Source organism: Argentina silus (assembly GCF_951799395.1).
Source record: "Argentina silus genome assembly, chromosome: 8".
Lineage (NCBI taxonomy): Eukaryota > Metazoa > Chordata > Actinopteri > Argentiniformes > Argentinidae > Argentina > Argentina silus.
In genome coordinates, this window is record NC_139662.1 from 4284882 (window position 1) to 4410010 (window position 125129).

The 125129-nt window shown below is 41.3% G+C and overlaps 14 protein-coding genes across 20 annotated transcripts; 8 read left to right on the forward strand and 6 right to left on the reverse strand.

Moving 5' to 3' along the window:
• Positions 1 to 2307: 2307 nt before the first annotated feature.
• On the forward strand, positions 2308 to 17550 carry gnai3 (guanine nucleotide binding protein (G protein), alpha inhibiting activity polypeptide 3). The gene is made up of 9 exons (XM_083674973.1): positions 2308 to 2971; positions 8203 to 8245; positions 8849 to 8990; positions 9219 to 9376; positions 10555 to 10683; positions 14490 to 14619; positions 14901 to 15054; positions 16458 to 16665; positions 16774 to 17550. The coding sequence occupies exons 1-8, from the start codon at positions 2854 to 2856 to the stop codon at positions 16646 to 16648; spliced, it is 1065 nt and encodes a 354-aa protein (XP_083531099.1). The 5' UTR covers positions 2308 to 2853; the 3' UTR covers positions 16649 to 16665; positions 16774 to 17550.
• Positions 17551 to 19638: 2088 nt separating this feature from the next.
• gnat2 (guanine nucleotide binding protein (G protein), alpha transducing activity polypeptide 2) lies at positions 19639 to 35399 on the reverse strand (the record flags this gene model as incomplete). The annotated part of the gene is made up of 11 exons (XM_083675960.1): positions 19639 to 19826; positions 20007 to 20160; positions 20291 to 20420; positions 20593 to 20721; positions 20826 to 20983; positions 21262 to 21403; positions 21827 to 21869; positions 25532 to 25720; positions 31704 to 31804; positions 32006 to 32142; positions 35364 to 35399. The coding sequence occupies 11 exons, from the start codon at positions 35397 to 35399 to the stop codon at positions 19639 to 19641; spliced, it is 1407 nt and encodes a 468-aa protein (XP_083532086.1).
• A 5590-nt stretch (positions 35400 to 40989) lies between these two features.
• On the forward strand, positions 40990 to 46591 carry ampd2b (adenosine monophosphate deaminase 2b; the record flags this gene model as incomplete). Its single annotated transcript, XM_083675961.1, has 17 exons — positions 40990 to 41059; positions 41244 to 41374; positions 41516 to 41584; positions 41793 to 41898; positions 42076 to 42262; positions 42893 to 43034; positions 43227 to 43316; positions 43665 to 43794; positions 43919 to 44113; positions 44263 to 44394; positions 44524 to 44687; positions 44861 to 44987; positions 45068 to 45231; positions 45477 to 45597; positions 45729 to 45902; positions 46126 to 46236; positions 46376 to 46591. The coding sequence occupies exons 1-17, from the start codon at positions 41030 to 41032 to the stop codon at positions 46589 to 46591; spliced, it is 2289 nt and encodes a 762-aa protein (XP_083532087.1). The 5' UTR covers positions 40990 to 41029.
• A 1670-nt stretch (positions 46592 to 48261) lies between these two features.
• LOC310807908 (glutathione S-transferase Mu 1-like) lies at positions 48262 to 51742 on the forward strand. Its single transcript, XM_083674564.1, has 8 exons — positions 48262 to 48404; positions 48734 to 48809; positions 49022 to 49086; positions 49179 to 49260; positions 50186 to 50283; positions 50414 to 50509; positions 50787 to 50897; positions 51099 to 51742. Exons 1-8 carry the CDS (start codon positions 48369 to 48371, stop codon positions 51192 to 51194), a joined length of 660 nt encoding a protein of 219 aa, XP_083530690.1. The 5' UTR covers positions 48262 to 48368; the 3' UTR covers positions 51195 to 51742.
• An 867-nt stretch (positions 51743 to 52609) lies between these two features.
• On the reverse strand, positions 52610 to 58677 carry eps8l3b (EPS8 signaling adaptor L3b; the record flags this gene model as incomplete). The annotated part of the gene is made up of 19 exons (XM_083675962.1): positions 52610 to 52651; positions 53142 to 53274; positions 53373 to 53458; positions 53781 to 53897; positions 54080 to 54173; positions 54310 to 54350; positions 54573 to 54795; positions 55212 to 55357; positions 55543 to 55617; positions 55929 to 55999; positions 56165 to 56288; positions 56418 to 56551; positions 56843 to 56979; positions 57120 to 57202; positions 57426 to 57575; positions 57695 to 57853; positions 58014 to 58078; positions 58190 to 58260; positions 58637 to 58677. 19 exons carry the CDS (start codon positions 58675 to 58677, stop codon positions 52610 to 52612), a joined length of 1992 nt encoding a protein of 663 aa, XP_083532088.1.
• Positions 58678 to 59958: 1281 nt separating this feature from the next.
• On the reverse strand, positions 59959 to 63145 carry atp5pb (ATP synthase peripheral stalk-membrane subunit b). Its single transcript, XM_083675671.1, has 7 exons — positions 63025 to 63145; positions 62120 to 62156; positions 61840 to 61985; positions 61450 to 61613; positions 61037 to 61162; positions 60599 to 60778; positions 59959 to 60194 (listed from the first exon to the last, which is right to left on the reverse strand). The coding sequence occupies exons 1-7, from the start codon at positions 63050 to 63052 to the stop codon at positions 60120 to 60122; spliced, it is 756 nt and encodes a 251-aa protein (XP_083531797.1). The 5' UTR covers positions 63053 to 63145; the 3' UTR covers positions 59959 to 60119.
• Positions 63146 to 63780: 635 nt separating this feature from the next.
• On the forward strand, positions 63781 to 71332 carry traf3ip3 (TRAF3 interacting protein 3). 3 transcript variants are annotated; one of them, XM_083675263.1, is made up of 14 exons: positions 63781 to 63885; positions 64617 to 65054; positions 66396 to 66519; positions 66609 to 66678; positions 66848 to 66875; positions 67139 to 67168; positions 67364 to 67459; positions 68212 to 68283; positions 68673 to 68813; positions 69085 to 69222; positions 69532 to 69667; positions 69893 to 70032; positions 70311 to 70427; positions 70783 to 71332. In XM_083675263.1, the coding sequence occupies exons 2-14, from the start codon at positions 64656 to 64658 to the stop codon at positions 70981 to 70983; spliced, it is 1692 nt and encodes a 563-aa protein (XP_083531389.1). In that variant the 5' UTR covers positions 63781 to 63885; positions 64617 to 64655; the 3' UTR covers positions 70984 to 71332. The 3 variants fall into 3 exon arrangements, with proteins under 3 accessions (XP_083531389.1, XP_083531388.1, XP_083531390.1); XM_083675262.1 differs by having other exon boundaries at positions 64649 to 65054; XM_083675264.1 differs by having other exon boundaries at positions 64649 to 65054; positions 68676 to 68813.
• Positions 71333 to 72593: 1261 nt separating this feature from the next.
• Positions 72594 to 75653, forward strand: dnase1l1l (deoxyribonuclease I-like 1-like). Its single transcript, XM_083675266.1, has 9 exons — positions 72594 to 73151; positions 73368 to 73530; positions 73672 to 73760; positions 73891 to 73977; positions 74092 to 74213; positions 74339 to 74451; positions 74715 to 74872; positions 74977 to 75073; positions 75171 to 75653. Exons 2-9 carry the CDS (start codon positions 73387 to 73389, stop codon positions 75249 to 75251), a joined length of 891 nt encoding a protein of 296 aa, XP_083531392.1. The 5' UTR covers positions 72594 to 73151; positions 73368 to 73386; the 3' UTR covers positions 75252 to 75653.
• Positions 75654 to 75658: 5 nt separating this feature from the next.
• LOC310808381 (uncharacterized protein) lies at positions 75659 to 79957 on the forward strand. The gene is made up of 7 exons (XM_083675261.1): positions 75659 to 75676; positions 76044 to 76089; positions 76360 to 78249; positions 78375 to 78441; positions 78578 to 78638; positions 78772 to 78894; positions 79418 to 79957. Exons 1-7 carry the CDS (start codon positions 75662 to 75664, stop codon positions 79517 to 79519), a joined length of 2304 nt encoding a protein of 767 aa, XP_083531387.1. The 5' UTR covers positions 75659 to 75661; the 3' UTR covers positions 79520 to 79957.
• A 407-nt stretch (positions 79958 to 80364) lies between these two features.
• LOC310808246 (emerin) lies at positions 80365 to 82721 on the forward strand. The gene is made up of 7 exons (XM_083675039.1): positions 80365 to 80521; positions 80773 to 80871; positions 80954 to 80988; positions 81103 to 81128; positions 81459 to 81512; positions 81628 to 81681; positions 81766 to 82721. Exons 1-7 carry the CDS (start codon positions 80440 to 80442, stop codon positions 81986 to 81988), a joined length of 573 nt encoding a protein of 190 aa, XP_083531165.1. The 5' UTR covers positions 80365 to 80439; the 3' UTR covers positions 81989 to 82721.
• A 188-nt stretch (positions 82722 to 82909) lies between these two features.
• Positions 82910 to 88448, reverse strand: LOC310808242 (uncharacterized protein). 4 transcript variants are annotated; one of them, XM_083675032.1, is made up of 9 exons: positions 88432 to 88448; positions 86945 to 87066; positions 86657 to 86695; positions 86242 to 86562; positions 85058 to 85366; positions 84538 to 84852; positions 84115 to 84264; positions 83942 to 84005; positions 82910 to 83801 (listed from the first exon to the last, which is right to left on the reverse strand). In XM_083675032.1, exons 2-8 carry the CDS (start codon positions 86976 to 86978, stop codon positions 83968 to 83970), a joined length of 1206 nt encoding a protein of 401 aa, XP_083531158.1. In that variant the 5' UTR covers positions 86979 to 87066; positions 88432 to 88448; the 3' UTR covers positions 82910 to 83801; positions 83942 to 83967. The 4 variants fall into 4 exon arrangements, with proteins under 4 accessions (XP_083531158.1, XP_083531159.1, XP_083531160.1 ...); XM_083675033.1 differs by lacking the exon at positions 88432 to 88448 and having other exon boundaries at positions 83937 to 84005; positions 86945 to 87553; XM_083675034.1 differs by lacking the exon at positions 88432 to 88448 and having other exon boundaries at positions 86242 to 86559; positions 86945 to 87551.
• LOC310808245 (uncharacterized protein) lies at positions 87836 to 92069 on the forward strand. Of its 2 annotated transcripts, none has more exons than XM_083675038.1 (14): positions 87836 to 87925; positions 88553 to 88615; positions 88907 to 88975; positions 89080 to 89160; positions 89341 to 89418; positions 89720 to 89764; positions 89885 to 89956; positions 90675 to 90752; positions 90885 to 90971; positions 91121 to 91159; positions 91263 to 91337; positions 91441 to 91473; positions 91597 to 91659; positions 91764 to 92069. In XM_083675038.1, exons 2-13 carry the CDS (start codon positions 88573 to 88575, stop codon positions 91647 to 91649), a joined length of 753 nt encoding a protein of 250 aa, XP_083531164.1. In that variant the 5' UTR covers positions 87836 to 87925; positions 88553 to 88572; the 3' UTR covers positions 91650 to 91659; positions 91764 to 92069. The 2 variants fall into 2 exon arrangements, with proteins under 2 accessions (XP_083531164.1, XP_083531163.1); XM_083675037.1 differs by having other exon boundaries at positions 91781 to 92069.
• Positions 92070 to 92473: 404 nt separating this feature from the next.
• On the reverse strand, positions 92474 to 100196 carry slc25a33 (solute carrier family 25 member 33). The gene is made up of 7 exons (XM_083675036.1): positions 100042 to 100196; positions 97268 to 97447; positions 95637 to 95714; positions 94788 to 94888; positions 94461 to 94527; positions 93587 to 93867; positions 92474 to 93372 (listed from the first exon to the last, which is right to left on the reverse strand). The coding sequence occupies exons 1-7, from the start codon at positions 100080 to 100082 to the stop codon at positions 93170 to 93172; spliced, it is 951 nt and encodes a 316-aa protein (XP_083531162.1). The 5' UTR covers positions 100083 to 100196; the 3' UTR covers positions 92474 to 93169.
• Positions 100197 to 102295: 2099 nt separating this feature from the next.
• Positions 102296 to 109926, reverse strand: spsb1 (splA/ryanodine receptor domain and SOCS box containing 1). Its single transcript, XM_083674333.1, has 3 exons — positions 109776 to 109926; positions 105467 to 106330; positions 102296 to 104038 (listed from the first exon to the last, which is right to left on the reverse strand). The coding sequence occupies exons 2-3, from the start codon at positions 106158 to 106160 to the stop codon at positions 103911 to 103913; spliced, it is 822 nt and encodes a 273-aa protein (XP_083530459.1). The 5' UTR covers positions 106161 to 106330; positions 109776 to 109926; the 3' UTR covers positions 102296 to 103910.
• Positions 109927 to 125129: the final 15203 nt, after the last annotated feature.

Genomic DNA, 125129 nt, shown 5'->3' on the forward strand with positions numbered 1-125129 from the left:
TAGAAACAACATTGTATTAACATGAGTTGAGTGTTTTTTTTCATTACTCAAGTGGAATAAGGAGCTTCTCTAAATCCACTTGTGTAATTACGCAAACTGCTCAATTGCATTACTGTGCAAATACTAATGCACTATGTAACAGCATACAATGTTGTTATTAGAGTAGAGAGTTACTACACAGGTATATGGACACCTTAATGTAAAGTGTGACCAGATATGGCGTATACTGTATTAATTACTTTGTATTCAATAAAAATGTTTTTACCTAGGATAAAATTACTGTTGGTTTGATACTTTATTGTTTTCTTTCTCTTTTGAGATTCCTGTATTGGTTACACATCAAAAGCATTGATTAAAGAAATAGCTACAAGATTAACCTCAGTGTCCTTTATCCACTGTATATTTGACCAAGAAAGATTATTTGAAAAAATGCTCATTAACGCCCCACTCTGTGATTTCTGCTTACCAGGGCGCCAACAAAATGCAAGCATAGGCGCAAATACATTTTCACAAGCAAATAGCAGGTGCACGTAAGCACTACTGGCAAGCGTTCATGTGAGTGTATGTGTACATGCGTACATGTGTATTTGTATATGGTGTTATTGGCAGGAGGTGTTGTGTGTGAAGGTCTCTCTCATGGGATGGGTGAAATGAAGCGAAAGAGAGGTGACATTTGAAGCAGGCAGCACCGATAGGCTCATTATGAATGAGTGTCAGTGGGGGGCGGGGGATTGTGGGGAAAGCTGCAGAGCTCGATAACCTAACCCCCACCGTGCTGATCTGTCTCTCTGGCCTAAACCTCTGCTTGAGGTGTCACATAATGGAATACAGGTCTTATTTACATGCATGTTAAGAAATCTTGCATTTGCTGCAACTGTATCAGATATGTCGTTGTCCTTTTCTTCACATTCTCTCTCTCTCCATTAGTCCATCCTTCTCTCCTTTTCCCACTCTAATTTGCTTACACTCTCCTGTGCTGATGTTTTACTGATGGAGTGATTCATAGTTTTGATGTTCAGCTGGAGAGGGAGCCTCCTGGAGTGTGGTAGAGCAGTTCAAACAGTCTGACCTTTCTGCTGGTTTTTAACTGAAGAATGAAAGTGCTGGGAGGCTTCTGTCTCAGTGGAGGGGGCTGTGGGTAGGAGTAGGAAGGTAGGACATCTCATACAGTACTGCTGGATTGCAGTATTAGATTAGGGACAACCACTGTAAATGTATCCTCATTTTAATGTTGTCGCTGGATGAGGGCCATATAACTGACCACATTGCACTTTGGCAAAACATTATTATTTATTTTTTTACTGTATATGTGTGTCAAAAATCATTGTCCAGTGTTGTCTTTTTTGCTTCACTGAAGTCTCCCTCACTGGAACTGGGTGAATGCATTCAACATGGCTTTCTCACTTATTTCCAAATTCTCTGAGATTCACTGTTTCCATGGCAACTCGTTGCCAATGACATTTCTGAGGGAGTGGGATAGGATGAGAAAGAGGATACTGATAAACCCCTCACTCAACTTCTGTACAAAGGACAAGTCAGTCTCTCTTGTTGCCATATTCTGAAGTATTTGCACAGTCCCAGTGACATATTCACAAATCTGTGCACATTCTCTTCAAGAGGACACAAGAAACTGATGATTCATTCAATTGTTTTTAAAACATCCAATCATACATGATGAATGAGAATAGTGAGAAATATTGTTGCCATTATTTATGCAGTTGCAATCCTTGTTTCTGCTTGTAATAATAATATACTGTATATTCATCTATATTCATCTAATGTGAATTAAATAATGTAACGCTTAAATTGTGCACTTTAACTTAATTTGGAGCGCAATAAAGATGATGATAAGATACTGATAATGGTAATTGTAAATTGGGATTAGTAATCTCTTTCCCTCGTGTGGTCCGAGTGAATTAGTGCAATGAATATAGAATTCCACTGGGAGCGCTCACACCCAAGAAAAAAGTTTGGATTTGAAATCCGAGAGCAACCAGTTCTTCTGTTTTGTTGAATAAGAAAATATGTAATAGAAACATTTTGGAGAACATTTACTTTTGCGAAACTAGCTTGATATTTTGTTTTAACTTTCTAATGATGTAAATGCTGTATTTCGAGACCTTTGACCAGATACTACTTCCCATTTACAACATCTAAATGTTGAATATATCCATTTCTAACTTTCTAAACTGATGGGGTTCAGGTTATCGGTGCAGACTACATTTCCCATCCCTCCCCAAAACGTCAATTTTCTTTTCTGCACAGTACATTCTTCTCGTGCATCAGCTGTGTGTGGTGCAGTGAGCGCGCGTCCGCGCAATACAGCGCCACTTCGTCTTCAAATTGGAAAAAGAGCTCCAGCTAGCTAGAGAATTTTTGTGCCTGCTCTCAAACATTATTTTTGAGTTGAACACAGTAGATTTCCTGATACGTGTTCATTTTTCAGCAACTACTTTCAGCAACCTTTTTTTGCTTACGCCAACATTTTTAGCCAGCTGGACAAAGTAGTAGCCAGCCTACTTTCTCTACTCTGCAAGCTGCCTAGCTAGCTAGCTACATTCTCATGAAAGCTAAGAGGTAATTTTAATACGGGAATTCGGAATATCCTAATCGTTTGGATAACCGTTAGCGACAACATTGCAGAATTACTTCACATACGGAGAAAGGAGCTGTCCGCACTTTTTTGGTGGCAGTAGTTTACCAAGAGCATCTCCCATGTGGGACTACTAGTTGCGAGACTAGCGAGAAGTGCCAACGCCTTTTTCTGTCTCTCTGGCTGCATCAAAGCTTTTATTTTGCTAACTCATATGAGCAGCTCTATTCAAACGAGAATATACAAGTAAGTCATACAAAATGGGTTGCACGATTAGCGCCGAGGATAAATCAGCTGTGGAGAGGAGTAAAATGATTGATCGCAACCTACGAGAAGATGGGGAGAAAGCATCGAGAGAAGTTAAACTGCTGCTACTTGGTAAGTAACGTGTTTTCCCCCAAAAAGGAGTGAGAGTGTATGTCGTACTGTGCGGTGTTTGTTCTTGACGCATTCTCAGCCACTCATGATGATAGTGTGTCACATAGTAGTGTACATTTCGCATACCTGTTATAGCTTAATTGGTTCATTTTTGTATCACTCGCGCTTGCTTTGCTTGCAATGCTCTCCATACTTCATCCTACATCCTGTAAGCCTAGACGACATGTTCTGGTTAGCTAGTCTGTTATTTCTGTTTGTTATTCTATTCATATTCTCTCTTAAATCGCTCTTCTACTCCGGCAACAATAATAATTCCATACAACACAACCTTTTCACCTGTCAAACATATCCCTTACATGAGCATTGACTTCTGGCCTATACAAGTACAAAGGTGTTGTGACCAGTTTGTGCTTTATCTCTATTGAGAAGATCCCTCCTGTCTTTGCAGTTATTACCCCACATGCTTTTGGAGATACACACTAATGTAAACACACGTCTTCTCTCAATGGATTTGTACTGTACTTGACAACAGTGGTGGTAACTCACTGTGGTGTCCACATATACCAATACGTCTATCTGCTTGTAAGGAATGACCTCCCAGCATGAGGTGCTTCTGTGTTGGTTGGAATGTGAAGGTTTCAGACAGTTGGCTGCCAGTTACACTTTGCGGTCTACAGACCAGACAAGCAAATGATCTGGAATGAGTTCCACATTTTCAACTGCCTTCCAAGGGGTGGACCCCAACTGAGGTGGACAGGCTAAATTATATCAAGAAACATGCGGCATGAACTTCAAGTCTTGTGTTCGGTTTGTTCAAGAACTCATATGAAACTATCATGCAGGTTTAGTTAGCCTAGATCAGTGGTTCCCAAACTGTGGGTCTGGGATTCAGGTGGGTTGTGAGATATTGGTCTGAGCAGTGCTTTACTAGAACATTTCCACTGTGAACAATATATGTAAACTGTATATATTTTAAACAATAGCAAGTGAAGAAGTGGTAATAAATAAATAATAATAATTTAAAAAAAAGATTATTGAAAAGATTGGACCAGATTAGAACAAAGACATACATTTATTCCCCAGTACAATAAAGCGGACTCTACACACTAGAGGTCACATGACCAACTAACACAAGTTATCGTTACGTTAAATCTGACTCCAAAAGGTATTGTAGAAGGACGTGTAAGAGCTGTATTGAAACATTACAATGCAGGTTAATACTCAAGTGGAAACGTTAGTTTTCGAGGTCTGACCACAGAACAGAGGGGGAAAAGTTATTTTCCAGACACTGCCTTCCTTTTTTGTCTATGTTTTGGTAGCCTATAGGAAAAACAAGGGATCTAGGCTGCTGCTCTTAACACAAAACCACAGTTCCCTGGAAGGCTGGAAACTTCTCCAATGAAAATCTCCTCTCTTGATCATGACCAGTGATTCAGATCCCTTCACTCAACTTGTGTAACATCCCTCAGATACAGCAGGCTTGGGCAGTGATGTGGGGAAGTGCATTCTTGCACAACCATTTTAAGTTAACGTTTCTGTAATGGCTAGATGGTGATGTTTAGGCCTATGTAGGACATAGACTAACTGAGAGGGATGGAGAATGAGAAGGTAGGAAAAGACAAACCATCCTCCACCATGTGGAGACCTAATCTTTCAGTCAAGACCTAATCTTCCTCAGGCAAAAGCGTTTCTTGCTTTGCAACATTGGTTTGGTCATTGTATTCATGAAGTCTTGTGCCTTTTGTCATAGTCATCCTTTTTCTTCATGCAAGTATAGTGGATGATCTAAAAGCTATTAAAGGGACACTTCACAGATTTTTTTTTTGCCTCAAAATTGTTGTCCAGATCACCTTACGAACATGTGGGCATGTGAAAACACATACCAAATGTGTTCTGTAGATCAAAAGCTAGGTATCGCTGGTTTGCAGATTGCTACTCTGACTGGGTAATTACATGGTTTTTGCAAAATACAAGGAGCTTTAGGGAGGGGTGAGGTTATCGTTAGTTTTTGAAATATTTTCTGGCTATTTAGACAACAACGACCACTAATAACTTGCTGTTGAGTCATGGTGAAAATGGGTACATTTTCCTTTCATGTCCTTGACATTTAGTTTTTTTTTTTTAGATTCAAATGATATGATAGAATTCTTCAGCCACCTTTTGAAATGACAGTAGGCAGAAGTTTAGAAAGCCTCGGTAGACTAAAAAGGTTGGTTCCAGTCTTATTCACAGGTTCTACTCAAATACCGCTGACAAATCATGTTTTCCAATTCGCGCATACATTATATTGGACACGTGATGTGTGTAAAATAAGCTAGCTGACATGGACATTTGCAACCGAGAGAGGACTTGCTCACACAGTCTCGATCAAGCAAGCGACTGCTAATGTCAAACGTCAGCTTGCAACTGTAGCAAACAGACCTGTGTAATTACAACAGTGATCCGAGCCAAACCAATCTCACTTTTGGCGCATTTCTAGTCACAGACTTCAGTCAAAGTTATGGCTGATATACGGGGGAGGCTAATCTTTTCCATCACAATGTGTGCAACAGAATGGGAGGTGGATACAGCAGAGCATGTCCAAAATCAGGGGTGCATACTTTTGTATGCCGGTGCACTCCTCCCAAATAGGCAATGGCATTATGATAAAAAAAAATGTGTGCACAAAACATGATTACATTACATTATTTTATTTGTTCCATGTTTTAAGGAAAATCTAGATTTAGCCTACTGGTGATAATTGTTGCATGACAGCTGTAGCAAACAGTCGACAAATCTCACTTTTGGCACATCTCAAGTCACAGACTTCAGTCAAACGGCTGATGTACTGTACAGTAGGAGGCCTTATACATTGCGCCACGGTCCCTACGCGCCTCCTTTCCCTTCTACATATTTCTTTGTATTTGCAGTAATTTGGAATTCGCGCATCCAAGGGGAATACATGTCGGCTATCGTAAAATGTGTCCAGTCGGTAAAAAGACTGCTGTGGAAGACATTGAAGAGAGATGTGGCCAATTTAGTTGTCAATAATGGTTGTCATTTTTATCAACACGGCCTCTCAATAGTGTCCTATTCGTCACCAAAAATCTCAGACTCCTAAAATCCAGTGTGACTGGAGCGAGATGTGTTTTTGTAATTGTTTTATTGTTGAAACTACAAGTTCCAGAGCCAGCCAGGAGTTGAACATTTAATCTTAAGATATACAGTATAGGGGAGGGTAGTCTTTTTCTTGATCGTTTCCGATTAACAAACAAAGGCGACAATTTATCCAGCACACTCTCCCCGTTCAAACGATCCCTCAAAAAGCGCTGTACAAAATAAATGTATTATTATTGTTGTTATTATTATTATTACATTGTGTGAACGAGAGAAGGCTGCCCTTGCTGAAAATGTGGACGTTCGCACCATATTACGACGGTTTTAATGATGACAACTGTAGACTTTTCTATCCAGTCTGAAACCCAACATCCTTACAGCTGTCTCCCATGACAATTCCTAACTTCATTCTGTTACATTATTAAAGCCGACTCGCACTTATTCAAGTCAGACCGTGCCCCATTTCTCTGCACCGTGAGAGAATGTGTGATGGCTGTATTAGAGTAGAGGAGTTGGTCCCGTTGCTCAGTCCTCTTTAAAGTAACCTGATATTTAAAGCATTTCCGCTCTTCATCTCTGCAATTCATGAGCTGCTATAATAAACTTGATTTTGACAATCTATCTGATAAGACAAACCATTCTCTTTGTCATAGCCTCGGTAGGCTAAAAAGGGTGGTCTAGCTTCTATACCGTAGTTTCATGTAGCGTTAAAAGCAGTCTTTTGCCATCTATAAACTTTGCAGGGCTCATAGAAGGTGGTTCAGAAAAATATATATGTATATTGTGATATCATATTGTTATCGTTCAGAGAGTGGAAAATATTGTGATATGAAATTTAGGCCATGTCGCCCACCGCTAGGTCTAGCTGTATTACCACAATTCAGATGTGCTGTGCGCCTCTGTCTAATTACTGTGGTTGCAAAGTAGCTATGTTTTTATAACACGCTGTTCCTACGCCAGTTAAATACTCCCCAGATGTTTGTGGAAATTCATTTCTGTGGTTGCTCGTGCTTAGTTTGAAAAATTCTACTCACAAATCTTTCAATAACATGCAACTTTGATACCCCTTTAATTACATGCCAATTAGGCTATGAGAGCTCTCACTCATAAGTAAACTTAATATTTCCTGTTCTAAAGACAGAGAGTAGGGCGTTGTTTGTTTAGGTTTTAAACAGACCTTGAATAGGTTCTGTTCTGTGCTCTTCAACGCCCAGTTCAACATGATATCTGGGATTGCCTCTGGTGTGACAATGGAAAAAAAAACATTTGTTCAGAGGTGTGATAATTGTTTCCTGTTTCATTCTAGGTTTTATTCCTCAAATAAAAGTAGCTTGTTGAATTAAACTCACAGGGCAGGTTTAGGCCTAAGCCTAGTAAAAAAGTATCCTAGCCTAAGCCTTGGGCGCCGGAACACACAAGCCAGAACCGCCCATAGGGCAGGAGCCTCCTATTTCAGCAGCTCGATCTACAAGTACACCCCCTAGACAGGACTGGACAGGACGCTTGTCTTTCACAGGGCTTGCAGCAAATACTTCTCCTTAATGCTGAGTGACACACAGAGAGGCATCCATTTTTAGAGTCTTTGATATGACTCGGCTGAGGATTGAACACACAATCTCAGGGCAGACACTCTAACCACAAGTAGTATTAGACTAAAAAGCATTTTTAGATGATCCATTGTTCAGTGGAGAATATCCATTATGTGATTTATTCCAAGACTTGGCTTGATCTGTGTCTGGGAATATGCCCTTCATAGTATGGTTTCATGCCTTAAATGATTATTCTACCTTATTTATTTTTTTCAGTGGCCATTATTGATTACCACACTGCAGTTTCTGTGTCTCAGGCTCCAGGCTCTTTCTTACTGCAGCTGCCTATGTGAGGAATTTTCCACATGATACTGGTGCACATGTCTCTTGGTATAGCCCACACACTGTGCTATAAATATAGGCCAATGAGGGAGTCTGATTTCTCTCTAGTGTGAGATGCAAGCAAACTACTCATGGCCATACTCACTTTACTCTACTTCCATAAAAATGGGCACACAAGATAAGATCCATAGGGAGTCTGTACTCTTATTTGGGTATTGTCATTGGTGTTTATTGCTGGTTCTTTAACTGTTGTTTCTTTCCCAGGTGCTGGAGAATCTGGGAAAAGCACAATAGTGAAGCAGATGAAGTAAGTTCACCTTGCAGTCACATACTATAACACTGGTAGCACAGGTCGCAGTCCAAAAAACATTCTGTCAAACTCACCACACACACACACACACACACAGGCATACATAAGCTGTTCCATGTCCAGCTCTCTTGTAAGAGCTTAATGGTGCAGGAAGAATTGCCATTGCAGCTGAGTTCATCTGTTAGAAGTGCTGTGGATGCAGAGATGCGGCCTCATTTAGCGCTGTTCAGGCAGAGGAAGAAGCACCCATTTTACATAACACACCAAACAATGGCCACAAAAGCCAGCAGAGCCTGGCAGGGCCTGAATAGATTCCCTGGATTCCCACGTTAGCCAAAGCGTGCTGTTTCACTGAATTTACTCCGCTACAGTTGATTTTGTTTTCAACATAATCTAGTCCTAAATAACTTGAAAGAAAAACTGAAGTTAAAATGCCCCCCACTTTTGAAGAGATTTCTGTGAAGCAACAAATGCACTGTCACTTTTGCATTTCACTGTATACTTGTATGCACGTGACAAATAAAGAATCTTGAATCTTGAAATGTTTCTTTTAATTTGATCTGAAATCTAAAAGATCATTGTCGATTTCCTTCCACCTAGAATCATTCATGAGGATGGATACTCAGAAGAGGAGTGCAAGCAGTACAAAGTGGTGGTGTACAGCAACACCATTCAGTCCATCATCGCCATCATCAGAGCCATGGGTCGCCTAAAGATAAGCTTTGGGGACGCCGCACGAGCGGTGTGTTTTGTTTCTCAGATTATGCCAGTAATGGTCAATTTGATGACTTCAGAGCCTAGGTCCTACCACCATTGATGCAGTGTTCACTAACCCTAACCCACTAAGAGACCTGTATGAATGCATGTGTTTCGAATGACGGTTTTAGGATCTGTGTGGGTATGTTGCATGGGCTCAGGGGTTCCCTGGTGAAAGGGCATTTGTGTAACAGGGCTGTCTCTCTCTTGCCAGGATGATGCCCGTCAGCTGTTTGCTCTGGCAAGCTCGGCGGAGGAGGGAGTGATGACGGCAGAGCTGATCAGCGTGATCCGGAGACTTTGGACAGACAGCGGTGTCCAGACCTGCTTCATCCGCTCCCGAGAGTACCAGCTCAACGATTCAGCATCATAGTAAGGGCTCAGCTCTGTCCCTTTACACTCCACTAGGCATCCTGGTGTACTACCAGAGGATGGCTGTGTGTAGTCAAACGACTGTGTCGAGAGCAGACGTTCTTTTGCATTATTGAATCTGACCCACTCCCAAAGCATTATGCTCGTTCCCCCGATTGTCATTGTCTTGCTGATCACAAACCAGTAGCTGTAATGTCGGATGAGTTGTTCTTCTGAAATTACAAGGAGGTACAAGAAGTAGTGAAACAAGATTGGTCTTGCACTCCTCGTTCTTGTGTGAACTTGTTTAAAAATGTTGCTGCACAACTGATAGCATTACAGAAAGCAATGATGAAAGCAATTGTGAAAACTCTCATTATTATTGCTCATATTTTGTACATTCACAGCTATTGGAATCTCAGTTAGGTACATTGAAAATGTATTTATTTATCAGTGAATTCTATATTATTTTTCAACAGTATCTTATAGAGGGAACAATCAAAATTGTGTATAAGTTCACTAAATATGAAGAACATGTTTGCAATAGGAGAAGGTGCACTGAGACCAAACACAATTGTGTAATTGTGTGCTTGTCCTAGTGGATTAATCAACTTATGATAAATGGCAGGTTTTGGCTACCTTCTACTGTATACAGTATATCACGCATGCCCTGGAGGAAAGTAGGTTAGTGTGAAGGACACGTCTTTATTTTGGAAACACAGGACCTGTAGTGGTTGTAGGTTCACTCTGTACACACTCTCAGGCCAGAGAGACCGCTGGAGTCAGTCAGGGCCTACACTCTGTTTTCACTCAAACCGTGAGCAGCCAATGTTTATCATTCATCAAAATATGAACCCATATTTAGTATCACTTCACATGGATTCCATGGAGCCCTATGCTATCTCTGCCGAGAACACGTCCTCCAGTTTTGTAGACTTGGGGTCAACTATGTTTTGTCTGAATAAGGTGTCATGGATTTCTTTAGTTTTTTTCCTATATTTCTGTATTTGTTCAAACTATTATTTGTTTTATTTAAACACTGGAATATTATAAGATTTATTTAAACATTTAAATTCCTTTTTGTTTTCAAATTAACCGTATTGTGGTTGTTCTTTACACAAACTGTAGACTTGGGCCATTTTGTGATTGGGTAGTCTCATTGGGGACCAGTTGTCCTCATGTCTCCATCTCTCCCACAGCTATCTGAATGACCTGGACAGGATCTCCCAGCAGAGCTACGTCCCCACTCAGCAGGACGTGCTGCGCACGCGCGTCAAGACTACCGGCATCGTGGAGACCCACTTCACCTTCAAAGAGCTCTACTTCAAGTCAGTGTACCACTCACTTCCTTCGTTACTAATGTCCGAAAGAGACCTGGTTAGAATGGTGCAACTTTTGAGGCACAATCAAACACTAGTGAATCGGAGAAAACATACAAGAAACTGTATGTTATGTTAACTGTTTGAAAAAAATCCCCAAATTAATGGATTTTCAGCTTGAACCGGAAGTAAATTCAACAAATTACATTCTGACAGCACGCTTCGGGGCACTATGACTTTGCCAAATTCGTGAGGTGATTCATTCAGACAAGGATTAGTTTGTGTACTTTTGATATAGGCAAACATCTGGGTCTTTAGAGAATACAATCCTCCTCAGTGCAAGCCAGAGCCTAATGAGGCAACCAACTCTGTCAACATGAATGAATTAATTAGATAAACATTACTCATTAATTATGTCTAAGTGATTAATTTAGACACATTAACACACATGCATGCAAATTAACTCTTAAAGGGCCACTGAAGTGAAAATTGTCATTTTCAGTGTTTTGGTTTGAATTTTTGCTTCACCAGATCAAATTAGCAACTTCCAAATCTGGAAAATTAATATTTTCCAGTCTTCTTTGTGTAAAAGTGCTGCTACTCTCTCTCAAATGGTCAGTTTTCAGTGGGTGTGATTTAAGAGGTTATGTCCTTCACCATGTTGTACTCCAATAGGATGCGTGCTCTGAGCAATACAACTTAGTCAAATTATAAACCAATTATATAATTTGTTTACATTTTCCCTCCCATTTTAGCTAGCACTAGCAGTACACACATTGTCAGCTCTTGGCAGATACAGATAACAGCTGAGACAAGATGAAACTGGCCATTTAGAATGTTGTGGTAAAATGCAGCAAGACTGTTAAGAATACAAAGGTAAGAAAATGATGTAGCTAAACATTTTTGGCTTTTAGCAGATGCCTTTACCCAAAGCAACTTACAACAAATGCATTTGTCTAAGTAAGTGAATCATCTCTCCATCAGTCATCATAAGAAAATGAAATCTATGCCAGGACCAGGGGCCATTGGCAGTCACAATGCTAGAAGAAGGAAGAATTACTTATTTTTTTAAAATGTATTTACAGTAGAGAAACAGGGGGGTAGTGTACAGGGGGGTAGTGGGGATGAAGAGGTCTTTAGGAGGGACAGTTAAGCCTGCAATGCAGCCTGAAGTGATGGGTCTTCAATCTACATCGGAAGATAGGTAGTGACTCTGCAGTCCTGACAGCAGTGGGAAACTCGTTTCACCAGCAGTGGGAAACTCGTTCCAGTGAAAAGCCGTGACTGAGTAGCCTGACTGCTGCATCCACATAGAGGCGGCAGTGCCAGGCGGCCAGCCGAGGTGGAAGAGCGGAGTGATCGGGCAGGGGTTTGGGGGCTGACGTGGTCCTCTGTGGCTCAGTCGGTAGAGCATGGCGCTAACAACGCTTAGGTTGTGGGTTTGATTCCCGATGGGACCATATATACTGAAATGTATGCACTCACTGCAATAAAAGCGTCAGCTAAATGGCGTATATATTATGACCAAGTAGGTAGGGGCTGTTCCCTTTGCCGCCCAGTAGGCGAGCACCAGGGTCTTGAATCTGGGAGGCCGGTTTTTCTCCATTTCCTCTCAGCAGCCCGGAGCCCTAATCTACAAGCTTGCAGGGATTCAGACAGCCAAGGAGCGCGTGGAGAGGATTGTGTTGGCCTTGAGGTCAGTGGACAGAGAGAGTCGAAGGAGATGAGGAAAGGGTGGACAGGAGGGTGGAGGAGGCTGCATCAGTGGATAGAAGGGAGAAGGATTCAACAGAGGGTAGGGAGGATAAGACAGAGCAAGAGAGAGCGGTGAGGGAGAGGGTACGCAGGTTGCGACGAGAGGATACAGTGTGGGTAGAGTCTGACTGGGAGGGGGAGGATTTGAGGGGAAGGGAGAAGGATACAAAATGATGATCAGAAACCGGAAGACGGGTAACAGTAAGGTTGGAGGTATGGGAGGATCTGGTGAAGACAAGTTTGAGCCGATTGCCCGCCTTCTGAGTCGGAGGAGTGTGGGACAGGCTGCCGGAGTAGGTGTGTTTTCCGGTGTAATCCATGTCTCTGTGAGAGCAAGGAAGTGGAGGGACATGAAGCAGGCGTAAGCTGAGAATAGCCTCTGCTTTCCGGACTGCTGACTGGCAGTTCCAAAGTCCTCCTGCAACAGTGAGGTCGTGGTCAGTTGAGCATGGTGGGTAGATTAGAAGGGTTGCGAGGGGAGGTATAGCTTCCATGTGTCCTCCTGAGGGATGAAATAACAGGAATGGGGAGAAAGCACATTGTGATATTTGCCAGTATCGAGAGAGAGGGTTTGTGGGCAATACAAGATGTAGGCAGCGCTCAATACACTACAAAAAAACTAATAGAAAAAATACTTCCTCTCAGGCCTTCCTCAATGGACTCCACAGATTGACTCCTTCGTCTTCATGTCAGGAGGCAGCTGCTCTTTGACCGTCAGGATAGAAATGCAGATTCTGTAATTGCTGATGACTTAGCAGGGTTGCAGCCCCTCCTACCTAACGATCAGTTAACGACCAGACAGGTTTCACCCCTCACTCCAAATGAATTTAGTTGTAGTCAAAGGTGAGTAGGGACTTAAATATCTTGCAGAATAGTTTCAGGACCTCCCACTGGAGATTGACAGCAATTGGCTTCAAACAGATAGCTTTCAACAGAAACTAGGTCCCAGGGTTTCAGGCAAGATAGCCACAAAAAATACTACCAACAACACACTGATTTTAACAAGATTAAATTACTTACTCAGTCTAGAGAACAGGCTTCACCTCACTCCAAATGTATTTAATTCAGTTAGTTATCTTGTTGTTTGAGCTAGCACAGTGTTGTGTTTTGCAAGCTAGAAAAACAACCTGTTTGCTAATTTATCTTAGTAGAGTTGCTAACATTTTTACAAAGCTAGCTTAAAAGTAACTCAACAAAAATGTAACAGCATCCAAATGCAAACAGAAATGCTGCATACATCCACATAAGACACTGTAGGCTGCTAACAAATTGGTCAACATTACAGCCAGCTTAAAAAAACGTTGAACCGGTGAAGACTAACTGTCAATCAAAAATTGAGCGTCACGCACAGTCAATCCTGTCGTCTGCTGGCTAGAGAAATTGTGATAAGCAATTAAAGTATATAACTTAGCATTTACCCAGAAATTATTTGATTTGGAAATCAAAGTTATTTTAGTGGGCCTTTAATGAATTGCCATTCAAATACAGGAGTACCCGTCAAAAGTCATTGGATGCACTGACAATTTTGTTCATGCATAGATTTGTGTGCTCAGCAAAGCATGATTCCTAGAAAAACTCACTGACTAGATTGATGCAGGGGCATCAGTCCTTCGTTCAGTTGTATGGCTGGAGGTAATTCTGTTCAGTCTGTCTGTGGCCTTGGAGGGCCACAGGTGCAGAAAGGAGCCTAGACGAGCATGGATTGGAGAGCTAAAAGGAAAGGTGTGTGTGTGTGTGTGGTGGAGGCTGTACACGGGTTGGAGAGAAGCACATATACTGTATTTGTACATGTATTTTTTTTACATGCTTTCATGTGTAGTAATGACAGTGGGCATGATATGTGGTAGGATTATAAGAATAGGTAAATCTGTTGTTCTAAACAAATACTGTACACAGCACTGTGTTGGTACGGTTATGGATATACTATACTATACTGAACTCATCTTTGACAAAACACAACCAATAGCTGCACATGTATTCCATGGCTTTGCCTGCAGACCTGCTCTGATTCTGCACTAAACCCGGAGTGTGTATGTGTGCGTGTCTTTATTTTACCACAGGATGTTTGATGTAGGCGGCCAGCGTTCAGAGAGGAAGAAGTGGATCCACTGCTTTGAGGGAGTCACAGCTATCATCTTTTGCGTGGCCCTGAGCGACTACGACCTTGTCTTGGCAGAGGATGAGGAGATGGTGAGGGGGGAGCGGGGGGGGGGGAGACACAAGAGAGAATGCAGAACCGTAAAAACTGAGCTCTACTCTATAAACTCTCACCATTCTGTACAGGGCCTAATCTATCAATTTTAAGGATCATTTATGTAAAGTGGACGGTCTCCCAACTTCCTCCCTCCACACACAATAAACAAAAACACTTTGTTTATTCAGTACTTGTCTTGTGATGTAAAATCTCATGATGTTCCTGCCCTATGCTTGAGTTCTGGGTTCTGACGTAGCTTACCCTTACTTCCTGTCAGAACCGCATGCACGAGAGCATGAAGCTGTTTGACAGCATCTGCAACAACAAGTGGTTCACAGACACCTCCATCATCCTCTTCCTCAACAAAAAGGACCTGTTTGAGGAGAAGATCAGCAGGAGTGCGCTCACCATCTGCTACCCAGAGTACTCTGGTGAGAGATGTCATATGGTTTGATTTATGCATTGGAATTTCAGTGAGGCTATTTTCAGCATACTCACAATATTTGTTGCTTCCATACCATGCAATCACATTTTAATTTATTTAACTTCTGTTGGAAGAGGAAGTCTAACTCAGCTGTGGTTGGGTTTGTTTATGAACTGTACCTACTATCACAGTACCAACTCTTTAATGACAGCACCCTCACCAGCAACTGCAAAATATCAATCATGTTAATACTTAATCAGAATTTCACTCTTTAAATGTCCCTTCACTGTGGCTCTGAACTGTGTTCCTTTGGCTTTCAATTTGAAGTTCATTTGTACAAGCTAACCTATTAGGCTGCGATGCCTCTGGCTTGTTGAAATGTCAATATGTCAATGTTATTGCATCTGTCCCTACTAAAATAAACATGTAAATAAAAATAAAAATAAGTCCTCACAAGGTTTATTATAATGAGTGAAAGCCCATAAAGACACCCAGGCAAAGACTAATACTCCTTATATTAAACAGTTGTGGATAACCATTTGCACTGAATAATTTAGTCCAGCTGTATAGAGATCAAGTCAAAATAGAAGTCTTAAATATTCATGTTGCTTCCCTGTTGTATTAGGGTTTTTCCTCATCGCTTGTCAGTTTGGATAACCCAGACCTTTCTCTTGTTCCTGATAGACTCTGACGGTTACACCTATTTTTGGATTTGAAACGCAGGGGAATGAGGCAAGGTGCAGTTTAGTTTAATTATGCAGCCAAATTGAAAGAGGTGCCTCCACGCTAGTAGTATAGGCAGTAGTCGGTAGCACTTAATTTCATGTTGATGTTACAAAAAAGTAATTAGGGGATCAAAGTGCGCTGAAACACTATTGTAATTGTTAGGGTGGTTCTTCTCATTATTATTATTAATATTAATAATAATAATAATATTATTATTATTATTACACTATGTTCACAGCACTAGTCTCTAACAACAAATACAAAATAATATTTCATATAGAAATCTTCAAATGCTTGTCAATCCAGGTCACTTAGTTCGATTAACATGACACTTGGCATGGGCATCAGGGACATCACTCTGAAGACCTCTGCCGAGTTCAGTGTTGTTCACTTGAGGAGTACATTTAAAAATGTCTATGATGTACACTTGCACTTTGGCAGCAATGATGTGTGTTTAGTTTGTGTTTATCTATTCACGTTTTATGCAGAGGTTCAGTCTGATAACATAAAACAATTATACTTCTGTCTTTCAATTGCAAGTATCCTAAAAATCTAGCAATACTTATCGGTCTAATTTTTACACAGTTATGTTTTGCTCATGTCTAAACTCAAAATGACTTAGTTACCTTTCCATTGACAGTAACTGTGGTCACACTGTGATCCCCCTCCTGTCTCCTGCTGTAGGTGCCAGCACATACGAGGAGGCAGCTGCCTACATCCAGTGTCAATTTGAGGACCTGAACAGACGGAAGGACACCAAGGAGATCTACACTCACTTCACCTGCGCCACAGACACCAAGAATGTGCAGTTTGTCTTTGACGCTGTCACTGACGTCATCATCAAGATCAACCTGAAGGAGTGTGGGCTCTACTGAGGTTCTACCACCTACAGGTCAGCACCTTCAGCGCCTTGACTGACTTTGCATGACACAGAATTAATCTGTAATATGGCTTTCATGGGTGATGTATTGGTTCTCTTCTCTCGTCATTTTCTGTGTAGCCGTCTGATGAGACTCTTCGACGGGATATGACGTTGGCTGTCTTCACTAGATGGTTTGGGAAGTAAGGCCAGACTGAGACCATTGCCATGCTGCATGCAGCACATGAATTCTCAATTTTTTTCCTTGTTTAATGCTCGAACTGAGCAGGACAGAACTGTGGGAAAACTGAGTGCAATTCTCACTGTGAGTTCAATGGGAGCCAGGTCAGTCAGGTCATTTATCTTTTTTTAATTTACAGACATAAATGGAGTGATGTTTTTATGGCATTGGTGCCAGTCACAGTGCTGTTAGAAAAAAGTAGTGTTCTTTCCATTCCAGTGCTCTCACCTGTAGATGTCACAATACTATGCACAAGGACCAAAACATAAAGCTGACTATGAAGCTGATGAGCTCAATGTTTTGTGACAGATTTGTAGATTTTGTCACCAATTTAAACCTACACACTGCATCCTTTCTTTTTGCCATAATAATCATGTCATTTTCACTTGTTTGTATTAAGTAGTTGTAATCCTAGTTCTTTTTTTATTTTTGGTTTAAGATTTTATTCGAATTTTGAAAGCACTTACATAGAATCAGTAGTGTGAATGCTCTAATATATGTATGGATCAGGAATTCATGTGATACCTTTGATGTGCATAGACTAGGCTAACTCTTAAGTTTGATTTTTAATAGTGGCCTGATCTTTCAGGATTTCAAAAGTGTTTTCTAGACTATAACATGAGAGACAGTAGGTTTCACCTGTGCTACTGTACATGGGTACTCACTTAGTTTTGATTTTGATTTTTAAACTAAAATTAGAAATGGACCACTTTGCATTGAACAATATTTTTGTATTTAGAGCACTTGTTCACTACAGCACATTGTTTATGGATAATTGTCATGTGAGCACTACAGTATGTGAAGGTGAATAATTCCACACCACTACCTGCATGAAAGAGAATTTGGCATTCACATCTTGATATTTTATTGAGAGACTTGTTTTATTCAAAGTGTTTTTTTAATCCTGTGGATTTCAGTTAAGAATGAACTGACCAAACTAGATCAAGTTTGTAACAAAATGTTTTGGTACAATGTGATAAGCTGCCCTCTTGTTTAAAGTTCAGACCCCACAGCATGCCTTCACCTTGTCGAGAAAAATAACGTTGCCAAATAGCCAAGCACAATTTGGGTTAGACTGTGATGACTTCCTCCACAGAAGCATACCTTACATTACTGGAGGCAGCCTTGGTAACATTGATGATTCAGTTTGACTGTACAGATGTATTGTTAATCTTAACACTATTAAATGATGGCACTAAGCTCCCAGCTTTACTCTTTTGTCCTCCTCTTCCTAATATCAATCCAATCAATGTCAAAATGTAAACACAAAATGTAAACATAGAATTGCCTACATCCAGTGTCAATTTGAGGACCTGAACAGACGGAAGGACCATAAACACAGAAAGGTAACCACTTTTACCCAAACGAAGTACACAAGCAGGTCATGCAGAAAAGGAACAGCAGGGCAGACCTCTGTGACGCACCTTCATGCTTCAGCTGTTGCCCTAGCTCATCCCAACAGCACTGCTCAGGGCTGCACATGCTCCCACTTCTGAAAGGTCGGGATTTAGTGTCTCCTGTTGCAGGCTGTCCATGTTACACTGTAATTAGACCTTTTTATTCTGAGCTGTATGAAGTAAAGTATGATCAAAATTAGATTTTGGTCACATGAGCATTTCATATCAGTTAATACAGTCTTTAATGATCAGACACAGAATAGTGCAGTTTTTGCATCTTTATTTCATTCCTCTACAGTTTGTCTCACAATAATGTTTTTTTTTTACTTAATATGTACAACCCAGCTTCAAAATAGGAAGGAAGTATTTTCTCACACAGTTCCATATAGATGAATGAGTAATTTGTCATTTCGAAATATAGAGATTAATCTCTTATTTACAAAGTACATTTCTCTAACATGTTTGATTCTTTGTAAAGTATTCCTCACACTAGAATGTAAGCTTGTGTATTGCAATACATTTATGGTATTAGAATAAATACAATTTTGTTTGCAATATGAATAGCAGTGCTTAACATATGTGTGATTTCTGCTTTGTTCAAGTCACTTGGTGTTTCAATCCAGTTGGATTTGAAGTGCACTGTCTTGCAGGGATGTAGTCTTAGAGAGGTGGAAGGAGAGTCTGAGGACCTGGAGCTTCATGTGGATGTGGTGACGTGAATCTAATGGTTTGACAACCTGGCGAACCTCTCTCTGCTCCTCCACCAGTGCAGAGCCAAAGCCGATGAGTCAGGTGAGGGATTGGAGGTAAAGGAAGTGCTGGAGAGAGGAAGAAAATAAGACCTCAATGTCATTATAATTATCTAAATAGCAATTATTAGTAACTGAAACTCTATCTGAAAATATAGGGTTTGAATCAGGGCATGTTCAAAATCGATAATGATCAATTGCACCGATGGTACAGCAGCAAAGTAATGTATCTTTTACTACATTTACACAGACACAAGTACAGCCTAATGAAGTCTGTGTAGTTGTTCTTTAGGAGGCAGTGATGGAAACATGTCATGAGAAGGCAATATGAGCGAAAGACTGCTGAGGCAATGCTTGAAAACTCCCATCATCCGTTTCACCCTCAGGAGTCCCAATTGGTCTGAGCTGACCATGAAATATGACTATTATTAGGTTGTAATCATGGCCACAACTTGTCGCTTGGCCACATTGGATGACTAGACATAATGTCATATATGTTTTTAATGGAATTGCCAATGGTCTGCCTCCAGAGGTCTGGTCACAGCTGGGCCTTATTGCAGTATGTTTTTCTGTCAAGCAGAGAGATGGTCATAGATCATACCTTTTTTTCTCAAACTGCTCAGAACAGACCACAATCCTTGAGATTCTTGATGATGGTGTCTGTCACGGTGTTGAACACGGTCCGGATATTCTCTGTGTCTGTGGCACAGGTCATGTGGGAGTAGATCTCTTTCTCGCCCTTCTTCATGTTCAGATCCTGGAACTGCATCTTGATGTAGTTGCTAGCATCATCGTATGTGTTTTTCCCTATTGGTGGAATAAGAGTGTGGGTCTAAAGTTTATGCCTCAATTTTTCTCTCCATTCCCCCTTCTGTACGTTCCAAAACAGATGATTGATGAGATGTGTATGAAATGGCATTAATTCTGTTTAAGGATTATTTCATGAAGGAAAAAACTCCTTGTCTACTCCAAATCTCCAAACCTTACCATCATAGTCTGGAAAGCAGATGCTGAGGTGGACCTTCTTGATCTTCTCCTTGAAGAGATCCTTCTTGTTGAGGAAAAGCACAATGGAGGTGGTGGCAAAGAATTTGTGGTTGCAAATGCTGTTGAATAGATGGAGAGACTCGTGCATACGGTTCTGAAAAGAGGAGAAAGAGACAGAAAGGGTAGGGGGCTTGAATGATGTATCAGCATATTCCTTCTAGCTGTCCCAAGAGGTGAAGTAGAGTAGTGGGAGAAAATGTAAATGAATGTATATCAGAACTCACCACTTCATCATCCTCTACCAGCATCATGTCGTATTCATTAAGGGCTCCACAGAAGATGACGCAAGTCACACCCTCGAAACAATGGATCCACCTCCTCCTCTCTGAACGCTGGCCACCCACGTCAAACATCCTGCCCATCAGAGGAAAGTGAGTCAGTGACCATGACTGTACATGACCAAAATGTTACAGCTCAACCAATGTTTGCCTAATAAGCATAATTGGTGTAAATGATTTCAGTGCTGCTGTGGTGGTGGTGGTGGTGGTGGTGCCGTCGCCGTGCAACATGTACTATGAGGGCTCACCTGAAGTGCAGCTCTTTGTAGGTGAACTGCTCCTCGGAGACACTGATGGTCTTGACTCGAGACCGCAGCACATCCTGCTCAGTGGGCACATATTCAGGTCTGCAGATCCTCTCCAGCTCACAAAGGTAACTGTGGAATTCAGAGCAATTGCACCGTCAAGCATCTGCAAACCATTTTTGTAATAGCACACCATCCCTAAGCTTTGGAGAGGTTATGCAGCATCATCCACTCACTAGTAGGCAGAGTCATTGAGCTGGTACTCAGCAGCCCTCTCAAAGCCAGCTTGGACACCACTGTCCTTCCACAGCCTCTTGATGACATCAGCCAGATCACTGGGCATGGTGCCTTGCTCAATGGAGTCAGACAGGTTCTGCAGCTTTTGGCTATCCACCTGCACCCAGAAACCCCCCCCCAAAGTCAGTCTAATCAATCTTTCTTCACCAGTGGATTATGCATTACTACACTGAGTGTATATATATTAAATACTATCACAATATTCCTAAACGTCTACTATGTACCTTATCTACCATGTAGTTATAGTTAGTATGTGAATTCTAGTCTGAATGTATTATGAGGTTGTATGTTGTTTCCATAAGCCCTACCATCAGTCTAACTGCAACCTTGGTATTCTTCATCTCATGTGTGAGGCTAGGCGTCAAGTTAACTCACCGCTCCAGCTGATGAACCAAACTCAATGCCCAGCATCTCCATGCCGCTGATGATGGCCAGAGCTGACTGCAGGATGTTGCCAAAGATGATCGGTCGAAAATCCTTTAGTTGTTGTTTCGTAAAACCGCCTTGATGGAGAATCCTTTGGGAGGAGAAAAGAGTGGGTTGGTGGGGGGGGGGGGGCTAAACACTTTTTCAAATAGGATTCTTGAAGTCTGATCTGAACTCTGCTGAATCAGATACATTTTGACAAATCCTGACATTCAGACTGGGCCTACAGTGACAACTACTTACCACCACCTAGTGGCCTCTCTGTAATTCTGGCTTTGTACTGTTGTGGTCCTCATTTGCAGTGCATAAAGCCAAGTGCTGACAAGTCGCAGCTGGCGGATGTTTGCACAAATCATTTTTGTAATACACTCCACTGCTAGTCAAAGTGAAACTATCTATCTGCATCGGTAGGCCTTTCAGGCATTTCATCAGTTCTCTCACAGTTCTCTCACAGTGCTATTTTCCCTCAAGTCTTTATAACCCTTTAAACTGTGGTTCTGTGAGTGAAACTTACTTCATTTGTTTCACGATGGTACTTTTACCGGACTCAGCAGCACCTGTGAGAGAACAAAGACACATACTGTTTATTGCAATGATACAGCTTTCAAACACTTATATCAGTGGTGACACAGAATGTAATTTAATCACCTGAAAGTAAAAGTCCCTGTGGGCCAGGTATACTGATGGTGGCAAAACAAACACAAGATTACAATGAAGTGACCCAATTGCATTTGCAGGACTTTGTTACGATAGTTCTGGAAACCCTGTAAGGAGATCATTGATGTTTGGAGACATCCCTGGCCCTCTCGGGCTGCAAATGACAGGAGAAGCCCTGTCGTCCACAGAGTCCCTTGAGGAAGATGGGCCACCTCTTTAGTAAAATTGATTGAGCCATGCAACATTACTCCATCAGCCTCACTGCCTGCCTAGATTTATGTTGGCCGTAATCCAGTTTGTACCCTCCTGCTTACTAGACCTTCAAAATTATGAAACCATTTCAAATATCACTGCCCAGATCTGCTGCTGACTGTCAGTGTTAGGCTTTTTGTCTCCTCTGTGTTAACAAGGCAAGCATTATGTGCCCTGCATTCATTCTCATCTAGTGGGTTTGGCTTATGAGCTACTGTATGGTGACATGATATTGTATGTATTTGTCTTTGTGGAAGAATAACACTCCCGACTGTATTGTTGCAGTATTCAATTATTACTGAAAAATGTGGACAAAACTATTTTTAATTCATTCATCAACCACAGTCCACTGATCTAATGTTAAAAGAAAGATTTACTGGAAAGATGTTTCAAGATGTTTTCACTGTAGCTCCACCTGAACCACTCATAATGCCCCTTCCATTCTGCCCTTCCATTCTGCCCTCTTTCTAGAAATCACAACACAACCTCAATGCAATTGCATTGCATTGCATGAAAATATGGAGTTAGCTGAAGATGTATTTGTTGCCATACATTTGTGTGGGCAGTGTGCTTTCAAATAACAGTTTGAAAGAAGATTCGGGGTGAAATGCCTGCCTTCATTTCAAGCACCTCCTCAACTCCTTGCCACTGGTAAACATCACTGGATGGATACTCCCCCCCCCCCCCCCCCCCCACATATTTTCAATTCAATTAGATGAGACCGGGAGGGTTCAAATTGTGTTTTGAAGGACATTTTAATGTCATCACATCCATAGCTTACTGTGGGTCTTTACCTCAGTTAAAGCCCACATGTTGGAGCTCTGTCACACTGTTAAATCTGGCTCAATGTCGAGTCTGGATGACTGGCAAATGTTGTTACTGTAGATCAACAAAACCCTGATTGATTAAAAAGTAATGTACAATGAAATCCTACAACGTCCATAGTGCTTTGTGGCTCCCAGCCAGCCAAGGAGGTGCTAATATACGATGCACGTTAGTAAACACAACGCAGATAGATGTATGCCCTAGCACAGTGCTTATGGATATAAATAAACCAGGCAGAAGCTAATTCTGTAACGGTAAGCTCTTACCCAAAGCTTGTAGTTTTCAAATCCATGTGATTACCCCCCAAATACGTCACTCTGGGTAAAATCCTGAAACTAGCAATACCTAGCTTTTGATGTACTGAATGCATTTGAAAGCCTTTTTCACATTCATAAGGTGATCTGGACAACGATTTTGAGGTAAGAAATCGGTGAAGTGTCCCTTTATGGATATTACAATGAAGACAGACATATCACAGAAGATACAGTCATAGGGTTACTCTGAGCCTATAGATACAGCTTTCTGTGATTGGTTGTGTCCTCCGCCTTGCCACCTAGCTCCTACCGTCTAGGACTGTCCCTCTTTCTGACTAACCTGCAGTCTTCAATTACACCAAGTCTTAGTTTTGTTACACCTTAGTCTTAATTTTTCTCTTTTCTTACCTCTGCACATCATACATCACCAAACTTCTAAAATAGGCTGTTTATGCTAATCTCTTATATGGTGTCTGCCCCTAACTTTCTGTCCCCTGATCAACCTCTGTCATCTTGAATCTTATCCAAAATAAATGTATTGTAATTGCATACTCATGGAATGACTAATGAATCAGGTTTCATATACTATTATGTTAGAGAAGAGGGACCAAACAAGTGTTTACCATGTGGATCTGGACTAACCAGTTAGCATAATCGGATTGTCAAATTGTTACTGGCAGACTGCCACTTGACTGCCACTTGTAGACCAGGGGTTGGGATCTCTTTAAGCACCCAGGTCCTTTCAATCCACTGAGAGGGTTAGATTGGAAAAAAGTCAGTGCTTTGTCGGATAGTGTGTCACCTCATTGGATGAACTGTACAAATGGTTACTGAGGATTTGGGGGTGACATTGTCAATCAATATTACATTTCAAATTAATCAATGTTTTCTTGAATTCTGAAATAAAATGAAACGCGTAACCATAGGCCCACATTAGTCATTTTGACGTTTTTTAGCTGATGACATCCTGGTGCTGCACAATGATTCTAACCCTAACCCTCCTAAAATGATTTCCCACATGCCATGATGTATGTTATTTCATACAGCTCTGAAGGGTGATGTGGCTAGCCTGTTTGTAAAGTTAGTGCCCACTGCAACCAGAGTCAAATATAGTCCTCTGAACCCCCTTCACTGGCTTTTTTCAAACAACCCTAAGACACATTTTATTGAGAATTGCTCCTAGCTGTATCTGGCATTACTTTCTCAAATAGCTCTGTGAATGACTAACTTCACCATTCAGTACTTCCGTTCTTTTGAGTATTTTTTTCAGGAAAAGCCAAGCTATTCAATAATTGACAATTCCTCTTTCTGTGGTTTGGATTCTGCCAGAGATCATGCTAGTGTGTAAGCAATTGTTGTTTCCAGTGGGATCATTTAGAGGATTTCAACTTCTTTTTGAATAAATAGTTATTACATTATGGAGAATGTATTGGCGAATGTATCCAATAAATGTGTCTAATTGTTCAATAACACAACAAATCGGTCAAAAAATCACTTTCTACAAATCGCTGATCGTTATTCCAAAGAGGTGTTTTCTTTCCAAAGAAAATCCTCTATAGGGGATCTTGGAGGACTAGTGTGTGAGTCTGTGGATGACATCTGGTCATCTCAATCTCATCTCAGATCTCTTTAATGCTCTCCAAGTGATTAACGCCCCCTGGCCATGTACTGTGCTTTCTTTAATTTCAGTCACAGAGGCTTGATCTGGCTATCTTATTTTCCATATTCTAATCGAGTATCCCTAACATGTATCTATTCTGACCTGCAAATCCCCTGATGAATCTTCTGACTATACAGCCAGAGAATCACCTTTTTAACAGTGACAATTCACCATTGCATCTGATGAAAGACTCAACAAATAGGTTTGCCTCAAAGTTCATAAATTGACCACCTGCAGATATTGTAGTCAATTACTGAACATAATCGAGCTTAGATGTGCAAAATGACATGACTGACAATGCAAAGCAAATGCAGGACAATAGAGCAACACATTCCTTAGCCATGTGCTTCTGCCTGTCACCTTTTCTGTTTGTGTAGTCTTACCTTAAACTAATCTAATCTTTCACTCACTGCAGGTTTTACCCTCAATCATACACTCTACAAGAAGTCCTATGTTGTTTGCCTAAAAGTATTCAAGCTATTGGAAAGTCAATGGCCTTGTTATAGGGGGTCTAGAATCCTCCGTCAGTGGACTATACTTAACATGGGCTCTGGGGAGTGATTGCACTTACCAAGCAGCAATAGCTTGATTGTCTTCGCATCCTTAGCTGCCTCATCCTTAAGCTGTTTCTCCAATTCCTTGGACTTGTTTGACAATTCCTTGTCTTCTGCAGACAATTCCTCATCTTCTGCAGACAATTCCTTGTCTTCCTCCTCCAAATCAAGGTCCTCAAGGTAAGAAATGTTGACGGTTCTCTGGGCTTAGCTTATAGAGAAATGGGTTGTAGCACTAATTGTGCTACAAGAAAATGTTGGAGTGGAAGAGGATTGGCTGGTTGGGGAGGACTTGCGTGCTCCTGGATTCTGAAGTTCCTCGTTCTAAGACAATTGGATAGGTACCAGTCGAGGTGACACAGTCTTCCTTCTCTGTTCAGATGCTGAATCCTCTCCCTAATTACTTCAGTTTAAACCCTGATGTCTTAAGGTTGGGATTGAGGAGCGCCTTCCTGATTGGCCATCCAATCCAATTAGTCCAGCTAATGAGGGTACAGGAGTGAATGTTGTAAAAAATAGAAAATTAAACATGCTAGTTTGTATTTTTTTAGTTTGTGGTGCATTTGAGTACATATTAAGATGTTTACAGGTGTGGATGGTACCTTTTCTTTGTAATTGTGTTGTAGAATTAAAGCTCCATGTGTCCATAATGTTTAGGAAAAGATTCTCATGCGATGAGACAGTTATGTAACTGTTGTAGTGCTGCTTATTCTGGAGCACCACAGGGCTGGAGGTAGAGGTTAATGGGCATGCGTTCAAAAGACGGGCCTATAACCTAGTATGGGATAACAAGCTATTTTTGGTTCAGTGTTGAGATGTACAGACATGTTGATACACTGTCCGTGCAAATTGTTTACTTTGTCTAAATGTTAACGCCCTGTCATGGACAGTGTACAATTATAGTTTTTAAATAGATAAATTCCATTGCAAGTACTGTATTGTGTAATTTCATAGGTTGGTAGCTTCACATGAAGTTCGACTTTATAAAGGATTTATAAGTAGTTTATTGACTGTTAATTATGTGTTTATTGATAGTTAGATCACAATAAACAGTTATTTGCCTCATAAAACCACCTCACATTCTGTTACACTTAAGTCGGTCTGCTTGACCAGGCTAAACAGTTATAGCTGACTGTTTGAAACTGTCATAGTCATTTGGTGCTTTACAAGTAGTGTGGTTGAATTGCTGTTAATGCTGCTTCATAAATGCTTTTAAATGTTTCTAATGTGCACACCAACATATAAACCCTTAATAACAGCACCTTTAATGTTTCTGTTTTTTTTTTGTTTTTTTTATTATCTCAAAATGTTGAAATCAATGCTGAGGCAGGTACTTGTTATGATAGAGATGTACTGTATCAGAAAATTACTACAACAGATGTTTTGTGTTTATTGATGTGCTTGGGGGTAGAATTGACTGACAAGTGTGCAGCATCTAAATACATAATTATATGGTAATTTGAAAGGTGTTTTTATACCAAGCCACTTGGAAGTCAACATGCAGTCGTTTTCCAGTATGTACAGTGCCTTCGGAAAGTAGTCAGACCCCTTCACTTTATCAAAAGATTTGTTTTCGCTTTTTATTTTGGGGTATTGTGTGTGGATTGACGGCACATTTTTTTTTATTTAATCTATTTTAAATTGAGTCTATAACACAACAAAATGTTGAAAAAGTGAAGGGGTCTGACTACTTTCCGAAGGGCACTGTATGTGGTTTCATTTATGAAGGGTAGGGGCTTTATACCTCACTACTTTTCCCTACTCAATATTCTCCAAACAATTATAGATAATACTGAACTACTCCTCCCGCTTTTCCTATATCAGTTTTGTGGAATGACTATGATAGAGGTCATGAACATATTCACTTAAATTGTTTCCAGTGTGCTAAGAAAAGCACATACATAAGAGCCTCAATTAGGGAGTCACAGATGAAGCAACATGACGACAGGGTCTGATAGGCTCAGAGGATGTGTAGAGGAGGCCAAGAGATTGGCAGGGACCTTAAATAAACAAGAGAGTTAAAAAAAAAAAAATAATGCATTCAGATTCAAATGTGAGGAATTGATCATCCACATATTGATTATGATGATGACAAACCACTATATTTCTTTTTAGTTCATCACTATAACTTAATCTATATTTACGTTTAAAAAATAAATAAAAAAACACTCCTAGTATTTTCCTGACAGTTTATAATTATACATCTTAAATGGCATTTAATACAACCTTAAATGGGCAAACTGGGATTGGTACAGTACCATTTTTGGACTTTTAAATCAGTGATACAGAGTATAGCCATTGATTGTTAACTTATAAATGCCTCATGCATAACTGTCTTACCCCATCAGAACCCAAAATAGAAGCTCCCAAAGCATATACTCTAATTGTCTGTGGCAGATCACTTGAGAAGCCAAATCCCTAAATGCTTTCAAGACTGAATATAGCAAGCTAATCAAGGCAACATTATAGTTACCATGGCCAATCCCATTAGGCTCTTGTTGGCGTAACCCCTGCCTCGCACACAGCCCAACCACATCTGATGTGTTGTTGAGATTAACTACAAAACCCCAGATCAACCCTAGGCATGGAAGGGCTTACTGGCAGATGGCTTCGTGCTGCCTGTGTGAACAGGTGGGAGTTCAGGACAGCAGTCTGACAGCTATGGTACCATGTTTAGCCATGGAACTGCTCCAAAGCTTTGCATGGCATGTGAAGTTACCAAGCATGTAGCCCTCTCCTAGGGACAGTCCCAGTCTTAACTGTCATTTTGAGCCCATTCATAAAGGAATTATGTTTGCTGAGAGTTCCATGCTCTATTCCTAGACCATACAGACAGTGTTCAATTAAGAAATGCATACCATGAAGCTGGAACAGTCTTTCCCTCCCTATTTGGGTCCACCTTCCATATACGGCTGCTTACTTTACTTTCTGTACTACTGTCTCAATACCAACTAAAAAATGTGTAGATTTGATTAGATTTGTTTTACTTTATCTTGTGCTCTATATTGACTGATAGTGTAATATGGTCTATTTATAATGATAAATAAACAGCATTGGGTGTAGTACTGTAGATACAGCTAAGCCAGCTAACATTCCAGCCAGTAAGTGCAGGTTTACCCCTGCTGATTAGCTTGTGTGATTTAGTCCACGAGAACCATAAATAAATGTACTTACACTGACGATGTAGGGTAATCCATGGTTAATCTAGACTTAAACAACTTCACAACTTGTTGTAATGACTATACTTAGCTCTAATTTTCTCTATCCTGACATGTTTTGGCTATTTTCAGGGTAGAATATCACAACAAAATGAATAAATATGAGGACTATTGCACCATTTTGTTGTTACATTCATACTGTTGTCCATAAGAGTTAAAATGAGCATGCAGTTGGGAAATCTTCTATTCACATAATGGGGATCACGTGTCCTCACTGATCGTGTTTTGGGATGGATGCCTGTGAGAGATGACTGGAGTTATCCAAGGACAATGGCTCTGAAGAGGGATTTTCTATCTTGGGCTTGGATGGTGCAATACTTAATAGTTTTTTCAGCCAGTCGGCTGGCCTGCTACTTGTTTTGGTGTAAGGTTGGTCTATGGGGCAGGGGGAAGATGACCACTGCCAATTCATAAACTGAGTTCTGGATGCAAGTACTATCAGTCCATGACATTGAAATTGTAGTTTTAAGTATTAAAACTTTTTTTTCACAAAGCATTGTGTACAAACAATTAATTAAAATAACCTTAATAACCTACCCTCTTGTTTTTTACCCTTTATGAGTTTTACAGACGTCAAACTATAGATATTTTTGACAGTTATGACAGTAAGCACCAAGCACTAGACATTTAAATGTCATACTCTTGAGCATCAATGTATATCAGCACACCTGCGACCCATTCCCAATCACCCACCTATAAGAACCCTGTCCGGTCATCACTTCAGTGCCAGAACGTGCTGTAACCACATGGTAATCTTTGTGTATCTTCTACGACGCTTCTAGCCCTCCCGAGTTCCTAGCTGTTCCTTATGTTTGTCTTTTCCCTTGTGACTCACCTCGTTCTCCTGTGCCCATCCAGAACCCTCGTCTTCCTCGGATTCCCCTCCTCTACCCATCCACGGACCTAGCCCCTACCCCCTCTTTGCTACTGGACCTCCCTGCTACCGACCCCTGGACCGAACCACGACTACTCCCCACGGATTACCCCACGGCGCCTTTCCCCTCTCCCGAGCACTGGACCTCCCGTTATTGACCCCGGACCGGATCCCAACGACCCACTTGGATTATCCTTCTCTCCCCTACCCTTTTCCCTTTTGTTATTATTAAATACGCCTTGGGGCTAAACCCCACCACCTTCTCTGCGTGCCGTCATTTGGTTCCTCAGACGTTCCTTTGTAACACAAAGAGGGCCAAGAAAACATTCCCCACACCATTAGACCACTTCCACCATGAGAAGGTGTACAGGTGTTCCTAATAAAGTGTTCGGTGTGTGTGTGTATGTATGTTCCCATTCTTATCTTACCAAACAATGTGGCAAGGCCAGGTTGTTGACTGGAAACATAACAGAATGCAGAATAGACCCTTAATTCAGGTAAAGCAAGCATGTTAACTCTCCATTATTGGTTAAAGTTAGGGCCTTGGGTTATTTACTGGTCCTTTTGACATGATGAGGAACCCAACTCTGAGCTCGTCTTACAACAGGTGCTGTCATTCCTACGGGATGCTCAGAGCCTCAACCGACCTATCTTGTAGGGCGCAAAACCACATCTGAAGATTAGACCACATCCGCCATACATTCAGTGCAGACGGAGTCACACTATCTGGCGTGAGACAATGGGTTTCTACAGAATAACTAGGGACCAGAGTTTTGCTTAGTCAGGTCATTTATTTAATTTTCTCTTTCTATTTGTTTTTGTGAGGAATAGTACTCATAGACTGGAGTCAATGGGATGATAGTAGTACAGTATACAGGACCATGTTTTCTCCACCTTCCTGTTGCCAGAGGAGGGAGCTCTTCCACCACACTCCTTGACTGAGCATGATGTTCTGTAAGGGGCTATATCCAATGTTGGATAGTGATAGATTTCATGACACGTGTCTATAATTGTACACTTCACATTACGCCCAGTATTTTACAATGCTCTGTCATACCCATATATAAATTGTCAATGTATACGTAAGATTTTGTCTCTTTACTAATTGTCCCCGTTTTTGTATCACTTTGACTCACAATGGGACACATACACACACACACACACACACACACACACACACAATTTACCAGACAGCAGAGATATTTTTCTCTTAGTCTACCTAATTCTATATAAAATGCCATGTAGGAATAATCTCATACCTAAGGCACTGTTGGGTTCATCCATTTTGATGCATTTGGCTGACCCCTTTTTTCTTTTTTCTGGGAGCAGTTCCATCATGCACTGGGCTGTTATTTCCCCCTGGGCTGTCAGGCAGTATTCAGAATTCCTTTGTGATGTAAAAACCCTGCAAGCCTGCAGTGGGAGAGGAGCTTTTGGAGGGATTCCACATTTTGCTGTGATCTGCATTTCTGGCCAGGCCACTGATGGACTTCAATGTTATGGATGTTAGACACATTTGGTTCATTCATGCCCAAGTGCCACTATGTAAGCAAATGTTTGCCTTTGCAGGATGCTTTTTTGACACAAGACCTTTTCATCTTTATCAAATGAAGCTTTCCCATGGAGTGTCTATTGTGGAGTGATGTAACATGAGCTGAGGTTCCATATAGCAGACGTTATAGAAACGATCCATCAACCGAGACCTTTTTACTTTTTACAGTGCACAACCTGACTTGTTGAGATCACCACATCTCCAACACCAAAGTACACCAAAGCTCTGTACAATATGAAATATTATTTAGAATAAACTCTGTCAGGCCTTTATGATTATCTCAAGTCTAGCCGGTCACCCACCCTCCCCTAAGAGATTTTCCAGCCCAGTGACTTGTTCTCCCAGTCTGCTCTGTGTCTCACCACAGGCTGGCCTGTCACCTCTGCTTTCCCTCAAAAAGAGTTCTCTCTCTTCAATTCTCACTTTTTCATCACATCTTTAACATATCTCCAAAGAGATGTCTTCTAATGTGTCTGCCACACAACTGAACCAGTTTATTTTTTTTGTTCAGACCAATAGTCCTTTCCCTATTGGCTCTCCCTCACTTGGGTTTGTGGTTGCCAGGGCAACAGTGTAGGCTGGAGCAGTGTGTGAGGTGGCAGGGGGAAGCAGAGTAGAGCTGCCACGCCCCCAGCCTCCGTCAATACTGCAGCCAGGGATGGGAGGCACAGGGGGGCGGAGCCAGCCCCACTGCAGCACGAGAGAGCAGTGATGCTTGCAGCAGCCCCACGCTGGACCAACGACGTTGGAACATCCTCCACCCCTTCCCATCCCCTACCGCAATCACAGCCCCCCCCCCCCCGGGCTCTCAGCATCTGGGCTGCGTCTCTCCTCTACACTCTCTCACTCCGTGGTTCTCTGAGGCTCCATCTGCAGCTCCGACAGCTCATCACAGAAACACAGGCTGGGAAGATGTCCTCCAACCTGCCCCCCGGGGCTGGGGCCAAAGCTAAGCCCCAGTCCCCCTTCAGGAAGAGGGGCAGCCTGCAATACACAGCCAGTCCGGGTAAGTTGAGGGTGGAGAAAGGGGTTTATACCATGTAGGTAGGTACAGTAATCTGTGTGAGTGTGTATCACATACTGAGGCAGGAGTATGGGAAGGATGCCGTATGGACTGCATGAGTGATGCTCATGATGATGACAGATGTTGCTTCTTCTCAGCTACTCATGACAATTTATCATGGGATTATTGATACTCTGCTATTATTGATTTAAAAAAAAAAAAAAAAAAATTAATTTCATCAATACAAAGGAAAACGGGAGAAATGCGCAAGGCTGAAAGTCTGAGCAACTTCTGTCCTTGAATAGTTTGGGGAACTAAAGACCTGTTGTTCGGGAGGAAATTCTCTTGTTGTTTTTAGCATTCATGCCACCGTTGATTCCCTGTAGATCAGTGTGCTGGCTTTTGGCCCTTGAATTCCTCAGAGGTTTGCCAACTGATTTTTCGAAAGCAATACAGCACACACGGACACTATATATAGACAGAACCTTGAATGTATTTTATTGTGATATCCCTCATCATTTGCTTTGTGTTGATTCATGAATTAATTTTACTGAATGTCACTTGAGTTTAATATTTCCAGTTTCTCTCCTGAGTAAAATATGTCAGTGCCTTATTACTACATCCGTGAGTCTGTGATCCTTTGATCCTGTACTGAATGAAAGGATTATGCATACTGTACTGTGTGCGCAAAGATCAGACCAGCATCAAGTATACATAAAAGAGGAGGATTCTTATGCATTTGAATCTAGAGCTGCAACATTATGAAACCCCACTCTGTATACAGTAAGTCATGCATATGTTCTCAGTACATCAGACTGGTAAAATACAGCTCAATTATGTCTTAAAAAAGCTTTCGTGCATGACCATTAGAATCTTAAGAAACAGAAGAGTAGAAATTGATGTTGTCTGGTTATCATGCAGTCCCAGAAACTCCTCATGAATGCAAGCAGTCAACATATCAGCTGTCAAACACTTAACCACACTGGTCAGATATAAATGATGTCATGCTTACATAACATTGAAAATACAATAGGTTGGCATGATGACTCATTGAACCCCATTGTGATACAGCATGACATCCGAATGAACAATTTTGCATAGGTCTTTTGTATTGTTATGACCTAAAATACAAAAACGGAATATATTCAAATCTGAACAGTGCCTATTACAGAGATGATAAAGTGTGTCAGATTGGGAGACGTGCAGTGCGAGGCTTATGGGCTCCAATCTTTGTCATTATCAGTGACAGAGGTTTGAGCTGGTTTGCAGGGAGAGGGGGACTCCCTCTCTGATGCCAGTCTGATGGCCCTGGGGTCTGAATTAGATTAGATTAGATTAGATTAGATTAGATTAGATTCAACTTTATTGTCATTGTGCAGAGTACAAGTACAGAGACAACGAAATGCAGTTAGCGTCTAACCAGAAGTGCAAAAAAGCAGAAAAGTGCAGTGTGAACAGTATATACAGGTAGTGCAGTATATGAGCAGTATAGTAGTGCAGTATAGTATAAGTAGTGCAGTGTAAGCAGTATATGAATTAGCAGTAGCATTATAAACAGAATAAATTCATGGAAACAGTGACTGGGGTGTGTTTGCCACACAGGCCACCCATGACTCCCACACGGACATTGACTCATATGCCTCCTCTGTTTTGGACTACATCAATTCCAACATCAATAGTGTCACCACACTTAGACAGGCTCTGCAGCACACACCGATAGGACAGAATCATTATGTTGGTAATAGCCTGTGATACAGTAAACAGCAGACTGAGGAACAATGTATGACATTTATTTAGATGACTCACTCAGTTGTAACTGTACTGTATGAGAGTGTATCTACATGATATGTTTATGTACAGTGGATGGGTGTCTGTATGTTGGGTATATAATCAAATAATGTAGTCAGTAAAAAATAATATGAATATGCGTATACAAATATGAAGTAAAAGCTACTGTTGTAAACATGAATGATCAATGAATTCACTGCATGACTGTTAGCATGAGCTATTACAAAGCCTGAGCCTGAAAGCCTCCTTTCTTCTTAGGCTTTCCTCCGATCAATTTGAAAAGTCTAGTGAATACTGTAGATCATAAGCAGGATGGCACCCAGGCTACAATAGTGTGTCATCAGAGCTGAAGAGGCTTGGGTGCTTGACCACTTCCTTTTCACTCCAATGCTATGAAGACACCACACATTGGAACTATAGACAGTGGAATATGTCACACAGGTTTCCAGCCATCTCTTTTGGTCATCTTTTCTTAAAATGTCTTAAAATGTCTATGAAGTGAACACCTAGGATGGGCCTTATTCAGAGGATCATTACTGTTTAGACAGAGTGGAACTGTATAAGCGCAGTATGGATGAACTGTGGATGAATGACAGCTTTAGCTGTGAGACTGCTGGACTGTGTCATTTAGGCTTCAACCACACACCACTTAGCAATGGTTGTTGGTGAAACTGGTCTCATGTTAGATCTATATGTATTCTGCCCGCCCTTGCCACTTGCCAGGTCATCATTGTTTATAGGAATTTATTAGGAATTTGTTCTATACTGACTTACAGTACCTGGATAAATAAAGGTCAAACAGATGAATGCATAAAATAAATCCATACCCTAACCCCTAACCCTAACCCTGTACAAATGAAGATTGGATGGACAGTATGATTCATTATGTGTTGTATGTACTATACTACCTAGAAAGGGCTTGATGGGTGACACAAAACACCTACTGATAATGGGTTTTGATGATGCTGATTCCTCTATAGGGAAATCTATAGTCTCATAATGTGGATTTCTGTGCCTGGTCTCCATAGGCTGGCTATGAAATGTAGGCCTTGTGCTGTGGACACCCCCATTTCCTGTAAGGTTGTATCAGGGCAAGGTACAGTAATAGTGACACCCTATGTTATGACATGGTGATTCATATCTCAAAATAACCATTCGTGTTTGGCTTTTGAACTTACAAAACTTTGCCCAGTTACCAGTCCACGTTCTGGGTGGGTGTAGATATCTCAGGGAGGGTAGCACAACCACTACTGGTACTGCAATTCCCACTGTGTGTTTGATTACCTGTGGACTTTGGCCCCATAGATGGGGCCATGTCTTTCCCTGCTGTTACTGTCAGCTGATAGAGGGGTGAGGTGTAGACATACAAGGATCCCTGCTCTCTACTGCAGTCTCTGCAGGTCCTCCATCACACCTCCACACGCCCAGCCAGGCACTTCTCTGGTCCCATTGGAAATTAAACAAGAAAGGCTGGAGGTAAAGTGAGAATATTCCTTGTATGCTTTGATTGGTCCAGGTCTTGAAGTTGCTATTCTGTGTTTATTTTAACTGTATTATCGGTATATGAATTACTTGATTGCCACTTGAATTTGCACTGACGTTTTGGACAGTATTATGTGTCTGAGTTTGGAACATGCTGTTGTTATATTGGACAAGTAAGCTCCCTTGCTTATTCCCTCTCAACCTTTGTGATACAGCCTTGTACCCACTAGAGGGACTATGATGGACACAAATACATTTCAAATTAATCTATTTGACAACACACAAGCAGACTCAGCGACGCAGTGTTTTTAGTGATCTGTGGTCAGAACACAAAGAGGTTGCAGTTTGCCCTCAAGATAGATTTGATGTCTATTCACTAACAATGTGCTGCCGTTCTGCTCTGGCTTTTCTGACAGGATTGCTCTTTGAAACTGCATAACTCCCAATTGCCTCAAGGACCATATTAGGGAAATATATGTTTTTCACCTTTATGCAACACACAGGGGGGAGGGGCATGTACTGATGTTCTTTGAATGCATGCTCACAAGATCACAGCCCCCCCCCTTTTTTTTTTGTCTTTTACCTCAGCTGATATCTAATAACTAATGCTAGTTTCCAATGATGGACAGTTAAAGACTGAGATGGGAAGCGTAACAAAGAGATGGGGTATTGACCTTTAGGTGGGCATTTAATAGACTCCTGCCTCTTATTCTCTCTGTCAGACACACTTTCTCATTTACCTCTGGCAGTCCACTAAGGCCAGTGGATATGAAGCAAATCTGTCAGATTCAAAGTGATAACTGACATGACCGCCCTCTGATACCTGACAATGGGCATTGTTCCCTTCTTGACATTGTCAAAGGTCAGAAGTCAGCTGTTGTTTGGCTGATAAGTCCCATACTGATTTATCCTTCACTCATCGCCTACCTTGAGAAAAAAAATCAAAGGCTTTTCAGGCCCCAGTCAGTGATGCCCTCTATCAGCACACTGCCAGTAATCAGCATATTGGCCCTGTCCTCAGAAAGGGACCATGTGCAAATGTTGTTAGCCTTAAATGCTTTCCCATATTCAAATTACAATGATTTTTTGATGAGGATGATAATGATGATGATGATGATAATGATGGTGGTGGAGGTAACATCTCAAATGATCCTCTATCAAGTTTTAGATCTTACTATGTGTCATCCTTGTATATGCTTTATCATAAAGACAATATGTGTTTTGAAAGTGCAGAGATATTAATTTCTATGAGAACATTTCTGGTATAGAACCTTTGTGTTTACAATGTGGGACTGCATGTTCCAGAAGAATGCAGCTGTACCAATCAGATGGGCTGAACTGTGAATATGCTGGCCCTTTAATTTCCTTAATGTGAGAGAAGGAGGAGGGGAAGTCTCTTTTATTAGACAATCATCTCCCTCTGACCACTGCCTCTCTGCAAGCATAAAGACTGTGCCGTCTCAGACCATACCAGCACAGTTCCTCTCTCACACACACACACACACACACACACACACACACACACACACACACACACACACACACACACACACACACACACACACACACACACACACACACACACACACACTCATATTTTAATAAGCAGTCCCTTGAGCAAAACGGGCAAATGAGAGGAGAGGGGTGATTTGAGAAAAACAAACACACTAAACTGAGGAAGAGCCGCTTCCTTGAATGATGTAGCCCATCTCACCCCTGCCCCTCCACCCCACGTGGTACATTCCAGATCGATGTCAGAGGCATTTAAATGAGGAGGATCAGCTGCAGTGGCTGCTAGTGCAGCGACAGCTGGCCAGAACCAGGAGGCATGAAGGGGGGTCAGAGACTAGGATAAAGGGGGAGTGGATGGATCTACTGGACCAGCTCTGTGTAATAGTATGTATGACAGAGAGAGATTAAGAGGACAGTGGACGTGCCTATGAGAGTGGGTTTGTGTTTATGTGTGTCAGTGTTCTTGTTTGACAGAGTGAATATGGTCTTTCTCTTGGTCTCTTCTCCTTTCTCTCTCTTCCCATCTTTCTTTCTAACCCCATCTGGATCTTTCTAACCCATCTGGAAAGGAGAACAGACGCCATTGCGGACTGTTTGGCATGTTCCATCTCTGTGGCAAGGCAGAGTTTCTCATCCAGCCCCAGTAGCTGCTGGGTTGCGCAGGCATAGAGGAGAGAGGTACGCTTCACTACCCCAATACCATACAAAACAATGCTATCTCTCTCGTCTAACCCCCTCAACTCCCTGTAGTCCCTGTAGTGGCTTGTGTAATTCCCCAGGGTAATATTGTGTGTGTGAATAGAATGTGTGTAAATTGATAGTCCCACAGACTGGCTTTCCCCTGTCTTTGAGTGCATGGAGGTAAACAGAAGGGATAATGGATCATTCATATATCATATATTGTGTTGACAACACAAGTGGCTGAGACATGCAGAAAGAGGGAAAGAAAGAAAGTGAGAGAGAGAGACTTTTACTGCACAACCGGTGTGATTGATGCTGGAGGTGAGGATATATGTAATTGTGCTGCAGGCCACAGTGTTGTGCTTGTGTGTTGTACAGGGATAAACTCACAGCAGCATCTCCACTGACGGTGTATTACCTCCAGTATGGCAGACAGGTTGTAATGAGTTTATGTTGTGATTCATTTTCTCCCACACTGCTTCAGATAAAATGCTTTGTCAAAATATTGTAGATGACTTCTATTGATTGATCAAACATGCTATGTATTTTTATCTTATACGATATACATGTGTGGTAATAGATGAGTTCTCCACCCCCCCCTGCCTTTCTTGCCTTCCTGCTTTCTCTCTGCGTGCTACTGTACTAAGCCGCAGTGACACAGCCCTCTCTTCTTCATGTGTATTACTGCAACAAGCCCCAGAGAAGATTAGACCTTCACTTCATGCCAAAGCACATTTTTGAAGCCAAGCACAAATTTGACATGGTCAGTGAGAACAGGTGTAGCCGGCAGTGTGCTGAGCGGGCCGTAGGGGAGAGAGGAAGAGAGAGAGAGCGTGAGAGTCTTGTCCTCAAGTACTTTACAGTTGATATCATACAGTACCTTGTGCATCAATACTGTACCCTCCCTCTATTAGCTCTCTCTGTGAGTCTCCTTGCTCAATCACTCCATCTACAATATTCAACATTACAGTGTACCTGATATCCACTGGGACCAAGTATCAATGTGTGAGCCTTTATGTACTTGACACAACAATCTGAAGTTTGTTAAAGAAATCCTAAATACAACAGGAAACCAGTACAGTGGAGGTTCATCCCACAGGAAGTCTTGACCCTTGACCTTGCTCTCCTCCCAGTGAGGATCAGATGATTTTCCATTTGCTCTTTGAGGACTGTTGACACCCCACAAGCCACAGCTGAGGTGGAGATGGAGGGTAGATTGTATACGCTGTGTTTTGCTGTTAAAATATGCATGCAGTGGAAGTCAATAAGCAAGATGATATGTTTAGCCTCCTTTCAGTACGTTTAAATAACAGGATGATGAACTGGATGTGTTTTTAACTGGATACATTTTAAAATATTTTTCCATATGAACTTTTACAAACACATTAGCTTTTACCTATTTGATTTAGCTGTGGGACAGGTGTTTAAAATTCTGCACAATGGTACAGTCGAGATCACCTGGAGTATCATACTAGCAGAACCTGCATCCCATATTAACTACGCTCATGATATCATGTCTCTATCCCACTGTGTCCTCTTTGGATCTGTAATGGAGGTTGCCCTGTACAATGCATTATGTACGCGTGAAAAATGCCTCGGTTCACTTTCTCCTTGACGTGTTTTTCATCTGTGGGGAGAGGTTACATAACCATAGATGCTGCAGATCCAAATATAGCAGCCATTAGGGGATTAGATCCAGACCCGGTGGGCTCAGCTGTCTTTGCTGCTGGCTGCATCCTGCTCTGCCCTCAACACCACTGACCCTGGCATGCCCACCACTATCCAGACAAACACCGTTCTGCCCACTCCAGATTCAAGACAGACTGCACATGCAGTGTATTCCAGCTAACCATGGTAAACAACAGCTCTCCAGTCATTTTGACAAAATGGCTTCGGTCATGGTAGCCTCAAAACAGCAGTTTGTTGTGGGAGGTGCTGTGTAAATTATGCTTAAACTCCTATTCACTCAGATGTAGTTAAACCAAGCCAAGTCCTCCTCGGTTTTACAGTGCATATATTTGATCGGCATAGATGCAGACCCCTATGTTTTTACATTTCTAAGACCTTGCTGTATGCAAATCTGGTTCAGTAGTATATGTGAAGTGGGAGGTGTTGATTGGGAGGTGTTACACAGAAGGTGTTAAGCATCAGGTGTGTTATTGGAGTTAGGCCACTAATTATGCCATTACTTCCTGTGTTCCCCCACAGTGTCTGTCTGTCTCACTACAGGGGCCTTGTTATACTACCCTTGTAACGATAACGATGCCTCCTGTCTTGGTCTAATTGGCCTATCTGGTACTAATTAGTCTCCCCTGCTCTCTCCATAGTGGAAACGCAGATGGAGCTTAGATTCTCTGGTCATATTCTCTGGTCAACTTCTAGGTACGTGTGTGTGTGCATGTGTGCGTGTGTGTGTGTGTGTGTGCGTGTGTGTGTGTGCGTGTGTGTGTGTGTACTAGTGGGCAGCACTCCCTCAGACATTCTAGCACACAGGGGCTAGATACCAGGGATGAAATATTCAACAGGATGATGAATATTTCAGAGACGGGTGTGCGGTTCCAAGGGGACGTTTAATGTCGTTGCACAGAGATGGACTGACCGCTTAATATACTCTGGGGAACAAAGTAGTGAAGACACTCACCTTCCCTCTGTCTGGGTGCTTGGTGGAATCGCTCTCACACTGTATTTACATTATGTATCTCTCATTGATCCTTCCATCCTAGCCTGCACAGCCTTCTCAGCCAAGGTTTCTTTGAGGGGGTGTATTTAATTTTTCTTATGTCTGCAATTGCTTGAGAAATGGGTTCGGATTCAATTCAACATTGAGACATTGAGTCTTATAGTGGCAACAATGGAGGGCATTTACCGGTGTATCTGCTGCTGGGCCCTCCACCTGAATGCTCCATTGTGTACAGAGGCACAAACAGTCTCTGAGCTCAGACCTCCAGCGCTATGTTCCTCCACGGCTGTGTAAACTGGCGACTGACCATCAGACTGAGGAACAACAGGCATCTGTGGCCTCTGTGTTATGTACTGTGGAGTTGGGCAGGCTGGCCAGACTTGGAATCTTCACGAAAAATGCATCCATTGAATTGATTGGGCATCTCATTTTCTGATTATTATCTATGTCTGACTTTTTGCTCAACTTTTCCTTACTAACTCAAAGGAGTAAAAATGTATGAATAATTCTGATAGAACATGGTCTGGGTTTCATAGCCTTAATTACATCTGATAGCCTTCCTAAAACGAATAATTTCCCTCTCTCTCCCTTCCTCCCTCCATTCCTCTGTCTCTCTTTCTCCCTCTCCAGTAGATCTCCGTGGTGCCCGCCACCTCCTTACCTCCCAGCATTCCTTACCAGGGATCCCTGTGGCCCTCAAACACCCAATTGACCTGCGCACCTCCATGGACGGGAAGTACAAGGAGATTGCTGAGGTGAGTGCTCAACTAACTCACGACAGCAGAAAAAAGGTTAACTTTGGCAATTCAATGTCTCTGCTGGCAATATTAATCATTGTACATTGCCTAGATAGATGATAGATAGAGTAACATACAGTGTGTGTAACTTACAGTATGTCTCATGCTCCCCTTCCCTCTCTGTGATTATGTGTATGTTTAGGAGCTGTTCTCACGCAGCCTGGCGGAGAGTGAGATGCTCAGCGCTCCCTATGAGTTCCCTGAGGACAGCCCCATCGAGCAGCTGGAGGAGAGACGGCAGCGCTTAGAGAGGCAGATCAGCCAGGATGTGAAGTGAGAGACGCTGGAGAGGAGGGGAAGAAGGGGAGGGAGAAAGCAACATTTTTTATCTATAATAGTTGCCCCTGTTGCCTCTGTTGGGATCATTGTAAAGTAGGGTTCAGGTTTCTTAACTCTTCCATTTCCTATCCCTAGGTTTGAGCCCGATATCCTTCTCAGAGCCAAACAGGAATTCATGAAAACTGACAGTGCTACAGACCTAGAGTGAGTCAAATACATTTGTTGGCAATTTCAAATAACTGATATGGCGATTGTTATTAGTGAGTGTCTAATCTATGAACAGGGGGAAAATAACGTGCAGCTTTTACTCCACTCCACCACACAGCTTTCACTTCACTCCACCTCAAGCATTTCTACATGACCTGAAAGTACTATATACAAATGCTCCCCTTTCCCCTTATTCCATTGTCAGATACCTGAAAGAGCAGACCCAAGCACTCATGGACCTCTTCCCCAAAGAGGCGGTCCCAGAGAAAGAGTACCAGCGTGTCACCATTACTGGGGAGGAGAAATGTGGGGTAGGTCAGAGTCATACAGTTATTCCCCTAGAGTAATTGTATACAATGGCTGTATAAAATGGCTGCTACCGCCAACACAGTTGACACTAAAAGAGAGTTCCCTCAGTCAGGTAGGCTGTGCTCAATGGCATGGAACTGGTCCAAGTGACCATCTCTGGACCTTTTTCCCTGATATAGGTTCCCTTCACTGATCTGCTTGATGCTGCCAAGTGTGTGGTGAAGGCTCTCTTCATAAGGGAAAAGTATATAGGTGTGTCCCTGCAGAGCTTCTGCAGGACCACCGCTCGCTACCTGCAGGAAATGAGCGAGAGACCGCTTGACCTGGGCGTCTACGAGGAGATCCCTGAAACCTCAGTCACTGCAGGTACACATACAGAAACACAGCCTTACAGGACAGCATTGTATAAACTCACACAATAGCAACATTTTAGCATCTAATTGGCCAATATTGCATTTTGTGTTCCAACTTGTCTTTACTCTGTAAGAGAACTTGATAAGTGACATAGGCCGTGTTCCGATCCATAGGGATAATCCCGATTCCCTACACAGTGAATCTGCCCAGGGAACTATGTAGTGCACTGAGTAGAAACATTTATTAGTTCAGACGTTTTTCAGGTTTTCATTCCCTATGGATTGGAGTTTCGATTAAAATGGTTGAATATTGCCCTGTGCAGGGAATGACTGCCCATTTGGAACACATCCATTGTAATTCTTAGTAATGGGGAGACATTTTGACGATGAAGAAGTGTATCCACTGTTATCATAAACTCACAATAGACAATTAATAGATGGTAGTACAAGATAGCCGTGTTAAAATATAATTCACATTCCATCTGTCCCTTTCCCACCCGGCACAGATTGTCACTCAATTTGCAAAATGTGAGAATAAATTGAAATTCACTGTGAACATTTCACATTTTTGGCTGCATGCTTTTTACACTCCCACTGCATCCAGTTCTATCGCATAATGTTCTTCTCTCTGGCTATCTTTCAGATGCCACAGTGCACCCGCCTGTCTCAGCGACACATCCCTACGAAAACCAAGACCCTGTCAGCATGCCCCCTGATATTGGCTATGGCTGCAAGATGGTGAATGGTGTGGTTCATATCTACACCAAGCAGAACACAACGGAGAAGTGAGACACTAGTTTCCCTCCCAACCAAACATTTTATCCATTGTTTTTGCCTTTATTTGTATAATGCAAATGCTACGCTGTGAGGGTGACTGTGCACTTTTTAGAAACTAGACACTGTATGTTAAATATAGAAGGAGTCTGGTCAAGGTGTTGTTAATGTTTACGAGGATCTGTGTGTTACTCTTGTGTCAGGAGCACAGAGCTGGACCTGCCCTACCCAAACCTGCAGGAGTACATCGCTGACATGAACGTCATGATGGCCCTCATCATCAACGGACCAGTGTGAGTAAACAGACCCTCAAATATGGGTCAGGCTCTAACACCACTCAGAGCCATCTTGTGTTGCCTAGATACCAATTCAGTTAAACAGCTACCCAGAAGCCGTTATAGTACTTCTGAGAAAGTGCATGAACTGTATAGTGCTGTGAAGCTGGTATGCAAAATTAGAAATATTCTAATTCTGATAAACCTCTAATGGCATGTGGTACCTTGATGATGCATCAATATGACCATTCTGAAGTGTAAATACTATCTAAATACTATCTAAGAGTATCATTGGTGTAAGTAACTATTAACAACATTTTTATCCGTGGAGCTGACAAAAGTATTCATGCCTACTCACTGCCACAGAAAGTCCTTCTGCTATCGCCGGCTGCAGTACCTGAGTTCCAAGTTCCAGATGCACATCCTACTCAATGAGATGAAGGAGCTGGCAGCACAGAAGAAAGTCCCACATCGGGACTTCTACAATATACGCAAGGTGAGCCCTCCATCACGGACAGTATCTAGTATCTATTGGTTCTACCTCAAATAATGTACTAGTATTTATGGTATCCAAATCCTTATCTGGGACATCTGTAACATTTTTGTGATTCCTTGCACAGGTGGACACACACATCCATGCCTCATCCTGCATGAACCAGAAACACCTGCTGCGCTTCATCAAGAGGGCCATGAAGAAGTACCCTGGAGAGATTGTGCATGTGGAGAGGGGCAAGGGCCAGACACTCATGGAGGTGTTTGAGACCATGAATCTCACAGCCTTCGACCTGAGTGTGGACACTCTGGACATGCATGCAGTGAGTAGTGTAGGGAATGGGAGAAGATGCTAAGGGGACAGTGAGGATACTGCTATTTACTTCTTATTTGTCTTGACAGCTTGACAGCAACATCAAGAAGAGAGAGATTGAGTAACTCACGGTGAGAACTGTTCCATTTATCTTCACAGGATCGCAACACTTTTCATCGCTTTGACAAGTTCAATGCCAAATACAACCCCATCGGCGAGTCAATCTTGCGAGAGATATTCATCAAGACTGACAACCACGTTGAGGGGAAATACTTTGGTCATATTATCAAGGTACCCACTACATGCATAATCTGTAATAAACAGACTCTACTATCTTAAAAAAGTCTCACCAATGCTAGAATAGTAATTTTGTAGTATACTTGCGCCCTCTGTTGATCAGTGTGTGTCCCCACGTCTCAGGAGGTGATGGCCGACCTAGAAGAGAGTAAGTACCAGAACGTGGAGCTGCGTCTGTCTATCTATGGACGCTCACGAGATGAGTGGGACAAACTGGCACAGTGGGCAGTCAAACATGCTGTCTACTCAACCAACGTGCGCTGGCTGGTGCAGGTGCCACGACTCTTGTGAGTATAGCCTTCATTCAAGACATAGTTTGTCTTGCTTCTCCAATTACTTGAAAAATGGCTGAACTGTTCAAAGATCCAAAGAAACACATTTTCAATGCGTCATCATGAGTTACTCCAGATGGAGTTTTTGTCAGATAAAAGTGACCAGACTTGCATTTTCCATTTCACAGTGATGTCTATCGCACCAAGAAGCAGCTCTCAAATTTTCAGGAGATGCTGGAGAACATCTTCATGCCACTGATTGAGGTCACCATCAACCCGAGCAGCCACCCAGAGCTCCACCTCTTCCTTGAACACGTGAGAGGACTCAATGGTTTAATGGCTCAGAGGATACTGAAACACTGATGATGATGGTGATGATGATTGTGTGTGTGCAGGTTGTGGGCTTTGACAGCGTGGATGATGAGTCTAAACCAGAGCATCATATCTTCAACCTGGATAGTCCTCTACCAGTCAACTGGACTGAGGAGGACAACCCTCCCTATTCCTACTACCTCTACTACATGTATGCTAACATGACTGTGTTGAATCACCTGCGCAGGTATGTAACTGCACCTCAATTTACCATTTACACAGATTCACTGATAACAATTACATATTATTACCATCAAAACTAGGCTTTGTGTGTGTCACCGCTTACCTTGTTTTATGTATGCCACTAGATTGGTAGAGGTGGCATTGGTTTGGCATGTATGTACCAACAGTTATATATTTTACATTTCGACCAAGTTCATGACCATATGCTGACATAACAATGCACACACCCTACCTCTATTACTGTTCCAGGCAGCGGGGCTTTCACACACTTGTGCTGCGTCCACACTGTGGGGAGGCAGGGCCTATCCACCACCTGGTCTCTGGCTTCATGCTGTCTGAGAACATCTCCCATGGCCTACTTCTGAGAAAGGTATGGCCCTCTCTCACACCAGACACTCTATTTCACACACTGACAATCATTAGAGGATCAGGTCTCAGTGTACTTTGTATCAATAACTAACTAGTTAGTTGATACAAAACATCTCCTCTCCACCCCTCCAGGCTCCTGTGTTGCAGTATCTCTACTACTTGGCCCAGATTGGCATTGCCATGTCCCCCCTCAGCAACAACAGCCTGTTCCTCAGCTACCATCGGAACCCTCTGCCTGAGTATCTGTCCAGGGGGCTAATGGTCTCTCTGTCCACAGATGACCCATTGCAGTTTCACTTCACAAAGGTTGGTGTCTCCATGTCAATGCCTGTTCAATATTATACAAATAATCAATAAATGGTATGGTACACACACAGTAATAAATAGTAGGTGGATATACTATAAATTCCTCCTAAAAATGATGCAACAGATAGGGAAAATAAGTATTGGGAAGATATTGCAAATGTGCATAACTACAGTACAACTATGTCTGAAGGACTTTCTTTAATGGTGTTTTTATACTTTCCAGGAGCCTCTGATGGAGGAGTACAGCATTGCTGCTCAGGTGTGGAAGCTGAGCTCCTGCGACATGTGTGAGCTGGCACGAAACAGTGTGCTGATGAGTGGATTCTCCCATAAGGTACAGCCTACTGCACATTATTGGCTCTCTACATTGTCTAACTGGGTCTGCTTCTCTGTCAATTAGTCCTTTGACTTTTCCCTGGGCATAATGTTTCACCGGGAGTGTTAACATCTCTCATTGCCCCTCTTCTGCTCAGGTAAAAAGCTACTGGCTGGGCCCTCACTACATTAAGGAGGGGCAGGAGGGCAACGACATCAGGCGCACCAATGTTCCTGACATCCGGCTGGCGTACCGGAATGAGACCATGTGTGAGGAGCTGAACCTGATCACCCAGGCCATCCACACAGACGAGCTGGAGACCATTGAAGAGGAGGGCAGCCTGTGTATGGTGCCGGTTCAGGGGCAGTTATGAGGATGTCCCATAATCAACACTTGCATTCACTTCATATATCCTCATATCAAACCCAGAGCCTGAAGATTGTAGGGAATATATTTCACTTTTGAAAGATACTTTGTTGGCAGATGTGGGTTATGATGGACTGTGTGTGTGTCGGGGCAATATGAGAAAGGACCTATTTCTAGAATTACCTGTTTTTGATGAGATTTGTGCTACCCAATGTTTTTACTTTCTTTTTGTATCTTTGATTTCATAATTGTTACTGTTAAACTTTTACTTGACACTGTGATATAATTTGTATTTATTTTAAACTGAATATGTTCTTTATGTGTCTTCATTATAACTATAGTAACATATTAATAAGGTCTGCAACATTAACTGCTACCACTGACAACAACATTCCTTCTGACTGCTGTTCCTTGTATGTTCCTGTATTTGCAATATTTCCTTAGTCTTTATGGTGTTCATAGGTGTCCATGTTCATGGTTGGCATAAAGGCACTTTACTCTGTGTTGTTTCCAGTGTTAAGCTGCTACTGTGTATTATCTTATTGGCTCTGATTCATCCTGACATTAGTATCTCATTATATGTAATGACGATCATCATATCCTGTCATATAGTTGCATTTTACACCACTCCCTGAACTCTCCCCACTCCATATGTGATTTTGAATCCGGTTTAACACACTATGCAGTGCAAATGTAGTTTTTTTTTTTTTTTTACACAATGCAAATGTAGTTTCATTTAAATTTGTTGTCATATTTTGTCAATTTCTGTTTAAAAAAAAAGAAAAAAATAAGAAGAATCAGCTTGTGTGTTTCCAGGACCCCAATGATATGGAGTCAAACTCAAGACAGTGCCAACCCCTATAATAACGAAGATCACAAACTTTGCATTACCAGTAGTGACATTAGGTCAATACTGACCTCTTTCAAGACATATTTTCTATAAACTAACCTCACACCAAGTTGTATGTGTCATTTGTTTACTTTCCCAGTAAATGTTGATGGAAAAACTTTTGATTTGGTTCATTATGTTCTATTCAAGACCATTGTGCTCTCCTACTGATTTGTATTTGCTGTTTGTATGTTCATATCAGTGAGAAATCCATTAATGAGTGCTAGCAATTATACCTTAGACTTAATTCAAAATAGTAGTGAGCCCTTTACAGTAGGCTATGTCCAAAACCCCTATGCCAAATTCACATGCTTCCTGGCATAATATATTGATTATTCATAGAAACTATCACTGATCCATGACCTGGTGGAATTACTTAATAATTACCGTAGGCTATTGCACTCTGTGTGATAACCAATGTCCTCTAGTAGGCAGGCAACACTGCACCATATGTCTCTGGTTCCTGTTTAATCAATATGTAATGCGATGCATGTAACAATACTTACCACTCTCATCACCTGCAGTTTTCTACCAGGTGTGGTTAATAAGTAGTTTGCTTAATGAAATCCTGCAATTATTTTAGAGATAACACGAGTTTCCAGAATGATAGAAATGTAGTAGTACAGTAGTACCGTAAACGCCAGGACTGCGCTCTGAAAGGTTAATTGAAAATACATTTCAAATATTAAAATAACCCCAGCTAACGAAAACACAAAAAAGGGGCGGTACTTTCTGAATGCCAAGAAATACTTAGGCCTACACAGACGACGACAGGTTCCACCGAGAGAGGAAAAAAAAGCCGACACACGGTTCAGGAGCTGCACACTTCTCTCGTCTAACCTTAACACAGAATCACAGATTCTCTTTCGCGCTCCTGACTTTGAACCGATACAAAATGCCTATGAAATTGGCTTATTGGGACATTCGAGGGGTAAGAATAATTTGTTGTTGCTGCACAGTCAATGAACAGCATTACGCAGTTACTTTGTGTTGTGATTGATAGTGCTATTAAGGGCGACGAGCTGTATTATAACGGGACATTTGAAGCCTTCATTGTGAAATGAATAACAAATATGTATGATTTACCACACAACATTTTATCAATCAGATTTGCGCTATGAAAATGTTATGTAACCGGGTTGTAGCCGTCGATAACGAACACGTGTTCTCATTCATTGTTCCATTTAGAACATTCTGTCTAGCTATAGTCATCCTTACAATTTTTTGGTGGCAACTTTGGTGGTTCAATTTCCTCTGCAGCTTGCGCAGCCTATCCGCTTTCTTTTGGAGTACACTGGAAGTAAATATGAGGACAAATTCTACGCCTGTGGTGAAGGTACTTATTTAATTGATAATAGGAAAATGACGAGGAAAGTACATACGATTTGCATCAAGCATTCTGTAGATTTCACACATTCGTTGAATGCACAGGTTGATGGGTGTACTAAATGTTTTAGAATGGGTTGACATGAGAACCTCTCTGACAGAACCTTTTATAGAGTGCAGAATTGTCTTGTAAAAACGATTGACATTTTTCCAACCACACAGCTCCAAACTATGATAAAAGCTGTTGGTTTGATGAAAAACACAAACTTGGAATGGACTTTCCAAATGTAAGTACAGTAGCCCTTGACATTATGTACATTGAACTAGGAGATTCCTTGCCTGCTACCATACCACCAGTGATATTATGTTTTTTTCATAGCTGCCCTATCTGGAGGATGGGGACAGGAAGATAGTCCAGAGCAATGCCATCTTGAGATACATTGCACGCAAGCACACCCTCTGTAAGTGTGTGTTGCCATTCAGGCTTACAGTTTATTAAGTGGGCTTGCTTCAGCAAGTCCAACTATTGTTCTGGTACATCATTTCATCAAAATTATCCCAGTGGTGTCGGAGAAAACCTGTGTGACATACGAACAGACAGAAACCGAATAGTCTGTTATTTCACATAATGCTGGAATGACCCCTCTCTAATCCAGAATGAAGTTCATTCGTCTCTGTACAGGAACACAAGGAGGTGCATCCCCATGAGGAACATTGCATGTTCACAAGACACATCGTCTTTACTTCACTTAAATTCTACCCCACTGAAACCACTCTCAACCCCTTACCCAACTAACTCTACCACTCTCAACAACCAGCCCTCTACCCACAACACTGAACTACCCCAGGCTCATCCTATATCTATATATCTATCTATGACCTTTTAACATACCTTTTCTAGTTTCATAGTGCTAATACACTCCACATTTATCTTGTTTTTTTAGATTTTAAATGGCTTCAGCTGGTGTAAGACTGATAATAATTTCAAGCAATGCCAACTGAATTGGTTGCTACATCGTACCTAATGGTATTAACTGATGTCTATTTTAAACACAAAAGTTCTCCCAGTAGAATGGATGTTCTTGTGGTGTTGTGTTAATAACGTTATAGGACTCCAGTTGCCAGTATGCATTGGGGTTTAAGCATGCGCAGTACTTGCGCTGATGCTAGATGTTAGTAGTTGAGCCCGCTAGTTGAATGTCACGGCAACTGAGAATAAAGAAGGCTTATTATACCTACGCCCAGTTTGTTATACACTGAAGAACGAACATAACAGTTCTAGTATTACTGAAAACAAAGTGCTGCATGTTTGATCACACAAAACTGAATTGAGTAATCCCAGGCTACTTAATAGGTCTTTATAGCTCTGCACTCATCTGATTTTAGGTGGGGAGAGTGAGGATGAGAAGGTTCGGGTGGATCTCATAGAGAACCAGTCCATGGACTTCCGCAATGGCTTTGTGATGCTGTGCTACACAGACTTTGTAAGTACTGCAATAGCTTTGCTATTGATAATGAGCATTGACTATCGATAATGAGCATTGACTATCAAAGACTCATCTGATGCAAATAGTATACCGTATGTTCCCAACCCTGTTTTCACTGTGACCGTAGGACAAAATGAAGCCAGGATACATGGAGAGGCTGCCAGGTACCCTGAAGCAGTTCTCTGACTTCTTGGGAAGTAATAAGTGGTTTGCGGGTGACAAGGTATGAACGATTTCTTCAAATCTTCCAATGCAGAGTTATATTCCCACTAAATATGATGGAATATTGTTATCGGAAGGTCACATCCTACTTGTATAATAATAATATATGCCATTTAGCTGATGCTTTTATCCAAAGCGACTTGCATTGCAGTGAGTGCATACATTTCAGTATATGGTCCCAGCAGGAATCAAACCCACAACCTAAGCGCCGTGCTCTACCAACTGGTCCACAGAGGACCACTGTTACTTAGTACCCTACTGTTGTTCCCTTCAAACAGATCACATTTGTAGACTTCATTATGTATGAGCTGTTGGACCAACACCGTATGTTCGATTCTAAGTGCCTGGATGACTTCAAGAACCTCAAGGAATTCTTGGACCATTTTGAGGTCAGGATCTTGCTCAGCTACATGCAGTTGAATTGATACATTATAATGATGTCACATTCCTTTCATTAAAAATAAAATAAAAAGCCAATTTTCAGCTACATCCAACATTGTAAAAGAAAATCCCCCACCTTGTATACTATATTGAGAGCACTGCCGTCTGAATTGATCAGTGCAGCAACTATATTTTGTCTTGCATAACAGGGTCTGGAGAAGATTGCTGCCTACATGAAGTCAAGCAGATTCATAAAGACACCTGTGAATAACAAGATGGCTAAGTGGGGAAACAAGAAAGAATGAAGACCAATGAATAGGAAACATTAATATACATTAGTACTCCACTTCAGTCCTGTTATTAGAGGATAAATGGATATTGAATGAATAATTTGTTAGTTCTGCACTCAATGGGGTGCATAAGACTAAGACATCTAGGATATACTGTAAACTAGTTACTGAAACTATTAGGTAGTAAGAACTGGACCACATACTGTTTGATTTCAGAGGATACTAGCCCAACAAGTAAATGTGCCACTAAACATTTAACCCTCTGGATTCTAGCAGTGGTGTGAATCAAAATGTTAGACAGGTCCATTTTAAGTAAATCAGTCTTTGATAATCCTTAGTTACATGACTAAAAGCACTTATTTTCCTGACTTTTTTTTATTTTATTTTTTTATGATTGTTCAGTTTGTACTGTTTCAGAGTGAGACAAGTGAAAAGTTAAGTAGTGAATTACACTTACAGTTACACTTGAATGACCCTAATTGTATGATTTATTTTTTTTTCAATAAAGGAAATCCAAGTTTTCAGGAAATGATGAATCACTTATGTGCACAGAATATACTTTATTTTTAGGGTATGATATCACCAGGACAAATTATATGAGGTGCAAAATAACAAGATAATACATGATATCTACATTCAAACATTTGAGTGGAAGAGGAAACTTATTTATTTTAAATAAAGGAAACCAAGTTTTCAGGAAATGATTAAACACTTTTGTGCACAGTATGTACTTCATTTTCAGGGCAATATCACATTTGTAGTCCACTTGTCTCTTGATACCGTTTTCCAGAATATTTAAATAAGATTCCATTGTTAAAATGTAATTGTGCACAGTATGTATTTTATTTTCAGGGCAATATCACCAGAATATTCAATATTATAGTATATGAATATTCAAGTATATGAAATACACAATTGACAAACCTGAACTAAATCTATATGTTACCATGTCATATGCTGCAGTCAATATAGTGTTGATACATTATGATCAATGAATCAATTAAAAATGATGGATGAAATAAATCGAATAGGGAAACATAATTAAACGTTCTGAAAAACTGTCCCCATGAGGCTAATATTCAGAATTACTGAAACAAACTGTACAATATAACATACCGCATTCATCTCTGATCAGCAAGATTGAGGAAAGGGAAGCAGAAAGAAATTCCAAACAACAACATCACAAAAGTAAATAATCACACAGATATTACCCTTTTAAAAGTGTCCACTCAGTGTGTATGGCATATTCTAGGAAACAGTACAGGTAGGTACAGTATAGTGTCTTTGAATCAACAAATTATATGGCTCAATGAAAAGTTAAATACATTGTCATTTTGAATGGTAGTCAATTTATTAGAAGCCATTTCTGCTCCCATTGGTCACTTTGTTGTTAATTTGCTAGGAGACAAGTAGCTTCCTCATTCAGGAGTCTAACGTCCATTATAATAACCATGTCCTGTTTCACTGGCAAGCTGCAAGGGATGAAAGAGCAAAGACAGGTTATCATTAATTAAACACTTTCATTGCAGTTTTTCTCAATTGCTTAGACCATTTGTATGAAACTGGTGTTCACATGCCCACCACAATAACATACATGAGCACAACAGTAACATTTTTAGCAAAACAGTTTGTCATTTCTCATTGCTTTCACACATAATGCAAATGTTAAGCACCATTTTGCAAAACAGTTAACACAGCTCTCTACATAAGATAAATAAATCTATTAAGTAAGTGTTAACAAACAAAACTTAATTATTTCCGTGGTGTATATAGCTATTTCTCCCATTATAGTGAATCTCTACTCCATGTAAACTTTCATTGCTCAACAGTTCAACTGACAATGACATTAATGTAATGACATTTTTGTTGTTGTAACTATCTGCTTGGTTCTGAATATTTTGGGTGAATTTAGATTTTCAGTTTTTCTCGATTGCTAACACCATTTGTATGAAAGAGACTCACCGCTATGGCAGACTTGATGGCCTGAAGCTGGAAGAAGACCCTGCCACCCTCCTCTGGACACACTGTCCTCAGCTCATCCTTGGTCATCCCTAGCAGCAGGCTTCCGGTCAACACGCCCAGGCTGCGCACCGTCCTGGAAATACAAGACACATGGTGGGATTTATTAACAGATTTATTTATTACAACCTACAGTAGCCACTGGAAGAAGATATTTTTTATGCGATATCTTACATTTTTGAGAAGCCCTTGTACTCAAGCCAAGCTTTCACATCTCTAGGCCCGGACATCATGTTGAGGGGTGGAGGGGAGTTCATTTTCTGAATTAGGGGGAACATAAACTTTGAGAAATGGGCCACATTTAAATCCCTTAAAGTAGTCTACATTTGTTCAAATGTACTTTAGCAGATGCCCTGTTTGCAGTGCCGACTGTTTATAATGTCAAAAGCCATATCACTCAGCTCAAGATCGGCATTCTAAAAATACTCCACCATGAGACACTCATCTTTGCAGGTCATGGTAAAGTAATACAGGGATGAGTCATTATCGGATATAGTATGGTAACAGGAGGTAAGAGTGACGTTCTGCTGCAGTACAGTGTATCACTAGTCTGATTGCAGGGCTGACAGGGTCACAGCTCACCTGGGGATCCTCCCACGGCTCTCCCCCATCCAGGGGCTCCAGAACATTCTGAGGCACATGGCCCTCCTCCTCCCGGACATTACGTACTCTCCACCACTGCTTGGATTTGTCCACAATCTAGAAACACAGACAGAGAACATCTAAAAAAAAAAAATTCTTTGTGTCATCACCATTTTTCTCTGATGTATCTACAACCCATCTAGCGACATCTTTTCCTGTCTTAGTTCCACTTTCCCCTCCAATGCTAACCATGGAGCTCTGACATCTCATGAGCGTACCCAAGATAGACTGTCACCCACCTGGACCACATCACCTTTCAAGACATTCAGCTCCTGATGGTTCCTGGCCACAAAGTCGTAAATCACACGCATGTAGAGGGGAGGCTCATTTTGGCTAAAATGGAGAGGAGACAAATATAATGTGACAGAAATCCAAATGCCCAATGAGAAAAAAATACATACCACTACTTACTTTCCCACTATTGGAGTACATGGAATAACAATTTGACTTTCTTTTTTTACAAACATACCGTGTAGGTGGTAGAGGACCCCATTGATTGTTCATCATGGGCTACAAAAGTCATAGAAATTCAACAATTAGACAATGGGATAGCATACAAGAGCTTTTGGAGCATCCATTAAATTCAGTAATTTTGTCACATGGTCATTGTCACTCAGATACACTCAGACTTGTCTACTGTATGGGAATTATTAGAGTAGTTTAGGTATTTGATGGTTTAGGTATTTGGCCTAGCATGTTTGCTGGACTGTGAATCCCCTGTCACAGCTGTACCTCCTCCGACTGCCTCTGCATGTCCCCTCTGGGTGGGTAGTGTTGGCTGTTGCTCCTGCTCAGTTGTCCATTCTGAGAGGCAGGTGGGATGTGCTGGCTATTGCTGCGGCTGATCGGCCTGCTCTGGGAGGCTGGGCTGGCGGGGACAGGCATGGGGGGCTGCCAGCCACCATAGAACTCTGGGATGTAGGGTGGGATCATGTTGCCATCTGGCCATTTGGACCTGTGGTAATACAAGAAACCAAACCTGACAAAGAGAACCAAACTGTCTTCTCTCCTGTTAAAGGATAAGTTCTGTTTGTTTAACCAGATCTTTATTTTTGGTGTAAATGGCATGTTGTAGAAGGGTACAGACACTTATTTAGAGAAACTTACTGGACACCAGCGATACCCTCCGGGATAAGGGTGGATGTAGAGGATAATCATGGTAAGAATAGTGGGTTAATTTGGTACAGGGTGAGGATGAGGGGGTACTTAGGGCAGGGATAGAGGTACTGAAGGGGAGATAGGGGGTCCTCAGGATAGGGATAGAGGTATTGAGGGTGGAGACAGTGGGGTACTTAGGGCAGGGATAGGGCGTATCAGGGCAGGGATAGGGGGTATTCAGGGCAAAGATAAGGGGATGTCGGGGCAGCCTACCTGGGGAGGTTCCAGCAGTCCCCCAGAGAGCTCCAGAGCTGGTCTTCCTCCGGGCTGACTACCTGACTGAGGAGGATTAGGGCTGGCTCTGTCAGCAGAGGGGTGAGCACCGAGGGTGGCAGGTCTTGGGGGTAGTGACACACCAACTGGAACAGCGACAATGATGCAAGTGTCAATTAGTGTGGCAATCAGCTGTATAAATACAGTGTTTGTATTGAAAAAGTTGAACTGAACTGAAAAAGTGAACTGAGGTGACTCATGACTTGAATAAGAAATCTATAATCAATTATTTAGAAATAAGTCAATGACTGTCTTAGAGAGGGACACTTACCATGTGCAGGATTGAGAAGAGGCTGTGGACAAAGTCAGCAGCACTTGGGTTGCTGAGCTCAGCACCCAGCTTCCCCTGTCACAGAAAAGGACCAATGATCACAGAGCTGAATTCCCTCTTTACCACTGAAAGTATGTCTCACTGATTCCCAGCAACACACAAAGTTAACCAAAGTTCTGCAATACTTGTATGCTGTGTTGTAACCATTGCAATAATGGACTGGCTTATGGGAAAGAGATATGGCCCTCTGAGGCAACCCCACGAAACCCTGAAGTTTTATAGAGTTATTAATCAGTGAGCATATTTTACTTATTTAAATCATTTCTATGGAAACGGGAGGATAGGTTCAAGTAAGCATTTAGAGTTTGGTTAGGAGATTACTTTACCAGCAAATTGAATCCATACTTAATCTTCTGGAGACACAAGACATATTCCTCCCAAGGTGGCAAATTGACAGCTGCAGGAAAGAACAAATTATCACGTGTTTTCCTGTTGACTACTGTCAGCAGATTGTTTAATTCACAGTATGAATATTTTCATTATCAGTGCATTTGTCCTGTCCCTATTGTTCCTCTCTCATTTAACTAACAGCTGATGTTCTCAAATTGATAAATTGACAAACCACTGTTTTTCTTTGCCTCTTTCTTCTTCTTTTTCTTCTTCTTGATGTTTTCCTCGTTAGACGTAGCTGCCACCACTTTCCCCATGAAGAGCTCAACATCATTCAGCACATGGTTAAAGATGTCCTGTACAAAGAAATACATACTGTAGATATGTATACTAGATTATCAAATTACTGAAAACATACTATTTTAAGGGGGGACATCAACATATAGAAAACATCTGTGTTTTTGGGGAACAGAGGCAGCACTGACCACATCCCTCTCTGTGTCTGTGCATTGTAGCTGGGGCTGGGGAGGCTCCTCTTGCCTGAAGTGTGACCCGTACACTTCAGTACTGTAGATGGGGTCCTCTTGGGGAGTGTAGTTTGGAGGGGGAGGAAAACTGTCTGGACATACACAAAAAGATAAAGGGCATCTTACAGTTTGGCAACAAACAATTTGGATGGTTTAATTTCAGTTCAATATAAAGGATGCATGTGAATTTATTTATGCTCCCAAAAATGTTGAGTGAGAATGGCTGATGGACTGGTGTACACCTGAGTAACCAGATGAGTAGAGTCTCTGGCCATCTATGACTTATTGATGAATTAGGTGCTAGGGAAAAACCGACTGCCTCTAAACCAGCATCTCCTATGACCTCCATTTTGAAGGGACTCTGGCTTCAGCCCAAGCCTTACCATACTCCCTGTTGTTCCACTGTGGGGCGGGGCGGTCTAAGGGAGGGTTTTTTTTCTCAGGCTGCATATGAGGAGGAGGCCCGGGTTGCCGGAAACTTCCAGGAACCTGCTGGCCAATGATATTCTCCAGATTGCTCCTGAGAAACATAGAGACAGCTTGTCAATTATTATCTTACCTCAGTGTGGCGTTAGGTCTTGGAAACTCATTTATGTTTCCCAAGAAATATATCAATGAATTTATCCTATTATGGGATAGCGATTATGTGTGATACTCTACCTGATGTCATGGTCTCTCCAAGGCTCAACATCCCCCCCTCTGTGTTGGACAGCTTTGTCCAGGTCTCCTGTGATGGTCTCTGCCTGGAGGAACAACACGACTTAATAAAACACAAGTTCATCTGTCTAAGACTATCCTCCCTAAAGGATGTGAAATACATGCACTGGCTCAACATGTCCCCCTGATTTCCAGGTGATGTGGGATGATAAGATTTGACATGAATTACTATGGCACTTAATAATTCAATAATTCACACTAATCTCTGCCTGTCTATGTAAATTGAGGTTATGGCGAAACTTGACTCACCCCAACCTCCTCACACTGGAACATAAAGACCTGAGGGATACGTCTGTTGCGTTCTTGCACCGTGACCGTAAGCAGGGAGTTGTAGGCACAGCTCTCCAACACAGCCTTGGTCTGCAAAATGCAGCCCAGAGGCAGCGACTCCAACTCTGCCTACAGGACCACAAAGCAGAGGGAGAAGTTAACTTACTGGAGGACTGACAGAACTCCGACATGACCCTGTTTTTAACACTTGAGAGATTATTATTATTTTATTTTTTTACTATGAATACCTTGGTCTCGATGTCGGTGAGCTGGAGGTAGCCCCCTTGAACCTCCAGGATCATCTCCTGGCCCCACACACGGCCCTTGGTGTCCAGTCGCTGGAGCCTTTTCACACAGTCATCCAGGCTCCTCACCTCGTGGCCATCCAGCTCACACGTGAACAGGTGCTACTCAGAGAAATCAGGACAGCATGAAACCCATCAATTTGACTGAATATCATTGAATGGTGCTGCTCGTTTTGATGGCCAGTGACCACATTAAGTATTCACCACTCATATTGTTTTTAATCCATTGTACTGGATAAAACATACAGTAGCAGGCCCTTACCTCCACTCTATACTGGAAGTTGTCAGGTTGTTTGTTCATTGATTCGGAATACTCCCTCCTTTGCACTGAAAATGTGAAAGAACCATTACTGCTTATAAGACTGACAACATGGTCTATAGAAATGTGGAGGTCATGCAGTGTATCCACAAGTAGAAGTGATTGATGTCTGAACTCACTGTATATGGATTTGGCACTGGGCCTGGACATGCTGGACCTTTGTGAGGGGGGCTCCTCTGGTGGGAAACCTCTAAAACGCAGGCATAAGTCAGCTTGTCAAACAGTACCATTGTGTACCTACTGTATCAGACCTGGATCAATGCAGTATTAGTTTTCATTAAATGACTTTTGAGACTATTCCATTACTTGTAAACATGTAAAGTAATAGAAAGAAAACCAATACTATCATTATAACATCATAACGAGGTAATAGAGTTCAGGTCAGCACATTTTTTAGGTAGCTGAATGCCACACTACAGTATTTATGCTATTCTCTCCTAAAGGGAGTGTACAGAACAGTCACAGTAGACTGTTACAATAGTTTTCTGCAGATGTCCACAATATCAGGCTGATCAAATCACTGCTATCACCTTGCTGCCTACCGCTTAACATTATGGGTACTCTACCTTGGTTGTTGATAGGAAAAGGGGGCGTTATTCCCATACATCTTTTAATCACGATGTCACAAGTCTGCAAAAGGCAAAGGTCATTGTCATGGAATATATGGCTCTCTGAGATACATAATGACAAAGTGTTTCACTGAAAACCACCCACACCCTACCCTCTGAGTAATCTGAGTTTCATGTTACAAAAATGTGCAGATTCCATTATGAAATAGTTAAAGGGAAGTGCCCAAAGGAACTTCATACATGGATTACTTATGAGGATATATTTAAGGCTGCCAAATGCTACCGTAGCCTAAGCACTTACCATCCCATCTATTCATACCATTGCTAAGATAATTATACTAATACAACAGGTTAAGGATAAGGTGTTGTATAAAGCAATTGATTTCCAATGTCATGAGATACTGTTAAGTGATCACTACTGGTAGTATCTAATAACAAAGTGGTAAAAGTATTTGACTGCTTGGAGTGTCTGACTGATCCCAGAAGAGGTGATATCCTGATGCTTATTAATCATTATAAAAAGGGCATGCAAAATATCAGAAGACATACCTTAAATTGTTTCGTTCACGATAGTACTACCTTCCTCCTTTAGAATGGGTAATAAGACAGAACAAAGATAACATTTGTATCACCAACCCACAGTCCCACCATTCCACCACAGCAATATCAACATAAGCAAATGTTTTCACACTTAACAGTGGTTATAAAGCTCATCCTTTACATGGTCCTTTTCCAGACATTTCCCCTTTACCTGTGAATGTACGTCCTCAGTTGCTTGCTTCTTTGTTAACCCTCTCATATTTTGTAAGGACCTGCATGTCAAAGGCCGCATCCATTACATTCACACAGGTCTGCTGAAGAGAGCAAATGTCCTTGACTTCCTGCTTGAAACTGCCACGACCAAAGTTCATCTGCAGGAGTCATGGTCTAGCACAGCATGTTGCTTTAGATGGGTTGTTAATGTAGGAAGGAAAGCAGCAAATCTCTGTGCTTGTCCTTATGAGTCCAAAGGTTTGGGAACGCCTGGCAATATTATCCTGTTGATCTAAGGTGTCAAGATTATAAGTGGATCACAATACGTAAACGCAGAAACCTGTTCTGCGATTTTCTAATATTGAGATTTATCACCAGTACAAGTAACCTGTACGCCTACCACAGGTGACACAGCCTTATCAAGCCATTCGCAAGTGTGACACTACAATCCATACCACCATCTCCAAATTGTATAAAAGCAGGACATGTTGAAGGCAGACAAAGTCAACCGAATTAGGATAACAACATTATCATAATGTAGTTGAAAATAACACCAAACTAGAAGGTTAGTGAATAAGCAATCCATTTATTTTACCATCAGTTGACGTATATATACACATTCATAATATGACAGAGACCATCTTTAGGAGGAAATAGTTTATTTGTAATGAAAAGTTGGCGTCTCGAGGACAATGAGTTGGGGGATTATGGGGAGTCTTCGTTGAAGTTATACGGCCTTGGCCTGGGCGGCTTTAGCCAGCATTTTCAGGTCTGTGATGCACTTTGCAATGCTCTCCTTCTCCTGAAAGACAGAAAACACATACAGAGTCAGTCCATATTACAACAAAGGCTTGAGGTCAAGAGAATTTGGAGAAAATGAGCAGAAATGTACTTAATTAAGAGCTAAATAATCTAGTTCTAAACGTGAGCTGAATTATAATTGTACAAAACAGAGCTTAGAACATACAATATCAAATGTAGGCCAACAAATCCTTGAGGACAAATCTAATCATTGTAAAATAACTACCTCTAGTGGCAAACTTGTGTCCAAATCAATCAAGTATGACTAACAGTCTGATCAACCCTGGTGAATCATTTGTCAAACAACTATTCTACAGTGGGAATTTGAATACCATTAATAGTAAAGTTTCCATTATTTACACAACAGCGGGTAGAGCTGCTAAGCTAGGGGGCTGTGGCGCTCACCTGCTGGGGGGTGATGCTATTGACAACATTCTTCTCCACCCAGTTGACCATGTGCTCCTGCTCCATGCGGCGGTTGAGGTTCTGCATGGCGATCTGGTAGTCCAGGCGTTTCTTCACCTCATTGGTCACCATGTGAACCCTCTCCCTGTAGTTGGTCTCCAGCAGTACGGCCACATTGTTCTGGAGGGGAAAAAACGTTAGCAAACCATAACCTACAGTCATGTAGTCTTGAACATGTACAGTATGCGAGAAGAACCCAACTGAACCCCAACCAACAACATGACAACTCGAAGTTAGCTAATCTGACTGAATATTTTTTTTCAAGGATTTATTGGTTGTGAAAGACGGGTGTGAAAGTGAGGACAATAATGAAACTCTTACCTGTACTATGAAAACTGATAAATAAGGATATGTCCCTGGTGTTTCTCTCCTACTCACCCTCTTGGCATCAAAGAGCATCCCGCGTCCCTCTGCTCTCCACTGCTCCTTCTTCTCTTCCTCAATGGCCTGAGCCAGGCCTGTCATGGCTAGGTCCTTCACCTCTTGAGCCTTGGCTACTTTCTCCTGCAAACCCACACAGTTGTGTCAGAGGGGCAGGGTAACAGAAGTCTTCTATAAACTCTATGACTCTTACTGGAGAGGGAACTAATGGGGATATATATGGAGTAACAGCATGGATCTGTTACTGTACATCAACTATATAAAACGTCTAAAAGTGCTAGGAATAGCTCAAATCCAACTCGATAAATAGCTCACAGTAACAACCATTTATGTAAAAAAACAGATGTAAAAGATGTTAAGAGTTCCTGTATTTTGTGATCCATGCAAAACTCATGAAACAGATGGCCCACCTCGTTCAGCTTGTCGGCGAAAGCTGCAACGTCTGGACCAAATTTCTTGACACTGTATATGATGACAGCTCCAATGGAGGCAGCAGCAAAGGTCTCGTGGTTGATGACGTATATCTCCTTAGAAAGCATGTAGAGGAGGAGGCCAGTGCCCAGCATGTAGGGACCTGGGGAGCACAGAACAGGAGTGAGCATGATGGCTGCCGCAGACACCATAGCACTAGAGCCCAAGAGCCTACCATTCTACCCAAATACTCCTCTGCATAGCAACAGGGTAAGCTGGTCATTGGCTAGTAATGATACAACAGACTTGGAAATAGGAGTTAGGAAGGTACAGACTACACTAAAATCTGAGGAGGAGAATGGAATATGGTTTGGGAGAGCTTTACTGACCTGTCACACCAGTCTTTGGGTATAGAAGCTGGAAGAGCTCCTCTGGGATGATTCCATGGCGGACTTTGCCTCCCTTCTCTGGCAGAGGGGGTACTGGGGCCAAGCTCTGGGGAGACGTGTGGAGGGAACGGGACAACTGGACCAGGCTGTGGGGAAAAAAGGTGACATTCACGCTTTAATAGGAATCAGAGAATGCTGACAGTCTAGCAAATCTTTCAGACAAACATACAAGCTTAACTTTATATTAACAAAAAAGAAATAAAAAGATAAGGGCACATACCCAGCTCCAAGGGGACCACTGCCTTTGACAGCATTGGCTGGAAAATGTGGAAAACAAATCTGTCAATTATTTAAAAAGAGTACAAATGTTTTGAAAGTCAAATACAAGTGACTGTCAACGAAACAGGTGAAGACACTAGCAAGGTAGGCCAGCTAGATAGCTAGGTAGTTAAAGGCCGGGGAGTGTTTTTACTCCATGGTCACAATTTGCAACAACAAAAAATCCAACAGTGGTAGAGATAAATATTATTCATTTCACTTTATGCAATCAAATAATCTGGTTGTGACTTGTGAGCAATGTGCGCAGTAGCTGGATATGTTGCTAGCTGTCAAGCGCGAGATGACAGCTTTGCTAACTAGTTAGCATGCCAACAGAATTCGATTGTCCATAAACTTGGAACAATTAATGTTTTCTGACGTGATTGTTAAATGCATTGCGATTTAGCTGCAAACACTCAGTTATGTTAACAGTAATGCAGTTGCTAGCTCGTAATTTTCATTCGCTAGACTCGAGTCACACCACCTTTCCACACTGTGCAAGGGCAGATCAGTGTTGTCTGGCAAAGACAAGAGCTAGCTAACGGGAACTAGCCGGCTAGCGGTTACAACAACAATACATTGCAAATATTCAGTGCATGATGACATTCATTTGAATAGATCTATGCGATTGATATCCGGCTAAATAAACACGAATTCGCTAATGGTGTTCATTGCTTGTAGCCTATGTTTGCTATGACTAGAGAATAGCTAACTAGCTAGCTTGGTTAGCATGTGTTGGTCATTCAATGTGTGAGGCCTGCACTTTACCCTTCAGCTTCACATTCACTTCTAACAGCCAGACATACATACATCTTGATATTACAATTGCTATTTCATTCGTATGTCCAAAGCTATAAAATGCCATACCTGAAACGAAAACGAGCCTGGACAGCATGATTGAACGAAGAAGTGCCAAGTCTTTGCTTTACTGGGCACCTTTGCCTCTTCGTGCCCTTCTGCTAAGAGCCACAAAGATGGAGGAGAGCTGGGTAATGCTTGTCAAATAACGCGAGATTGTATGACTTTGACCTCTAGTTCATCATCCTGTTGTTCAAACTTGTACCCACTAGATGGCACAAGATACATAGATTTGACAGAGCATGGACTTTAGGAGTTTGAGGAATATGAAAGAAAGTGCAAAATGTCTCTTTATTTTTCGTTAACTCATGTACTTGTTGTCATGTCACGACAACTGAAAAAGCTAGTATGGCCTTCAGAAATCAGGGTAATATTAACATTTTAGCACTGTCATATACACTAAATTCTTCTGAGCCAAGAGTCAAGAATGGCCTATAGGCTATGCAACAACAAATACAAACTTCAGTATACTTGCAAACACACATGCACAGACTGGGTTAGATGTATAGCTTTAGACTGATTGATTAGATTATATACTTCAAATCAAGTACTGCAATTATTTGCATAAGAAACCACCTTTAATGTTGCACTTTGTGACATGTCTGCATAAGATGCCCAAAATATTTAAAAAACTCTAGCAAATAGTACATTCTATCCCCAATTACAGAGGCAACTGGCAAGGTCCGTCCCTAATCTGGGGGCCCAACCTAGAGTGGTATCAGTTTTAATGCGGGTGGCTGGTGAGATAGAGGAACACATATGACTGGCGGTGTTCCCCTTACTTCCTGTAAAATATAAAACACAGAAAAAGCTACATGACAAAGACAGAGAAGCCACCGGCTCTTCAGGACCATCTTAATGACTGAACAGGTAACTTGCACTCTGCAATAACTTGACAGTTACTGTATCTAAAACCTCTATCTTAATGCCTCCAAGCTTACTTTCTCTTCCAAAGCTCCACAATGTTATCTAATGTGCCAAAGTGAGAAATGCACTCTTGGTGCTGAACCAAGGTAGAACATTGCTTTAGGCATAAAAACTTTACCTTTGATGACAACTGCTTCAGTGGTAATGTTTGCACTGACTTTCTTTATTGAAACATTTCTCAAATTTGAGGACAACTTATAATCTTATAAACTGCATGGCAACTGCATACTGCAGCAACTGCATAGCAAAACTGACATATATGCTGAATTTGATCAAATTTGCTGATCACAGAGATATTGTATGGAATCATTAATTATATATAATTACTAATTATGTATTTTATTTATTGTTATTATTTACATTTATTTTATTATAAATGTATGCCAAATTGGGTGGTCTTTCTTTATCAAAGAGGACAAACATTTGAAAGACGTGAAAATGTTTTAATGAGTAGGCCTATCTAAAAAAAATCCCGTCACCTGCTGCCCCCTGGTGTGTTTCATTGACTAATTGATTGAGTTCCCACATTCTTCATGACATGTGTCCACCTCTGCTCCGTCAATGAATATGTGCTTTCATGTAGGGAAGTGGTTATCAAGTAATTGTCAAGGGCTTTATTTGTGGTGTGCTCAATTAAACTGAAAATACATTCTCTTGGACATGTGTAATTACAGTTTTAACACTCTACACCATAATTGCTTACAAGGCCTGCCATGGAGTCCCTGGATTATACCTTGACGCAGTTGTTTCAGGTGAGAGAATACGACCAAAAGCTTGAACAACGGGCAGAACAACATGAATGCCTTCGAGGTCGCAACAATGTAACTTCTTGTCGGAGTCCAACAAGGGAACTGGACACAAAATTGATCAAGAAAGAACTACGACGTAAGAGACAGTTGGAATTTCAGAGGAGACGACCAGTTAGCCTAAAATCGGCCTCTTCGGGGTCAGAGAAAGACTCCCAGGAGAGAACTTTTGCAATAATCTGCCAAACAATCAAGTCAGAAGGGTTACAGGCTATTGTCAGTATGACCCCCATATCTAACGGACGCCCATTGGTAATGACAACAAGCAAGAGAATAACCAGTGATGACCTCAGCACCAGTGCACGGGTAAAAAGGAAAACTGATTAATTGGCATCCCTCTATATATATACTGAAGCTTTTTTTCATCTTTTCGCTCTACACTCCAAAAGTTTGGATTTTAAATCAAACAATTACTATGAGATTAAAGTAGAGATTCTCAGCTTTTATTTGATGGTATTTGTGTATATATTGGTTTTACCCTTCAGAAATAGCAACACGTTTTATGCATAGTCCACCTGTTTCAGGGTACCCAAAAGTGATAGGACAGATTTATGAAATGTCCAAATTAAGCACTCATGTTTAGTATTTGGTCAACAAAAAAATCCTTTGCAAGCAATAACTGCCTGAAGTCTGCGACCCATTGACCCCAGCAGATGCTGGGTTATGCTCTGCCAAGCCTGTACTGCAGCCATCTTCAGTGTTTTTGATGTATACCTTGGGCAAATGCTTTTTTCTCCAAACCTTTAACTTGCAATCACTCTGATACATGATAATATTTGTCTTATCTGTCCACAAGACCTTTTTCCAGACCTCTGCAGGCTTTTTAGCAAACTGTAAGTGACCATGTTTTTTGAGGATAACTTGTGGTTTGCACCTTGCAGTGAAACCTCTGTAGTTCGGCTGGTGACGTATTCTGCAGATGGTAGACACACTCAAGACTGCATCCTGGAGAGTGTTCCAGATAAGCGGGACAGTTTTTTTTATTTATTATAGTGAGAATTCTTCAGTCATCCACTGTAGAAGTCTGCCTTGGCCTACCAGCCCGTTTGTGATTGCTGAGGTCACCAGTGCTTTTTACATTATTTTTAATGATGTCCCAAACTGTTGATTTTGGCATGCCTAAGGTTTTGGCTATGTTACTGATTTTTCAGCCTAATAAAGGCTTCCTTGACTTTACTTGACACCGCTTTGGTCCTCATGTTGACAGACACCAATAGCAGACTCCAAAGGTAAACGCAAAGCCTAGAATCAATACTAGACATTGACAGCTCTCTTATGCCTGCACAAATGATGTGACATAACTCACCTGACTTACCAGAAACACCCGTCAAGACAATTGTCCCATTACTTTTGGGTACCCTGAAATAGGGGGACTATGCATAAATGTAATGTTGTAATGTTGTAATCTCTGAATGGTTAAACCAATATGTGCACAAATACCATCAAATAAAAGCAGAGAATATCTACTTTAACCTCACAGTAATTGTTTGATTTAAAATCCAAACTTTTGGAATGTAGAGCCAAATGAAAAAAAAAAGATTCACTGTGACATTACTTACGCAGGGCACTGTATATCTATATATCTCAGATGGGAACATAATTAAAGTCCCTGGTGTGGTTCCCTTCATTTCCTTTTAATTTCACTAGGCCTCATTGTGGACAGAGCAAAAGAATGAGAAAAAGTGTACAAGAAAACAAGAGGCAGTTCCATTCATCTCCCGCCCAGTCAGAGAACAGCTGAGGGTAAAAGCCACTACAAAGACAGAAAGGGGTATGAGACATTATTATGCCTGTTCTATAAACCTGTAGCCAGATTATATTGAATAATTTATTTAAAACATTGTTGTTTCACTCCTACAGGGCTCAATACAGGCACTGGCCAGTTACACAGAATTGAAAAGACTGTGCAAGAAGTCAGTGTACAGACAGAGTGAGTCTAAATCAAGTACTTGATTGGGTCATTATAGTGGAGGAAGTAGATTTTTCCGAGATGTCATTAAATGTGCTGGAGAGCCATTGTGAAAGCTGTGATAATTCATATTCAAAACAAACTCTGATTGCCGTTGTCTTACTAGGAAATGTATTTCCGTTCCATACAGGCCTGGCTTTGTTACTGTCAAGGAATCGGTGAGTTCCTGTTATCTAACATGTTTTTGCAAACATCTGCCAAACAACCGAGCCAGAAGGGTTAGAGGCTATTGTCAGTATGACCCCCACATCTAACAGACTCCCACTGGTAATGACAAAAAGCAAGAGAATAACCAGTGATGACCTCAGCACCAATGCATGGGTAAAAATGATATGCTGAGGTTTAGAATGTTTACTTAGAATGTTTACTCAACAGTCAAGAACAAAATTAGATGATCCATTTTCTCTGCTCCACACTACAGGATGTTCTCCAGCTGGCTGATTACTTGCAGGTAAACTATACCATTGTATGTCTTATTTTAATTAATTAATTAATCACATCCTAGGACATGGTGACCAGATAAAAGACAGAACATTTCTGTTTCAATGATTCAATGTCACCAGCATACTGATTGTCAGGCTTGTTGAATGTTGACTTGTGCTCCACAAATGACAACGTTTGGCTTGTGTCTCTTGTACCTCTACAGGAGGCTTTGGGGAGAGAGGAGGCCCTGAAGAAGAAGCTGGCGGTCCTCCAGAAGAGTGCTGCCATTCTACTACACTCTTCTGACCAACTATGGACTGTAAGACACACTCTCCTCCTATATGTCCCCACTGGCCATTCATTGTCCCTATCACATACCTGTAGTTTGATTTGGGTACACTTAAACTAGCTATCAAGCACTAGAATGACCGTCACTTATTAGGCTCTCTCATTAGAACTGTGGCATTTGGTCATACTTCAACATACTGTAGCTCAAACATGAAATTGCAGTTATAATTTAAAGTGTCTCTCTCAGTTGCTATTGAACGACAGGAGGAGCCTGTGGTTTGGGGCTTCCTGCTGCTCTCTCTACCTTACACTGCAGAGAGACTAACTTTCACACAAGAAGTGCGTATTATTTTCACTAGACTAATGTGGCAGGCCACTTGATGCTCTTGTCTACCACTCCTACTTAATTGTATGTCTCTTTTGGTCTCTGGCAGTACTGAATGACAGGGCCACAGATGATAGTTAAGTTCTTACATAGAGTGATGTTTTCTTCCTGGCTATTAGTACCTTGGAGGATAGATTAATTTCTACAGTACCAGCAGAGGTATCTTGACTTGAGAACGTTTTTTGTTTCTAGTTTATAAGTTGCAGAATTTGTAGTACACTGTTCCTCAAATCAACATTAGAGATGTCTTTCAAATCTTGGTTTTACTGCAATGCAATGTCCTTTCAAGCTTGCCTGTAATTGGTGCAGTGAGTAGTGACACTTTGTGGTATCAGCAGTTACACTTTCCTCTACAGGTTTAAATGTGACACTCACACATTTCCTGTCTCACCACACAGAATCGCTGCAATGAGGACCTGCTGAGAAACAAGGTCAAGGCTCTGGAAGTGCAGCTGCAAGTGTGCCTGCAGGTAAGAATAGCATCTGCAGCTGTCCACTGAGGATGTTCTGCCACCCATCAATAACTCTCAAGTCATCACTAGTTTCTCACACTTTGTCATCGGATTGACTGAATGAATGGTGTCACTACAGCAAAAACACAACATTATTGACTCGTGCATCATGTTTGGAATGTCTGTTCATAACTTAGACTGAATGGTGGTTAGCTGTCACAAGTCTCCACCACAGCTGTTGTTGCTTTCTGTTACGCCACCATTCTGTCTTTGTCTTCAAAACTAACAGCCATTTCATACCAATGATACTGTCTGCGGACTACTAGAATGTGGGTCTACTGTACATGGATTTGGGGTAAGAATTAGCATCTGTAGCTATAAATGTGCAGTGTTGCTTCCTGCTATAGCAGTTCTCCCGGGATGGAGTGAAGAAGCTGGTGCTACAGATGGAAAAAGAGAAGGGGACATATGAGGAGAAGGCCTTAAGGGCCATCCAGAGGGCCACTCAGGAGAAGACTGAAGCTCTCAGCAAGACTGAGACCCTCCAGGTGAGGCCTATCACTGGTACCTCATATACAGTGCACTGTTAGAACAAGTGCTAAGTCATCCCAATATTAACTGTACTTTGCATTTACAGTGCTATTGGTTACTTTGCAATTTAATGACACACAGGTTTAAGTTCAACACACATTTTGCTAGTTGCTACAGTACTGATGACACACAGGACAAGAGAACAAAGAAAATAGGTTGTGCAGGATCGTCGCATTAACATTTCGAAGAGGCAAAGATCAAAGTAACGCTAACATGCATGTCCACCAGGAGGCGTTGCGGGCAGCTAAGGCGGAGGTGTCGTGGTGGCAGGGCCTGTGTGAGGAGCTGAAGCAGAGCTCTGGCCAGCTGAAGAGGAGCCAGGAGCTCAGTAGTGACCAGCTGCAGCAGCTGCAGAGCCAACTGGAGGTAGTGTGCTGCACAGAGTGAGGCAGTTGTGTAAAGTCAATAGGAGGGGCCAGCTAGAACACTCTGGGATGCCATCATGGCAAGAGGGGCTGCCACATGTGATTGTGTTGGGTTTAATAACTGGGCCTGCATGAGAGTTTCATACTGTATCTGTTGAAATACTTTTTGGGTGATTTACAGAATTGTCTGATGAAATGCATTGAAATACAGGCACTTTATATCTTTAATCCTTTTATAAAATGTTGTATAGACAATGCTGTGACCTGAGCCCAGGTAAGAGGCTGGCTGTTGTGTGCTTCTCCTGTGCAGCTGGCCAAGGGCAGGGAGGCAGAACTGAGGGAGGAGCTAGGGTCACTGCAGAAGGTGGGGGTGGAGCTGTGCTCCAACATGGCCCAGCTGGTGGAGAACAACCAGGCCCTGAGGAAGGAGATCCAGAACATGAGAGGTCAGGAGAGAGCCACTGCTCACTGAATCCTGCTTTCAGCAAAATTAGGGATGTTAATGCAAGAATAAAACAAGTTTTTTAAAATGAAATGACAGGATGGTAAAGTTGACATATTAAAAGGTGATGAAGAGGAACCATTTTGTGTACGAGTTGAATGAATTAATGAATACATTAATTAGTCAATATGAATGAATAATTAATATCCCTGCTTGCCCTGACTCCTAGATGCCAGCTCTGAGGCGCAGGAGTCCAGGGTGCAGCTGAGTGTGTCGCCAGAGGAGGAGGAGCAGCTCTCGCGGGGAGACACTCAGGTTGTGGACCAGCTGCGTCACACTCAGGACAGGCTCAGGCTGAAGGAGAGAGAGGTGAGGGGATGCTCTCACTAACCCTCTTTTACTATGACAGTGGAAGTGTGAGGAATAGGGAGTTATCCCAACGCTGTTTAGAAAGCAGATTTCATATAAGGAAAGTAAAAACATTCAATAATATCAGTTGGTAAACAGGTTATGAATATACAACATGCAACAGAATTCCTTATGTTAATGGAAATGTACATTCAAATGGTTGGCAATAGCAGTTCAGTGTACACAGAGACGTGTGTGTGTGTGTGTGTGTGTGTGTGTGTGTGTGTGTGTGTCTGCAGTGTGAGGAGCTGCAGACTGAGCTGGAGGCCGTGGAGCTGGAGTGTCAGTCCTGCCAGGCCCGGCTGTCGCAGTGCAGGGACGAGCTCCGACAGCTCAGCCACCGCCGCAGCAGCAAGGTGAGCACCCCGGGATGGTGTGTGTGTGTGTGTGTGTGTGTGTGTGTGTGTGTGTGTGTGTGTGTGTGTGTGGCAGCAGCTCTCTCCCTTCATTGTCCTTCTGCCAAAAATCACTGAACCAGCTATAATTTTAAAGGTTGTATCCTCCCACAGCATATTCCCCCAATCCTGTCTGATAATTGAAATGTATTATACTCACTGGCCTTTATCAGTAACATGACAGAAAATAAATGATTTGCACTTTGTCTCGGGCTCCTTCGTAAAAATCTTAAAAAACACACCGCTCACAAAAAAAAAGCTGTGTTGTGCATGTGTACAGTGTTACTGATCTCTGTTCTCTACCGTGTCTGTGTAGAGGTCGTGTGGCTCCTGGCTGGGTGTGTTTGTGCTGCTGTTCCTGGTCCTGGCCGTGGTGGCGCTGGCCGTGTTGTGGTTGTGGCACCCCCCATTCAGGGACCAGGTCCTGGACCTCTACTCAGACCTAGAGCACCTTGTGCAGGACTATCTACTGGAGGTCGCCTCACCACAACACTCAGGGTGTTTCAGGCCTGTCTGAAAGCAGCACTACTCTGGAATAGGAGTCGTATATTGAGTTATTTTATGTAAATTTGGAATTTTTGTAAGCGTATTTATTTAAAAGTTTATCTTGACACCTTAGTGAAGTTCATGTTGCTTTCTATCTCAACAGACTCATTATATTGGTCTCTTGGCATGTATTTTGAACTCCGGTTATGTTTACCATGTGAGTAAGTTGTTACACAAATCTAAGTCCAAAAAGCAACAATTTGCTACCTAAACGCTTAAATGTCAGCATTTGAAATAAACCAAATTGCTACATATGTGCTCAAATATCTTTGATGAAACTGTGATCTTGCATCAGATGTACATCAGTCATAAACATACATTTACCCTCACTTTATCAATTACTTTGTTGTTTACACATTGTCTCAAGAAAAATACCAAGTGAATGATTTAGAATTGAATTACATTTTATGTTCTATTATATACCTAACTAGAAAATTTAACCTATGCAGAAAGTCTATGGCAAACCAACATGTCATCAGTCATTTTCAACAATGCTTTTCAATACAACCAGTAGGAGATGCAAGACCATAAATGGAGCAAGCTTTGTTCAGTCAGGACACTCTTAAGGCAGTGCTAGCTGTCGGTCAGATGACAGGTCAGCGGTTTACACCCGACACAATCACATTAGATGTTGATATGACGGCCTATTTAAGTGGTCAGTCTATATACCTCTGTCTAGCCAACAATATTGTTGCTAGTACTGTTGGTCAGTAGTGTGCTAAGCGACAGTTGCTATTGTTTTTGTTCCCACCACCACCTGCTTTGGTTCTGCTGTGTCTGTATCCATCGGGGGTTGATAGATGTGTGGGCTCCCTGCCATGTAATATACATGTATGTGTTGTGGTCGTTTATAACTCAAAGGCAGACTGCTCTCAAAAGAGCCGAGCCATAATCAAATTTATTTGTGTATAACTTTTTACATAGACAAATGTCGTAAATGCTTCACAACAAAAACAATACTAAACAATATAAACAATAAATACAATACAAACAATATGATCTAACACCAAACCATAGTCCCCAAAGGGGAGAAAAATATAGGGCACAGTGACAAGGAAAAACTCCTTGGGACGAAGAAACCTTGAGAGGAACCAGACTCCAGTGGGGACCCATCCTCCTCTGACTGATCAGGTGTTGAACAGTAAACTAATGTGTTGTGTGTAGTAGTGTGATGCAAGAGTTCAGGGGTCTATAGTGAAGGGCAGCTTTCTGGTGAGGTAGCGGCAAGGAACAGGAAATAGGTTGGAGTAGACTCAGCCTGGCAGAATTCAGGAACTGGAGTCTAGTTTTGAAGGGCTCAGAGCCCCTCGGACAGATAAGCAGAAAATGATAGTATTTTTAATTAATACTGCAACATGCCAGATGGACTAATAGTGTCTTACCAAGGTCAATGAAATCAACACTAAAAGAACACTATTCAAGTTATGAAACTACTAATGAGCTTTTTTGACAGTTAAGAAAAAGTATTAGTTGTGAAAACGCAACAAAAACAAAAACACCCTCCAATTAGAGGGATATTGATTATACAAATAGTTTGTATTAACATAATCTTAAATATCACAAAAAGAAAGCTAGTCTACATAATATGCATAAATATACAGTCGACAAATATCTTGCCATTTCAAATGCTTGATGACAAAAATGATCCTTTCTCGATCACTTCAACTGTTTAAGTCTGTTACATTTTCAAGGTGACTGACACAAAGTGCTGACGTTGGTTAAATGACTGACAGGCCGTACGTACACATCGAGAACACTTCTTATTCGCACGAAGCAACAAATAGTCAACACAGCACATTTTACAGCAACTGATTTTAACTGGATAAGCCAGTTATAGTTAGTATATCATCGTCCTAATATCATATGGCGCCCTCTATTGTCTGACAGCACTCAAACTTAGAGACAATATAGCAGAAGTTTCTGAATGCTGGGAGGCTGCAGCCTATTGTGCACTGTGCTCAGTCTTTTAACGTTTCCAGATGGAGCTCCATTCTGACTGAATACTGACACAGCATATCCCCCAAACAGCCCCAGTCTTTCACCCTAGTTACCTGTATGTTCCCAAATTGACCACAGACCATTAATGAGATGGATCTCCACTGGGCTAGGGTAAATTTACCTGGATAACTGACATTGAGGGTAAGACACTCTTCTCAATTATTATTAACATAATAAGGGACTTTTTCTAGTCAACATTGATCTAAGACTAATAAGGAGAGGATCTAAAACTCATCGTAGCTATAGACCCAAAAATATTCATAGAATGTCAAGGTATTACAGATTATTTTGTAATGTATTTTGATACTGTGTTGAAGCAGCACGAAACCTTGACAAGTTCTTCTGTTTCATTTACAGAATCACTACCCACTGCAGTATGAGATCGCCAGTTCTTCTAATGTGTTTTGTGGGACTTTGCCTATGGAACATTGCACTTTCACTGAAAATTTGTGCCTTCAATGTTCAGAGTTTTGGGGAGGCAAAAGTTAACAACAAAAAGGTTATGGGAATTTTAATTAAGGTATGCGTAAGACCCTAACTGTCAAGACAGCAACATTCAATAATAAAGAGGGACAAACTAGTGTATCTGCTGTACATGTCAAAGTGGCATATGGTATTAGAGGGCCAGCGAAATCATTGTGATTTATTTTTTCTTCTTCAGATCCTTGCTCGTTGTGACCTGTGTTTGATTCAGGAAGTTCGAGACTCCAAAGGCGAAGCCATACCAACACTGGTGAAGGGTCTTAACAGGTACATACTGTAATAGAGGACCTTATGGGGGTAAGAAGTTGCAATGTTTATAAAAATCTGTTGAAATCCTCTTATCATTCGGATCTAGATTAGGGAATCACCTGCACTCTTTTTGTCATGCCACTATCAGGTTTGACAAATCCAACTTGTACTCTTATGTGGAGAGTAAGAGACTGGGGAAGAAAACTTACAAGGAGCAATATGTCTACATTTACAGGTAAAGGTAACCACTGAAATTGTGTTGTGTTATTGTTGCATTTGAGAAAATAATTAAAATAAACAGTAGTGCTAATAATACCTTCGCTGCTTGTTTCTCTCTTATCATCACTAGGAATGATGTGCTGCAGGTCAGAGAACAATATCAGTATCCTGAACTAGCGGGAGAAAGGACCAATGTAACTGATGTTTTCTCTCGAGAACCCTTCATTGTCCGATTTCACTCACCAACTACACGTGAGAGCCATTTCTATGATATTAGAAAAATAACATGCACATTGGGGACAGGAACAGGTCAATAAGTCAAATAATGTGATACATGTCTTTGTGAAATACTGTCTATCATGTGTCATCTCTTACAGTGGTGAAGGATTTTGTCCTGGTCGGCCAGCATACCTGTCCCAAAACAGCCATGAAAGAGATCGATGAACTCTACACTGTCTTCAAGGGAATCTGCAAGAAGTGGAAGACTGAGGTTGGTGCAATCAAAACATTTTCATCATGTTTGTCAGGTCTATATCATAACATTACGAAAGGTTTTCAGATTTATCATTTAAATGAATATGTCTTGTGTTTATTCCAAAGAGGACCACAGTGGAAACAAGTGTTTTACACTTTCTTGTGTTGTCCTCTGAGACTGTGTGCATCTGTGTTTCTCAAACAATCAATCAATCAATCAATGAAACTGACACGAGTATAAATTTGGTCCATTTTAACTTCCTATTTGTTTCTGCCTAGAATGTGGTGATTTTGGGGGATCTCAACGCTGCTTGCAGTTATATTACCATCAAGGGCTGGAGGGCTGTCCGTTTGAGGAGTGACCCCAAATTCCGCTGGTTGATAGGAGATGAGCAGGATACCACTGTCCGTGAGAAAACACACTGTGCTTATGATAGGTCGGTGATTACTGTACAACACTTGCATGTAAACTACTTTAAACTACTTGAGCTGAACAAGGCCTAAAACACTGATATGTTTCCCTCTGTATATCCCACATAAGGATTGTTGTCCATGGACGAGAGCTTATTTCTGGAATAGTTCCAGGCTCAGCTCAACCCTTCAACTTCAAAGAGAAGTTCCATTTATCTGAGGAGGAGGTAACTTCAAGAGAATTAAATCATTTTAAATCAAGTTCAATTATTTCTAATTGTTAGAGATATCAACCTGTCCTCTTTCATCTGATTGCTGGTTTAGGCTTTGGAGGTCAGTGATCATTTCCCAGTAGAGGTTGACTTAAAGCCCAACCACCGCTACCTCTTCCGTCATGAACTCTGACCCCACAGGACAACCAACTCCCTGGACAATCCTTGCAATCATGTTTTTACTTGTTTTATCTGAGATAGGGATTTGAATCGCACAATTGTGTCATGACTATGGTTGTTTTGAATTCATACTGTAATTGATATACCATCATGGCATTATAAACATCTTTCTGTCAGCTTAGAGACTAATAAACTACAATCATTTTATTATCTATATTACAATGTTGTAGTGTATTGTGGTCTATACAGTACCAGATGTATTGACATGAGACATTCATGCGTACATATAAAAAGGAGCATGACTTCAGAGTATAGGTCTTTGGAGGATGTGGTCTCATTTGATAAAGACAAACACAGTGGAAGTGAATATCTGAGTGCTGGGGGTTGGGTTATGCAACTAACTCACATCACAGCTGATGTTATATGGTAAGTTTCAAGGTGAGTCACAGCAAGACAAACAAAAAACATCTTAATACTGTATGTGTTACTACCTATCAAGAACTACAGGCCTTTTAAGACTTTCCACTTTCTACCATTTCCATACATCCATTCTGTGTTTCTCTTTTGTACTGTACTGTCTTTTTTTGTGTCTTTTTGTGCAACTCCATTTAGACAGGAAGCTTGCTGAGGCGACAATAGATGTGAGACTTCGCACTCACTTCCTCTCATACATCACAAGAACTTTAGCAAAGATATTTGACATGTCGCATGTTTATCTGTCTGTGTATGCAAGCTTGTCTCATGATAAACTGGATTACAAATGCATTGAGAGGCACTGACTTCTCCTTTTATATCCTACATAGAGAAGATGGAAGAGAACTTTGCTGATTTGATAACAAGTGCGTTTTCAGGTAAGCATTATAGAACAACAAATAATATAGCTATTGACATGCACCAGCAACTTAACTAACTTTTTGGTAATTTATTTCCCCACTGGTCAAGGTCAACCTAAAACTAGAACTGTTTTCACACTGCAAACATATTGTAATCTTGAAACATGTTGATCAAATCTATGCAATTGGTAACTCACAAAGTACAGTAATTACAATAATTAATTTCAGGTCATTGTGTATGTGTTATTTTCATCACTCATATTATTCTTTTTTCTGTAATGTTTTTAGACACATCTATATCATCTTTCCCCGAAGGAGAGTTAGACTTCGAGCCTTTAGATTTTGAAGAGTGTCTTCAAAATGCCATTTCTCCTGGAAGGTTATCAGTGGTAACAGAGGAAGATGAGCAAGAAGAGACTAGTCAAACTAGAACTCTGTCTGATCGTATCTCGGTGGAGACGTGTGACGTGAGTATGACTGAAGATGATGAACACAATACTGATGAGGAGATTGACTTAGGAGAAGATCAAGAGGACGCTACAGGAACAGAGAGCCTATGCTGCCCTGGGGATTGGTCTGTGGTTGCTCACTGTGATGACGAGCTCTGGGGTGGTGATCAAGAGAACATAGAGGGGATCGTAACTGAGAGGCAATCTTTGGCCCTTGAAGAGACTGAAAACCCTCAAGTCAGAAACAATGAGCAAGGTGATACAACTGATGATGATGATGATGATGAGATCTATTTAGAGGGTGGCTCTGAACATGGCAGTACGCCGATCGAAGATGTACATGAGGGGATTTTTGAGGTGGAGAGAGAGAAGGAGGACGACAACCAAGAGGACTCCTCAGACTCAAACCATGGGAGCTTCACTAGCTCTACCCACAAAGACCAGAGGGATGAGGGAGCAGAAGTGAACTTTCTCTCCCAGCATTTTCCCCAGGAAGATGAAGAACAAGATGAAGATAGCATTCTAGTAGTTCTTCCTGAGTGTCCTCATTTAGCAATGCAGAATTTGCAGAACCTTGTTGTTGATGATGTTGTAGAGCAACTTGAAGAGAAAATTAGGGATTTCTTAGGGGATGATCACCAAGAGGCGGGCGAAAGCTTCGCAGATTACCCCTCTGACTTGTCTCTGTGTGAATATGGTGATGGAAGGGAGGTGGAGCATAACAAATTCAAATTACCACCTAGTTTCCCTGAGGGTAGTTTTAAGGCAGAAAAGAGTGTCTACTCAGAGAGAGAAATGGCAGAGATTAAAGCTGATATTGTTGAGGAGGATGACCAGGAAATGGATACAGGATGGACAGGGATAGATATCTCTGTGAAGAGAGATGCTATGGGGTTGGACTTTGGGGAAGGGGGCGACAGAGTAGAGACAGGGAGCATGACAGGGGAGGTATTCAGAAGTATAGGGGAGAAACATCGTGATATTGGAGAAAAAGTTGAACATATGTATTTGCTTTTGAAGGATGACAGCAAAGTAAAGGGAGAGGAAGGTGAAATAGATAAGGTGGCTATGTCACTAAGACAGGAAGCTGAGCAAGATTCCAGTATCATGGAGATAATTATTGGAGACAATCGTGAACAGGAGGGTGACAGTGATGATTCAAGTGAGGAGGATTATCCAGAGAAACATAATGACGAATGCAAAACTCTGCAAATGTGCAATGATCTTCAGAGAGACAAAATGCCTGAAGATTCTCTACTTCACCAGGATGTTGGAGGGCACCTATCAAAGCAAGATGTTGGTGACCTGCATTCTATAGAGATCATCGCCAATGACCTTGCTTTTACACTTCACACCGAGGCTGGTTCAACAGACTTGGACATCTCAGAAGATACAGGCATGACAACATATGAGGAACTTTTACCTGGAGCTTTGCTGATGTCAGCGGTTGATAAAACCAAAGGGGATGATTCTTTGCCTTGGGATGTGATGGTAGCCTCAGGAGAGGGGTTTGAGACCGACATTCACACAGACTTTAACTCAGACGGAGAGGGTTATGTGGATAGTGCTTTCATTTTAGATGATAAGTATGAGACGTGCAAAACCACAGAGGAGGAAGAACATTTCGCAGATGTTGAGGATGAGAGGAACTGGGAAAAAGAAAAAATGAGAATCGAGGCATTCTTTAAGTTTTACAATGCCGAAGGGGGTGAAAATGCCATGGTAGAAGGTAGGTGTTGAGAGGGACGTGAATCTGTTGAAGTAAGGGGCACATTTGTTTACAGTACCTGGTCCAATAATAACTCTAAAATGCATTGCCAGGAAACAAGTTATAATCTAGTCTCTTTTTTTCAGAGAGGAAGCCTAGAGTTCAGTTTTGCATGGATCCCATGTCTCAGGCCATTCAATATGATACTGACAGGTACAAGGAATTTCAACAGTAGAAATATGCAGACAACAACCAGGAAATCAATTTCAATAGAACATGGCATGCAGACCCAGATTACCTCACGAGTGAAATGTTTTAACATCCAACTACCTGTGTCTACTCCTCTCAGCAGCGACATGGATTTCAACAGCTCGTCAGATGAGGAAGAGGACGAGGACTCTGTACTTGAAGTGAGTGTTGTCATCAGCTACTATAACACACACACACACACACACACATAGACACACACACACACACATTCTCTTAGTTTTCAGGAACATTCACATGAGAGAATCTGTATGAAACAGTGCATGTCTACTTCAGGAGCAGAGTGAGCCTGAAACACTGAGGATGCAATTACCTCTTCGTCTCGAAGACAGTCAGACGGTACAGGGAGAATTAAAGAATCAAAGCAAAACATTGAAGAGGCACAGGAACAGAGATAGGGTAAGTCATTAACCCAGACCACACAAATGTATTCCAGTATCGACATGCTCATTCCTGACTTGAGTCAGTCATGGGTTATACTTTGCCCCTATAGGTGTATGGTAACACTGTCATTACTATAGCAACATTGTATTAACTTAATACATGGTATATCAAGCTGTTATTTACAGTCCTTCTTCCACTTGTGTAGTAACACAACTCCATCAATATGCAATTACAAAGCAATTACCAATATACTTTGTTACAGCATGTTAATTCAATGTTGTTACTAGACTAATCACAGCTACTACACAGATATAGGGGCAATTTAATGTTAAGTGTGACTGCTTTATGATTGTTGATTTATATACTTTCCTTATAATTCTGATATGCCTCCATGATTCCCACAACCTACATTTTCAGTTGACTCAATCACAAAAAAAACATCCAAGAATTAAAAGAATACTGTGACCTCTTTGAATAAAAAAAAGTCTTACAACAAGGCATTGATTGATCCTGGCTCTCGTCCACTGTGTTGCTGTAGTGTCTGAACATGCTGAAACTCATTCTGAAGATGGGCCTGGTGACACTGATGGGACTGGTGATGTTTTGGTGGGCAACAGACCAACTGGATTGGCTTGGCTGATGTGGACCAAATGTTTCTTGTATCGTCAATGTGAAAAAAAAGAAGAAAAAAAAGTAATAGACATTTAGTCAAAATGCTTATTTGTTATAAGGCTAATGCTATCTGACTGCTACCATATGTGGCAGTGTTAGAAGTTGCAAACAATGTTTTTCTTTGTAACTGACTAATGATTTTTTTTTAGCTAAGCTTTGAACAAGGTTATGATTTAAAATACCCATGGATAGTGACAGGGAAATGCAGAGATGTTTAAATTGTCCAATACAGTCGTGTATGTTTGATTGATGAATACTAGGCTATGCCAGAGTGGTATATTGGCCTATGCTAGAGCCATGTTAGACATTTCTAATTTAGTTATATTTCACTATGTAAAGGCAAGCAGCAAAACATTCCTGTGTTGTGCAAAATAAAGGGGTTTATATGATCCCCATCCTATTTTAACTTTCACAGACAAATTGCAATTTTTTTCTCCAATATACATTCTTCTGCAACAACCACTTCTTGACAGTAATGGTGCTGGAGAAAGTTCATTCCTCGAGATGCAACATTAGGACATTGTGGTCCTCTGTGGCTCAGTCGGTAGAGCATGGCGCTAACAACGCTCAGGTTGTGGGTTTGATTCCCGATGGGACCATATATACTGAAATGTACTCACAGTGTATACATAGTGCATACAATGTATACATAGTGCACTCACTGCAATGTAAGTCGCTTTGGATAAAAGCGTCAGCTAAAAGCGTCTATATTAGGACCGTGGAGGGCGCTGTCATGAGAGGACTGAAAGTCACAGAAAGGAAGCGGAAGCACTTTTTAGTAGGCGGCGCCTGTGTTGTTGTCTTTTGTAAATGATACTCTGTGATATTACTTTAACTGTAGACATTTATTTTGAAGTGAAATTACTTCAGAGATAATTCGCCGACAGCATGTCGACACTGAGTAATAAATCTGCCCAAGAAATTAGCGAGCTGCTGGATGAATATGGAATTAAGCATGGGCCTGTGGTCGGTAAGTGGTTAGCTAGCTAAATTCAAACATTGATTTTTTTTTGTCATTGATTTTTGAACATGGCAACGTACACCTATCATAGTAGGCCTAGCCTACTAGCCTACTGTAAAGAAAGAAATGTTGGCTATACGTACACAAAGATCATGAGTCTCAAATGTGATTTTCAAAAATAGTATTGCATTATTATTGCATTGGGTTATTTAGTTAGCATCAGCAAGTGTATTTTTAATCTGCTTTTTAAAACCTTGCAGACTCTACAAGAAGTTTGTATGAGAAGAAGTTGAGAGAGGCCATGGCGAAAGACAAACACGTGAAACCGTCCTCTGATAAAACGTACTACAGAGAAGAGCGTAAGTAAATGATCACTTGAAAACAGCATTAATAAAAGACAAGGAAATTATGAGGTTTCACATTATTTGTCTTTCTTTTCAGAGGAAGAAGTCACCTATGTTACCCATCGGACACCAGTAAGTAAGCCTACCTTTGGGTTATTTCGTGAATATCTGTCATTTACAGTATGGAAGGATAATTAAATGACTGTGTTATGTTCAATGTTCCTTTTTTCCCCCTCCCATTTTCAGTTGAGAAATGAGGCTTCTGGGGATGGGTACGTTTTTCTCTTCTTGAAACACAACTTTGTCCCAGGATTTGTTGGATTGGGTCATGCACACTTTACATTAAGTTGCCCCTATACCTGTGTAGTAACTATTATTACATTAGTTATAACATTTTATTAACATAGTACATTGAAGTTCCTTATTCCATTTGTTTACTTTGGATTTTTTTTTTACTCTACTCCATCTGCCATGTAGTTATGTAATGACTACGGTATGTAACATGTTAAAACAATGTTGTTACTACGCAGGTATAGAGGCAACCTAATGTAAAGTGTTGTAAAATGAATTAATTTAAATGTTATTTCTCTCTCACCTTGCAGGAAACCGTACATGAGATCAAGACCAGAGTACACCGAGAGGGATTTTGTTGATGAGTAAGTTCACATAGAACAATTTCATAGTGCATAAATTGTTGCTTAGTGAGGTAATGCTGGTCACTTGGTGAGAATCATAAAATGAACTGATAGGGATTGTTTTCTCCGTTTGCAGGAGACCCTATTCAAGGTCGAAGCCCGAATACAGCGGAAGAGATTTTGTTGATGAGTGAGTCTGTTTAGAACTTTTCATGTTGCATTTGTGTTCAACAGTGTTGTAATGTTTCTAACTAATGTCACTCCCTTTCTCCAGGCCTTACGTCTACAACACACAGGCATCTTACAGCAATGTGTCTCACTCAACACCAATGCCCATGAAATCTGGTGGAGACGGTCTAAAGGAAGAAACGAGCTCTACAAGAATGATTCCACTTTGGGTTCAGTTTCTCGTATTCCTGGTTGTGGCTGGGTTTCTATACGTTGTATTCACCAACATGGAGTCAACAGAGAGTAATCCTTTTAAAAGACTGCAATGATCTTATTTTTATTCAGTCATTGACATTGTAATAGTGTATTTTATTAATGTATTTTGGCTCATGCCATTATTTTATTATTTTTAAATGTTGACATGTAAGACATTTTTATGATGTATTATGTTTAAGAGAAGTGCTGGGTTTGCCATACTTCACTCCCAGCGAAAGCAATACATAAAATTCCCTCCAAACTCATAGTTTTTACTACATGTAACGCTTGTTATCATTCATTAACATCACCGACGTAACAGGCAGTTCTATTATGGGTAATTATCTTTATCATTTGCATGAATGCACGCTGTCAGTGAGTTGTCCAAAGATCATAAATCAAACTGTGTTCATTTGTAATCACTGCTTGGGGACCTTATTTGACCTATAATTCAAAGCACAGGTATGGAAACAACTTGGGGCATAGTTGTAATTAAAGTGCCTTAGCATTCTGTTTGGTCTTCAAATGGACCTATTAATTATTTCAGACATATTTATAAAAACAAAATATATTTGATTTTATTGTTTAGATATATGGTGTGTAATCTATAATACGGTATGCTTCAGTTGTTGGGAAACTGGTTTGGGTAATACCGATGTTAATCCTGAAATCTCCACTGAATACCACGGCTTCTTACTATGTTCTAATCATGCAGTATTATTATTCACACTAGTAAGAAACTTCTTATGATTTTCCAGCATACCTGTTTAACCAGAGAAAATCACATTTTGTATTCAATCTTTTGTCATTCCATCCGACTTTAAAAAATAAATGTTTTGTATTAAAAATTGTGGGCTGTGCACCAAGATTCAAAAACCATTTCTAACTTATTGAATATGGATACAGTCAATCAGAAGAATTAGTATTAACAGCTCTATTCTCAAACTATTTGTACTACACTATAAGGAAAAATCTTGATGTGTTAGCAGAACATGTAGAGGTTTTCTTTTTTATTAGTAATTTGTTCTGAGCTACATATACTGAATGTTCATTACAGCAATATCTGTGCATTTGACAGTAATAATTCTTAACTCTGTGATATACAAAAACCCTTCCCACCCTGAGGCTCCCAACACAAAGAGGTCATATTTTGGATCTCCAAATACAGTAGACATCCAAATTACAGCAAGGGCACTTAAAAACTAAACATTTCTCTAATTTTCCAGGGTTAGATAATCTGGATGCAAGAATACATGGAGCCTAATGTAAGGGAGCCTCATTACAGTATTACAACAGTGTTGTAATAAATACAAAAAAAAAACATCCTAGTGTATATAACTTAGACCTGAATAATACATTTCACAGTCAAGCTTTTCCAATACCAGTATGACACTCCATAGATCTGGGTGGAGTTGCCAAGCCTGAGTGAATCTTCAGTCCAACTGAATCCCCCATTGTCGCAAAAAAAAAAATCATTAAATGGTTTTCACTGACAATGAATCTCATATAAACATAATTTAACACTTTACATTAGTGTTATATTACAGTGCTCAATATCATGTCCAGTCCTGTCAGTTAGCTGATGCTTACCTGAGGTACTGGTACAAAAAGGCCAATGTATTATAGTTGGTTGATATTAGTGTTTACAGTTTGCCTTATATCATAGACTGCCCTTAAATGATCCTATGTATAAGTGCTCTTCTCTTTTTCAAATTAAGTATTTCTAATTGTTTGTTACTAGTTGCATGATGAGGGAGAGAGGCATGTGGTGCTTTGGTACTTAGTTTCATCTCTCTCTTTGTTCTGACAAGTCCCAGAGGGATTGAGAAACATCCACTGTGAGGGCTCCTGATGGTCTTCTCACAAACACAACTCCACACTTTAAAGCTGAAACACACAAGACACTTGAATTGCAACACTGAAACACTAAAACTAGTTGAGCACGGTTGAGATGTAAGGTCACATGTACTGGTAAACAATATATTTATTAGAGGAATGAGTATTTGTAGTTTCTGGACATACCATACCATTGGGTGTCACTGATGTCTCCCCATCATTTTATTGATAAGGCAACATATGTGTTGTCCACACCTGTGGGTTAAATCATACATATAAGAATGTAGACAAACTATTCTTCGAAAATAACTTGGCAGTGATAATCTCAGAGTGGAGTAAAATGGGAGTTAATACAAGCACTCACAAGTTCTGGTCTCTCTCTCCAGCTCAGAGGGTTTCTTTTCCTTCTTGCATAGCACTCTAGTGATGATAATGATGATCACGAGGGCCACAACGAAGGTCAAAGCAGACACCAACCAGCTGATCACCATAGGACTTAACAGTGGGTCCGGGTCTGAGGACACAACACAGATGGACAGTCATCACAGCCAATAATAAACAAGGAGGATTTATTTTCATTATTAACAAAAGCGTTTTCCACCTGTTCATTAATTCAATGTCTTTCTTGACCAACTGTTTAAGTATACAGCTCTGTCAAGCACTGTGCAATATCCGTTAACAGTTAACTGTTGTGTACAATAACAGTCATGTTCGTGAACAAGTTTTATGACACCTCTCTAGGAGCAGGCCAGAGGTTTGTGATGGCTATGACTCCGCTCGCCCTAACCTCTGATGGAAATAGGCAGGGCTTGGCTCTCCCGTGAGATGAAGGTGCGTCCGCCAAGCTGCACCCGGTACAGGCAGTAGTAGTAGCCATCGTTGGAGGTCTGGGCGTTGGTAAAGGTGAAGGTGACGGAGGGAGTGAGGGCGGGCAGGGACTGGCGCACCGTGCCATTGGAGCGGATGAGGCGCAGCTGGAAGGAGCCACCTGGGTACTGCTGCTGTGTGGAGCAGGTGATGTTAAAGCTGTGGCCCTTGATCACCGACCCTGCCGGGGCCTCGATGGAGGTGTTGTACCAGTGCTGAGGCGTGTGAAGCTCCACTGAGATGACAGTGAGAGGGAAGACCAGAGGACTCAATTTGAATCAAGTGACAAGATCAATCAAACGTTTCAATACCAAGGTGATTAAACATCAGCATGAGCTCATGTTCCATCCTTTACTGCAATCATTACTAGTGGATGAAACATTGGTTTGATTAGAACCCACAGTGCAGTGGATGATGAGTAGGATGGATGCAAGACTCACCCACAGTGATGTTGATAGAGTTGCTGTGAGGGGAGCTGAGCAGCTGGGAGGGTGTGCTCCCCTTGATCCTGTACAGACAGCTATAGCTGCCCTGGTGGAATGTCTCCACATCAGACAGAGTCAGCTCCACTCTGGTCTGACTGGAATCTACCCTCTGAGTCACTAGCGGAGTGGCAACACCCCATTTGTACAGATGGAAGTCGTTGAGACGATGCCCCAGTAAAACAGTGCAACCGAAACGAACGGCCTCCCCAGCCGAGAACACAGTGTGCGGGGACAACAGGGAGAGGGTAGGTGTCGAAAGTGGACCTGCCAGAAACATGTTACACAAATGAGTCGTACACATTATGCACACAATCTCACAAACACCGCAATGTAGCGCTTGTTAAAAAAAAGGCAACATACAATCACACCATTGATTATTTGTTTTGATGTATGTGTATGCACTGTTTTTGATGTAAACCCAACCTCTGGGATCAATAAAGTTGATTAAACTTGCGTTACAGGGCTGTGTTGTCACCTTTGTTGTTTTCCATTTATACCAACAAGATGAGTGTCCAGGGACCTACTGTAAATCTATTTAAATATGCTGATGATATGGCTTTGTTGGGACTATGTCCAAACGTGGTGTGAAGCAAGTGCCCTTTATATGAATGTAGATAAGGCCAAAGAACAATGCCTCTGCCACTCTCTCTCTCTCTCAATTATCAAACTGTTGAGGTTGTAGAATGTTGTAAGTATCTAGGAACACATGGATGAGAATTAAAGCTGCAAAGACAATATAGAGTGTATTTTTAAAAAGACAAGTCAGCACCTGTTTTAATAAGAAAGTTTAAATGGTTTGATGTCAGCCAAGACACTCTGGAGAGGATCTACAAAAGCTTGGTGGAGAGCATCATAACCTTCAACATGACTGTCTGGTACAGTAAAACTAAAAGTCCTTTGTCCCCCGGGCTGTTGGTCTCTTGAACATGTGATGATTGTGTATTTATTTTGGGCAGGTGCAGATATGGGCAGCGGTAAGGCAGGACAAGACGTCTGGCTCTCTTTTAAATGTGTGCTGTTTGTTGTGTATGGTGACTAAGACAAATCAATTCAAATCTAAAACCATGTCCTTTTCTTTTTCCATCAAAAAACAACACAATGCTACAGTAGATGGGAACAGAACCTCCCGGGCCTCTCACCTGAGCATTTAACTCCTGCATCGTTCTCATGAAAGCAGGTGGGATCACTGTGGCGGATACTAGAACAGCGACTCAGGCTCTGCTCTTCCCCTGAGCACTGAACATGTCGCAGCCAAATCTCCCCACTGCCTGGACCGAATGCTGCACCGTGATGGGCAAACTCAGCCAACCCACAGCCTACCTCCTGGCACACAACGTTAGCTTCCCTCATGTCCCAGCCATGGTCACACACCGTCCCCCACTGGTTTTTATGAAGTATCTCAACTCTCCCCGAACACTCATCGTCACCATTGACTAGTCGGATGGGCACACCATCATCTGCTAAGAAAAGAAGAATTTCATAAATCTTACAAGTTTTGTAGACACAGTGTTCACTAATGATTTTGTTAAGTATACAGTATTCTGAATAACTCACCATTTGCATCAACTCCATCCCTAAAAACAAAAACATAGCCTGTGGTGGACAGCAAAAATAAATCAGAGCAGTAATATGTAGCAACATGATTATGAGGGTGAAAAAATAATCTGTAATCTTGAAATATTGTTAAGAAGCCATTGGTAATACAACAAAGATTTAGTTACCCATGACTCAAGGTTATGTCTCCATGTCAGTGCTCATAACAAAAATTCATTCAAATGTTTAGCTCTAGATTTAACAAATCACACCGTGTTCTACTGACAGAGCAAAACCATTCACACTGACCTAACGTTGAAAGGACAAGGAGAGTCTTCAGCATCTTTGTCAACGTTCCATTTGACCGCAAGACGAGACGGTGGCAGACGTTACCTCAATGCGGTTTTCAAGGGAGCTGATCACTCCTGAGGCTGAAACACACTAGCTATGATGGCGAGGACAATGTGGTGATTCCATGATACCACTATGGCTAGTTTAGTAACAAGCAAGTTACCACAATAACATTACTATCCGTGTACTCGCTATTACCCCAGCGAACCGCGCGGTCAATTAAATATCTTCAGTGTACGCTCATGTGATCCGTCGTCAGTGGTGCTTAGCTAGAATATATCCAAGTCTGTTGCTGCTCCTCGACATTTCATTCAAACAAAAATGTGTCAAACTAGCAACGCTTCCCTTCGTCGTAACGTCCTTTCCCTAACAAACTACAGTACGTTCAGACTGATCGTGGCTAAACGTTAGCTACCTAACAGTAAACTGGCTAGCTACCTACTAACGAAGAACCTGACGTTAAAAGGAGTAACACTTGATGTGGGATGGTCCGCATGGATGGTGTCATTGTATACCATGTATATGCCACCATATAACTACAGTATTCTTTCTAATCGAAAAACAAATCACTTCAAGGCATTAGATGAATGCAATACTAAAGATGTTTTGTTTTCGAACTATCCGAGAGACACACGTCCGCACGGCGCGGCGCATTTACGTCACTTGACTTGGGAACTCTTATTATATTAAAGCAGTTTAATCAAGTGATGTTTTTACCAGCATGATACATGTTTGTGTATTACAAGTTGTCTACAAACAACAAACTACCTTCAAAATGTTTTGTTAAGTGTACCAATTTATTGGGGATGTGACATAAAATGACATTAACTGACATAATCACAGCATAAACATTGACAAAGTCATAGGTGAAACCAAAAGCGTCATTTGCACTGTACCTTTGAACACACCACACTAACAGACGTTTAGGGACTGAATCAGGTATGTATTGTCACTATTGGGAGCATTGATAATACATATACTGATTGTGAGCAATGTTGTATTTTATATGATGTACCCTAATTATTTAAATGCCTCAATATTTTCTCTAAACTGTATATCAATCGTTGACTAGTGCCGAAGTTATTGACGACTGGACTGAATGAAAATGTGTAGGTTATTAAAGCAAGCGTAAATAAATTGAAGCTGTTGCCAATTGCAATTGTATCAATTCTGAAGTGGTAATTACAGAGCTAAGGCTGTCCAGGATGCCCCTGTAAAACACAAATGCCATCTGAATTAACGGTCCTCTCTTTAAGATGTATTATTAGATTAACTCAATTACATATTTTCAGTGCAGGGACGAATTGCTTTGCCCTACAGTGCAATTGTCAAATTAGCCGACTTTACTTCCATTTGTAAGAAGAGCTGATATTATATAAAAAGCCCTTACTGAAAGTAAAAGTAATATGTTAGTTTAATTTCATATAAAAGATAAGTGTACTTACTGGCGCTGATAGGACAAGGTTATACATTTAGTCACGCAACTTTGGTTTCTGTTTCGTTTTTTTGTGGTTTCGGTTGCCCATGGAAACAGATTTCCATACTGAAATGAAGGTATGTCTTTAGGTTGAAACTTGGGCGGAATCATGCAGAGAGCGACGCTGACAACTATCCTCCTACTACTCTGTGGTAATCATTGATGTATATGATCGTGCTAATGTAACACGAGGCACTTAAGACCCATGATTAGCACATGCCATTCAACCCATCAGACTTGGCCATAGTAGTTATACAGTTGAGGTTTTGATTGGAACATTGTGTTGCTTCATCAACACATCATTATTATATTCTATCTAATTACATAAGTAATATCTCCCTACTACCACTCAAAAGTGGATGACATTATTATGATGACTATTACTGTAATGCATCTAATTATTGAGACAGACACTCATGAGGCACTCCCTTTCTCCCTTTCAGCTTCTGCAGCTGTGTTCCCTGGTGATGGTAGAACTATAGAGTTTCCAGTAATCCATTCTGACATAGCTGGTAAACAACTATTACCGCATGTCCACTAAATGAAGAATATGCTTGCAATTTGTGAGGAATTCATACTGTGCATGACAGCTACCTGTACAAACTGTTTGTTTCAGAATGTTTGAATATGCAATGTGCCAGGAGCATCAACAACTGCATGGATGCACATGGAGAAGCCCTGACAGAGAAGCTCAAAGGTGAGTTTGATCATAATGATGTCATTATTAGACCTGCTTTAGGATTTAACATGCATGAATTTACTTTTTGTATCCCTATTTCACCATTTCACTAGGTTGGTTTGTGGAACTATGCTGTCTTACGTTGTGAATCATTGTTTTGACATTGCATGAAAATAAGGCTTTCTTTTATTGTTGCAGGTTGTGTTGTGCGCAAGTGTAAGACAATCACTAATAACTGTATGGAACAGTTCTTTGAACAGTACCTGGACCAAATCGGTGAGATAATCAATGAACTAATCAAATTTTATTTATATAGCACATTTCGTACACAAATGCAATGCGCTTCACAAAAAGATAAAACTGTTCAAATAAGGCACATATAGTATGGCAAAATATAAAAGTCTTATAGATCATCACCAGAGTAAAAAACAAAGTTTGCAGTGATAATAGTGGGACTAATGTAATACAATGGATAGATAAGACAATTGTTGGACTGAGAGACGAATGCAATAAAGTGGATAGACAAGAAAATGGTTGAACTAGCAATGAGAATATAATGATTCCTCTTGTCCTCTAGAGGCACTATATCCTCAACATGCCTCAGTTGTCCTACAAAATATGGGTACGTACTGCACTAGTTTCATTTTGATGACAAACAGACAATTTAAGGAGAGAAAAGGAATGAAAATATACTACATGTAGGTGTAACTAACTGAAATAACACACTTCTCTGTCATGATAGACCGTATTCTGGCTGAATTAACAGACTCCTATCTTCAGTGCTGGCTTAAAACAGACAAATCCAGACATTCAGGTAACAAAATATTCAGGTGTAACAGTTTTTTTTAAGATGATTATAAATAGTAAGACAGAGGTCGGTCCAGGATCAATCCATTGCAGATAGCAGCTTTCGGCAATGCGGTTTCAAAATGTATTTGATCTGCACTGCAGTATGTTTTGGGTGGAAGTAGTTGAGAGTTGATTTAGAAACCAGCAGTCCTGTGGCATGAACAGGACAGCTCTGATGGTGGGACTGGCTGGGAAGTTGTTCATCACACATAACTCTAATGCAGATTTCTAAATCAAGAGTCAACTTCCTACATCCAGGAAACACTGCCATACAAATCAAACACACTTCTGAAACTCTGCCATCTGCAATGGACTGAATCCCAGTTCATGGGTCGCAATCTGCTTGAACAAAGAGTGCTAAGCAGAGCAATATTTACCTAACAACTTGCAATAAAAACATTTAACAATGTTTTTGAAAAAACTGTGATTTTGTGAACAATCAGGAAAGTCATGCAAACACTAGTCGCAGTATTCAAAACATCAATTGGATTATGTCTCATCACGTCTATTTGAAATATTAAGGTTAAGATGGCGACTTCTCTATTTTTGGCACTTTTTTGCCAAAGCAAATTGGAGCCCTGAGTGTACATGTGTTGCCACAGTATGCATACAAATATGTATGTGTTTTAGTATTGATCATGCCCAGAGATGATTGTAAATTTCAGTCTCGCTTTTTCTTGGAGTGTGTTTAATGGACAGCCTCACTGATAAAGCACAACCGTTCATCACCTCAATGACTACATTGATCTTCGATGATCCAGGTCAGACTGATTATTTCCATAAGTGTCAGAGAAATTCAAAACATACTATTTTAAGGGGATCATCCAGCAATGTGAAGGCATTATTGTATAACCCTTCTATCTGACAAAATTAAAAACACTTTCCCTTCTCAGCATTTGTGTCCTGCTGGCTTGTGCAATCCCTGAAAGGCTTGGTCAACTGCACTGATCATCTAGGTGACAACTACATGCAGGAACTCAGTAAGATATACAATCATGTCTTCAGACATTAAGGCTTGAAATGACTACCTTTTGGTTCTACCTATTTGATGCAGTTTGATTATGAGGATAAGGTATTGGCAATATATTATTACACCAATTCACACTGTCTCATACTCCTCTCTCAACAGAAATAAATGCAGAGAAAGAGATGAAACTAAATATGCATCGTAAGTTAAATTACATTCCCTCTGATGATGGTATTCACTTTTGTCATGATTGTGATAATGGTACTGATAAAAAGTTGTGTCGACCTGTCTCCCTCCTTGGTAGGTTATCTTATGTGTAACAGTAACCCTCTGAAAAATTGGAACTCTGGGTGTGAAGAACTCTTTGATCATGTTCTTGGTAAGTAAGAACAATAACACACTCACATGTTGGAGTCTGGCAGATGTTCCTACTGTGCAGAAAACATGAGGTTTATCTCTAATGTTTTACTGGGTTTCTCTAGCTTCATCACCTTTGAGGAAATGTCAGTACAAAGGTAAAAAAAAAAAACTAACCAAGATAAGAACATATTAACAATACATTTAGATTTGTTTGACCTCTCCTTTGGCTCACAAATAGATGTTGACCTGAGTAAAATATTATCTTTTTTTCTTTCAAGACTTCCTCGTCTGCTCAATCCAGAGTGCAATTTTAGCCACAGCTAAATGCTGACTCACATGAGGTACCATTCTTTTTTATGAGAAAATTGTAACAACTTATCCTGATTACCATGATCCATACAGTATTCATTACTTTATTGGTTTGAAGTGACTTATGCATTTGCAGGTTTATTTTTTTTACAGGAGGACAAATCGACCATTGAGAGCTGATTAAGTGGAAACTTGATTGATATATAAAAAAAACTAAATCACTGAAATACTAAAGCCATCAACTCTGACTATATTTTAATAGCTTTTATTAAATTTATTTTCTCCTATTATGCATTTTCAAAACTCAGTTTAGTCTTTTATCTGTAAGACTGACCATTACTGTATGGAATGTATAGCCTACTGTATAAATGAAGTTTTAATAATCCATCATCATAGAATATGTGTGTGAAATAAACATAGGATTGCATGCAAATCAAAACCACCTGCATGTTTCACACCTGTAATCTCTAATTATTGCTTGCAAGCCACATGAATCACTATAGTATGTGTATGTGTGATTATATATATAAAAAATAATAATAATGTGTGTATGTATATATATTAAAAAAAAAAAGTTTTAACTTGATGTTATGATGATCTGCTAAACAACGTCCCTAGATAGAGGACTCTTCATAGGCACCAATACATGTATATTTCACCACAGGTCAAGAGGTGAAGAAAAGCATAAATAACTGTACACAAATGTAATCTGATGACTCTGGTGCACCAGAAGTTCACTGTGTGAAAAGGTGAGAGGTCTGAGTTTTTTTCCCCACACCTGTATACAATTCTCACGAAGTGTTACTGCAGTATTCCGGTTACTGTTCAAATAATCAAACCAAAGTTATTTGATGCAATTTTATTGAGCCACTGGTCAAATAAGCATTAATGTTCATGATATTGTAAGCGGTGACTATGTCCTTTAACAAACAAAATATACAGATCAACCTGTATTAATCATTGAAAATATGATAAATTACTCAGCGATTATTCAATCAAACTTCAAAATCACCACTGTGTGAATGAATAACCAGAACTATCATAATGGTCTGTATGTTTGTTGGCTCGCAAAGAACAATTCTATGCCTTTACCTTTTTTCTTCCCTTCATGAAAATAAAATAACCTGCCAAAGTGATGGATCTTTGTACATTCACCATTGATAAGAATAAGAGAACAGACAATGACAGTAATAACAATAAAAATAATACATAGAATAATTTAGTTAACTTAACAGTACTCTTCTATTCAGATGACCTTTTTTTTATCTTGTATAATAACGAAAAAAGTTCCAGTCGTAAGTACCACAATTCTTGAGAGTAATGTTCAACACCTTCCAATAACATGCTTCCAATAAAATAAAAAATAGGTTTTAGGTCTTTGTTTAACAGTAAAACCTGCTTCAAATTCCTCAAGAAATTCTATAGCAGTCCTTAAAAAAAGTTCACCTGCTGCAATTCCAATTGTCTCTTGCCCAATGTGCCATGGGTATTGTGTGCCGTCCATCTTTGGTTGGCCGACGAGAGAGGTTTTCAAACGTGTCCTCATTGCGAAGACTCGCCCAGCAGGTGGACGATAAGTTCATAGGTGGAGAGGACGATGGCTGTGTTGGGGATCTGTCTAATTAGCTGTGGAATGAGTCCTCTGTAAAAAGCTGCATAGCCTTCTTCCACTGCTACTAACCTTGCCGTTTGAAAGAAATACTTGTATTTGCTGCCCTCTTCTCGCAGTCTTGTCCGAATTACCTCTGAAAAGATGGAGAGGTAGAAATGTTAATATTATGAGTAAAACTGTATTTTAACAAACCACGGTACAGAAAATCTCCCATTGTGCTGACATATTCTGACCAAGATTTCTTCCTATTGTTTGGGTGCTGTATTGTGTCTGCAATTGGCTCTCTTATGTGTGTATTGTCACTGAGGTGACAATATTTGATTTCTAAACATTGATCCAGTGCTTACCGTGTGGGTAGGCTATGCAGGACGCACAACCCTTTGCAAAAGCAGCTGCCATCATCAGTCCCAGGAAGTCTGATGCTCCTTTCTGCCTGTCGCTGTTTGGCGATGTGAAGTGACTCTCAGCCAGGCGTTTCTTCAACGTCTCGTAGATGAGGAAGCAGATCATGGTCTCGGAGATTCCGGCGTAGGACGCCGTCAAGCCTCGGTAGAAGCCCCGGATCCCCTCAGTGCCGTAAACGTAGCGAGCACACTGCAGCGCATTCATCTTCTTCTCTCCTCGTGCCCTGGGGGAGAAGATCAGAGGCATGTGTCAGGCAAAGTCAACAGTAGGTCAAGTTTTAAAAACATATCTTGTCATTTTATAATGAGGGCAGAATGCTTTGATGCAATTTCAACAAAAATAATTAATTTTAAAAACAAATTTAAGCCGTTTTGGTGACAACCGTATTGAAAGGCAACTGGAAACAAGATTTTGATATTTTGTACACAGGTTTGCACTGACATAACTGTCCTTGTGACCTCACATGACAGTCCTGCCCAGTACACTTGACTGAATAAATATAGACTCTTCCTCTCGACGCACCAGGGTGCGTCAGCACAGATATTTATGGGCTCAGGATCACATGCCAAGTCATGCGCACTGTGCAACCCAAGGACAGTGTTGCTAACATGGCCCCTGTCAAAGGTTAAATTACATGTGGTGGCAAAGTATCTGTTCAGACTACTTTAAGTAGCTAACCCTTAAAAGACAAACTCTTACTCCATGCACACATTAGTATAAAAAAACACATTCTCAAAATATATCTGCATTATAGGTTTCTTAATTAGATAAACAAAAAAGATACAGAACATCCAAACGAAGCAAGTATGTACACACTTTTTCTCCAACTGCATCCTGGTCTTAACCATCCAGATGGGGTTCATTAGGGAGTTTGTAACGAAGGCTGAGATAAGAAAAAGGGTTAGCTTCACACTGCTGCATGAAAGTGAAGATCAATAAGGAAAGGTAAAGGAAATATTAGATTCCTGACAGGGCAACATATATTGTGGCTAACAGATATACCAATCTATATGAATTAGGTAAAATAATTAATTATGTAGAGAATAGAAAATGAAGTTGATTTCCAAGCCTGTGTGTCTCCTCATGATGAGGGTGTCTGTGTGCCAACAAATCGCTGCATGCCGTCTGCACACTTGGTCTCACCTGCAAAGCCAGCCGAGGACATGTGCACAACTCCACTATTAGGAATGAAGACGCCATTGAACGTGTCTTTTGACTTTGAGTAGGCAGCAAAATAAATAGCCCTGCAAAGCAAATATATAGAAAGGTGAGAATCAAAGAGACAATTTGGGATCCCTCACATTTGCATTAATAACATATCCTCAATAAACGAGTGTGGTTTTATAACTGCAGAGTGTGTTTATGTAACCATCACATGTTTTCCTGCTGTGAGCCTTTGACAGAGCGTGTCCAGAGCAGTCTGTTCCCCACTGTCTGCTCTCTCTGCTACGCTTCTGGAACAGCCTGTGTCACAGCACCAGAATGGGCTGAATAAGCACCGGGGTCTAGAGATGCCCCTGGAGCTATTCTGAATGTGGGCTTTTGGAAGCTGGGCAATGCAGCACAGGCCAAACCACTTACTGAGGACTACATACTATAGGCCAGGCCCACACACATTTAAAAGAACAGAGGGAAAAAAACCATTTATATAGTTAATTGGGCCTTTTCTCAAGGGCAAAGACTACATAATCCATAGGCCTATCCCAGATACTCTATATAGAGGCTTTATATGTGTGTGTGGCCTCTTTCAGTGTACAGTATAAACAAGTCTGGCTTTGAATAAGATTTCTGTCGATGAGGAGAACTAGAAATGAGTTAAACATTGACCCTTTGTTAATGCTTACAGGGAAAAAGCAAGGTTAAAGTCTAACATATGCCCTCGTCATTGCAGTAATCATAACTTTCGACAAAACAGAAAGTGAGCACACACCCAAACATTTCTCCCACTGAAACCACTCATTTCAAATGTAGTTTAGGCTAAATTAAAGTTACCTTGAGGGGGCCACCCCGACAAGATTCGGCCCCAGTCCCCGGAAGAGAGATCTTGGTCCTTCTTTTTCTAGAATTGACCTGGAATTGAAGAGAGAAAGATGAATTTAGAAGAATACAGTATATTAGACCTTTTTTTTTTTTTTTTTTTTTTTTTTTAACACAAGTCCTGTATTCAACAACAGGGCCAAGCTTGTTGTTTAATTGCAAATGATGCTTTAGGCACTCCCGTAGAGCCACAGCAAGCATTGCAAGAGTTTGTTTTGTACAGAACTCAACTGTGTGTTGTACTTTTACACAGCACAGAGAGCACACCCAGTCTCCTTTGGGGGGGTTGACTCCTCACACATGGGACTTTGTCACACACACTGCTACAATAACCAAACCATAGGACAACCTTTATTCCACTAGCAGTCAGATAAACAAGCCTGGGGTCAGGTTGGGGGTGGGGGCAGTGGATAGCTAATATATAAGTACAGCTCTGTAAGGCACACCTGTTTCAGAGGGCAGTGTTCGCACCTCTTGTTTTTCTCTCCGTGTTCGTACTTCTTGTTTTTCTCTCTGTGTTAGCACCTCTTCTCAAACAATCAACTTGGAGCAAGAAACACCCTTGAACCCTCCTGTAGTAGAAACATCATCCAGGTCTATTTCAAAGTAGCCTAAGATATATCTGAATTTCATTAAGTAAGTGGCAGAGTATTTAAATAGAGTTGATTTTCTATTGACTTTCAATGTCACTACAGACCCACAATAAGGAGGCCATAACTCTTCCAATGGATGAGAAAGGACAGGGGTCCTGACAGGGAAACATATCAACATGGAAACAAAACCATTTTTGGCTAAATGGTAAAAATGGTTGCAGCCAGGATTTATTTAGAACTTCTAAACTGTAAGTGGTGTGCATGCAAAATTCATAAAAGTCAGTCTAAAAGAATGTTGAAAGTTAAACTGAAACTGCAGAGAAACAGGTTTGCGTGAAACATTCAACTGACTCCTGTCCTGACCGGTTCAGTCAGTGCTCCAGCCTGTGACGTGCGTAACATGAGACCACAGCAGCGTGGGCATACTGCACAGGTTCCTCCTCGAGTTCCTCTTGGCACACCAAGGTGCTGTGGTTAGCCTGTCCAAAACAGGCATGGAAGAGCAACATTTCCACAGGTGGCATCAGCCCTTACATAACCGTCCTGCACTCTAGCTGGTAGTAAAACACATTGCACGCTCACTTGCGGATTCCCCAACGCTAGCAAAGAGCATTAGATCAGAAGAGGATACTCTTACATTTAATCTCCTCTCTTTTATGTAAAACGGGATTAGCAGCATTCAAATAAGTGGTTTAGGCAGAGCACGCTCACAAAAGCACCTCTCCAGACAAAATAGTGAAACCATTGGACATTTTACGCAACAACAATTATGTTATATCAGTCATCCTGTTGTGCTGTCACAACACCTGGCGCACCCTAACACAACCACATCCCTGAGGCTTCATTCTCAGGGATGCAATCATCACATCCATTAGCGTCTAGCCAGCAGTGAGCTAGTGCTAGTTCAGTTGTTATGTTTTATGTTGTTCCGTCAAGTGGCAAAGTTGTCCGGTGTGGTCCAACACAATAACAAGAAGAGAGGGAGGATCTTACCGTAATACCTGCAGCAGGCCCGGAGGTGTGACCGTCCCTGGTCTAAAGGCACCCGCGCTGCCGCTCAGGGTGCCCAGCTGGACCTGGAACACAGGCCTGAGTGTGAGGCCTGAAGACTGCAACCGAGTCTTCAGCACCTCCAGGGGGCAGGTCATGATGGCTCCAACTGTACCACTACATCTGAACAAATGAGAGGAAACAAACAAATGTCTCACAGTGATTTCCGTCAGGGAAACAATAAACAGTATTTGTACAATTTGGAGTGTCATTACAGATGAAGTTGAGGAATGCTGCATGCGGAAAACAATCTGGTCCACTTGGTGTTTTCCTAGTATTAGACTTGGCTACTTTCAAGGAATTTCTTTATCCATTAATATATACAACAGCTGTGGTCCGTGTGCTATGAAATACTTTTATGGCAAGAGGTGGTACGTCATGAAAATGCTTAAAATTTACACAGCGCACATAGCACTAAAGGTCAGTGGGCCCAGACACACTAATGGGACCTATTATAAGCTGCAAGGAACAAGGACGTGAAATTAGATCCAGAGCTGTTAAAGCCTTTAAATGGTTTGCAAATATAGGCTATACCATTCATTTAGTTAATTGTGTCCACAAACCCTTAAAGTCACACTAGAGTGCAACAGTGTTGAAGACAAGCTTAGTAGAGAGAGAACAGATTAACCTAAGCTTCCCTACTGTATGTCTGAAGGGCATTTCAAATGCAATGACTTCCAACACCTTCCATTTACTCAATTATAACATTAAATGTCATGTGAAGCAACTCCTAATTGTTTATACACACACCAATTAAAAATATACCAGGGCTGAATTATGGTTAAGCTACAAAGTTCCACAAGCCTATCTGGTTGGTTCAGCTGGTAATGTCTTCAGTGTCACCCTGGACACTGTGGAGGAGGTGGCCAATAGGATGATGAGGACCAAACTCCTGGTCATCATGGACAATCCCACCCATCCCCTACATGACACTGTGGCAGAGCAGAGCAGCTCCTTTAGCAACAGACTATTACAACCACGTTGCACTAAGGAGCACTATAGAGATCTTTTCTGCCTGCCGCAACAAGACTGTACAACTCCTCCTCCTCCAGCTGGCTCGATCGGGGTAATCAGAGTCAGGCTGGGGGATGTTAAATCATACTGGACTGTTCTTACTGTATATAATGTTTCAAATGTCTATTGTATTGTATTATTCTATTGGCACTTTATTTTGTTGTTGTTTGTGATGTGAGCTGCTGTAACACCTTAATTTCCCCTCTGGGATCATCTATCTAGGCATGCAAATGTGCTGAACATAATATTGGCAACAAACATGAGATGTCATGACTCTGGTGTTCCCAAAGTTAACTTTAATGGCCATGAAATCAGTACAACATTAAATCCCCAACTCATGCTTTAAGATCTCAGCAATTAAGAAAAAGTGTTGATATGGATATCAATGCAGGCTATAGTTTTCACTACAATCTGCTGATCTAAGCCATATACAAAGTGACCAGAACTTGCAGAACCTAGATTCTCCAGTAATGCCCCTGACATTGGAAGACACTGTCACTGAATGATGTTGTTATAGACTACTATTATGATATAGATAAAAGAAAGTTAGGGGGCCTGCCCCTCTCTGTCCAATCAGGTAACATTTCGGGACCCGCGTTCGGCTCGTAAGAGCTAATTTTAGAACTAGCGGCTAAAAATATACACAAATCCTGTAGCATCTCTTGCTATATGGTATCCTGCATTTTAAATACACAAAGTCCAAGGATGACCTTGGCTTGGGTGACATCAATGTAGCCTTCCCCAACACATTGCCAAGCGTCTAACTACGCAGCAAACTGACCCATTATTCATCATGTATTGTATCATAACATAACAAAATTACATGTATGCACCCTCTATACCAACCTACATCAATGTGTCAATATCAACTCTCACCTAACAAATTATGATATAATATAGACCTATACATTAATTCATGCCTCTATTCCAGGCGAATAACACAACACAGCTTGCCATTTTTGCTATGCTTGATCGCACGGATGAGGGCAGAGGCCGGGTCTCCGGAGGGTATTATGTAACACCAAGAGGACACATCTTAAGGTCAGAATAGACTGCGCCACTTCATTGACAAATGAGCTAGCTTGAAAAGCTTTATGAAATCATTCCTCATCCTTGGTTCCTCTTCACTAGTATTGAAATAACATCAGAGCGTAATACTTGTTTCATTAAAAAAACACAAATGGCCAGGATTCACTCATTCCATGTTGTTTAGCTTACGTACTAGCTACATAGCTTGCTTGCTAACGCTAACCATGCTTCAGTGAGTCAGTCAGTGTGTGCCGGCTAATATCCGATGTGTTTATTTTTTTTACTGGATAGTAATGACCATGACAACATTTGGCCAGCTGACATAAGTAAACTAATTTAAATATGTTGATTGAAGTTGCAAGCCAATATTTTCTCAAAAAGCTACCACTAGTTAGCTAGTTACCTCCTCACCACATCATGCAGCAGCAAGCTAGATATAGCGAAACATATCTAGCTTTGACCCGGGCTGCTTAGAATAATTAGACTAGAATTATGCCATCGACATAATGTGTGGTAGAGCAATATATGAAGTAAGACAGTGCTAGACATTTGTAACTCGCTTCGTTAGCGAGCTAAATATGTGTAGCTAGTGACAACAGAACAGGAACTGAGTAAGCTAGCTAGTCATGTAAAATGGTCGGAAAGGAATTTCGTCCTTGTAAAAAGACACTTACCCGCCTGCGAAGAGATGTAATAGTGTATCTTTCTGCGCCATTTTTAAACTTTTACCATACTCTTCCTTTCCTTCTTTTAAATGTTATCTTGGTAAAAGTAAGAAGAGGTACGCTTTAGCTTGTTCTTGATGACTACTGTCCTCCACCCGGCTTTCTCTGATCGCTTCCAACTCTGCGCAGAATCTGAAGAGCTACCATGAATTTGCGTCACGATGGGCTGATGGGGGCTGGTAGGGGGTGTTGGCCATGACGTTGAAAGTGTACCTCAGCAATTATTCATTAATTGTAAGACCAAAATAACATAGGTGACAAAAGAGATATAATGATTTACTACAACAAAAAAGTAAAAAGATAAATATACACATAACGTACTCAGTGGTGCACCAAGTCCTCTCGTCTTTCTTTATATGAAGAAACTGAACAGGTCAAAGTAATTTCATGGTCGGTATGTATTTTACATTTACCCGCAGTCTACCCAGTGTTTTTTTGTTTTTTTGTTTTTTTTTACCGATAAAGGAGAGGTGATTCAGTGGATTCAGGGCTCATTCTAAATTAATAGAGATATCCACATTTGTTCACTGTGTGGCAACGTGTCCAATTCAAAATCCAACTCTATTAAGGGATTTTGCTCAATTATAAGGCAATAGGTTAGGGATCGGCTGGTAGCTGGTTTGTGTGACCCATTGTTTATGCCTGTTTGGCACCTTTTTAAATCCACTCCTGCTTCAGCCATTGAGACAGCACCTTCACTAATGTGTGAGCACAGAAACCCTTGTTTCTTGTATTTCAATCATCCATGAGCGCATTCTCTCACAAACAGGCTAAAACAAAACACAGTGTTTAGGTTTAATTATGGGGTAAATATGAAACCATGACCATTCACTGTGGCATCTTGGCAAGTCAATACACACACGACTTGTTGCTATGTGTAGAGCAGCCAATAGGAGATGGAGGTGTATCTGAAAGTGGCATGTTACTGGGTGATTATGGGGGCTGGTTGAGTAGGGGGAGGGGGTATATCTAAGTTTACATCACCTTGGTTGTTTTGCCAGCAGGTCTGAAGTGCTGCTCAGTGTCAAAACACTCCACCTAAGATAGTTCCTCATTATAAGCTAATAATTATTCACCTATGAGAAAAACAATGGCAGGTTGTTTTGTTTGTTTTATTGGGGAAAATTCCCACATCATCTTGAGTTTTACCTCTGTATCACAATCACAGACATTCAAAAGCAGCAGCAACACACTTTGACTTGACTTATCCATGTGACAGTGGTTGAAACTAATTTTGATGATCCATTCAGTGTTTTACACACCCTCTATTATATTCAATCTTTTAAAGGGATAGTATACTCAAAACACAAATTAGAGTTTTTGGATAATTAGTTCCTATACTGAGTGAAGTATTTATAATAGCCATATTTAGTTTGGATCACCATAGGGCCCCATTCATACAAAACATCACACCAAAAACACCAATGAACTACTATCACAATAGTGTGTAGCTTTCAGGTGGGGAGTGGTAACGTAAGGTTATGTATATTACCACTGTTCCCTAAAGGAGGGAAACTAGATACAACATTGGCATGGGTGTATTGAGCGATACCCCCATTGCAATGGGGGTATCTAGTGAACCGACTGAAAGGGAACTACTTTAGAAGAGGGGGGGGGGGGGGGGGGGGGTGCTGAAGAGCTGTCTGTTGTTTGGCTCCACCTAAGGGCCAGACAGGGGAGCTGCAGTAGCCTGGCTTACCTGCACTACTAGCTCAGAAGTTCACGTTGCACATTTCACCTGACATTTGGGACACATAACCAGATTGTTTAACTAGGGAAGAGCCATAATGTTGTTTGTGAGGCAGGCTACAGGACAATTAGTGGTAGATTTATCTAAATTTGAAACTGGTCCCATTTCGGAAGAGGGCTCCTTTTGTCTCATGGAAGTGGGTAAGACTAAAGGGACCACCCTGACCAGCATCCGATTGATAGCCTGACTAGGTCAAAACCTAGAACTGATCCTAACCTTAACCAATTCAGAAATCAACAAGTCAATAGCAGTTTGCTGGTCAGGCATATCCCATTAGTTTTTCCCCATTGAAGTCGACTAACCAAGGAACTGAAGACCCCGTGGTTTTCCACAGGATTTAACCTCTTCTGGATGATATTATTTATGAGATTAACCAGTCAACCCATGAAACAAAATACCATTATTTTATTTTGTGATGTGAACGCAATGGTCACTTTTATTTTCTTCTGCCACTTTCCTGTGATATTGTTTCGGGGGCCCTCGGTATAAACAAAGTAACTTGACACAAAACATAATTAATTGTAATAAACTTTACTAGGTAGTTACAAACAATCTACATCAAGGAATACAAACAAAATGAGCAGTTGAGGAGGAAATACAAATAAGCGGTGCATTGTGTCCATGGTCAGCACAATGCTGAACAAGGACTCAATTTGCACGTTTAAAATACTAGAATGAAAATGTCTTGAGTATATATGACAATATGTTTGCAATTTGACCCTCTCGGCATCACATTTGTGCAGCACGTGTGGATTGTCTTGTCTTGTCATTACTTTAGCCTATAGAACATTACTATTCCTTTCAACTAAAACAAACAATAGGTTACTAATTAAAAAGGCACCACACCATCCAATAATATCCCCATAAACTTTTATCCCCCAACCCTCCAAAACAGGTCCGTAAAATACATTACTAACACTCTTCATGGGTGGGAAACATGGCGAGACAAGCAATGATCATATTCTACAGTGATTGTATAGGGTGGGAAATGGAAAAAAAAACAAGACCTATTGCTGGTGCATGCTACAAACAAATGACCACAGTGATGTTATCCATCAGCTTATAAAAAGCTCTTCAGTGATTACTGTTGCAGCGTCATTTAAAAAGACAAAGTAATCAAACAGGCACTTCAAATATTGCAGAGAGAAAACCTGATAGCACAGAGGGGGAGAGTTAAGGAGGGAGTTCTTCTTGGGGGACAAATGCTGGTGCCTCCAGCTGAGTTGTACCACCTCATCAACATAAAAGCCTTCAAGGTTTCAGAGCTTGCCTGTCCAGGGCAGGCTACTCAGCATACCAGTGCAGCATTACCTAACACTGAGCTATATACTCACAGTGGAGTGGTCAACCATCTCCTACCCATGAGTGTAAGGTGAATACAGTAACTTTATGTACAACCAAAGTAATATTTCTAAAAACAACTACAATTTCATGTTGGAATATTGAATTGAGGGGAAATGTACAGGTAAAGAGGAGAAATGGTTGTCACCTTGTGGTCAGAAACGAATTCATTTATGACAATTGCACCTCCAACAAACTCAAGGGGAAAGTTTGATTCCAGCAGATGTATTCCAACTGTTTACGTGCAGGACATGTTATATAGCCATCACTTATTATTTTCCATTTAAAAAAAAGAGTGAAAAAGAAAAACAGAATAATCACTATCAAGAGGCCTGGAGGTCACAGCAGAGGTACCGTCAAACTGATTGCATACAGACTGGAGCACCAAAACGGCCTCTAGTCATCGTCAGGACCAGCATCTGCATAAGGTATTCTGGATGTTGTTACAGATGTGTCCTAGTATATGATTGAAGTAAGCCACAAAAACAGGATTATAAAAAAAAGAAAAGAAAAAATAAGAAAACCGCCGCTGTTGCTGAAACACTCGTCATACAGTGTTCTCGGTGCAATTGGTTAAAACAGCTCTTAGAGCTGAGCAAGTTCCAGAGGCTGGATTGATGGTGTAGTCAAACAGGTTTACCCTCAGGAAGATCCCAGAGAGAGAGAGAGACAGAGAGAGAGAGCAGGATGTACAATCTCTGTCTGTGTTCTGAGGGCAGAGTGGTCATCATTGGTAGAGCAGGTAGTTCTTGAGGGAGGCCGGTAGGGGCAGCCCGTGGATTTCACTCAGACGCTCCCTCCCAAGAGCCACTCTCACAGAACGCCTACACAGGTCCATCAGCGGGAGGGGCTCAGCTGTGAAGAGGACATAGGGGAAAAAGGTTAGCTTAGAGGGTGCAGCACACAGATCCAAATATTCTAGAAAGAGCACATCCCATATTCATTGCTTCTGCAACAGTGTGGGGAGCACCATGATTACAGGATTTCTCAAATCCCCAAATGGGGATATCTAAAGAATGTAAAGGGATTTAAGGTGCATTACATCACCTATTGGCAGTATATGCCTCTGTCATGAGCATGGCAGGTGGCGGTAAATCACCAGCATTGGCTTATTGCTCAAGTTCAAATCACAACAGAAAGAAGATGTCTACTTTAAAATGGAGATGGCCTGTCATGGCAATCTGTTTATTTAGGGGAGTGCGCCCTCTAGTGTGTGATATATGTAACTCTATAGCAGGACTTTCCTTTTTGACCGGAAATTATTTGCATCAACTAGGTTATCCTCTAGATGACTTATGTTGATGTAATAGAAATGTGTGCCAATGGCTGTCCTCTATTGAAAATAGCATCACCTTTATGGTATGATAAACTACTAACTTGTATGTGATTCAGTTGGGACAATTACTCATCAAATTGTTTGGAATACAATTGTCTTATTGAATCACAAATACCAGGAGTCACAGTAGATGTCATAGCATAATCCTTGTGGTCATTTCAATGAGGGACTACACAAAAGAAACAAAGAGAGGATGACATCATAGTTATAACACAATATTGTGTCATTTACACGAGGGATCCCAACATTGAAACTGGAATTGCATCAAGGTAATGAGCATGGGGTACTTGGAGCCACATCCTCTCAACAGCAACATGTTTTGTTAAATACTTATTTTCTCATTGAAAGCACATGGCCCTTGAGCCAGGGAGTCATGGGGGCATGTCCAGTGGGAGCAATTTTACACATGTTTGGCACATCACAAACATCATGTTTTTTGTAAATGGACTGCTTCATCCTTGAAAGCCACAGCACATTTGTCTTCCAGATATAATAGCCTCATTACTCTCATTAGCAGAAGTCGCCATTTACAGTGAAGAAATCCCCCCCTGTTCTCTAGAGTCATTCCCATGGCAGAACATGTGATCGACTGATTCAATCATTAATGCGCTGCAGTCTCTGGGCCGTAGGTCAGAGATAAAATGATGTCATGGCACCTTATCAGGTGTGTCAAGCTGGTTTAAATAATGATTGCATAAGTGGCCCCAACTGTAGTTTTGTAACCACCCTCGGTGCACTACAGTAACCTTGGGTGTGCAGGTTTCCATGAGACAAACCTTTGACTGTTACACCCATGTTCATTACATCAATAAACACTGAAATTGTGTCTATGAGCAGGCCTCATAGTTATAAAATGTCTGCACAGCTAATGTTCCCCATGAAATAGAACAAGGTCAAAGGCCAAACCCTTACGTTTCAGGGATGATGATAGAGCGGAGGCTACTTACGATCAAGTCCATTTATGTACCGGATTCGGATTTCACAGTGTCCCCACACAGCACTCACGACAGGATACAGCTTCCTGCCCTTGAGTCCTCGAAACGCGACCCCCAGATACTGTCCGTCCACTATGTAACTTAGGGTTCCCTCGTCCATGTCCAAGACTACAAAGAAGGAATCGGGTACAATAAAGGTCTCGTCTGGCTCCAGAAAGGCAGGATAGGTTTTACAAGGCTGGTTCTTGCCATCGTGGTACAGTTTATTCCTTCCTAGGTCCCAGCCCCAGGACTCATGGTTGTTTCCTATCAAAGCCGTGTAGCCTACAGAATGCAGGGCAGCGTCCCCCGTTGCCACACCGACCACAGCGTGGGTGCCCCGCTGGCGCATGGCCCAGCTGATCTCCCATACGTGTAGTCCTCTGGTGTAGCCCACTCTGGCCCGGATGGCATCCGTGCTCTGAGCCACAGGGTGCCTGTGGAACACCAGCTTATTGTCATCCTTGACGAAGATGTTGAGGGAGCGGTCATCGTTGTTCCAGGAGTGCTGCACTTGGACCTCCTGACTGGCAGGGGGCATATCCAACAGCATGTCTAGGCGAGAGGGCTTTGTGTGGTCCAGGGCCTGCAGCTCCAGCTTCAGGGGCCGAAAAGCTGGGTCCCGCATGTCAATGGTCTTTATGCCACCTGGGACTTTCTGCCCCATGCTCTAGGTGGTTATAGTACCACTCTCCTCCCCCCCTCCTCAAAACAAAGAAAAAAGGGGGGAACAAATCAGCCAGTGCCCCCTCCACCTCCACAGCCTGTTCGTTCAATTCGTAGGCTGACTTCCGTCTCAGTGTCAGAAGTTGCCGGGAAACAGGTTCAGGCCTGGTGCTGGATAAGCCCACATGGAGAGATTAGAAGGAAGATGAAAGCAGAGAAGAGGTACATGTTAAGTATTACACCAACTCACATTAGTGGTCTTCTCATTAGAATCACAATATGGCAAAAAAGGGTATTCATGTCAGAGGAGTAAATCAGTGGTATTATGTGCAAGCAATATTCTTTTTAGTTGGTTAATGGCCATGAAATATTTACCATGACCACAAATGGGAACAAAATGGTACATCAAGTACTGTAATTGTGCCATGCAGCTGTTACACAAGATGCAGTGCATGTCCACATTTCATGACTGCTTCAGTGCTTTAACCCCCCCCCCCCCCATTTGCTTGTTGACCAATGGACTACGCATGATATTTGCAGCAGGCCCCCTAAAACACTTAAAAGGTCAGTGACTTTCATATTCATGTGATCCTGTGGCCATGAAACAGATTAAAGCATAATGAAATGATTTGTATTAGTGTATTGTCAAAGTAATTACTGTGTCCATATATAACTCTAAGAAATGCATGACAAAAATGCATGTAGGGCTCCTTCATGCAGTAGCTTATTCCCAAAATTCCCCTCCTGGAAAGGCATACAAGTAGACTAAACTAATAATAGAGCAACACTCCATAAAAGTGTGTGCCTCAGCAATTGAACTTGATTAACTGAACTAAATTTCTTGTTTTACTTTCTGTTTCAGTTTTTCTAGTATAATAGACAAACAAATTAGGAGGTTCTTAGAAACGAGGAGGAGGTTACCGTGAAAACAGTTGACTTATGACAATGACACACTCACAGTAAAGACTTTCACACTATAGGCCTAGTCTTCCAGAGGGATGCAACTAAACCATTTGATAGTGGCTTCACATGAACTAAGCTAGCAAAACCAGAAGAACGACATCAGCTGTGAGCCAGACAGACAGTGGACCAGTTTACATTTCCATCCCGGAATACATTTGGGCAGTGAACTACACAGCCAACTATTCCACAACTAAAATATGCCCACAATTTCCAAAAATAGGAAATAAGAGGGCAGAAACTCCAGCAATTTCCTATTATATGATTGTCTAGTCAGGGGATAACAGGAAATAAATGTCTGGCTTAAAAATATAAAGCATGCTGCTGTTATTTTCAAGGGAAACACCTACTGGCACAGTTGGACCACAATCCCCTACCAGTGGACAAACAGAAGAGACCACAAGGACTTAACATATGATGAGAACAAACCCAGTGCTCTACACTTTCCAGTCACAATTATTACGAAGGACTTACTTCAGATGGCATCATCATCACCACATCAAAGATTGACCATGGAATTCACCCCGGTACTTACATTTTGATCATTGAGTAACTTGCATTCCTTGCCACAATCATAAAATGTTGAAATCTTTTGCAACAATTGGGTATACTTAGGTCGCTTTATCGAAGACGTTCTTATTCTTCATCCATAATGCACCAAATCAATACACTATATCTACAGGTTCTCAATCGATCACGGCTCAAAATCTAAATGTATTTTGTTTCAATTAGTTGATATGATCAAAGTCATCATAAACAAAATCATGCATTTTCGTACCACCGGATCGATCTGACATTTCGGCAGTGCAGGTTTGATAGAATCCGTCCCTTAGTTTCTGCATTTCTGTCCATGTTGCTAGGACATGCAGGGAATTGTGGTGCATGGAGAAAAAAATGGGCTGCTGGGAAGGCCACTCTAATTGAATTGTAGACAAGAGTTCATTGAGAAGTGCTTTGGCTCCTTTTCTAATGCAAGTAAACAACCATTTAAATGGGTCATGTCTCTCCAGTGATGGCAAAACAGGAGGGAAGAAAAAGCAAGCAGCGGGTGGTCAGTCTCTGAATGTAAACAATCTCTTTTTCAATGCCTGTCCAGCCTTCAGGGAGAATGAAACATGTTCATTTGCACACTCTTTGTGTTAGATTTAACCATGTCCCTTCTCATCACTGCTAAGAACTACAAAATCACAAAACGCACACTTAATAAATGTCATTTGAATGCTATCCATTCTAAAATCTAAATCATCTACTGTAACTGTACTTTCCTGGTAGTCTACCACTATCCAATACTTGAAAGAAATGTCTTAATTTCTTTTGTCCTTGTTAATCTGGGAGGGTGGCAAGTGGCTTGTGTTTTGGTGTGTTTGGGTGAGTCCTCCAGCTGGTTGGGGTTCCCGGGCCCCTAGGTTCAGAGCTGATTGAAATGCTGAAGGGGGCTCCTTGGATTTACTGAGCCAAGGGAACACTAGCGTCTTTTGTATGGACCAAGTTAGGCCCAATGCTAACTTGACCTACCTGAACTTCAGCCCTAGCCTGTTCTATAACGTGCCATATCCCATTTGTCCTCTTAAATTCCTAACCCATTGTACTGCAACAGAGCCTGCTTACGTAGGATTACTGACAACTGTAAGAGGAACCTTACAGTAACATGGGTGGAGAGGCTTAGTGACATGAATAATAGTGGCTATGTAGTCCAATGTGTCATTCATTCATTTTAACTAATAATGCTTTGGATTTTGCTCCAACACATTATTACAAGTAAGTCATAAAATTCAATAAAAATATAATTGTGAGGTAGATTCACCTGTCTTGCAGATGCTATTGTGTGGAATAACAGGAATACTGGAGTTATGTGATTGTTAAGAGTGATGGTGCTAGATCATACTGTCCTATGACAGGGTGTCGATCCCCAGTGCACTTTGCTTCCATCTGCCCATAGTCACAAGAATGGAGAAAGGTCCTAAATGATGTCATCATACAAAGGGATAATGGCCCCACAGACGAGTACAGCCATCCTGAAATCTGTGTCTATGCAGAGAGCAAAGTGTACTGCCATTGTAAATTGAGCATAATGTGAGTGGTTTAGCAATCAACTACCTAGACAAGCCGTTACTACACCTAAGTTAGCATTTCATTTAGCAGGCGTTACACTTTACACCATTTACACGCCCGTTACATGTCTTCTGCCTAACATACATCCAAAAAAGTTAAATCATCTTATCGATCTGACCAAATTAGCTTGCTGGCTAACAACATTTACAGCTGGAAGTTCTGCATGCTACTGGGCCACGCGTGAACCTTCGATCGGCACGCTACAGGGACAATCATTTGGAACAATGTATCGAGCAGGTAGCCTGAGAACTGATTATGGTTTATTTGTAGGCGACAGGAAGTGCATATCATTTTTTGCTACATGTGGGTGCGGCGACAAAGGTTGACAGGAATAGAAATAAGAGAAGAAAGAAAAAACGAAAAACATCTATTCTATAGAATATGACTTCATAGTGTTTGAGACGTGACAATCTCTTCTCACAACATGCTCCCCTTGTATCTCTCGCTACCTCGGACAATTACGTTTAACAGGAAAACACCAGTAAAGCCGAAACAAACACACTGTAGAAATGGTAAGGGATACGGAAGCAAATGTTAAACTCACCTTAAGTACCTATTTTTCTAATGATGAAAATAATTGATATGATGGGAAAAGTGTGCCTTCAGAACTGCCGATCTATTCCATTGCTGGTCGTTTTATCCTTGTTGTCTACCTCTTTCCATTTTGGGTTGGACATGAATTCGGTAAAATGATGGCTGCTCTAACATCTCTCTAGTCACGTGGTAAAATAGCTCCCAGCTGCTGTGCTAGATTTAAGTACCTCCCCACTGAGCGTCTTGACCATAGAAATCCGTTTCATTTGTAGATTATATATTTCTATGGTGATGGGTTGTGTAGGTAGAGAGCACACAGGTAGAATCTGCAGGGGAACAACGCAGGACGCATAATTCAACGTTTGTATGTGAGCGCATTTCAAAGGTTTGATGTCAATCTTGAGGCTCCTATTAGGAATAGTTGTTTTTTTTGTGTCTGGACTGATGACCTCTGTGATAAGACACGTTTTCCATGTGAGAAAATAAATCTATCAAAAATAAAACTTTGTGGATGGAGGTAATGACATGTAAAGGGTTGTTTGGAGATACTATTTGAGATTGAGATATGGCCAAAGAGGCAAATAAGCAATAGGACATCATTGGTTGTGACCTACTGCATATGAATAGTAGGATAATGGCTGAAACCGTCCTTACCAAAGGATTTTGTTCAGTTTGACCTTCAAATAAGTGTTTCAAATAAGTCCTTTGCCAACCAGATGCAACATTAAATTGGCCAAAGTCACTGAACACAATGGATGTGTAACGTCATGCCAAATATTTTGATAATCATGTCATTGCTACTTTGGATGGACATAAATACACTTATCTGGGAGTTAGGGTGGATGACAAGCTGAGCTTCACTGTTCATGTTGAGAACTTGATAAGGAAGTTCAAGCTGAGAATAGGTTTTTATTACCGGTGTAAGGCTTGTTTTTCTTTGGAGGCCAGAAAGGAGCTGATACGGTGTACATTCCTGATGGTCTTGGATTTTAGTGATATTGTATGTATGCAGGCCTCAACCACTACCCTGAGAGCACTTGATTCAGTATATAATGCGGTCTTCAGGTTCATTCTCAACCACAAACGTCTGACACATCATTGTGATCTCTACAGTGCTGTTGGCAGTTCCTTTTTGATTAGGTCTGAAAATAAATATCAGTTACGGTCTCACTAGCACATCCTTTTAACGGTCCCAAAAATAAGAATAGGTCATCGTAGAAATAGTTTTAACTCAGCGCCGTGGTCTCAAGAATTCTCAACAGTTTAAAACTTGAGGATCTAGTCACTTTGGTGGAGTTTAAACACTTGGTCAATGCAAATAGCACAGATGTGTGTAACTGTCTTTAGGACAGCTGTTTTTAGTTGTGACATTTGTGTTTCTATATGTAACTGTTGTACTGTGTGTGGCCATGTTGTGTCTGTGGAAGTTGTTTTGTCTGAAACTTTGTTCCCCCTGCTGCTGTCTCTCTTGAAAAATAGATTTTTATCTCAATGAGCCTAACCTATATAAATAAAGGTTGAATAAAAACAATAACAATACAAAAACATACCCACACCTGGGGTGTGAAATGACAGTTAAAAGTATGACCCTGTGTGTCCTTAGAGGCTTTTGCATTCACATTACACTATTCAATACATGAGGACAACACATGATATGAGGACATCTCTCTGTGTCCCTTTAAATTATTTTGAATCCTTGTCGTATGTGGACACTTCAACACAATGACAGTGACATTCAAGATTCCTTCCCAGTTGCTTCATGTGTGGTCCATGGTGTCTATGGTCCATGGTGTCTATGGTCCATGGTGTCTATTGTCCTCTAAGTAGTATACATATAATGTATGAATGCATCAAATGAAAGATATACTACTTAGAGGACAATAGTTAAGATGTACTCCATGTCAGCTATACTGTGCTGCAGGCAGGGTGACGCATACTATAAAATACATACACTGATAGGATATATATAGTAGCACTCTATTGCCATCTGGTGGCTGTATCTCTCAAGTTATATACAGTAGACTATTAGTCTTCTTGAAGTGTTTGTTACTTACAAATGCCATGGACACTACATTTACATTATATTTATATTGTTGAACGGACACACTCTTCTTCAAAGACTCATGTGTGAGCAAGAGGTTTCAGATTAATACAGGTAACATAAGAAAACTGAACAACCTTTCAAAAGTATGTACAATTAGTTCTGCTTAGGGATGAATCCTCTGCTCTGCTCTGCGACTGTATATCTTACACAGTAACCTCATTACATACAGGGGAGGCTGGTGGAGGTAGAAATCTGAGGACAGGCTCATTTTCATGCATGGAATGTAATGAGGAATGGTATCAAACACACGGTGAGATACCATTCCTCATTCCATTCTATGCATTACAATTAACCTGTCCTCAGATTTCTACCTCCACCAGCCTCCCCTCATTCCTTACATTTGGGGAATGTCGACTCAAGGTCTCTTATCTGATGTTTGAGTTATAGCCATAATTGCCCATTCAAAATGACCTTATTTGTTCATTGTGCAAAGTGGGAAGCGTCTGAAGGTAATACAGCTCATTTTACATCCCTGCTGGAGAACATATCTACTGACTTGAATTACCCTCTGCTCAGCTGTCTCCAGGTGAAAACCCCATTTTCCTGTGCGGCGATGGTGCATTGTGCTGAGGGTGGTGATATCTCTGGCCCCGGCCATGCCGAGCCCACACTGTGGGGGGAGCACAGACATGCTTACTGCCTGCCTTTTAAAAAACATCATTTCAGCAGGATCGATACAACGTCCCACTCAACCGTTCCAGAGTGCTCTGCCTCTATTGGAGAGCATGTGTGGCCAGCAGCACCTAGACAAGTCAAAGAACCACAAAGCCAAGGTGAATGATCGCATGCTGCGTCAGAGAGCAAGCTCTTACTTATTTCAAGGTGCAGTTTTGTAGTAAAGCCAGTGGGTGGATACAGTCCCCAGGTGGTCATTCATGCAGGACAAAACCAGTCAATGGGTAGTGTAGCAGGTACAACTCAAACTATGTCATGTATGTTCTCCCAATTATGGTTCTCAGTTAAGAAACAGACATGAAAATGGTACAGTGGTAAATGGCTGACTCATATCCGGTGCGCCTAAAGCACCTTTCCCACTCTCAAATGTTAGTCTACGGTTTTTTTGGCACCTTGTGTGAATCCTCCTACATCTTTTAGATTGTTGTGGTATTTGAGCTCTTAAATAGTCTACTTTCAGGTGGAATCACTTCTCTGCGCAAGAGCTTTTTTTATTTTTCGCAGTGAGTAACCTGCAGCGATGGTTAGATTAAAGTGTTATCTTCATGTCATCTATGTTGACATGGATGGGCCATATTATAGACAATGGAGATACATCATCAGAATCGTGATTAACATTTCACGTTTACTTCCAGACTTTTCAATTACAAGTATTCATACCAATGTTTTCCTAGCGCAATTCTTTCCAGGAGTATCAAGCTATTAGCCTTCTTGCCCCATGCCTTATGTATAGGGTACTGTATTTTCAGCTCTACTTTCTTACCTCCTTAGATATTGACACATCAAAATGTAACTCACAAAGGGCCGAACTCTAAGACGTCAGCACACTCATTATGTGTGTGCTCTGGTCTGCTAGAGAGTTTATGAAAGATACATAGTATGAATGCTTCATGACTGGAGATACTGGACTGCTTCATAGAGGGTATTGGGGGGGGTGGGGGGTGTATTCCTGGGTCAGCAGGAGAGGGAGTGAGGGAGGAGCATTAGAGTTCATGCACAAAGGTGTACCAGTGCGGGATGGATGAGATGGGATGGGATGGGATGGGTGGTGCAGTACTGCTAGCGCCCCTCTGCTCAGATCGCTGCTCATTTGTCAAGTTGCCTGCAGACTTGAGTGGTGCATTGCTGCTAAAACAGAGGAGCAATAAGCTCTGAAACTGCACAACTCCATGTGGCTCCCAGGTGACTGATGCAGTCTCCTTGGGAGATCCACAGACTAGGGGCCTTGTTCAACCAAAACCGTCTGCTTAGTGTCAGGGGGGGCTGGAAAATAGATTTGTCTTATGGTGAAAGACACACACTTGAATGGAAAAGACGTTTGTATTTTGTTTAATGTGGTCGTGGGTAAAACATTGTTTTATTGTTAAAATGATATAACCATTTATTCTTTGCCATGCAGACATTTGTTTTTGTTATTTTTAGGCTCGGAGCTAACAAGAATCTTTATTGTCTCAGTATTGCATTGTGTTAATGTTTTTAAGATGTGGAATTGAGTAAGAAAGCTAACTTGGAGCGCTATCCACCTCATATGTCTCAGCAATAGAACAAAAATACTCATACTAGTATCATCATAATCATCTTACAGTCTTTATTTAAACTCGAAGGGACTGCACTTGTCTTTAGACTTTAGCCATGCATATCAGCAACCATGACATCTGCTCCATGGTGGGGCAGCCCAGTGATGTCACCGCGTTCATGGTGGACAGGTTCTGCTCATTGACATGACAGTAGACCGGGAGGCCCATGGCACTAAACGTCCTAGTCAGGTGGCCAGCTCGGCGATACTGTGATATGGTGTCGGCCATCTTCAGTTCACACAGCTCATCAGACAGCATCCAGGACACCGGCTGTCCTCTGTCGTCTGTCACACAACAGTTAGGCAAGTACTGGATACAAGCCCTAATGTGGTTCAGACTCTCCTGGCTCCCTCCGTAGGGCAAGTGTCTGTCCACTAGCTCTGCATAGGACATGTCCAGGCTGGAGATTTTCAATAGTAATGTTTTCCTATACATTGAAGGGAAGGGAAAGGGAATTGTAACATGAATGCAAATGATGTATGTGAAGTGGAATACTGATATGACTGTTGTCTGATAAAGTCGGCTTGCATAGGCCTGAGGATGATCTGAGGATTCTGTTGAGTGTATGTGTTGTAACCAGCATATTCAATGAAGTTGAAGTTGAACCAACCCGTTGAGGGAGGCGATTTCACTGATAAAGCCACAATGTGAGTTTGGTACACCTTTCAAAGACAGAGATTATACATTGAATTCATATTCTATATGCACATAGGTACAGTGTAATTACAGTGTGGGTGCAAATAGTTTTATGTTGATTCTTAACTGTCTTCAATGTGAGTTTATTGCACATTTTTTAGATTGTGTAAGCCACAAACGTGTAACTTACCACAAACTGACCATAACATTGTTGACAACCAGAAACATTCTAGTGTTGCACAATCTCATATAGTGACATAATCATTCCACTAATCACCACATAATGCATGTTTCGGGAGCACAGTACCTCTGAAAGTCATCCCATCCTTCCAGTCTACAATTCTGTCGTCAAGCAGCAGTGTTTTTAGAGTATCAGGGTTCTTGATGAAGAACTGCTGCTGAAAGGCTATAAAAAGAGATATGCAGTATACATCATAAGACAAACGACAGTATCTAACACCAATCTGGGAAGCCATAAGTTATCTTTGTCCCTCTCTGCCTTACATATTTCTGACAGTAACAAATGATGGTGCTGAATGTAAGCCAAGAGACTACACATAATTGCAGGTGACAGGGGTTATTGTGTAGAATGTCCAGCTCACCTCCAAGAGCCTGAAACAAGACACACAGAGAAAATGCTCAAACTGATCCAGAAGCCTCAAAGCTTCATAATGAATAGCCATACAAAGTCCTATATATTACATGAGTCAGATGTACAGTTAGTAGCAAAAAACGAATACAACAACATGGTAACCAATATACTTGATTCATTCTTCATTGATGTCATTGAAGTTACAACCAAAGGCATATTCTGTTTATATGTTCTCCATCATTAATATTATTAGTTATCATATAAGAAGAATTACAGTGTTGGATTGTGGGAGTTCCCTTTGAATTACATTTTTCAACAAGCCTGGAATCTTAAAACTACATTTCAGAGTTTAAACACTAGTGCTTGGAGTTTTTGTACTTTGACTAAAGGTCTCTTTACTCTTTCTGTCTCCCTGACAGTTATGTCTGATATGCACATTATGCTGTGCCACAATACTATAATATAAATGGTGCTGGTTCTGACAGTTGACAAAGTCAGCGCTCGTTTGCCAGTATGAATATAATGCCAATCCATCATATGGCTGTTACTCCAATCTCACTAATGCTGAATGAAAACATTTTTTTTTTCACAGCACACATCACTTGGTACCAGTTCAATCTCTCCACACGTAAGTTATTTAATGGAGTTAATATAATGATACAGTTTTGTTAGTACATATGAGCAGTAACGTTTGCTAAAATGTAGCAAGGAATAATACATTAATTGTATGCTTGTAATGTACACCAAGGCTCTGAGCAAGCCAAGAACACTGCAAAATGATCTGCTAGTGTCCAGGGACAGCATTATGGCCAATTTATATAAGTGAACACCAACATATAGGGATAGGAGCCTCCTTACATTGTGGATTCAAATGTCATGACATGTTAGTGCTTATAGTCATCTACATTTTCTGTGTGAATGACCTCATTTGACTGTGTCTATTTTTTTTCAGCCGGCTTGGCCTTGGGAGAAATCTGCCCAGCTTCACAAAATGAGGTCAGCAAAGAAGCATTGGCGCAGTGAAGTACTGCACTCGCCTTCTCCTACTAACTAACTCCTACTCCTACCTTCAGATAACGAATACAGTATATAATCAGCCTATATTGTGTTGTAAACAAATATACAAACTTATAGGGCGCAGGAGTCAGTCTACACACCTTTACACCATGATGGAATACTGTTGAGAATGAGCTAGCCTTGATCTGATGTGTAAACGAAGCATGCTGCTGAAGGTGTGAATCAATGCTTCTATTATCTTTTCCGGGCAGATCAATAGAGTGCAGCAATAGGCCAAGATAGTAGAAGCTTCACTGCAGCCATCAGCTGGTTAGTTGAATTCTGCTATCTGAACATGTCAAGATTGTCCGCACTTGATAGATAACCCTTTTCTCTAATTGAAAATTAGCACCCATTTCTAGGGGTATGATGCTAGTGTGATGCTTTGAATGTAGGTGGACTGTTATTATAATAAGTCAACAACGGGTAACTCTCATGAGCAATACAGTAAATGGGATGCACTGTAAGTTTGGATATTTCTGTTTCCTATTCACCTATTCACTCACTGCATGAGATGACAAGTGCATCACTTATAATATCAGAATGATAACACATCACACAATAACTTTGTATACATCTCACATATTGCTTTATTCATTGGCATTAGTATGTTTGTTACATTTTGCCCTTGGGCAGACATCTCAGAGTATTTGAATGAGAGCAAAGCAAGAGGCCTTTGTGACCGTGTGTCTGCTAAAGCAGGGAGTAATATGATAGGACATGTAAAAGGGCCTCTCCTCATGGCTTATTTATCAAAGGGGATGCCATTACTGAAGAGTTGGGCCTGCGAGGGATCTGCCTGAGGGGGCATTTTCACCGGAGCCTCAATGTACAGAGGACAGCCAGGCGCTGTGAATGAGACTGATCCTGTCGCACTGCTGCAAGCAGATCATCATCACTCCCTGAAAGAGGGATAGCATACAGAAAAATGTCCTTCCTCCTATCAATTGTGTTTAGTGTAAGCAATGAACTTAGTTATTACTGGGGTTTTGCACAATGCATTCTATGTCCTGTACAAACAACATCATACAGTTGACCTCCAACAGTCATTGCAATACAACAGACAACCATTGTCCAAACCTTCCTGTTTCAGCGAACAGCGCAAGTGCAGGTTTCCCTGGAGCGCACTCTTCTGGCATCTAGGTGCTAAGGAAGGGAGTCAATGTGCAGCATGAGCCTCCGATGACACACTAATGTGATTTGTTGTTACAGGTAAGCTAATAGCCCTGGTTGTGGGGTTAATGCTAACGTAAGACGAACGCAGCTCACTGGTGCTCCAGCAGCCCAGCGGAGAGGTTCACAAGGTTCATCAGGGGCCCAGGAGAACAAAGTCATGTGAAAAAGCCTCGCTTCTGCAGCGAGCCCAGAGCGCAGGACAGGACTGCTGCAGAGAGCAGCCAAGGCGCTGTTGGCTCAAACACATAGGAAATCAAATGGATCGACCAACCGCCTATGTGCACATAAAGAATATACCAGAATATATTTCACTATGAAAAAAATGTGTAAGCACTTTCAAGTGCATTTAAAGGTGAAGCCAAGACGATAAAACAATGGATAGATAACCTTATTGACTGACTAAACGATGAGTAGTCTTTTTCTCCTGATTACGTAGATGTAGGGGAAAAACTGGTTGGTCAGACTGATTCTGTGTTTCAGCGCACTGCAGAATGGAATGGATAAAATGGTGCATGGTAGGTAATGAGAGCTAGGAGACAGGAATCGCAGGAATGTCATTTTGTTTCGGGAAATGGTTCCTGGTAGTAGAGTTGGAAGACGAGAAGCAAACAGTTCTGATCTTCGATGGTGACATCCCAGTCTGATTCATGGAAGAACAATTGTCTGACCATTGCATATTTTACGTCTGTACTATCTAGAAATTACAGTAATAGGTCTTTCTTCTACAGTATCTGGTGATTAAATTGGAAGCAGTGGTGCTCTGATGTCTACAAGAGGCAACTGGAAGTATGGCTGTACAGTAAGTGAAGTGTATTATCTTTTTGTTTTTAATACATAACTCTTTGGCCTATATTATTTGCTAATACCTGGAGAGATATCAGTGGGACTTTTAGATGAAAAGAGAATACAGAGACAGAATGATGTAAGTGTTATATTAGACAATTAGAGATGGCAACTCTTAAAAGGAGTGTTGTCCACTGAGATCAGCACAATACCATTTGGAAAGGATGGTTTTGCTGTACTAGGAAGATGAATAAGGAGGAGAAGGGAGGGGGGACCCTCTCGTGAGGAGTCTGTTACCCCTGATCCTTGGGGAGGATGGGGAAGGGGGAGGAGCAGGGGTGGGCTGTAAGAGTGTGTGACAGACAGACAGACGGACACACACACACACACACACAAACACACACACACACACACACACACACACATACACACACACCGACCCTGGAGGTTGCGTTCCCCTTTAAAAGTCCCGTCCCACTCAGATACGCAGAGCTCATGCAGGATCTGCTGCGGCAGTGGGGGAACACTGCTGAGCTGTGCAGTTTGTGCTGCCAGCGTGCGGGCGAGGAGGAGGGGGAGTGAGAGCACAGAAGAGGAGGAGGAGGAGGAGGAGGAGGAGAGAGGGATAGAGAGAGGGAGTGCAAACAATGTCATTCTGTTCAGGAGGCAATGCTGCAGTCAACTTTGCCGCGCCATGAATGCACAACGTGATTTCAAGCATCCCCGTCCTGAAGTGGTGCCTCAGAGTGAGTATGCAGAAGTTTCTCTCTTTTCTGTCTCTCTGCGCTTTGCTTCTAGTACTTTCGGCTCTTCTTATGGCGCTATATTCATTCATTTTTCCTATGGATGTGGAAAGATTGGAAAGATTGAAAGTTTTATTTTTCCTTTCATTGTATTATTATGTATCTCTGTCTGCCCCTCTGTGGCTGTGATGCTGTAAATTCTTAAAGGAGCCCGAGCTAATGCATGCCTGCAGTCTAAGCTCAGCTGACACAGTGGAGTCAGTGTCACAGTCCTTGCACCAACCAGCCAGTTTGTTGTCGGCTCAACTGCTCTTTCATCCATGTTTAACACATTGCATGGGCTTTATATAGCAGGAGCGTGTCAGATAGCAGCCGGTGGACGGGTCTTGTCATTGGAGTTGCACTTAGACATGACTCAGGACATAGGAACACCATAAAACCGGATACAGAAGGCGTATATACTGTACATACATACATCTCATCTTTACTTACTTTGCTTTTGGTAAAGTGTGTTGGTCACAGCTCTCTACTTTGCAGTACACTCTGTTCCAAGTATATGTCATTGCAGAGGTTATTTGACTTAGGTGAGATGCTTCAAATGCCTTATTGGCCCCTAACAGATGAGTTCTGTCTGCAGATGTCAACTGGTAAAGAGTTGAGGAATGAACTCTGAGAATGGGGTTAGAATGGGACAGAAAGGCCGTAATGCAGTCATGAAGTTGTGCAACAGTAAAGTAGGCTTTTTTCATGCCCCAATCAGAGGAGTCTGCGACAGTGCAGGTCTTGAAGTTTTTTTACGAGAAATTCAGTGACAGACAGAGAGAGAAAGAACGAGAGAGAGAGAGAGAGAGAGAGAGAGAGAGAGAGAGAAAACAATCAGTTAAATGAGACATGGATTGCGTAAATACACATCATTTGTATAAGTGCATATATAAGTGCGTGTGTGTGTGTATGTGTTAAACATGTGTGTATGCGTGCCTGTATATGTACTGTGTTTGTGAGTGTGTTTCAGACAGAGAGAGGAAGAGGAGAAATAAGCTCATAATTCTCCCTGTGCTGACAGAACTCTCTGTCTCACTTGTGGACATGTGTCTCTTGCACTTGCAGGAGGTCTCTGTGCCACTCTCATATCCTTTAACATGCAAGGCTATGCTAGTGTGTGTGTCGGTCGCTAAGACTCTCATCAAATACTGGGATGATTTTCTATGGTTCCTTCAATTAAAGTTTCAGTACATTGGGGTAAATTGGGGCCCCACATGCACCCCTATCTGCCTAGAGCCCATTTGGAATCCAGGTCGTATTGACGGTGTCCTGGTTCTGAGTTCACGTCAGGTTACTGTGCTAAGACCTTGAAAAGAATGGCTGTGCATCGTCATCTCCCTCCCTCCGTGAAAAATGCGAGCATCTCCACAGTTCAGTGAGGATCTCAACACTGCAGATCTACATCTCTGGTGTTACAGGACAATGAGAGTGTACAGTACGTACGCTTGCCCGTGCCAGATCTGGGGCCTGACATCATCCTGAACATCTGCAGTTTTCAACTCGTACTTTCACTGAGGGGGGTGCTGTACTGCCAACAAGCAAATTGCCGCACTCACCTGATGTTCCTTGCACCTCAACCCCCCCTCCTTCTCCTCTTCTCCTCCCCCTCTTTACAGTAGTCTCCTCTCCCTCTCTCTCTCTCCCTCTCTCTCCCTCTCTCTGTCTGGAGTTCAATTTGCCCTGCACAGTGCCTCACCAGCATGCTCTGCACCTCTGTAATTCAGCCCCCTCTCCCCACCCCCCTCTCTCCCCCTATCCCTCCCACTTCCTTAAAAAAGATGCAGCACATGTTCCCACCATCCTCCTTCAGCAATTTGCCTGAGTGGGGGGGGGGGGGGGGGGGCGGGGGGGGCCTAGCCAGTGAGCCAGCAGTGGAGCAGAGCGGAGCAGCAATCCTGCAGTGTCCTGCAGCAGCTGAGTTCCTGCAGTGCTGGTCTATCGTGGCACACTCAGTCAGGCAGTCACGTGGTGTAGTATGAGTGTATGAGTATGTGAGTGAGTGAGCAGGATGGAGGGAAAGGAAGCCACAGGGCAGGGGCTGTCTCTCTCTGGACCAGGGGTGAGTTGAGTTTGGGGAAGTGAGCAAGGGGGAAAGATGTACTGTGCCCTCTGCGTTTGTAGGGGAGCCCCCAGAGGGAGGCAGTGGCGAGATTAGCTGCTTGTCCCCCCTCCTAATGGTGCATTGTCCCATTCCGGCGCTCCAGTTCCGATGATGTAATCAATGCAGCAAGCTTTGAACTTGCTGGGGTAAGGATTCCTTCCTTCTCCCCCACCGACATTTAACCCTTTGAGATGGATGTGTGGGGCCTTAATGGATGACCAGAAATGTGTGTGCTAAGCGGTTATACAGTAGGATGATATGAGACTGTTAGGGAACAAGACTAGGGAATACAGCGGTACAATTTTACTAATGTTTTCCCAGATATTACAGTGAGAAAAATAACCAGTATTCTTACAAAGCAGGTTTATGAACTGTTCATCATTTAATTTAGACTGACACCACATACGTCACAGCTAACTATGCAACTAAAGTTAAGCATTTAAAGGGGATTTTAGACTAATAAATAAAACCGTAGTCCTAGACAGACTCAGTTAATGAAACTACTGCATGGAACTCTGCTGGCAATCTTTCAGCAACTGCCAGTGCCGCATCCACATTTCCAATAAATTAAGCAAACTATCTGCAGTGTGACAAATGTTATACTGCAGCCTTTAAAACATTGCCACTTTTGTCTGTGTCAGCTGCAACACACAGACCCATATACAGACTACAGAGAGGTTTGAGTTGTTTCTGGACTATAGTGCTGTGGTGACTTTGCTGCTTTTATTGATAAGGTCATCAGTGTGTGCCATGGCAGTGTGATGATGCAGTGGAGAGCAGCTAGCTACCGTAATGTACAGTGCAGTGCTGCTCTGACAGTGGACTGGAGCCATCCTGTAGCAGTTTTACTTTTGCTGAGCTGGTCTCTGCTGCTGCACCGGAATTCTGCCTAGTGATCAACTTCCGCTAGAGCAGTAATGAACTCACATTAGCCTCCAGTAAAGCTCAAATCTCCCTCCAAAGAAGCTATGAATATTTAGCTTCTAGGAATGCATTGATGATGATCTTGCACACTCTATTTCTATTCTTATTGCCTCATACTGCATTGTGTTGGTCATTGAAGGGCTGAATTACATTGTTATCAATATTTTCTTTACAAATTATTGATATCGGGATTCCTATTTTGATATAGGGATTATGAAATTAATATTTTCCAGAAATAAAGGAACAAATTGAGAATTAAGGATGTAGTAGGACATCAATGTTTTCAATGTTTAGATAATTTGGGGGAAGTTAATAAGTAATCATTTATTTTTATTACTTTTCAAGAATACTGTAGGTTGACTTCACTATATCAATTTTAGAGCAGAATAACGATAAAAAATGAAGGCTGCTGTAGGTGTAGTATGCAAAGAATTGTGTATATTTTGACCAGCATTACGTACATTTCATTGAGGAGGAAAAAAATCAATAGCCAGAAAACATAGGCACTTATATGTGCCTTTGTGCAAGGTTGTGCAATACTCTATGCCCAATTATGATTTGGTTTATCCTTTCCATTACATACATATTCCCCTGTAGGTAATGATTGATAGAGATTAATTTACTGTGAAATGTAATTAAACATTAAACATGGTTACTCCTGGTCAGCATAAACATTATATTAGAATGTTGCATCTTTATGAAGGATACTCACTGATTTGAAGCCACATCATTCATATGGATGAATTTCAACTAAAACATTAAGTTAATTTTTTTTTTATCAATTGAATGTATATCAACTATTGGTATTATGTAAGGTTAATATGAAGGAGATTAGGTTTAGACTGATACTGATAGCATCATGATTATGGAGTTTGCTACTTTGCACACAAATTAGTCTACCACCAGGGGGTGGCAGACAGATAAAGTGAAAACTCCCTGAAGGGAAACTGTGAATCAATTTTATGATCTATATATCATAGACTTTATTATACACTTTCTTATGTCATACATTAATCTTCCATGTCCTTTCTTTGTACTATTTTGATGATTTGTTTCTTTCTGTGGTACCCTCTGCATGAGTCACAATATGTTTTAAAACAGTAAGTATTAGTGTGTGGTTATGTCTCTATTTATAATACATAATATATTTTATAAAAAAAATAGTTGCATGATTGAAGTATTAAAGACCTACCTCTTGTATGAATGTCATGTTTTGTCCCCTGTGTTTTCCCCTATCTGCTCCTCCCCCTGTGGCCTGTGGGTAGACACACTCTCTCAGATGGTAGCCAGCATGTTAGAACATGCCTTGACTTGTACCGGCTCGCCTATGAGAAGGAGCAGACTAGAGGCTTATGGTCAACAATCAGCTTCGTCATGCCAGTGTGAACTGACCCACAGAGAGAGCCCAGCAACACTGAGCCACAACACTGTTCGTGGACACTGTTAGCTGAACCACAGGATCCTGGAACCTCAACTCTACAGTAATCCTGCTCTACTGGTAAGACTTCATTCAGTTGTCATTTTGTTACTCTCGAAACCCTCTGTAATCTCTGGTTCACAGTAACTTTTATTCAAAAGAGGACAGTACGTATATAACAGCATGATGTTAGGAGATGTATCTGTACATAGACTGTGACTGTGACACACAGTCACAGTCTATGTACAGATAAACACAGATGACACACTCACATCCATTCTTTTTTGTCTTTTATCCTCCACCCAGAAAGAAACTTTGCAGAATTTGCAAGCATCCTCAGCTTCCTGGAGAGTTGGGACCCAGCAAACACTGGGTAAGAGTTCAATGTTTGGTTGTAGTATTGCAACATGAAAAGTAGAATAGAAGTGCTCAGGGATGGAGTTTTCCTTTTGAATTCCATTTCTTTTTCACAAACGGAAAAAGAATAGTAGACAAATTCAAGTCTGGGTAGAGCTTTGTATGAGGAAGCTAATTTTCAGAAGTTATCCAGGATCACCATTATGAAGGTACATATCCTAGTCAGTATACATGTACATGTACAGTGCTGCTTGAAAGTATGTGAAGCCGTTGTGCAATTATAGATTTTTTTTGTTTTTACCATGAAATCTTTATTTAATCAGAACCAGTCTTTTTTATCCGACATAACAGGTTTTTATTTACCAATTCCATATGTTGGAGGAAATCATGTTTGTAGTTGAACAACTAAATTATAAAGAAATTAGTGCAGGTGCAAAAATAAGTGAACCCCGAGTTGCATTGGTTAAATCAAGCAGGTAAGTAGAATCAAGTGGGTAAATAAATGGGTAGCAAATGAACCAATCAAAGGAGAGATTTTTAGGAAAGAGTTTGGGCGGGACTCTGGTAAATAGAGATAAGAAACCTGGTCAGTTTTGTGTTACCCATACAGGTGAATGCAAAACACACCATGCCGAGAGAAAAGGAGATCTCAGAGGACATCAGAAAGAGGGTAGTGAGAGCACATCAGGGAAGGCTATAACATTATCTCAACAGGATTTGAGCTCCATCAATCCACTGTGAGGCAAATAATTTACAAATGGAGAGCATTTAACATGACAGCAACTCGGCCTACAAGTGGACGCCCTTCCAAAATATCCACAAGAGCCACAAGAAAAATATTAAATCAGGTAAAAGCCAACCCAAACATAACATCTAGAGATTTGCAGACCTCCCTTGCTGCATCTCAGGTAACTGTACATGCTTCAACAATAAGAAGAACACTGAATCGAAATGGCATTCGTGGGAGAGTTGCTAGGAAGAAGCCTCTGCTGTCAAAAAAGAACCAAACTGCCCGTCTTAACTTTGCCGGAGACCACCTGGACAAGCCCAAAGGTTTCTGGAAGTCTGTTCTCTGGACAGATGAGTCCAAAATTCACATTTTTGGTCACAATCAAAACCACTATGTTTGGCGAAAACCCAACACTGCCTACCACCAAAAGAACCTTATCCCAACAGTCAAG

Excerpts from the sequence above, each read along its gene's own strand:
- gnai3 (XM_083674973.1), top strand. The coding sequence starts at position 2,854 with ATGGGTTGCACGATTAGCGCCGAGGATAAATCAGCTGTGGAGAGGAGT. Across the intron at positions 8,991-9,218 it reads TTGGGGACGCCGCACGAGCG|GATGATGCCCGTCAGCTGTT; the intron begins GTGTGTTTTGTT and ends CTCTCTTGCCAG. Across the intron at positions 9,377-10,554 it reads CTCAACGATTCAGCATCATA|CTATCTGAATGACCTGGACA; the intron begins GTAAGGGCTCAG and ends TCTCTCCCACAG.
- LOC310807908 (XM_083674564.1), top strand. The coding sequence starts at position 48,369 with ATGCCTATGAAATTGGCTTATTGGGACATTCGAGGG. Across the intron at positions 50,510-50,786 it reads AGTGGTTTGCGGGTGACAAG|ATCACATTTGTAGACTTCAT; the intron begins GTATGAACGATT and ends CCCTTCAAACAG. Across the intron at positions 50,898-51,098 it reads AATTCTTGGACCATTTTGAG|GGTCTGGAGAAGATTGCTGC; the intron begins GTCAGGATCTTG and ends CTTGCATAACAG.
- atp5pb (XM_083675671.1), bottom strand. The coding sequence starts at position 63,052 with ATGCTGTCCAGGCTCGTTTTCGTTTCAG. Across the intron at positions 61,614-61,839 it reads CCCAAAGACTGGTGTGACAG|GTCCCTACATGCTGGGCACT; the intron begins GTCAGTAAAGCT and ends TGTGCTCCCCAG. Across the intron at positions 60,779-61,036 it reads TGCTCTTTGATGCCAAGAGG|AACAATGTGGCCGTACTGCT; the intron begins GTGAGTAGGAGA and ends TTTCCCCTCCAG.
- traf3ip3 (XM_083675263.1), top strand. The coding sequence starts at position 64,656 with ATGGAGTCCCTGGATTATACCTTGACGCAGTTGTTTCAGGTGAGAGAA. Across the intron at positions 68,814-69,084 it reads GCAAGACTGAGACCCTCCAG|GAGGCGTTGCGGGCAGCTAA; the intron begins GTGAGGCCTATC and ends CATGTCCACCAG. Across the intron at positions 70,033-70,310 it reads TCAGGCTGAAGGAGAGAGAG|TGTGAGGAGCTGCAGACTGA; the intron begins GTGAGGGGATGC and ends GTGTGTCTGCAG.
- dnase1l1l (XM_083675266.1), top strand. The coding sequence starts at position 73,387 with ATGAGATCGCCAGTTCTTCTAATGTGTTTTGTGGGACTTTGCCTATGG. Across the intron at positions 73,761-73,890 it reads CTGGTGAAGGGTCTTAACAG|GTTTGACAAATCCAACTTGT; the intron begins GTACATACTGTA and ends TGCCACTATCAG. Across the intron at positions 74,873-74,976 it reads ACACACTGTGCTTATGATAG|GATTGTTGTCCATGGACGAG; the intron begins GTCGGTGATTAC and ends ATCCCACATAAG.
- LOC310808381 (XM_083675261.1), top strand. Across the intron at positions 78,442-78,577 it reads ATTCAATATGATACTGACAG|CAGCGACATGGATTTCAACA; the intron begins GTACAAGGAATT and ends TACTCCTCTCAG. Across the intron at positions 78,895-79,417 it reads GGCACAGGAACAGAGATAGG|TGTCTGAACATGCTGAAACT; the intron begins GTAAGTCATTAA and ends GTGTTGCTGTAG.
- LOC310808246 (XM_083675039.1), top strand. The coding sequence starts at position 80,440 with ATGTCGACACTGAGTAATAAATCTGCCCAAGAAATTAGCGAGCTGCTG. Across the intron at positions 80,872-80,953 it reads AACGTACTACAGAGAAGAGC|AGGAAGAAGTCACCTATGTT; the intron begins GTAAGTAAATGA and ends CTTTCTTTTCAG. Across the intron at positions 81,129-81,458 it reads AATGAGGCTTCTGGGGATGG|GAAACCGTACATGAGATCAA; the intron begins GTACGTTTTTCT and ends CTCACCTTGCAG.
- LOC310808242 (XM_083675032.1), bottom strand. The coding sequence starts at position 86,978 with ATGCTGAAGACTCTCCTTGTCCTTTCAACGTTAG. Across the intron at positions 86,563-86,656 it reads GGATGGAGTTGATGCAAATG|CAGATGATGGTGTGCCCATC; the intron begins GTGAGTTATTCA and ends TTCTTTTCTTAG. Across the intron at positions 84,265-84,537 it reads CCTGCCTATTTCCATCAGAG|ACCCGGACCCACTGTTAAGT; the intron begins GTTAGGGCGAGC and ends TTGTGTCCTCAG.
- LOC310808245 (XM_083675038.1), top strand. The coding sequence starts at position 88,573 with ATGCAGAGAGCGACGCTGACAACTATCCTCCTACTACTCTGTG. Across the intron at positions 89,957-90,674 it reads AGACAAATCCAGACATTCAG|TGTGTTTAATGGACAGCCTC; the intron begins GTAACAAAATAT and ends TTTTTCTTGGAG. Across the intron at positions 91,474-91,596 it reads GAGGAAATGTCAGTACAAAG|ACTTCCTCGTCTGCTCAATC; the intron begins GTAAAAAAAAAA and ends TTTTCTTTCAAG.
- slc25a33 (XM_083675036.1), bottom strand. The coding sequence starts at position 100,082 with ATGGCGCAGAAAGATACACTATTACATCTCTTCGCAGGCGG. Across the intron at positions 97,448-100,041 it reads TTACATCTCTTCGCAGGCGG|ATGTAGTGGTACAGTTGGAG; the intron begins GTAAGTGTCTTT and ends TCATTTGTTCAG. Across the intron at positions 94,528-94,787 it reads GTCCTCGGCTGGCTTTGCAG|CCTTCGTTACAAACTCCCTA; the intron begins GTGAGACCAAGT and ends TTCTTATCTCAG.
- spsb1 (XM_083674333.1), bottom strand. The coding sequence starts at position 106,160 with ATGGGGCAGAAAGTCCCAGGTGGCATAAAGACCATTGACATGCGGGAC. Across the intron at positions 104,039-105,466 it reads GTACATAAATGGACTTGATC|CTGAGCCCCTCCCGCTGATG; the intron begins GTAAGTAGCCTC and ends TCCTCTTCACAG.